The 144,179-nt window shown below is 37.4% G+C and overlaps 1 pseudogene; it reads right to left on the bottom strand.

Annotated features, from left to right (window-relative positions):
• Positions 1-3,305: 3,305 nt before the first annotated feature.
• On the bottom strand, positions 3,306-62,938 carry LOC100618540 (disks large-associated protein 4-like; annotated as a pseudogene).
• Between the last annotated feature and the right edge of the window lie 81,241 nt (positions 62,939-144,179).

The raw sequence follows: 144,179 nt of genomic DNA on the forward strand, positions 1-144,179 counted from the left end.
AAAAAAAGTAGAACTGAGACATCACATTTCAAGAAATTTTCAAGGAAAACTGCCCTGATATTTTATATCTAGAGGACAAAATATGAATGGAAAGAATTCACCAGTCACCTTCCAAAAGAGATCCTCAAATGAAAACTCCCAGGAATATAGTCAAATTCCAGAGCTCCCAGGTAAGGAGAAAATATTATTAAATCAGAAAGAAATAATTCAAATATCATGGAGCCATAGGCAAGGTAAAACAAGATTTAGCAGCTTCTACTTTAAAGGATCAGGGGGCTTAGAATATGATATTCCAGAGGGCAAAGGAACTAGGAGGATAAACAAGAATCAATCAGCAGAATATGGGAAAAACATGGATATTCAATGAAATTGAAGACTTTCAGGCATTCCTGATGAAAGCCCAGGAGACTGAATAAGAAATCTGACTTTCAAATACAGGATTCAAGAGAAGCATAAAAAGGTAAGCAGGAAAGAGAAATCATAAAGGATTCAGTAGTTAAACTGTTTACATTTTACATGGGTAGATATGTGTAACTCCTAAGAACTTTCTCATTATTAGGGCAGTTAGAAAGAGTATGCATTAACAAAGGGCATGGGTATGAGTTGAATATTGTGAGGTGATATTTTATTTATTATTTTGTTGTATTTTCATTTATTTTGTAAAATATTTCCCAATTTTCTTTTAAAAAGTTTATTATTTTTAAATTTTTCCCATGGTTAACTGATTCAGATTCATGTTTTCTTCCTCTGCTCATTTCTTCTCCCTCCCAGAGTTGACAAGCAATTCCACTGGGTTATACATACATACATACATATATATATATATATATATATATATATATATATATATATATATATATATATATTTAATGGGAAAGGAAATAGGATTGGAAAAATAAAGGATAATGGGAGGTTTGTATGGGGTAATGAGGAGTTAAAGGAAGAGAGGGTATATATTGCTTGGTGATGCAAGGGAGGGAGATGCCCCCTGCTGAGAGGAAACAGCAGGGGCCCGATAAGGTCTGTTTTGCCTTGACTGAACTGAAGTTCAGTTCCCTCCATGACCAGAAAAGATAGTCCACGTATCTGACTGCTAATTCAAATAATATGAAGTTTAATAATCCAGTTGGAATTGGAGTTTTTCCTTAGCTTCAGAGTATAGGGCCAGGCCCTAGAGGCTGGTGGAGGGTTTTCCCACTTCCGTCTCCTCTATATCAGTTCAGTTTTGTATAATTCAGAATCTTAGCAGTAGATAGAAAGCAAACAAGAATAGGTCTAACCTTCAGAAGCAACTGGGCCTGAATCTTCCAGCTGAACCAAGAAGAGCATGCCACTCCAGACTGGGCTGAACAAGCTCCTCTCTCCTCCAATACCAGGAAGCAAGTCCCACCCGGCAGGCAGGAAGTGTTAGTCCCCAGACCCAACTGCCATTCCCAGTAGGAAGGAAGTACTAGTCACAAGACCCAACTGCCACTCCCAGTTGCCCCTTCCCCCACAAACTGTCAGTCTTGTTTCCTTTCCACAAAACACACACACACAATCACTCAAACCCATTTTCAAATTATCATTTTGAAAAAGAGCAATCCTTTAAAACCAAAACTCTAATCACATACCCATGTAAACAAGTGATAAATCACATGTTTTCTTCTGGATTTCTACTCCCACAGTTCTTTCTTTAGATATGGATAGGATTCTTTCTCCTAAATACCACATAATTTTCCTAGATCATTGCATTGCTTTTAGTATCAGTCAATCACATTTGATTATCCCAAAGTATTACAGTCTTTGTGTATAATGCTCTCCTGGTTCTGCTTCCTTCCTTCCTTCCTTCCTTCCTTCCTTCCTTCCTTCCTTCCTTCCTTCCTTCCTTCCTTCCTTCCTTCCTTCCTTCCTTCCTTCCTTCCTTCCTTCCTTCCTTCCTTCCTTCCTTCCTTCCTTCCTTCCTTCCTTCCTTCCTTCCTTCCTTCCTTCCTTCCTTCCTTCCTTCCTTCCTTCCTTCCTTCCTTTTTTTCTTTCTTTCTTTCTCAAGTGACTTGCCCAGGGTCACACAGCTAGGAAGTGTCTGAGGTAAAATTTGAACCCAGGACCTCCCATCTCTGGGCCTGAAGGTCACTCCAATTCATCATTCCATATAGCACAATAGTATTCAATCACCATCATATACCAAAATTTGTTTAGCCATTCCACAATTGAAGGGCATCCCCTCTGGGATGATAGTTTAAAAAATTTAAGGAATGAGAAAGGGAAATGCACTTTGGAAAAGGAGAAAAGGAAAGGTAGAATGGAGTAAATTAACTCACATGAAAGAAGCACAAAAGAACTTTTTATAGTGGAAGGGAAGATGGGGAATGTGAGTGCTTGAACCTTACTTTCGTTTGAATTGGCTCAAGAGGGAATTTTCAGCTTGGTATAGAAATCTCTCTTACCCTATGGGAAAGTAGGAGGGGAAGGGGATAAAAGCAGGTGAGGCTGATAGAAGAAGGGTGGATTGGGGGAAGCAGTAGTCAAAACAAACACTTTTGAAAATAGGGTGAAAGGAGAGAAAGAGTAGGATAAACAGGAAAATAGGATGAAGGGAAATATATAGTAATTATTTCCATGAAAAAAATTAAAGCAAATTTCTCATTTCTCAAATATATAAAGAACCAAGGCAAATGTAAAAGAATATGAGTAAGTCTCCAATTGATAAATGGTCAAAGGATATAAAGTCAGTTTTCAGGTATAATCAAAGGTATCCATAGTCATCAAAAAATGTTCAAAATTGCTATTGATGAGAGAAATTCACCCATACTTATCAGATTGACCTACCTAACCCAAAAGGAAAATTACAAATGTTGGAGGGGATGTGGGAAACAGACATGAATAATGCACTATAGGGAGAATTAGGAACTGATTCAACCATTTTGGAGAACAATTTGGACTATATGTAAAAATATGGTTTCAGAAATTTTTTAGCTGTGTGATTCCTGAGCAAGTCACTTAACCCCCTTTGCCTAGTCCTTACTGCTCTTTTGCCTTGAAACCAATACTTGGTATTGATTCTAAGATAGAAAGTAGGCCAATATCCCAAAGAGATTTAAAAAAAAGAAAAAAAGGAAAATGACCTTTATGTAAAAAAATAGTTTATAGCTGCTCTTTTTAGTGGTAGCAAAGAATTGGAAACTGAGGAGATACCCATTGATTGGGAAATGATTGAACAGGTTGTGAAAGATGATCGCGATTTGTATTTTTTGGGGGGGGTATTTCATTTGCACGTTAATGATTTAAAAATTGCATGTGTTCCTTCCCCCTTCCGTTTCCTTGGCTCAAAGTTGGGTGTGGGCCTCCGGGACATAGATCTCAATGCTGTCTGCGCTTTCTGTTGTGGAGTTCTGCCGCACCTATGCGGCTCTCTTGGAGGCCAAGAGACGCTTTTGGGCTTCCTGGCGCTGCCTGTCCCCAGAGTCCGAGGCCTTGTTCCGGTTCAGAGCTGTTTGAGACTTGGCTGGCTTCTTTGGCACAGGAGGGGGAGGTTTCTTCTTTTCCTTCTTTTGGGGGAGGGGGGGCGTCAGCTGCCAGCTGTTTGCTTTAATGTGGTACAACTCATCAAACTTCATACTGATGTCTTCAATGGACAGCTCCAAGAGGTCCCAAAACCCAGCCAAGTCCTGGGCTGTGGGCCTAGGGTTGGAGTCAGGGTTCAAGTTTTGGTCACAAAGACCCTGGAACTGCTGGAATTTCTGAGACATCAATAGCTGGGCACTGCCAACAGAACTGAGACTTCTTCAGAGAGATTGTTCTCTTTGGCCTCCTTGTCCATTTGACAGCACCATCCTTCTAACCTTTCTGCCTCTGCCTGGAGCAGCTTCAGGAACCAGTAGCCATCCCTCCATACAATTTTTTTTTTTTGTAAAATTTTAATTTTATATCAGCTGTGATATAGTTACCTAATTCTTCTCAGAAATACAATGATCAAGACAATTCTGAAAGACTTAAAAGTTTAAAAATGCTAACCACTTCCAAAGAAAGAATTGATGGAGTTTGAATGCAAATCAAAGCATAATTCTTTTTTTTTAACCTTTATTTTTCTTGGATTTTTTCTTTTTTTCACATGATTAATATGGATATATGTTTTGTATGACTACATATGTATAACCTTTATTGAATAACTTGCCTTCTTAAGGAGGGGGAAGGAGGAAGGAGAACATTTGGAACTCAGAATTTTAAAAAGTGAATGTTAAAATATTTTCTTTATATGTAATTGGGAAAAATAAAATATTTAAGAAAAAAAATCCTCCCTCCTAATCTCTCATAATTTAAACATCTTCCTATACTATCTCATCCACTTTGGTCTCATATAAAAAAGTAGTCTCCCTGTTGAAGCCAATGCCTCTGCAAACACCCTTGATCTCAACATGTCCACGTCTCCCTTATCTTTAGAAAACTCTCACTTGACTTACCCAGTCCTAACAGTTATCTCATGTCTCTTCCCTTTGAGGACTAAATTCTTTAGAAAGCTGGTTATATCACTTGACTATACAAATAAGGCTTTGTTTTTCTTGCCTAGTCATTGGAGTAGGGGAGGAGAGATAGAAGAGATAGAATACAGACCAATGAAAATAAAATAAAATTGAATTGAAAAAGAAAGACTGACAGAAAGTAAAGGTTTTAAGAATATGAGCTAAGATGCTTGGAAAGAGAATTTTAAAAAAAGAGCAAAAAATGGAACAAAAGAGATAAACAAGACTCCAAAGCAAGAATTTCTTGATTTTCCACTTTTCAATTCTGTGAAGTATCAATTCTAAGGCAGAAGGAAAAGTCATTTTATTCCTATTCAGTTGTTTGGTACATTTCTTGCTCTTTTGACAAGCCAAAGCGAACCTGACCATAACCGAAATCTCTCACTCAGCAATTTGTCTAGAATCTCCTTTGATTTGAGTTCTCTGTATCTTCTTCCCATTCTTACTACCCTTTTCTCCACCTATTTAGATCAGAGATTCTTAACATAGAACCCATGAACTTAAAAAAATTTTTTTGAGAACTGAATTTTATTAGAATTGGTTTTTGTTATAATCTTATGTGTTTTGTTTTATGAATTAAAAAACATTATTCTGAGGAATCCATGGATTTCACCATACTACCAAAGGAGTCTAATGACACCAGAACGTTTAAGAGTCCCTGAGGTAGATGGAATGTGATTAGTGGTTTTCTTTGCTCTGGTAGCTGGAAATGGCAGTTGGTCTAATATTCCCATTTTATGTTTTATTGCCTGCTGCTTAACATATCTATGCATTAAAGTTTTATAAAATACAATATTGTGTTTTCTATAAAACTCTTTGTAACACTGAATTATATAAATGGAAACTATTGTTCCATACTTAATTCATGTAGTATGTGTGAAGTTGGTTAATGATGGTGTTTTTCTTTTTTTACAGCTGGGAAATGGAGCTGAAGAGATCTGGTGACCTCTCCAAGGTCATAGGAAGTTGACAGTTTCAATTAAAATGAAATGTTCTTGTCAACCCATTCAGTCAAGTGTTTAGGCCAGGCACTCATCCTAACCTTCCAAGGTGTTTTATTTATTTTGTGTTCTTGCTGTTTTAAGTCAGAAAAGGCTAATACTCTAGTGTTTTAGCTAGTGTAGAAATCTTGCTGTAAAATGTAGCAACTCCTGAATTGTCCTGATGATGGCAGTGCAAGGTCATGTCTAAAGCTCTGTCTTACTTTTAAAAGATGTAAGATCAGGAAGAGATGATGTTAATTGTTCCTCTTTTGATATATGGGAAAACAAAGAGGGACATTTACTTTACCCTTCTTTCTTGTCTGGTCATAAACAGGGTCTGTGGCACTCGTTTCCCTGGAAACAGAAATCTAATCTAAATTTCTCACAGCCATTTCCATTTTCATCCTTAGCCCATCTCAGTATAAATCCCCAAACCCTTTAATTCTAGTTTTCTGATTCATACTAGAATCCAAGATTATGAGAGCTGGGAAAAATCTCAAATATTGTTTAGTAAAAACTCTTAATTTTACAGATAGGGAAACAGAGGCCTGAAAATTGTGATTTGATCAAGGCCATACAGCCAGTAAATAATAGTGTGGGATTAGACCTGAGGTCTTTTGACTTTTGAACCAGGGCTCCTTCCATTAGATAGTGCTGCCTCCATAATTTCAAATAAAAACATTTTTTGAGCAGGGAAGGAGAAATAGGCTTTTTAAATGTTCTTTTAGTTACACAGCCTGGCATGAATAACTGTGGTAAGAAAACAATTTGACAGAATGTCATTTGAAAGGACCTCCTTACCTTACTACTATGAAAACCAATTTTCCCATAGTCCTAGATAATATAAAATCTGTGTACTGCTTAGTTCATGTTAAAGCATTAAAATCCTTAGTAAAATATTATCTAAGAGAGAGTAAAAGGTTAACTCATTAATATACATTAATAACTTAGCTGAATTAGTTTATTAGATTAGCTGTAGCAATGGATTTGACCCTGAAGGACACAGAACAAATGGTTAAGTTCTTACAGATATAGAGAAGAGAGAAAGATTGAGTATAAGGGCATTGATGATAAAGGCAGGCTTTAATGCATTACTGTAGAAGAGGGGTGAGGGTTAGGGAAGGAGGGATCTTGGGAAATAGGATTTTCACAACAGCCTATTTCACAACTTTGGGAATCATTTCATCTTTTTCTTCTTCACTTATTCTTCCATTATCTATCTAGCTCTCATGCTAATAAATGATGTGAGAGTTAATATTTATGGATTTCTCAAAGGTAAGGGGAACATGTATGTATCCATGAATGTAAGAAAAGTTCATTAAAAAATTTTCCATGAGTCCACATTTTATGCCCTACCCAAAAGATGGGGAGATTCTGTCTCAAGAGGAAGGGATAATTGATGGAGTCCATGTGGTACACTGGTGACTAAGCAATGTCAAGAGTGCAGAGCGAGGGCACATAGAGTGAACTACCCAAAAGATTTACAGGAGGACATGGTCAAGAGTTGTAGAGGATGGGTAGGTATGGATGAGTTGCATCATAGAGGGAGTATCCACGATGACAGGATTATAGATTATTTGAAATATTAAAAAATGACATAATATGACATTGTTGGGGGTATTAGACTTTTGCATTACTTTGGGGACTTATACGTCTTACTATTCTTGTGAATCTTATTTAAGAGCCCTCTCAAGAGAAGGGGTAGATTTTACTTTTCCCATGAAAAGCTTTGAAATATAATTTGATGCTCCCATGAAAGGATCATGAGGAATTTGGGGACTGGTTGGTAGGAGGGTTTGCAGCCCATGGAGTTTGTTGAAAGATGGGGCTCAGGCCTGGAAAAGCAATTTGATTAAGTAGTATTGGGGAGAAGAGACTGAGAGGGAGCCCCAGCAGATAAGTTGAATGAAAATGTCCAGCACATAGGAAGTCCAGAAGCTTTATACTCCCCAAAAGCAGCAAGAATAGCAGTGACCAGTACAAGAGATAATAAGCCCAAGTATTACTGAATGGTCTTGTTATGATATGGGCAATTTGTTGTGGGCTCTGCCCCGTACCCATCTTTTCTTCTACTTTTCTTCCCTCCCTTCCTGGCCCTAAAATGGGATTTTCAGACTATAGTGTCCCATTTCCCTATTAAGTTACTTTCTCAATGGGATATATGTATGTCGTATTGCTGATTCATTTAATTAAAGGGTTATTCACCTCTGTTGTGCAGATATGTCTTTGTGATCAGAGTGTGCAGATTAAGAGAGTCTAGTTGTTAAAACATTTTATGCTTCACAGAATATATAAATTAAGATCTTATATCCTTTCTTGATGGTCACTAAGATCACTTGGGGGCATCATGAATTCATTTTATCACAATTTTATAATCTTTTTAAGCCCCCAAGGGCCAGAAAAGGATTCCATGTTGATTTGGGATATTTACTTCCCCATGACTAAAAGAGCCAAAAATTTCTTCAGTGTTGTAACTATGGGCTCAGCTCACTAGGAGAACATAGCACTGGGTTCCTAAGACTTCCCCTCCCCAGTCTCTAGAGAAGGAGATTAAGGGAAAGGAGTGAGAAGGGATTAGAGGAGAAAGTCTTATTTCCAAGGGCATCCAATAAGTAGAGGTAAGACTGGTTTGTAAGACTTTTGACTTTGCTCTTCTTTCTAATTTGGGAGGGGGAAGGCAAAGAACAAATTCCTTACACTCCACAGCAAAATTTTATTTTTACTTTTTTACCATTACATTTAATAACAAATTTCCACACAAGTTTTTTTAAGTTATATGATCAAACTTATCTCCTTCCCTCCATTCCCTTCCTCCTCCTGGTGCTGGCAGATGATTTGATATTTCCATGTTCATTTTTTCAAGGGAATAATCATATAAAACCCAAACCCTAAAACAAAAACCCAAATAAACTAAAGTGAAAAGTAGTATGCTTTGATCTGCATTCCAACAACAATTCTTTCTCTGGAGGTGGAGAGCATTCTTTGTCTTATGTCCCTCAGAATTGTTCTGGATCATTGTATTGCTGATAATAGCTAAGTCTATCACTTTTGTTCATTCCACAATATTACTATTATCCATAGCAATATTTAATTTTATACTTAATTGGTGATGAAAATTGGAACCACTGTAATGTTTCCCACTGTTTCTTCTTTCCTTCTTTCTCAGCCTACTTTTTTTTGTTTGTTTAACCCTCTTTTTCCTTTTCCTCCTTTTATCATCTCCCTTTCTCTTTTTATTGAGATAATTTTGCTTAAAGCATTTTGTTCTTGAAATTTAGTAAGCAGAGAAATGTGGTCTCTATTCCAGATTAATAGAGATCTTAAACAACAACCATCACTCATCCTCCTACTTCCCTTGACTTCTCTGCCTGCCTGGCTGAAAAGCACCAATGGCAACATGTTCCTTACAAAGAGACTCTAAACTTCTTAGCGTGGCATTTCATGATATGATCTCCACCTACTTCTCTCTTACTCTTCCCTTACACATTTCCTAAGCTCCAGCTAGCTGAGTTACTTGCTGTTCATCAAATATACCCCTCATTTTCCTGCTTCTGTATTAATTATTGGAACATCATGGAGTAATCATAAATTCTGTTTGGCATTCAAAGTCTTTCATAACCTACCTCACCCTTACATTCTAGTCTTCTTACATTTTGTACTCTTTCACCTATTCTTAATTTAGTGACAGTGGTTTCCTTGCTGTTCCTCAGGTCAGAAACTCCATTTCCCAACTCTGAGCATTTCTTCTGGCTGCTCTCCCTCCTCAAATGTGGCTTCCTTCAAGTCCCATCTAAATTCCGCTTTCTATAGGAAACCTGTCCAAATATTTCTTAATTCTAGTGTCTTCCTTTCTTTTTTCCCTATTTATCCTTAAAATAGATTCTTTGTAAATATTTGTTTGCTTGTTGTCTCCCCCATTAGATTGTGAGCTCCTTGAGGTCCAAGACTCTTGTCTTTCTTCATATGCTGATTGTTTACTTTTTGGATACCTTATAAATTCTTAATAAATGCTCATTGACTAACTCCTTGAGAATGATGGAAAGCATTTAGGAAAGAATATAACTGTTGTATTAGGTGAGTAGCTCAAAAAGAATTTGCCAGAATTGAGAATATAGACAAATACACACCTGAAGGCACTGCAATTTTATTTGTAGTATCTATAAATATTTAACTGGTGTGGGAGTTCAGGGTAGAGGATCCATCTTAATGAGCTTAAAGTATGCTGAGCCTTTGGATTTTATTTTTATCTTCCTGTGGATAATATATACTTGCCATATGACAGCCTCAGTTCAAGGACTAAGAGACACCTACTGTGACAAATCATTTTATACTGCGTTGAGAAAAAGCTATCTGAAGTCTCATGGATTGGGGATCAGTTGGCTTAGACTAGAGTGGATTACAGCCACATCCTTTGTGGAGGTGGGAAAGGGGTACTGCAGTTGTAGTTGGCTCTTTCCAGAGATATCCTGAGAAAGTTGAATATAGATCAGAGCATAGTAGAGCTAGGAGAAAACATGGGTCCTGCTGACAAAAAGCTAATGCATATGGCCATCCTCCACCCTGCTAAATGATAAGGTATGTCTTTGGACAAAAGCCCATACTAGTTGAATATGCTCTGATGGACAAAGGCTGAGGGAAGAATTTTTGGACCCTGCAGTCTTGAATCCATCTATAAAGAGGTTGTTACATAATGGATCAGACCAAGAGAATGTAGGCATGGTGAGGGGAACCACACGACTTGATGATGGAAATTGATCAACTTCAGTTTACTAGAGGGGAGTTGAGAGTGTCTGAAAAGCAACCTCCTGAAGGAATATCAAGAGTGCCTAAACAGATACATGAAAACCTGTTCCAAATTGCTGAGATAAATGCAAATTAAAACTGCCCTGAGGTTTTGTATTGTACCACGTAATTTGGCAAACATTTTTTTTAGAAACTGGGAATGGTCAATGTTAGAGATATTGTAGAAAGATAGGCATATTGATATATTATTGGTGCAACTATAATATGGCCAAATAATTCTGTATTTTAATTGCGAGTTCTTCAAGACAAATGACTAAACAGTCCATGCCCTTTCAACCAATAATCCTAATCGCCATATAATCCCAGGCAAAGTCAGAAACAAAGGTTCAATGTGTACCAAAATATTAATAGCATCTCTCCTTGTAATAGCTAATAAAAAGAAACAAAATGAGTGTCTGTTGATTCGGGAATGGCTGGGAAAAAACTATCATATATGAATATGAATATTATTGTATAGTATGAAGTGATTGATATGAAGAATTCCGAGAAAAGTTTCAATATGGATATGAGCTTGTTCAGAGTAAAATAATTAGAACTAAGAGAATAATAGATATAATGAACATAGTAAAATAGCTTCCTAACAGACCTCTAAAAGGAAGTTGAACTTTGAGTAATGAAAAAAACAGTGAAGATCCTAGAAATTGCTCTTCCCTTAAAACAGGTGCTACTAATTCATACTACTATACTTGCCCCACACAAGCTATATAGTTGATATTTTTACTTGAAAAAAATTTTTTTTTGCCAAAAGGGAGGGTTCATTCTGGTTGTGAAATGTATGTGATTTATAGACAAAAAACATTATTTAGGAAGAATTTCTGGACTGAGGACCTAGCACGTGATCTTGGAGTTGAAAGGGAAGCAAGAGATTGAACCATTTATGGGGGGAACTAAAGACCTGGAATTTGTTTTTCACCTACTTCTATAGCTTTATTGGATAGTACAAATCCAGTGGAAAAAAAAGGATTACAGATTCTTTTTTTCTTTCCCTTTGTGGATGTCTAAGTTCTTTGAGTACAATTCTAAGGCTAGAGACTTTTTTGAGTCTCTAGAGTGAAAAAGAGACTCATCAGAACATTAGAGGGAAAGGTATTGCCTCTCGAGCAACTACAAGCTTGTTCTCCTTTAAGAGTTGTCCAAACCATGAGTGGGAGCCCTGGAATGAGAAAGTAGACTCCCTGGAGAGGGAATAAAACTATGTCAATTGATTATGAGCTTCTGAAAATCCTTTGTATTTGCTGCATTTTATCTGTGAGGTAAAGTAAAGGTTGTCTTATACCTAACATGCATTATTACCGTGAGTGCATATGTACAGGGGTGTCCCTTCCAGGATTCAGATTCTCTCTTAGCTCTGCTGTACTCAACTATTTTAGGATCTGCTGTAAAGAGCAATTCTCCTAAATAAGATGCTAAAATGCCCAATTTTGCAACTGAATCCCTTTTTATAGGCCAAATATAAAAGGTGACTCTGATGCACAACAGTGAGAGCCAACCAATTCATTTCCAACCCATGACACTTAAGAAGATATCTTCATCTTCAAGGAGAAATTGATAGGCATGTCCCAGTACATATTCCTTAGTTCTCTCAAAGGGGTCAAAAGTGGATATGGCTACAACCTCTATAGGGTATACAAAATTCAATTAAACCCCCCACAGAAAGCATACCATATTCTATAAGCTCAGGAACCTGATAGAAAAACTCCTTTGATCCATCCCCAAAATACAGATGAAGAAATGCAATGAATAACAGTTCCCACTCACAAATGTGGAAGAGAATAGCCTGAATCTGTCAAGAAGGGCTTCTTTTTAACCCAGGGAAATTGTGCTGACTCTTGGCATTGAAATTCATCATCATCATACTTCAAACCCACAGGGTAAATTGTCTATATAAAATTTAACAATATGCCTCATAGCCCAGGTATGGTATATTTTAATTTCTAAATCATCACTCTTCTTAGATGTATTGTCGTAGCTGCTAGTAAAAATGACTGAAAACTGTAGTGTCCCTGAGGTTTGTGGGTGCCCATCTCCAAGGCTGCACTTACATTCTATTTTTGGCTGGTATTCAGATTGGAGCACCCGGCTGGAGGCAGTCAGCCTGATTTGACATTCTGACGTGACATATGTCAACACGTCCTTTGGCTGGCACAAGCTTCTGTTGCTAGAAATGCAAGGAAACGGTACCCACGTTTGGAACAGTTTTCATGGGGAAAGGGGGAAGTGTCGCAGAGACAGAATGTTGTTAGGGAGTTAAGCACCAAGTCTGTCCGCTGTATTTCTGAGTAAAGCAGTCACTGTGTGGCAGTGGCTGTCGGCTTTGCTAGCTCAGTGTTCTCTTGGGGATTCACTGCATGCCACATTCCGTTTTCAATTGGCAGGTTGTCAAAATGATAACATGAGTGGTAAAGGAAGATGTCTTAGCTGGGCAGCTCTTTAAGCTGTGGCTGTAGGTCTCTAATGATTTTCTTGAATGTCATTCCAGCTGAGGGCAAATGGCCTAGAGATTGGATTATTTCCTTCTTACTGAAAGCTGAAAAGATGTGTTTAAGCAAATTCTTTCAGCATCTGCAAAGGTCATATGGTGTTTGGCCATTTGCAATGTGCTAGGTCTGAAGTTCTTTTTGGAGAAGTTTGCTGTGACCCTGTGTGGTATTTTATTCTCTGAGGTGGAAGCAGGTGCACCAATATCAGATGGCTTGACTTGGTAAGACTGATGACTTCAGTAGGTACATGGTGGTTATTTGATCTGTCCAAGTAGTTATTGCTATTTGTGGGTTTCCGGAACACATAAGTTTCTGTACTTCCTACAAAGTCATATTAGGTACTGAAAAGATAATTTTAGTGTTTTGACTTAAATCTAAATTTTAATGGCCACCAGGGATGATTCCCAAATAATAAAATACCCAAGTCAGCTGGGAATTATGGAGATTTTAATTAATATAGAGAGAAGGAAGTAAGGAAAGAGAGAGAGAGAGAAAGAGAGAGAGAGAGAGAGAGAGAGAGAGAGAGAGAGAGAGAGAGAGAGAGAGAGAGAGAGAGAGAGAGAATTAATTTAAACTGCTCTGGCTCAGGCTGAGCCAGGCAGTAATTAAAGGCCTTGGCCAAAGTGGCCTCCCTGAGCGTAAGGGTAAGGGAGTCAGTATTATCACTCATCATGAGACCATCTCCAAGCTGGGTTCCAGTCCTCCACTGAACTCCATCTCCTGAACTGAGTTCAGAATAATCCTGAACTGACTTTTAGCCTCCTTTTAAAGAGAATTTTCTCTTTTGCCACCTCTCCTAAATTTTTACATCTACCAATCATAGTAGATGCTTTTTTCCAGGACCTCCCATTCTTTAGTTCTCACCACTCTTTAGTTCTCACCTTCTATGGTTAGAGTATATCTTTTGAGTACTTCACACTTTTTTGTTAAGCTTGCCTTTTGTGAGTTACTTGACCTTTTTGTGATTAATTTAACCTTTATAGGTACTTAACACCTTTTTGTATTAGATCTAAAAATAGATCTAGCTTAAGGTTCTAGCTTCACTATAAGGTATGAGTTAAATACCTTCATTGTTCAATCAGGAGTTTACAACTTTATCTTCCCCTAAAGAATGTCTAAGTATGGGTGGAGTAATGTAAAGTTCCTAAGAAATTCCTGATTCTTGTTAGACCAAGTATCTCCATTGTTACAATAAGGAAATAGCTAAATCAAATCTTTCTAAAGTACAGTCTGAGTAGTTTTTAAGATTCACAGTACTTTTAGCAGTCCTTATTAAATTGCTAAGGATTATTCTTTTTTTTTTTTCCCCAGTAGAACCAGACTTAATTTAATTTAATTGTTTTTTGGTCTGCACATTTTTATTCTATTATTTTTTATTTTAATAACAAATTTCCATATAAGTTTTCTGAGGTTATATGATCCAAATTGTATTCCTTCCTTCTTTCCTCTCCTTTCCCAGAGCTGACAAGCAATTCAATCTGGGTTATTAATGCATTATCATGCAAAACACTATTTCCATAGTATTCATTTTTATAAGTGAATAATCTTATAAACCTCACACCCTAAAACATATATCCAAATAAAATAAAAAATAGTATGCTTTGATCTGCATTCCAACTTCAACAGTTCTTTCTATAGTGGTGGATAGTATTGTTCTTCATAAGTTCCTCAGAATTATTCTGGAACACAATTTGGAACTATGACCAAAGGGCACTAAAAGACTGTCTGCCCTTTGATCTAGCCATAGCACTGCTGGGTTTGTACCCCAAAGAGATAATAAGGAAAAAGACCTGTACAAGAATATTCATAGCTATGCTCTTTGTGGTGGCAAAAAATTGGAAAATGAGTGGATGCCCTTTGATTAGGGAATGGCTAAACAAATTCAGCCATTGGTGATGTTGATGATGTAATACTATTGTGCTCAAAGGAATAATAAAGTGGAGGAATTCCATGTGAACTGGAATGACCTCCAGGAATTGATGCAGAGTGAAGGGAGCAGAACAAGGAGAACATTATACACAGAGACTGATACACTGTGATACAATAGAATGTAATAAATAAATATTTATTTATTTATATAAAAATAAATAAATAAAAAAAAAATAAAGCAATGCAATGATCCAGAACTATTTGGAGGGACTTATAAGAAACAACGCTATCCACACCCAGAGGAAGAACTGTGGGAAAAGAAACACAGAAGAAAAACACCTGTTTGATCACATGGGTCGATGGGGATATGACTGGGGATATAGACTCTAAATGATCATCCCAGTGCAAATATTAATAATATTGAAATTATTCTTGATCAATGACACATGAAAAAACCGAGTGGAATTGCATGTCAGATATGGGAGGTGGGTGGGGAGAGAAGAGGGAAAGAACATGAGTCTTGTAACCTTGGAAAAATATTCTAAATTATCTAACTAAATAAAATTTAAAAAAGAATTGTTTTCGATCATTGTATTGCTGTTAGTAGCAAAATCTATCACTTTTGATCATTCCACAATATTTCTGTTACTCTATACAAGTGATGGAAAATCTATGGTGCACATGCCATAAAGGGCACACAGAATCATCTCTATGGCCATGCCCGCAGTCGCCCACCAGAGTTCATTACTAAAAGGCCAGAGGGACTTGGAGCAGAGCTGTTCCCTTCCCCTTCTCCATGTACCTGAGGATATTCCTAACTTCACCCACCCCACTTCCTAGTAGCCCAATGAGAGCACTTCCTCTCTTCTTTGTCTGGGGTAAGTGGAGGTAGGGGGCTCACATGCTGTGTGAGGGTGAGGTGCAGATGGCAGCCTGTTGAGTCTGTGGTGAAGGTGATTCCCATGGTAGGATCGGGGAGGAGCTAGGTTTGAGGGGAGCATAGCTCACAGTATGGAAGGGAGAAAAGTTGGAGGAGAGCTGGGGCTACTCCCCTCATCTTCTCCACAAGCATCTCTCATCACCCACCCCTCTGTCCAGCAGCCCAAGGGGAGCACTTCCTTCCTCCCATCTTTGGTAGGTCTTCCTAGCTTTCTAAAACCATCCTGTTTATCATTCCTTATAGCACAATAGTATTCCATCACCATCATATACTACAATTTGTTCAGCCATTCCACAATTGAGGGACATTCCATTTTAGGTGTCAGTTCTTTGCCACTGCAAAGAGAGCAGCTATAAATATTTTTGTACAAACAGATTCTTTTCCACTTTTTACAATCTCTTTGGGATACACATCTAATAGTGGTATTACTGGATCAAAGGGTAGGCACTCTTTTATAGCCCCTTTGGTATAGTTCCATATTGCCCTCCAGAATGGTTGGATCAGTTCACAATTCTACCAGCAATGCATTAGTGTCCCAATTTTGCCACATCCCCTCCAACACTTTATTATTTCCCTTTACTATCATATTGGCCAATTGGATAGGTGTGAGGTGGTACCTCAGAGTTGTTTTAATTTGCATTTCTCTAATCAAAAATGATTTAGAACATTTTTCCTTGATAATTGATAGCTTTGATTTCTTCATCTGAAAACTGCCAATTCATATATACTGAGGTTTATTCTATAAACCGTCAATGGCTTTTCTTCTTACTTAAAAAAAAAAAACAAAATAAAAAAACAAACAAACTTAATATAGGCCCATCCACATCCTTAACACTCAAAATTTGAAAACATTCCTGCATTTGTTCATTCTCATCCTATTTGTTCTATTAGGGCCATTCAATTTGGACAGCTGTACAGAAAATTTTAATCACATAAATCATGAACATTTTGGTTTTTCCTATTTGGATTGCTGGAACCAAAATAACATCCATGGCTGCTGTGGTATTCTTGTGATCTTACATATGTTTCTCTGCAGTTGTTACAGGTGTTTGAGGATTAGTTTAGACCTTCTTCATAACAGCTTTCTTTCACAGAGCAATGAAATTTGGTTCTACTCTACTTTCTTTTAGAGATTTTTTTTTCATTTGCAAATTCTAGCATTCTTTGCCATTCAACCTACATTTTTTACTGAGAACAACTAGAGTTATAATTTCTGCACAAATATGGAAAGACCATCTCATTTTTGAGTAGCACTACCTACAATGCTTTTTGTTTCTTTTAAACATGAAGTTTCTGTCAGATTTTGCTATTTCATTTCAATTGAACTGTGTTGAAAAGAGACTTCTTGTTTGAGAAGGGCATAGAAAACCAAAATCATGTTGTTAAGATACATGAATATTTTTGCTTCTTCTCTTTGGGGATTTTCATAATGCTTATTTCCCAGAATCTCAGAATCCCTTCTAGAGACCTCAGAGGTGACCTATTCAACTTTGTATCTTAAAGAGAATATTTTTATACAGTATATGCCACTAGTGGTCATCAATTTAGTGACTGATTTCAGACTAATTCCTCTCCTAAAATGTAGTTACAAGGAATGTTTTTACTTTTATTTTTTAGATTCTTATTTTTAGTCCTGCTTTAAACTCACATATGTAGCATATGATGGCATTCTGCTATAATTTGGTCAACTGACTTCATTTTATACAAAAAGCACAAAAGCTTACATTTCTAAGTATGCAGCTAATTTTTTTACAAGATTTTATAGCAATAAAAATGGTTGTCAGGTAATTTGACCTGTGGTTTGCATTTTAAGCCCCCCCTCCCCCCAGTGAAATATTCTTCCCCAACTGCTTTAATTGCCCTTACTAAGCTCATGAATATGAGAATAAAAATAAGAATTTTGAAGGTAAAAGGAATCTTAAAAATCATCTAGTTCAATATTCATTTTATAAATAAGGAACAGTGAGCCCAAAGATGTTGATATAACTTGCCAAAGAGCATGCAACTACTTTGTGGTCAAGTTGGAACTATAACCTCTGTCTTTGGACTCACTGCCCTGTCCTTCTCCTCATAATAGAGAGCCACGGTTTTTCCCCCCTTGGCAGTATTATTGTTATTGATCATTGATCTTACAGTCATCACAGGCATTAATTTTCTCATACTGAAAATATTTATAGATGAAACTCCATAAAGGTCAACAAAAAGATATGAAATAAAATGAATTTCATGGTGTTTTTTATAGTGAACTAGCTTGTCTTACATTTGATTATAGTGAAACTAGCACATTTAGAGAATTACCTCTTAGTTCACTCACAGTAGTTGATTGGTTGAAGGAAGTAGAGTTTCTTTGCCTATAGAAAAGACTTAGGGAAGATAGAATTGCTGTCTTCAAGTATTTGAAAGGCTGTCATGTGGTCAACACGCTGGTGCAATGGATACAGTAATGGCCCTGGAACCAGGAAGATCCAAGTTCAAATTTGACCTTAGACACTTATTAGCTATGTGACCCTGAGCAAATAATTTAATCTTATCTGCCTCAGTTATCTCATCTGTAACGAGAAGGGAATAGCAAACCACTTCAGTATCTTTGCCAGATAACCCCAAATGGGGTCACAAAGAGTCAGACATGACTGAACAATAACAAAATGTGGAAAAAGAATTAGATTTTCTCTCCCTGGTCAAAGAAAGTTGAATTAGGCAGAAGGGCTAATTAGTTGGAGATCTGAATGGGTGGTAGTTACAAGAAAGGAAATTTAGGATTAATGTTAGGAAAAATTTCCTAAAAATTAGCACCATCCAAAAGTGGAATGCACTATTTCAGGAGGTGGTGAGTTGCTTTTCACTTGAGGTGTTTAAATCTGTCACTTGTCAGGTATGTTGCAGAAGAGAATCCTTTCTCACATGCCAGTTAAATTTGATGACCTCTGAGTTTCCTTCCTTAAATAAAACTGGTTCTGTGAAGTGTAAGTGGCATTTAAGAAAATGAAACCAGAAAGAGTGGTTAAAAAAATACAGACACTGATGCTGGAGGCAGGGCAATTTGAAAGGCACCCAGGAATTGACTTTTAAGATAGGGAAGAGAAGAAAAGATTATAAAAAGAAAAAAGATTACTGAAGGTATTATTAACCTCCTCCCTCCCAAGATAAGTGGTGTCTTAAATAGTGTCAGCAACTAGATGCCCATTTATCTACTTTCCCATTACCTTAAAATCATTATGAGAATGTTCTATGCATATTTCAAGAGTGTTCTTGATTAAAATATGAAAAGTGAACAGATAGGCTTTCATTGTCAAATTTTTTATGGCAGATCACATCTTAACAGTCACATGATTGACTAAGAGGTATAAAGAAGAAATGAGGAGGTAACATAATACACTGGAAAGAGTATCCAGAAGAAGCTGATCCATCATGGTAGATGTTGCTGAGAATTTTAGAAGAATGATGATTGAGAAAAAAATCATTAGATTTGGCAATTAAGAGATTATTGTTAATTTTGGAAAGATCAGAATAATGATGATGATGATAATGATGATGAGATCAGAAGATAGATTTCAGGTTAAAAGAAAGTGAGAGGAGAAAAAATAGAAGGACAAATTTTGCATGGATTTCTGGAGTATTGTAGCCATGAAGTGGAAGATGGCCATAGGACAGTAACTAACAAAGATAATCTAACTGTTTTTTTTTAAATTTAAGGATGAGGGAAATGAGCATTTTTGTAGGCAACAGTCAGTAGAAAGAATATGAGATTATGGGGGCAATAGTGGGAAATTTATTGGAGAAACTGTGGGTGAGGAATGTAACATTTAAAAGAGTGGGAGACTTAAACTGTAAGAGTTAAAATGGTTGAGGTCATAAACTGTAGTGAGTCAAAATAGTGGAAGACTTAAATTGTTGTAGATATAAGAGTGGGTGAGTAAATTGTGACCGCGGAAAATATGTTTCACTACAGTGTCTTGTTTTAATCAATATATAAGGTGGTCGCCAGGGAAATATTCCCAATTATGAATATACCGAAGTCAACTGGGTTTTATAGAGACCTTAATTAATAATACAATGAGGAATTAAAGAAAGAGAGAAAGAGAGGAAAAAAGGAATAATGAGAAAAGGAATTAATGAGAAAGGGATAAGCCGGCCCTGGCCAGTCCTGGCCAACCCAGGTCTAAGCCCTAAGAGAAAAGATCAGTCAGTCCTTAATCACTCACCACAAGATCTGTCCAAGCAAGGATTCTAGTGACACCAGGCCAGCTCCATCTCAGCTGACTCCACCAGCTCAATCCTCAATCTGAATGTTCCCAAGAGAGTCTCAAGAGAGACCCTTCAAGGCAGCCTTTCCCAGCTGACTGTCCTAGAGAGAGCTTTTTGTCTCCTTTTAAAGGGCATTTTCTCCTATGTCACCTCCCCTAAGTTCTTCCATCTACCAACCACAGTAGACGTTTTCCAAAGGACAGCCCATTCTGAATTCACACCTGAGTAGACTAAACTTTTGAGTAATCCACACCTGAGTAGACTAAAATCTCTGAGTAAGTTCTCACCTTTTTGTTCCTTGTAAGTTCACAAGTTGCCTGACCTTTATAGGTACTTAGCTTAAGGGTTTTTGCCTCACGATAAGTATGAGTTAAGTACTTTTTCATTGTTCAGTAAGGAGTTTACAACTTTATCTTCCCCTAAAGTATGCTTAAGTATGTGTGGAATAAGGTCAGAGTTCTCACATTCCTGATCAAGTACCTTCATTGTTTAAAATGGGGAATGGTCTCAATAGGGAATTGTCCCAATGAAAAATTCCCAATGGGGAATTTTTTAACATTCATAAGTCTGAGAAATTTCAAGATTCACAGGAATCAGATAAAGGGCACATATAGATGGATTTGTCTTGGCAAGGAGAAAAGCCATTTCTTCATCTGAGACTTGTGTTTAATGAGGAGGTAGTGGAGGAAGATATCTGAATAAAGTGAGGAGAGGAAGAAAGGAGGAGAAGGACGATCTTGGCCAATGGTCTCAATTTTTTTTTAGTGAAGTATAAAGTGAGGTCTTCAGCAGAGAAGGTTGGGATGGGGTGGGATAGATGTGATAGTAGGATTGAATAACAAGTCAATTAGAGTGTAATAGATTATTTGCCTTGGCAATGAGGGCCCTACTGAGATTACACAATGTACATTTGTAGTGGGCTCAGTCAGCATAGTTTTGTGATCTCCTCTAACTCCATTCAACATCATATGAATAAGAGTGAAGGAGGTAGATGGTTAGAATAATCCAGGGTTGGAGTGTGGCAAAATGTGATTGATAATGGGAAAAGGGGACAAATAAATTGATGACATAAGATAGTGTAGAGATGAGTTGGTTCACCAAGGAGTCAAAATAGGTCATGTAGAAGAATATGCCTGGTGCATACATGATGGTGTGATGATCCAGGGAAGAACTGAGGGCCAGAGGAAAATGGAAATCACAGTGATGATGAAGAATAGGGTAGGGATTTCAAGACACCAAGATGGAATGATGAAGAAATTCCAGAGTTTATGAACTTGGAAGAACAACACTTGTGATTAATGGCAAGGTTAAGGATATAACAATCTCTATTGCTGAGGAGGTTTGGAAGAACAGGATATGGGAATAGATAGAGAATTGGAGAATTTGAATCAATATGAAGTCCACTAGTAAGGGAAGGAATAAAAAGAAACATTATGAGTCAGATGCTGAATGTATGTAGGAAGAAAACCCCTGTGATGCCACACAAAATATCTATCAGCATCTGTATTGAGTGATAACTTTAGATAGCATAAACCTTAAAGAAGAAATTGCTTAGAAAAGGTGGTTAGGAGAAAGTTTTGAAGTAACAATGGGGAACAAGAACTATTTTGACTCCTTTCCAATGACCAGTGAGTTAGAGAGTTCCAGAAAGACCAGTGAAGGAAGTGGTGCCATCAGGAAAGACCCATACCTCAATAAGGACTAGAAGATAGAAAGAATCATAATGAAAGAAGCTTAATGTGAAAGGAACTTTATTAATTATGGAGCAGGCATTCCAGAGTGTACTATGGAATGGGGAACAAGATCTGGAGTGGGATGATGAAAGAATAAGTTTGAGGTAGATAGATCTTAAGCAGAACTAAGATAAGTTTGTGCTTTGGAAGCTAGAAATTCAAGATAACTGGGATAGGATGAGTATAAAGGGATGAGAATATGTTAACTACTAATAACTGAGTCCAAGTAGAGCATCAGAAATTTGAAAGGACTCTGCTGATGAAGCATAGGATTAGGCAGTTCAAAATGAGTCAAGCCAGCAAGCATATAAACTGCAAAGAGCTGGAGACACAAAGAAAGGCAAAACATAGTTTCTGCTGTTAAGGAGCTCACAATGTAAGAGAGGTGTGCATGTGACAAAATGCAAGCAACTATGCACAACCGAGACATTTAGAGGTAACTGAGGTCACCTCAGAAGAAGGGCACTAATATTAAAGAAGGCTGGGAGAGGCTTATTGAAAAAGATAGAATTTTAGCTGGGAGTTCCAGAAAGTCATGAGGACACAGAAGGTAAAAAAGCAGACTTAGGGTATGAAGTACTATGTGAAGGGTAGCAAAGTCCTTCACAAAGGCAAGGGTCAGTGGATCATAGAGTATATAGAAGCAAATGAGGTGTAAGAAGACTGAAAGGCACGAGGTTATGAAAGACTTTACAAGCCAAATAGGAGATTTTATATTTGACCCCAGAAGCAATTGGAAACCACCAGTTTATTGAGTCGGGCAGTAACATGCTCAGACCTGAACCTTAGGAAGATCACTTTGATAGGTGAATGGAGGATGAACTGAAATTTCTCTATCTGTCAATCTATCAAGCTGTTTATCTCTGTCTGTCTTTGTCTGTCCATCTCTTTCTCTCCATATATATATGTATATATGTATACAGATATGATTTTGCCAAGATAGAATTGATAGGTCTTGGCAACAGATTAGATATATGGGGTAAGACAGTAAGGAGGTGAGAATTAAGCTTCCATTGGGAGCTTGGGTGATTGGGAGGATGATGGTGCCTTTAACAGCAACAGAGAAGTTAGGAAGAAGGGAGGGGGTGGGAGAAGAGATAGTCAGTTAGTTCATAATGTAGCCTATGAGACCCAAAGAGGCTCATTTCATAGCAGGCATGAGCTGATAGAGAATTAGGAGCCTGAGAGAAGGAGAGAGGCTGGGTGTCTTGCTTGTCTTGAAGAAGGCACAGGAGACCAGGAGATGGAAGAAGTCTGGTTCTCAAGGAGGCTCAGCAATGGAGCAGGTCCTGGAGCAGGACTCCATTGAAGTGTGAGATGGCTTGCTCCACTTTTGCACAAGGGAAGGCCAAGGAAGCTGCCAGGACACTTAAAAAAGTAACAGATCAAGGCTAGTGGGGAGAGGGTGGATGGAATGGGTCTTATTCAAAACCAAGCTTGACTGTTTGATTGGGCAAGGTAAAATACAAGCCAAGGTAAAATGTAAAAGGCCTAATTAATAGTATTGTAATAATAATTATAAATTATTACTGAATTCTGTTTTAATCATTGTTACTATGTGCCATGATGTTTTTTTTAATGCTTAACCTTCTTTTCTGTAAATAAGAATAAATTACTTGTCCCATACTTGATTGACAGTATACCTTGATTACCTTTTTTTTTTTTTTAAATCAGCCTTTACCTTTAGGGTCTCTATATGTGAACCATAAAATTTTCCATTAGGATCATCTCTAGCGCATTAGGATGGGGTTTGTTAATGATTATGAGTTTGAGAATAGAGAGTGTGATCCCTCTAATTAGAGATTAGGCTTCCCCAGGAATGAACCTGGTCCACAAATTTCATTGGCTGCATATAGGGCATGTAAAGTGGTGTTATAGCTCTTGAATTCAGCCAAGCCATCTCTTTAAATTTCCATGCTAGAGTTAAATTATTTTATCAGTCGTGATTAACAAAATTTTTATTTTATGGTCTTAATTTTTGCTTGCATTTTATTAAACAAGAATTAAACAATTGTGATTTCTTTATTTTGTGTCAATAGATTAAAGAGTTTTCCATTTTAGTTTTGACTCAAAGATCCGAATTCTTTATTCATTGCTCTATTACATCCTGAGACTATTTTGCTGTATCTTTAGGTAACATCTCACCTGACCCTACATTTCAACATTGTTCTGCAATCCCGTCATTTCTTCATTCATCTACTTCCTTCTGAAACTTTTTTCTTCTTATTGTCTTCCTTCAAAACTCACTACAATTCTTTATCTGTGGGTATTTTTCTTGCCTTTGTAAGAAATAAGGAAAGAGAAAGAAAGAGTAGAAAGAAGAAAGAGGTGAGGGAAGAAAGAAAAAAAAGGAAGAAAGAAAAGAAGGAAGGAAAAAGGTCTCTTCAATCACATTTTTCATGATGCCAAGTACTACTCCCCTGGATTGCAGCACCTCATTTGCTTCTAAGTACAAAATGTCTGCATGTACACATCACTTTTTATTATGCCCATTCAAGTTTATTCTTATTTATATGGACACATGAAACATCACTGTTTTTATTTTTGTTGCCCAGGATGGGAATTTCATATAGCCCAGGCACCAAAAAGAAAGCTATATTTTTTAAAGTGTGCATAATTTTTTTTGAGGGAAAACCAGGACAGAACCAAATCTGTGATTTCCTTGCAATAAGGAAACTTCTTCTAATTATGCAGACCTGTACTGTTTTGTGACTTATAGTTGTAGAGAGTTGACTGGGGGCACTGAGCAGATTAAGTGGCTTGCTTAGGGTCATACAAGATTTTAGTTTTCAAGGTTTTTGCTTTATTGGCTATGCCTTTTGTATTCTAAGTATTATTTAAATATTATTCATCTAGGTGGCATATTGGATGGAACCCTGAACTTGGAATTAAGAAGCTCTGAGTTCAAATCCTATCTCAAATGCTTACTAGCTATACTGACCGTGGGTAAGTTTCTTAACCCCTCTAGGTACCCTAGAGAGTATGTCAGTATCCTTATCTGTAAAATGGGGATAATTATAACTCCTTCTTCATAGGACTGTTGTGAAATTCAAATAAGATAAAATTTGTAAAGTGCTTCATAAGACTGAAAGCACTATATAAATGTTAGTGATTATTTCAAACAATGTTCCTTATATTCTAGAATTATGATTAATGATGAGTGGAAAATAATAAATATCAAATTTTGAGGTTACTTTAAAAATATTTGGGATACCTGTTTTAGGAAAATAGAAGTACAAGTATCTCTTCCACATTATGGTGGGGACAGGGGTTAGGTGTATGACTCTCCTGATATTCTGCATAAAATGTTTTTGGCCCACCCTTTGTACCAGAGAAGAAGTATTGACATTTTTCTTTTTTTAATGGGGTGTTTATAATATCTTATTGTAAAATTTGGGTTATTTGGTCATAGGCTATATGTGGGCCAGTGTTATGATACCTCAACATTTCTAGCCTTTGTGTGTTATCTGCTGACTTCCCATTCTTTTTTGCGAACTTTAACTTTTACTTATTTTAACTTTTAAAAAGAAAACATGTTCATGATATAAGAAGATACAATACGTTGATATTATACAATGCTACATATTTTATACATTCTTGAGTTTCTGTATTTTTTCTGTGTTGTCTGCTGCCTTTCCCTGTCATCTGTGGCTTCTGCAGAACTCTCCAAAATTCCTGTTTAATTTCTTATGCTGACCCATGATATCTTGTAACCATAATGGAAAAAGTCGTGATGGAAGGGAAACCTATATGTTTTTCTCATTGTAGCAAACAACTCATTTTCTTAAACAAATGATAAAGAATATTTGTAGTCTAGAGGTAAACATGTGAACCTGTGAGTAACAAATAATACTCATATATATGAGTTCATGTACAGGAATTTGGTATACCTTAAAGTTTCGAAATAAAATACAGTATGAGAATTGGCAGGACTAATCACCTAACTTCCTTTTGATCTGTATAAACTCTGAAACATAGTGATGTTGAATGGATTGTGTTTACATAAAGACACAAGAAAAGGTTAAAAAGAAAAGAAAGTGAGAGATTTGTTAGGGCAAACTGCTAAACCTAATAGTATCCATTATCAATCTCTTTATAAAGTTTTTAATCTCTGCTGTTATCTGACATTACATTTATATAAAATATGCATCCAGAATTTCCTGATTCTATTCCAGAAATTTAGATGCTATATTCTTGGTTGTGTTTGAGTTATAAAGATCTCCACTTTATAATGGCAGTGCCATCAGTGCTCCCCTATCTTTAGTTCCTTAGATATCTCAAACTCAACAGATCCAAAATAGAAATCAGTATCTTTAAGCTCCCAAATCACTTCTCTTCTAAACTACTATAGGATACCACCATCCTTTCCATAACCCATCTTTTACTCTTTTTTTTTTAAAGCCATCACCTTCTGTCTTAGAAGCAATGTTATGTAATGGTTCTAAGGCAGAAGAGCAGTAAGGATTAGGCAATTAAGTGACTTTCCCAGGGTCTCACAGGGCCAAGAAGTGTCTAAGGTGGATATTGAAGCCAGGACCTCTCATCTCTAGGCTTGGTTCTCTATCCTTTGTGCTATCTAGCTGCCCCCTCTATCCTTGACCCTTTACTTCTACTCATCTCTTCTATCCAATCTGTTGCCAAATTCTACCATTTTCCCTCCTACAGATTTCTCCTCTAAGGCTCCCTTGCACACATGCCACATATACACAGCCACAATGTTACTGTAGACCCTCATTATCTATTACCTGGGCTTTGACAATAGTATCCTAATTGATTTCTCTGTCTCAGGTCCAAGCTATGTTCTACAGAGCTACAAAAATGATAGAGCATAGGTGTGGCCATCTGACCATCTACTCCTCCATCTCAGTAGCCTCCAGTGGTACCCTATTATCTCTAGAATCAAATACAACTCCTCTGTTAGGGATTTAGAGCTCTTTGCAATGTGGCCCTTAATTTCTTTCCACTGTTCATCACTCACTTCCATGCTCTCTTCAGTACAGTCATATTGGCCTACTTGCTGTTTCTCAGACACAATATTTTATCTCCTGTCTCTGTGCTTCCTCACTAGCTGTCCCTCGACTGCAGAATGCATTCTGTCCTCTCCTTTATGTCGTAGAATCCATGACTGCAAGACTCAGTTCAAAATAACACTTCTGTTGTTTTTGTTCACTTGGGTGATGCATTTCTTGTTCCCTCCAAGCTACTAGTACTTTCCCTTTTAAAGTTACCTTCCATCTACACTGTATGTTTATTGCACATATCCATCTATATACCTTTGTGTCCCATTAGAGGAGGTAGCTCAGAGCACTGGGCCTCTGGAAATCAGGAAGACCTGAGTTCAAATCTGGCTTCAGACACTTATTAACTGTGTGATCCTGGGCACGTCACTTAACCCTATTTGCTTCAGTTTTCCCATCTGTAAAATGAGCTAGAAAAGGAAATGGCAAACTACTTTAATATCTTTGCCAAGAAAACCCACAAGAGATCATGAGGAATTGGATTTGGACACAACTGAAAAGTCAAAAAGACAACTCCAATAAAAATCTAAGTTCCTTGAGGGCAGGGACTATTAATGCATTTTCTTAGTATTTATACTGTTTAGCACAGTGATTGGTACATGATCGGTTGGTTGTTCTTCATGCTCAAAGAGAATCAAAATGCCATCACTGTGTTGGAGTTGGTGTCCAGTATGTCTGACCAACACATCTGACCAATAGCAAGTGGTTAACAAATGCTAATTGACTCATGGGTGAGTGAGCTGTTTATCTAGTTTATACTCTTTCCCTTGTATAAATGTCCACATTAAAAAAAATATCTATTCAGTTAACTAGTCAGGAAGCTGTCCTCTTTTTTTTTTTGTTCTTATATCTCAAAGTGCCAGTGCACCTTTCTTTAGGCAATCTGTAATCTTTCATTCTTGCCACACGATGGACCTCTCTCCTTTTTCAGTAATATATGTTCTCAATGATGTCTTTCATTACACTTCTTGCATGCAAGTCATCCTTGATAACATGCTGAAGCCTGTTTACAACCATCACACATCTTTGTCCAACAACATGCATATCTTAGACAAGTGCTGCAGATGGATAATGAGCCCAAAATTGAGAGTAGGAGGAAGAGAGTGGGCTGGATTGCATTTGTGAAATTATGCAGTGCTTTCAACAATCCCAAACTGCATACCACTGCAAAAGCCCATCTCTTTAAGCGCAATTATACTCCCAAAGATGATATCTGGTAGCAAATCATGAAATATAATGATGACAGAAGAACTACAATTACAAGCCCAAAGAAAAACAGGAATGTACATGGTATTGCCTTCGAAAAATATATCATCCCATGTTTTAAATTGGAGTCTCTTCTCTCATGATTTCTCTAAGGACATTTGGGAATAGGGTGAAAATGAAGAACTCTACTTGAAAAGGCGAGGCTAAGTTTTGGGTAGTCTTTTCCAAAGTAGACATTGAACATAATTAAGCCTACATTCTAGTTAGTATGACAGACACATTTTTCTTGCCTGTTCAAACACTGGATCCTACATTTGGGGGTAATAGATTTGACATATCTTTATTTTAGTTCATATCTTTCTGGATATTTACTACAAATTAAGCCATCTTTTTCACTAGTTAATTTGTAGGCTTACTAATGCATTGAAGTTCAGTCATTTGGAATAAAATATAAAGATTTTTGAAAAAGGCAATTTGTGAGGGCAGATAAACCACAGGGGTGAGTTATATTTTAGTTGAGACAGGGATCACTGGAGGAACAGAAGCTGGGATAACAAATGATAGGTAATTCTTTCACTTAAAGGTTAAGAGGGAATACTAGAACTGAAAGGGGCTTTAGAAATCATTGAATCTAAATCCCTCCTCAAAATTCATCTGGCTTATATTAGTTTCCATCATAAGCTGCCAATGGTTACAGAAGGGGTTGCCCTTCCAAAGCCTCCTTTCATTCTACCCTACAAATCCTAGTGCTAGCACAGAATCCCACACAGCTCAGACCAACTGAGCTGGCCAGCCCTTCATATTTCCCTGTCTGTAGAGTCCTGACAATAGTGGATCACTGAGAAGATCAGGTATAAATCAAGTATGCCCATCAGCACCATTACTAGTTGAGATGCAGCTGAAAATGCTAGCTATTGAAAGAAGTTTTTAAAAAATCAAGTGAATAAACATATGTAAAGAAACAATTTTGCAGATGATGTGATCTGTGTCTGATTTTATTAGAGAACTTAGAGACAACTACAATTTAATTGAAATAATTAGTAATTTCTGTAAGGTTGCAGGATATCAAATCTAGGCAAATCATTAGCATTTCTGTATGTTACTGACAAAATGAAGTATGAAAAGATAGAAAGACATCTTCCATTAAAAAAGAACTATAGAATATATAAAATACTCAAGAGTCTACCTACCAAGATGCCCTGGAACTATGGGAATACAGATATAAAATACCCTTTACAGAAATAAAAACAGACTTAAATAACTACAGAAATATGAATTACTCATTGGTAGGTTGTGTAAAAAAATGACTTTTTAATAATAAAATTATAAATAATAAAATATTTACATTTTATTGCACATTTAATTATATAGGATATATAATTATATATTATAAAGTTTTTAAATAATAAAAATAAATTTACTTAGTGTCATAACAAACAAAAAACTACTAAAATTATTTTATAGAACTAGAAAAATAATAATGAAATTCATATGAAGGAAAAAAGGTAAAAAATCTTAAGAAAAATAATGAAGAAAGAGGGAAGGAAGGGATTGTAGTTATAACAGACCACAAAACATAGTACAAAACAGTAACCACTAAAACAACATGTATTAGTTAAGAAATAGAGTGGTCAATCATTGGAACAGATTAGATACATAACATAAAATAGTACTTGGATAAATCCAAAGTCCCTAGCTTCTGGGGAAAGAATTTACTATTACATAAAACATAGTTGGAAAAATAATCGAGCAAAAAGTGGATGTAGATCATATACCAAGACATACCATATACCAAGACCATATACCAAATGAGTAACCACCTTAGACCAAAAAAAGGCAAGATGGTAAGCAAATTAAAGAAGCAGAAAATAAATAGCTTTTCAGATCAATGGATAGGGAAACATTGCCTGACTCAAAAAGAGACAGAAAAAACCACAGAAGGTAAAATTATTTAAAATGTAAAAGTCTTTTTTTTTTTTTTTTGCACAAGACCAAAACAGCTAAGATTATAAGGGAAATAGTTAACTGAGAGAAAATCTTTGTGGCAAATTTTTTTGGTAAAGGTTATTTTTTTCTGATATATTAACTGGTTTAAATTTATAAGAATAATAGCTTTTGAAAAATAGTCAAAAGATATGAACAGGTTCTTTTCAAAGGGGAAAGTCAAGCCACATGAAAAAAGTTCCCAATTACTAATAATTAGAGAAAATGAAAATTAAAACAAGTTTTAGGTTTCTCTTGATGTCTAGAAGACTGGCAAAATTGACAAGTATAAAAATGACAAATATTGGAAGGGCTGTGGGAAAATAGCACATAATTGTTGGTAAAGCTATGAATTCGTCTAGTTATTCTGGAAAGCAGCTTGGAATTGTGCTTAAACAGTTACTAAACTTTGTCTCAGCAATGACACTGCTAGGCTATACCCCAAAGAAATCAAAGCAAAAGAGAAATAATTTATATATACACATTTTGTGTGTGTGTGTGTGTGTGTGTGTGTGGTAGTGGCAAAGAACTGGAAACCAAGTGTGTGCTCATCAATTTAGAAACGTATGTACAACTTCTGAAGGCAGCTAGGTGGCTTAATGGATTGAGTGCTAGTCCTAGATTCAGGAGAGACTTGTTTTCCTGAGTTCAAATCTGGCCTCAGACATTTACTAGCTGGGTAGTCTTGGATAATTTACCTAACCTTGTTTGCCTTAGTTCCTCATTTGTAAAATAAGCTGGAGAAGAAGTTTTTTTTGCCACAGACTCATAACCTTATTAATTCTTTATTTTTGGGTTCAAAAGCCAACCTAGGGCAATTTAGCCCTAATACTATTTCATAAATTACCTAAAATGCAAAAACTCTCTAATTATTTATTTAGTCAATTGATTAGCTTGAATTAATATAATTTAGCATATCTCTATTTATAAAGATCCCAAATATATGTGTATATATGTGCATATATATGTATATATGAGCACCGGGGTATATGGGGTGTTCAGGGAGGGGTAGTATCTCTGGTATGGAGGGCTTGTCGTGCCCTTCTAAGGCAGCTCTCCAGCCCCTGACCCCCACCTGACACCTAGCTCTCACTTGTGGCTCCTAGTAGCTGCTAGCATGAGGCAGCGGCCACACCCTGGGCAACGGCTTCGACAGGCCAGCTAAACCTTGTGAGGGTAGCCATTGGGTCTGTAGGCACCTGGTGAACCAGGGCTTTGCTCACCCAGCATGTGAAGACTGCTTCGGCTGAACAGATGGAAGAAACCAATAAGAAGGTTTAACGGCTGAGAGGGCAACGCAGCAAAGCACTGTGGAGTGCTTTGGGCGTGTTGGAGCACAAAAGACAACACGACCATCCAATGCAGCTGAGGAAGTCTCCAGATGTAACGACTTTTCGTGCCATTGGACCCAGGCTTCCAACGTTGAGAGAGTGGGACTGTCTCTGTGCATTGACTCTTCCACTTAAATCTCCTTCACGCACAAGTGTCTTGGTGCACACTCATCTATCATAGATGAAAACACACAAAGACAATCGTCATCCTCGGTTACCGAGAGACTACTACTATATGAGCACCAGTGTTACCTTATTTTAAGGGGATAGGTGACACAGCAATCTTTAGTTGGAACTGCCTTATAAATAGATCCTTGGTACTTATTTAATCTCTTTTTATAGGGAGGGAGAGGGAATAAGCACTAATAGAGCATCTACTATATACCAGGCATTTAATGCCTTTCACATATATTACCTTTGTTTCAAGACTAGGATCCAAATTAAATAGACTCTATACTTAAAATTCTGTTTTATTGCAAAACTCTCATTTTACTTGTATTTGAGGGACAAATTGAATGGGTCATATACTTCTCAGAAATATTTCTAACCTTATTCACAGTAATAATTCTAACATTCCAGGCAATAACTTGAATACAAAGTACTTTCACTACACATGTGTGAAGATTGGATTTAGCTATCTCCTGAGTGTAACAATGAAGATACTTAGCTCTTCCTTTATTGTGAATATTAAATTGAAATCTCCTGATAACAACAATGAAGGTACATAGCTCTTTTATTGGGAAGATTGAATTGTAATCCACAATCTATTTTAGAATTTAATCTACAAAAAGGTGGTAACTCAGTATTTGAAGTATATCTACCCATTTTAACTATAAAAAGGTGTTAAGTAACTACAAAAGGTGAACTAACCAAAAAAGGTGTTAAGTAACCCAAAAAGATATAATCTAACCAAAGAAGGTATAAACTAAAAAGTGGGCAGTCCTGGAGAAATGCATCTGCTGTGATTGGTAGACATGAAATTTAGGGGAGGTGACACAAGAGGAAAAGATCTTTAAAAAGAGGACCAGAGGCCAGAAGAATATATTTGATTTGAGATTCGAGTTGGATGGAGGATTCTCTGACTTGGAGTTGGACTGGAGGAATTGGACCCCTGGAGGAACTTGTGCAAGAGAATTCAGACTGCTTTTCCATTTTTAGATGGTCACTGTTGGTGAGTGAAAGGCTGACTTAGTGACCCTGCTTTTCTCAGAGGTGTAAACCTCCAAGAAAGGCCCATTGTCTTGAGATTCTTTCCCCTGGCTGGGGCTTAGAAATTCTAACTGATATCAGAAGAAGCCAGATCTCTCTCTCTCTCTCTCTCTCTCTCTCTCTCTCTCTCTCTCTCTCTCTCTCTCTCTCTCTCTCTCTCTCTGTCTCCCTTAAAATTCCTCTATTGTAAATAAACTACCATAAATTCCATTTGCTTTAGTAATCCATTTTGGGATTTAGAAATTAAATCCCTGGTGACCACCTAATTAATATATTTCAGTCTCAACCACAATTAAATTTAACACTTGCCTTATTATTTTGAGAAGTTTAGTAGTCCCAAGCAAACAAGTTGAGATGAAGTATATGATGGCTACTCGTTTGGACATCTGAATATTCTTTTGGTGATAATACTTGGCTTGAAAAATATGCCAACATTATTATGAATATATTTATTTCCTATTATGTGGTAAGCAGGAGGGGTGGGAGAGAGAGAAAAAATTGGCAGATGTTTGGGCATATTTAATGTGAGAATTTGTTTCTCTTAGATAAGCATATTTATTATTATTTATTACATATTTGTAACAAATCATGCATTATGTTATTGCTATGCTACATATTATATTATATTATATTATATGTAAGTAAAAAATAGAATAAAATTTGATAAATTATTATTCTACAAAAAAACTACTAGATAGACAAGCCCTCTGGGAATCATTGAATTAATGACAATTATGCAAGTCTCCTGAGTGTAGGGACTTGACTATTTTTTTTTTTGAGCTCCTACAACTAGTATAGTGTATTGCACATGATAGGACTTTGTCCAATAGTTGTTGCTGCTCCTAAAAGAAAACATTGCATTAATTGAAGCACAATGAAGGTGTGTACATTGATGTGAAATACAGAGTTTGTTCAATTTATTTCAATTCAATAAATATTGTGTCAAAAGTGTACATGCATCATTATGCCTTTATATAGTCATAGAAATAGGAAATAAATGTGCCAATTAAGGCTGATAGTTCTTCAAATTGTTTTTTATTTCTAATTCATTTTATCCAAGAATGGTCTGAAGACTTGGTGGCCTAGATAGGTGTTCCAGGTAGCCCACAATTTATTTTGAAAGTACTAACATTTCTGATACAGATCCATCATTTACTTACATTAAATTTAATAAAATAGTATATTTTTATGTGTGTTTACCTGGAAAGTTGTGCCAAAATAGACAGATGACCAGCCTTGGAGTCAGGAAGATCTGAGTTCAAGTTCTACTTCTGATGCATACTAGCTATGTGACCATAGTGCCTTTCAGTAACTCTTTAAGACTATATGTTGTACAGTAGTTGTTAGTCTATATTGATGAAGAATTCCTTCACAGGGTATTGATGAAATCACAGGGTCTACACTATACAAATAAATATCAGTAATGTTAGACAAGCCACCTATGCTATCTAGGTATCAGTTTCTTCACTTTTACAATGTAGGATTTGGACTAGTTTTTCTCTAAGGTTCTGTCCAGTCCTATGTCTTGTGATCTTAATAAGAATATCCACAACTCGTGCGATAGTCTATGCCTCTTTGCTGCATTGACCTCATATCACTATATCCATAGCAACCTTGTGAGGTAAGGGTAAGTGGGTTTAGGTATGATGATCCTCATTTGACAGATGAGCAAACCAAGGCATAGAAAGGCTAAATGTCTTGTCCAAGGTCAGCCAGTATGCTAGATTTTGGAAGGTTAGAGTAATTCTCTAGTCAGGAGTCTTGATTCCAGATAAATTTCCACCAAATTATCTTCTTAGTGACTTTGAAAAATAGTACCATTATTGTAAGTCCTACTGGGAAAGTTTTACAATTGTTAGTAGGTAGAAAGATTGGTACATGGGATCTTTTGATCTATTCAAACAGTTCATTGGACTGAAAAGGTATGACAGCTGCTTTGGAAAACTTAATGAAAAGGTAGTATTAGAGATCTTTAGAATTATATTCTTTCATTGTATATTTTTGCCATTTTCTTCTAGTTAGCTGTCTCCCAACAGTGTAATGACCCAATCCATCTTGGCAAAGCACAATTTCATTGGCTTTATTAAGTAAAGTCTTTCCTTTCCTTCTATAGCTGTTTTCCTTAGTTTTAAACTTAGTTTACTTTATTTTCCAGAATCTCTACTGCTTCCACTCTCCATTTAACTCCTCTCTAAGAATAGAGAATCTAGTAATTTTAGAGCTTTTAACATCTCCTGAACCTCAGTATCATCATCTGTAAATTGGGGGTAATTATATCTGCCTTGTCTAGCTCATAGAGTTGTTGGGAGGATCAAATGAGATAATGTCTGTGAAAATACTTTGAAAAGCCCAAAGCACTTGATAAATAAAAAGTACTAAGGTGTAAGGTTGGGGATTGATGAGTGATCAATCAAATTAACCTTTGGAAAATGAAAACAATCAATCCGTCAGAGGTGTGAACTAGGTGTAAACAAACCCTATATAGCAATCAATCATAGGCTTCAGACTACAGGAAAAAGTCTTTGATCAGTTTATAAATCCTTGAAAGCAATTGAGTGAAATAAAATGATGCTATGTGGGAAATGTGTTGAGACTCACTGAGAAGCTTGGCCATGCCTTGTGGGGTTTATACAAAACCATGTATTAGTTTGGAATTAAGCAATCTGTCTTCTGGTAGCTAAAGTGGTGGAGAACTTCTGAAGTCTCTGAGAAGAAATCATTTAGTAGGTGGGGAGAGAAGAGCCCTAGCCTCCTTTTTCCCATCCCTACACTCCAAATGGAGAAGGACCTTGTGAGTTACTTGTGAGCTCTGAAGGATCCAAAGAATTGAGAACTTTTCATTAACATCCTAGCAGCATCATTAAAACAATTTACACTATGTGTGTACATATATGTATATATATTATGTATAAATATGTTTGCATAAACACATAAATACTATATATTCATATGTATAAATGTTTATATCTAAGAATGAGAGAGAGAAGGCAAGAAGAGGGGAAGTTGGGAGAGGGAAGGAGGAAAAGAAGGAATTGTGCATAGAATAGTGAATATTCTTATAGGAAGAAAGATATGAAATGAAATCTTGTCTTAGACATTCATTAGTTAGGTGACCTTCACACTCAGTTTTCTCATATGTAAAATGAGGATTACCAATAACAATTACCTTGCAGAATTAATTGTGAGGATTGAATGATGTTAGGTATGTAAAAGAATGGGGGTAAAGAAGTATAAAAGAATGAAAGTGAAACAACGATCAAGAGTACAGTTTTTGGAAAAGCTTCACATAGGTAGTGGCATCTGAGTTATATGTTGAAAAAAGCTGGAGATTCTTTTAGGTAGAGGTGAGAAGGGAGTACAGTCTTGTCATGAGATTGTACAAAAGCATGGAGGTTGTAAATAGACCACCAAATATGGGAAATCATTGTTAAGTCAGCTAAATTCTAACTGAATGTACACAAAGGGGATAACTATTAAATAAGACTGAAAAATCAGGTTGAAACCATATAATGGAAAGCTCTAAATGAAGATTTTGTATTTTTCCCTAAAAATAATGGAGAACACTGAAGATTTTTGAGCAGCAGAATAACATGGCCAGATCTATGTTTTAGGAAGATTATTTTGACAGCTATATAGCTCTGCTAGGTGAGTTTTCATCTGGAATGAGGCTTCCATGCCATTTCCCAGACATCTTCCAAACCATGTTGCCTGTACTATAAATGTTATCCACACATTCCTTTTCTATATCTTCATTAGGACTCAGCCCCTGGGACTTAGGGCTACCATAAGTGAACTTTTGCCTTATCTTTCCCCAAAGGAAGCCTCTTTATAACTTCCTAACCATCTCCACACTATGATGTGTTTACTTTGGCCATCCTATCTATCTCTATCAGTTAAAAACTGAGACTACTTCCATGGGATTCTAGGCTCTGATAGGTGAGTTGTTGCCTTATTTTCCCCAGGACTGGGCCACCACAAAAATGACTGTCTCTATACCCTAATACCTTCCTACCCCCCATTTGTTAGCTCCCATTTATGTATTATTTTCCCCATTAGAACGTAACCTTCCTGAGGGCAGGGACCATCAATTTCACTTGCTTGTTTTTGAATCTCCAGTGCTTGACCAGTATGTATGCACACATACATATAAATGCAAAAATTATATACATGTTAGATATATTATATACCTGCTAAACATATACATAGATGTATATTGTGAATATGCAGACACACACATCCATCTGTCCATCCATGGAGGATCGATTGGCACGGGAAGAATCTGAAAGCAGGGAGAGTATTAGTGAAGCTTTAAATTAGTCCATATGAAGATCAGTATTAGGTCAGAGGCTGTGTGAATAGAAAAGATGGGTGCAGACTTGAAAGATTTGTATAGGGGGAATTGGCAAAACTTAACTAATTGGATATAGGGAATGAGAAAGAAAGATTTATGGGTGATTCCAAACTGCCCTCTTAAAAAAAAAAGACACAACTCCAGGCTATCATTGTTACCTAGAACTTAATAATGAAGTTCTGTTTTCTGAACAAAAAGAATTGTCTTGTAATAACATGACTTCTGCTTGCTTCAAAGTCTGATATGCCCAAGAGGAAGTCAACAGAGCCAACACAGGAGGTCAGAACCAGCAAGGTATTAGGACAAGAAAGAATGTGTAGACACATGTTAATGCTGCCCTTTGTCAGTCAGGTCATTGTTAATGGGAACCAGGAGGAGGCAGACACTCTCATTATAGTGCTAAGGGACTGCAGCTGCTGTTGTGGTGGAACGTGGCAGCAGCCAGGTGGTGAATTAGACCACTGATGATGCCTGTAGGTTAATGGAAAGTTGGGATAGTGGAAGTTACTTTCTTTTGTTCCCTTTGTATCATGATCTAAGCAGCTGCCATTCTCAGTGTGTAGAACATATAAAGTTACTTTTAGCTTCTGACTTCCCTCTTAAGACAAATGAGTCTGGGGATGGAGGGAAGTAATATGGTTAAAAGATAGAGAATGAGAATGGGTTGACAGAAAAGGAAGGAAGAGGAAGGTGTTGAACACTGCTGAAGGGCAGGCTCCAAATTTCACATTTCTGCAAGGAGTGAGTGATGAAAGAATGCTGTCTTTCTTCAGAGAAGGCTTAATGGAGGGGAGGACCTATGGATGGGGCCTTGAAGGAAAGGCAAAATTACAATAGATGGATATATGGATCCAACTTGATCATATACATGAAGTGTTTTGAAGACCTTAAAGAGCTTTATAAATGTTATCCATTTTGTTATTCTTATTTGGAGAGAGCCTGTTCTAGACAGAGCTAGCCTTAAGTACAGTATAATTTCTGGAATAGCAGAAAGTTCCAAAGCCCTTCCCATGCCCAAATCCCCCATCTGCTTGCTAATGATGTTAGAGAACTAATTGGAGGCAAAACTTTTCACCTGCAATTTCAAAGATCAGTCAGAGGAGTTTATGGTTTGTTTTGGAAGCAATAAAAGGCCACTAGAGTTTCGTTAATGGAGCAAGGTATTCAGATCAAAGCTTTAGGAAAATCAATTTGATAACTATAAAGAGGATGGATTGGAGTAGGGAGAGACTTGAGGCAGGGAGACTTGAGGAAGACTATTGCAATGGTCCAGGTGAGAGATGATGAGGACCTGACCTAAAGTGATGGCTGTGTAAGGAATAAGAAGACATTGGATACTAGAGAGGCTGTGGAGCAAGAATCAAAATTAGGTAGCTAATTGGATAGTGAAGGTTAGGGATAGTGATGAGATATGCTAATTTGAGAGACTCAGAGAATGGTGGTGAAATTGGCTGAAATAGGAAAGTTTTGAAGAGGTTTGGCTATGTTCAGGGCTTGTGGTGAAGAGTATCTTGAGTTCTATCATGGACGTGTTGAGTTTGAGATGTCTGTAGGACATCCAGTTTAAAATGCCTAAAAAACAGTTGGTAATGCAGGCCACATATGCTAGCCTTCTTTTCCTTAAACAATGCTTTTATCATTGTACAACTTTGTTCATAAACTTATGACTTTTACTATTTCCCTGACTCCCCAGTTTTGATTTCTCAAGTCTTGGTTTACTATGATTCTAACCCATCCAGTCAAGTTTATCCCCCGCTCCTTAGCAACAGACTATTTTTTTTCCTACTCAGACTACTTAATTTACTCGTGTCTCCCCACCCTTCATTACCACTTTTGTGTCTTTTTTATGCTAATGTTTAATCTTTCCATCAATTTAATGCCAATCCAATTCTTTAAGGCCTCTTCAATTTCTATCTTCTTCATGAAAACTTTCCTGAAGGATTTCAGTTCACAATAGAAGCAATAGTAGACTATACTTCAAATTAATGTAGTTGTAGGAGAGTGCAAATAGGGTTATGGGGAAATCAAAAGTTTAATTTGAATTGTCCAGTGAATGAGGTAATGACAGAGCCAGGATTATCACCAAGGTCTCTGTTTTCTTCCCATTAGGATGCTGCTTCCTTTAGTAATGTTGGAAGTGTTTTCATTTTTATATAGCTGATGAGAAAGTTCCAGTTGCTTTTTTTCTTCATAAGGAACTAGATGGGAAGCTCCTTTTAAGGGGACAGGAGTACACTATACTTTTTATCATTGATTCCTACCTATCTCTTTCTCCCTTGGAATGACTATGGAAACATCATCCTTTGGGTCTACCAATGGAAACCACAACAGATCCTACAAAATAAATGAGCTTAATATGCTTCAGAAATTGCATGGCTTTGAATGGTCTCATCTCATAGCCTCACACTACTGAAGGTCAGCTCTGCTATGGGAAGCTTGGATGAAAAACTTGCCTTATTGTAAGGTATTTTCCTTAGTTACAGAGGGGTCTAAGAAAACAGAATTTTTACATTGTTCATTGGAAAACTGTTTCTTGGGTTCAAGTGAGTTTGGCCAATTCAAACTGCAAGAGGGAGAGGAGCTTACCTGAGACTAAATCTCTATATTGCTTATTTCTGATGTAGCTTTTCCTAGATTTATATTGAAGCAAAATTGTCTTACGAGTTCTCAGAAAAGAAAAGAAAGCAAGCAGTGTCACGTAGAAATAACCCTAGAGAAAAACTTAGTTGAGTTAGTTAATTTTTTTGACTGATTCTTATTAACAATTTTTAAAATATCCCTATTATTTAATAAGGTGAAAAAAAGTTTTATGGATTTTTCCGTTTTGGTGCCTCTGAACTGGATCCTTCCTTGTGCTTAGAATGCCCTCTCCTTATGTCCTCTTGATAGTGCTCTTTTCTTCCTTTAAAACTGGAGCCCAGGCATGGTCTTCTCCATGAAGTCTTTCCTAATCCATGCCTCAAACCCCAACTACTATTGCCTTCCCTTCAAAATTATTTTGTATTTAACTACTTTGTATGTATGTATGCATGCATGCATTTACTTTACATCTATGTTATTAATTCTTATATGTACTTCTAGCCTCCCACATGAGGTTGTAAGATCATTGTGAGAAGAGATTGTTCTTTTCTTTGTACTTGTTTCCAACACCTGGTTCAATGCCTAGCCTATACTGGATACACTTGTTGATTGATTGCTCACATATAAATTCATCCTATCTTGAAAGTGTTTCAAGTAGGACTTGAACTGGATCTTGGAGGTTGGAATAGGCAGTAAGAATTTAGCTGATAGGGAAGTGAGGGTATTCTAGGAAAGAGAGTAGCATAAATAAAGTTCAGGGATGGTGCGAGTAGGAGTTATTAGCATAAACTGAAAAGAGGCAGATTTCTGATTGATTTGAGGAAAAACTAATTGGAGCTGTCCAGAAGCTGAATGGTCTGCTCTCAGAGATAGTGGATTCCTTCTTACTAAACTTCCAGATGAGGAGAACACTTGCCAGGAGTAAGGTAAAGGAGATTCTTGAGGAGCTAGGTTTAGATTGGATGACCTCTAGGTTCTCTTCCAAACTCCTTAAGTTTTCATGTTTCCATGAATATAGGAGATAAGATAGTATTCTACATGTGATTTCATTGGGTAAGGATTTTTTAGTAAAGTAACTCCCTCTGTGAATGCAGATTACCACCTGTTCTGCAATTTACAATTTTAGAAAGCTCCTTGGATAACTCAGCTGTTAAGTGTCTTGCCCCAAATCACATGGCCAATATGTGTCAGATGGTGGCACTTGAATCCAAGGCTTCCTGGCACAGCCCTATACTACACTGTGAAGACTCTTTCTATGGATATATGTAGTAGAATAAAAAGAGAGGCATAATGTTGCTACCAGATGGTTGGAAGTCTGGAGTGAATGGATTAGGTACTGTTCTGCCTAGAGGGGCTACACTTGACCTTCCTTCTAACTCTCAGGTTGCATGAAATAGAGGATGAATTCCTGCCCTGTGTTATCAGTCAGTGCCAGTTTGTTCTGCAGAACAGGTAGGATTGTACATGGACCAGATAAGAAATGAGAAATGACATTATTAAAGGTTTCTCTCTAATTAGCTTTCAACTAAATTTCCAACCCATCAAAATTCAGGTCTATAAGGTTGGGAGTTTGCAAGCTATTTAATTAGAATAGCCAGGCTCTGGGCAACAGGGGTATCTCTCTTTTGGCCACTAGGATGTTTTTTCTTCTTTTCTGGTGTAGCAGTAAACAGACAATTTATTTTAGTTCCTTGGATTGTGATCACGGAATCTCAGAGATTATCCAATTTATCTCTAAATTAGAATCCTTTTTGCATTATATTTGTCATCTAGTTTCACCTCCAGTAGGGGAAAGGCTACTACCTGTTAAGACAACCTATTTCACCTTTGGATGGCTCTAATTGTTAGGAAGATTTTTCTTGCATCATGGCAATTTTTTTTTGGCAACTTTGTCCATTATTTTGAACTTTCAATTATTTGTTGTTATGATTTGGAGTGTATTTTCTTCTTCAAGTTTTGAGGTAAAGAATGGATTTGAGCTTTTGTTTACTGAGCATTGCAAGACATGAAATTACCCATGGAAATAAGAAATTTGCCAAAGATAATGTGCATACAGTTCCAAGCTGTTTAAGTATGCTTTACATGACAAGTAATGCTATATTATGAGTGACATTAAAATAAAAGATGCTAGTAAGAGAGGTATAGTAAAGTGAAATTATACCATATAAGATACATATCAAGTGAGTTCATGGTTTATACAGTCTAAAAATTAAATGATCTAGAACAGTCTTAAATAATTGAGATACCAACGTGGTTCAGTGACAAGAATCTTAGAGTCAGAAAGACCTTATTTTGGATTCTTATCTCAGATACTTACTAGCTGGGTAACCTGAGGCAAGTCACTAAATCTCTTTCTGCCTCATTTTGTTAATCTGTCAAATGGAGATAGTAATAGTACCAACTTCACAGGGTTGTTGTAAAAAATGTGATTATATGTAAAGTGTTTTACAAACCAAACAAAGCTATATTTTGTTATTGTTGTTATTAGGAACAATGACAAGAAAAATAATCATAATAATCTGCAACTATTAGATATTGAACTTGGACAAACATTAACAGAGAAATATTCAGTGGGGCTTGAGGAAGTCTGTGTACCAGTCTGATTTTAAGAGATTACTCAGTTAATGAACATTTATTAAGCATTTACTTTGTGCCGAGGGTTATACTAAGCACTGGAAATTCCATTCTCTTTCATTCTCCACTGGCTATAATCATAACCTAGATACTTTTGGTTTCATCAAGCTAATTTTTAGCAGCTAGAAAAATATGGACACAATGCATCCAGAATCACCAAGATGATTTTGCTCCTTTTTAATTCTTTTGGTAGGCAAAAGGTTGGTCTGGGGTTTTACAATGGCATTTTGGACAAGAAATACAATCCACTTAATTATTATCCCATCAAGTTAGTTGGTGGTAGGATTTACAACTTTATTTTGTGTCTTAAAAATTCTCTTTGGGAGAATGCCAACAAGTAAGGTATTAGTCAATGACTCACGATTCTCTAGACAGCCTGCAAGCTAGCAGTAATGTTTGACAGCATCCTTACAGCCTATTTCTGGATGTTGGTTTTAGGATGAGTAAGCAGACTGGGAAAATCAACAATCATTCTGGAATCTGAGTTTATTCATCTGTCCCAGTGATGAGATTTTCCTATGGTCCCTTAGGAGTCAAGCAGTAAGCATTTATTAACTATCTATTATGTGACAGGTACTATACTGAGCACAAAGGATACAAAGGAAAAAAAAAAGTGAAATGTTTCTATCCTCAAGGTTCTTATATTTTAATGGAGGAGACAATGAATTCATTATCTGTTCCATAAGTTTTGTCTTCATAATCACTTCGAGTAGTCATGACAGCCCTTGGTTATGTAAAAAATGGATCAGTAAATCTCTAACAGAAGTTTCTAACTTCATGCTACATGAGGGAAACTCAGGAGCAGAAAGGATTAACTCAGTTGTTTCTATTGGGAAGGAGGATTCTGATTATGACAGACATTTGAATGGGTTCAAATAAAATAAGAACAATACTGTATAGTGAAAAGAACACTGGATTTTGAGTCAGAGAACCTGGATTCAACTCTTTGCTCTATCGACTAGTTATTTTATTACTACTTATTATTAATATAATACTATACTTATTACTATTTACTAGTTGTGTGATTATCACTTTACTTCTTAGAGCCTCAGTTTTCTCATCTGCAAAATTCAGAGGAGATAAGAGGAGATGATCTTTAAAGTCCCTTCCAGCTTTAATTTCCATGATCTTAAGGTTAGGTAAATTTCAATTTACTGACAATTATATAATGGGAACTTAGAAGTTGGAAAGGTTTATTATATGATATATGAATAGCCAAATTACTGTGGAATGAATCATTATCTGTGATGCTTCTTAAAATCCAGACAATTTGCTCATTGATGTGAACCTGGCTAGATGCCAATGGAACAATCAACACATTTATTAAACACCTATTGTATGGCAGCTTAATTGTGCTAAGTAAAAGGTATGGTTACAATTTTTGCTATCTTTTTTTGGTTCATACTTGTAATTTCCTTGGAGTGGGGGCTCCCTAGGAAGGAAACTCCCTCTTTGGAATCAGAACAATATAACTATTTTGCAATTTATGCTTTTAGAGATGCCTGTATAGCATTAAGAAGTTAAGTGATTTATCCAGTCATATAGCAAGTATCTATGAGAGGCAGGAATTGAATCCATGTATTTTTGACTCTATCAATTATTCCATGTTCCTCAATGAGCTCATATTCTATGTATACATACACATGTAAATAAAAGGCAATCTGCAGAGGGATAGGGTATAGATCAGAGAAAGCTTTATTGAGAAGGTAACAACTGTTCTTTTTTTTTAAACAATATTTTATTTGATCATTTCCAAGCATTATTCATTAGAGACAAAGATCATTTTCTTTTCCTCCCCCCCATCTCTCCCATAGCTGACACATGATTCCACTGGGTATCACATGTGTTCTTGATTCAAACCCATTTCCATGTTGTTAGTATTTGGATTAGTGTTCATTTAGAGTCTTTCCTCAGTCATATCGCCTCCACCCCTGTAGTCAAGCAGTTGCTTTTCCTCAGTGTTTTTACTCCCACAGTTTGTCCTCTGCTTGTGGACAGTGTTTTTCTCCTAGATCCCTGCAGATTGTTTAGGGACATTGCATTGCCACTAATGGAGAAGTCCATTACCTTCGATTGTACCACAGTGCATCAGTCTCTGTGTATAATGTTTTCCTGGTTCTGCTCCTCTCGCTCTGCATCACTTCCTGGAGGTTGTTCCAGTCTCCATGGAATTCTTCCACTTTATTATTCCTTTTAGCACAATAGTATTCCATCACCAACATATACCACAATTTGTTCAGCCATTCCCCAATTGATGGGCATCCCCTCATTTTCCAATTTTTGGCCACCACAAAGAGTGCAGCTATGAATATTCTTGTACAAGTCTTTTTCCTTATTATCTTTTTGGGGTACAAACCCAGCAGTGCTATGGCTGGATCAAAGGGCAGACAGTCAACAACTATTCTCTTAAAAAGACCCTTATCACTTTACGCCTTGCTGTTTTTTCTTTGTTTCAGTATCACTGGACTCATGGTTGTTCCACAAACAACACACTCTATATCTTGGTTCCAAACATTTCTCTGGCTTTCTCTTATGTTTGTCATACCACTACAAGATCTATATCCTGGAGAGATTTTAAAAAAGAGGAAAGGACCTAGTCAAACAAAAATATTTATAGCAGCTTTTTTGTGGTGGCAAAAAAAAAGTGAAATTAAGGGGATGTCCATCAATTGGGGAATGGCTGAACAAATCGTAGTATATGATGGCAATCGAATACTATTTTGCTATAAGGAATGATAAACAGGATGATTTAAAAAAGAACTGGAAAGACCTACATGAATTGATACAGAGTGAAATAAACAGAACCAGGATAACATGTTCAGTCATTCCCCAACTGATATAGTTATGTTATTACTGGATTCAAAGGGTATGCATTATTTTATAGCTCTTTGGGAATAATTCCAAATTGCCCTCCAGAATGGTTGGATCAGTTCACAGCTCCACCAGCAATGCATTAATGTCTCAGTTTTGCCACATCCCCTCCAACATTTATCATTTTCATTTATTGTCATATTAGCCAATCTGATTAAATATGAGGGGGGTACCTCACAGTTATTTTAATTTGCATTTCTCTAATCAAGAGTGATTTAGAACATTTTCCCAAATGATTATTGAAAGCTTTGATTTCTTCATCTGAAAACTGCCTATTAATATCCTGTGATAATATGTCAACTGGAGAATGACATATTCTTAAAAAATGTGATTGAATTCTTTGAGAATTATATATTTGAGAAATGATATTTTTATCAGAGTTCTCTCAGTCCCTCCCCACAGTTTGTTGTTTCCATTCTAATCTTAGTTTCATTGACTTTGTAGAAAACCTTTTTAATTTAATGTAAACAAAAATTTTCATTTTATGTCTTATAATGTTCTCTTTTTCTTGTTTGCCAAAAATTCTCCCCTCCTCCATAGATCTGACAGGCAAACTATTCTATGTTCCCCTAATTTATTTATAATATCAGCTTTTATGTTTAAATTATATATACATTTTGACCTTATCTTGGTGTAGGGCAAAAGATGTTGATCTAAACCTAATTTTTGCCACTACTGTTCTCCATTTTTTCCCAGAAGTTTTTTTGTCAAATATTTAGGTCTTATCCTCAAAGCTAGGATCTTTGGGTTTATCAAATACTAGATTTCTGAGGTCATTTACCCCATCTCTATTCCACTGATCCACCCTTATATTTCTTAGCCAGTATCAGATTGTTTTGATGATTACTGATTTAGAGTACAGTTTAAGGTCTGGTATCATCCTTCTTTTTTTTTATTTGTTCCCTTGATATTCTTGATCTTTTGTTCTTCCAGATGAATTTTGTTGTTATTTTTTCTAGTTATATAAAATAGTTTTTTGATATTTTGGTTGGTATGTCACTACATAAGTAAATTAATTTAGTTAGGACTATCATTTTTATTATATTAGTTTGGCCTAATCATGAGCAATTAATGTTTTCCCAATTGCTTATATCTAATTTTATTTGTGTGAAAAGTGTTTTGTAATTATTCATATAATTCCTGTATTCATCTTGTCAAATAGATTTCCAAATATTTTATATTGTCTAGAGAGATTTTTTTTTTTTATAAAAAACCCTTACCTTCCGTCTTGGAGTCAATACTGCGTATTGGCTCCAAGGCAGAAGAGCGGCAAGGGCTAGGCAATGGGGGTCAAGTGACTTGCCCAGGGTCACACAACTGGGAAGTGTCCGAGGCCAGATTTGAACCTAGGACCTCCCATCTCCAGGGCTGGCTCTCAATCCACTGAGCTACCCAGCTGCCCCCTGTCTAGAGAGGTTTTAAGTGGAATTTCTTTTTCTAACTCTTGCTGCTGGATTTAGTTGGAAATATATAGAAATGCTAATGATTTATGTGGGTATATTTTGAATCCTATAACTTTGCTAAAATTAATTATTTTGACTAGTTTTTAAGTTGATTCTCTCAGATTCTCTAAGTATACAACCATATCATCTGCAAAGAGTAATAGTTTATTTTCCTCTTTGCCTACTTTAACTTCTTCATTTTCTTTTTCTTCTCTCATTGCTAAAGCTAACATTTCTAGTACAATGTTAAATATAGTAGTAGTCTCTCGGTAACTGAGGATGACGATTGTCTTTGTGCGCTTTCATCTGTGATGTAGATGAGTGTGCACAAAAACACTTGTGCATGAAGGAGATTTAAGTGGAAAAGTTGAAGCACAGAGACAGTCCCACTCTCTCGGCGTTAGAAGCCTGGTTCCATTGGCACAAAAAATCGTTATACCTGGAGACTTCCTCAGCTGCACTGGACGGCCATGTTGTCTTTTGTGCTCCAAAATGCCCTAAGCACTCCACAGTGCTTTGCTGCGTCACCCTCTCAGCCGTTGAACCTTCTTATTGGTTTCTTATGTTAAATAATAGTGGTGATAAAGGGCATCCTTGTTTCACTCCTCATCTTTTTGGAAGGCATATAACTTATCTTCATTGCAGATGATACTTGCTCATGATTTTAGATAGATAATACTTATTTTAAGGAAAGGTCATTTTATTACTATGTTTTCTAGTGTTTTTAATAGGAATAGGTGTTGTATTTTTGTTCAAGGCTTTTTCTGTGTCTGTTCTTTAAATGCTGAATAGAATTCCCTTGTGAATCCATCTGGCTCTGGGAAATTTTTCTTAGGGAGTTCATTTATGGTTTGTTCAATTTTTTTTTTCTGAGATGGAATTATTTACCTATTCCACTTTTTCTATTTTTTTTTCTAATTTTTTTTCTAATTTACCTATTCCAGTTCCACTTTTTAAATCTAGACAATTTATTTTTTGTAAATATTTATCCATTTCACCTAGATTATAAAATTTGTTGCCATATAGTTGGACAAAATAGCTCCTAAAGATGGCCTTAATTTCCTCTTTGTTGGAGGTGAAATCACCCTTTTCATTTTTGATACTGACAATTTGATTCTTTTCTTTCCTTTCTTGAATCAAATTAATTAGTGCTCTATTTAATTTTTTAATAGAACAAACTTCTAATCTTATTTATTAGTTCAATAGTTCTTTTACTTTCAATTTTTAAAATTTCTTCTTTGATTTTTAGGATTTTGAATTGTCTTTAATTGGGAATTTTAAATTTGTTCTTTTTCTAGTCTTAGTAGTTTCATGATTAATTTATTGATCTTCTTTTTCTCTACTTTATTGATAAAGGCATTCAGGGATATAAATTTCCCCCTAAACACTACTTAGTCTGTATCCCATAAATTTTGATATGTTGCCTCCTCATTTTCATTCTCTTTAATGATGCCAGTGATTATTTCTATGATTTGTTCTTTTACCCACCCATTCTGAAGAATCAGATTATTTTGTTTCCAATTAATTTTTAATTTTCCTCTCCATGAACTTTTATTGATTAGAGTTTTATTGCATTATGATCTGAAAAAGTTGTATTTATTATTTCTGCTTTTCGCATTTGGTTGTGAAGTTTTTATGCCCCAGTACATGGTCATTCTTGTGTATTTACCATATGCTGTTGAAAGTAGTCATAATCCTTTATATCCCAATTCAATTCTCTCCAGATATTTATTAAATCTAACTTTTCTAAAATTTCATTCATTTTATTTACTTCTTTCCTGTTTATTCTTTGGTTGGATTCATCTAATTCTGATAGGGGAAGGTTGAGGTTCCCCATTAGTATATTTTTGCTACTTATTCCCTCATTAAGTTCCTTTAGTTTCTCCTTTAAAAATCTGGAGGTTATTTCATTTGATGCAGATATGTTAAGTACTGATAGTATTTCATTGTCTATACTGCCTTTTATCAAGATATAAATATCTTTTCAATCTTTTTAAATTTTTAATCGGATCTATTTTTGCTTTAATTTTGTCTGAGATTATGATTGCTACTCCTGCTTTTAAAAAATCTCAGTTGAAGTCCAATAGATTTTGCTCCATCTTCTTACCTTTACTTTGTGTGTATCCACCTGCCTTATATGTATTTCTTGTAAACAACACATTGTAGGATTCTATTTTTTAAGCCACTTTGCTATCTGCTTCCATTTTATGAGTGAATTCATCTCACTTACATTTATAGTTATGATTACATCTATGTATTCCTCTCCATCTTGTTTTCCCTTTAATCCTGCACATTTTCCTTTCATTCTATCCTAGAACACAAGTGTTTTGCTTTTAATCACTCTCTCCATTCCCCATCCCTTATATTACTCCTCTTCCTACCACCATTCTTATTATTCCCCTTCTACTTCTCTATAGAGAAGTCTTTTTTTAAACACTTACCTTTTGTCTTAAAATCAATACTCTGTATTGTTTCCAAGGCAGAAGAGTGGTAAGGGCCAGGCAATGGAAGTCAAGTGACTTGCCTAGGGTCACAGATAGGAAGTGTCTGAGGCCGGATTTGAACCCAGGACCTCCTGTCTCTGGGCCTGGCTCTCAATCCACTGAGCTACCCAATTGCCCCTTCTATCGAATCTTTTAATCACCCCAACTCCTCTTCTCTCTTATATTATTCTCCTCCCTATCACCCCATTTCTTATTCATTTTCTACTTCTTTATAGGGTAATATAGGATTTAATACCCCAAAGATCCATAATTTATGCAATTCTGAAAGGGGCTCCATGATGTTTGAATTGTTTCTTTCTGGTTGTTTTCAGTATTTTCTCCTTGGCTTGGGAGCTATTGAGCTTGGCTATAAGATTCCTGGGAGTTGTCATGTGGGGATTTATTGCAGGAAGTGACCTATGGATTTTTAAAATTTCTTTTTTTACCCTCTTGTTCAAGAATATCAGGACAGTTTTCTTTGATAATTTCTTGTAATATGATGTCTAGACTTTTTTTTAATCATGACTTTTAGGTAGTCCAATAATTCTTAGATTATCTTTCTAGGATCTATTTTTAAGTTCAATTTTTTTCAATGAGATATTTCATATTTTCTTCCATTTTTCTTTCTTTTGATTTTGTTTTATTGTTTTTTGATGTCTCCTGAACTCATTAGCTTCTATTTGCCCAAATCTAATTTTTAAAGACCAATTTTCTTTTATGACAATTTGATCTTCCTTTTCTACTTGCTCTATTCTACTTTTCATGGAACTCTTTTCTTTATTGGATTTTTAAACCTCTTTTTCCAGTAACTCAATTCTGTTTTTTAAGAAATTCTTTATTGGATTTTTGTGCCTTGTTTTCCACCTTACCCAATTTTGCTTTTTAAGCTGTTATTTTCTTTTTCCCATTTTTCTTCCACCTCTCTTATTTAATTTTTAATTTCCATTTTGAGCTCTTCCAGAGCTTAAGACCATTTCTGTTTTCTTTGAAGTTTTGCATGTGGCTGCTTTGCTCTCACTGTTCCCTACTGAATCAGTGCCTTGCTCTTCTTTGCCTCCATAAAAATTTCCTAAGGTTGCCAACACCCTCAAATCAAGAAAGTCGATTCTTTTGGAGAAGGTTCTGTAAAGATTCCTGAAGAAGTCACACACTGCATCAAAAGATCCAGATTGAACTTTGGAATATAATGAACTGAATTGAAGGGGTTGAACATACTTATTCTGAATCTAAACTCTTATGCCATAAGGGACTGCCCCCTAATTGGCATTTTGTCAATGCGTCTCTCAATCAGGTTTTTTTTTTATTTTATTCTCATCTATAACTATTGTAACTCCCTCTTAGAAAAATGCAATATTGTATGTACTTTTAGCTAGAAGGTATTTAGAGTTATAAGATAGTTATATTTAAATGATCAATTGGGGAGATAGGTCTCCCAAAGGATCACAGGGGTTATTGTGTCAAGGAAGTTTATCCCCTCCCCCTCCTGAGGAGCTTTACCTGTCTATAAAACATTCTTGGCATACCACAGTTGCATCAGGTTTTGCGTTGGTCAATGTTTTGTACATCAATAAAGGTCAAAGTTTGGGGCTTCTGAGGGGGAGAATCGAGAAAGAATTGAGGGAGAACTGAGAAAAGAACAGAGCAGGCAGGTGAGAGGGGAAGGAGAGAAGAGACATGCAGGCTAGGCACCATGTGGTCAGGTTACTTAGAAGAATAGTTTTCTACCCTTTCCAATAAACTTTATAAAATATATGTTTGTGTAGAAATATTATTTCAGTTCTTACAAAAACTTTTTACCCTCTCAATAATGCCCTTAGGGATTAATCTTAGTAATGGGATTCCTAGGTCAATAAATAACTTCATAGCTCGTAATGTATATATCCATCTTATTTTCTAATAAATAATTTACAGATGCTCTAGCAATGTGATATTATGCCCGTTTCTCTATGTTCCTATCATCACTTAATTGATCAACTTAACCCATATGTTTCTCAGTTAATATACATGTCTCATGTCGTATTTAGCTATATTAGTCCCTAAACAGTAGATACAATTTGTTGCCAGAACCATACTCTTTCCAAACCAAGTCTTTCTATCATGGTCATACCTAGAGGAACATTTGTTTCAATGCCACAACCCCTCAGGAATGTAGAATTAACTCTATAGTATGAAGATTGTTATAGTAAGATTTTTGTAGAATATTTATATCAAGCCCCTAACTATTGTGATCCTTCAATTTTAGAGGTTCAAGTTCTATTTAACCATTTGACTTTAATATTAGTTTTTACAAAGGATTATTTATTTCAAAAGGCAGCTAGGTAGCATACTGAATAGAGCCCTGGGTTTGGAATCAGGAAGATTTGTTCAAATATAGCCTCAGACACTTCCTAGCTGCATGACCCTGGGTAAGTTGCTTAAGCCTATTTGCCTCAGTTTCTTCATCTGTAAAATGAACTAGAAAAGGAAAGGATAAACCACCACAGTGTTTTTGCTGAGAAAACCCCAAATAAAGTCATGAAGAGTCAGATATCACGGAAATGACTGAATAGCAGTATTTACTTCAAAGGTATGACTAGAGAAAAAATACAAACATTTCTCCAATGACTAAGGGTATAATCACCTCTATACCTCCTTAGCCTTTGGGGAGGAGATTAAGTTCACAATATATTTCAGTTACTATGGCATTAGTCCCACCAAGTTGCAAGTTCAATGCTCTTCTGGGTTAGAGATCAGATGCCCAAATTTTTCACAATTTCTCTGTTGGCTTAGCAGCAATATTCTTGCTGGGAATCTGGCACCAAGATCACTAACCATAGCTGTAGCTTCTGTGTTCAGCAACTCCATTCCTTATGCCCAGAATTGACAAAGACAAATAGGACAAGATCAAAAATCCCCTACCCATTTCTCAAGATTATAGGGCCTAAGATGGTGGCCATTCGTTCTATCCAGTTTAGTACATGGGGTCCATGCTACAAATGAATAAGACCTTCACTCTGGCATCTCTCATGTGGCTGCCTCCATGATAGGTGATCTGGGCATGTATCAAAGTCTCATTACACAATGATGTTTGGAGGAGGCACATTTTAAGAGACAGAGAGATTAGTGGATTGAATTGGATTGAATTGAAATGCCTCTTGAATAATGGAGTAGAGATTTCCAGTAAACTCTCCATAGTGCAGAACTGGAGTTTTTTTGGGAAACTTCAGGCTACATAGATATGGAATGATTGTCTAGGTCGGTATTGTTAAACTCAAATAGAAGTTGTTGTTGGCCATTTATTTTAGTTTTGTCTGACTCTTTGTGAACCAATGTTTTCCTGGAAGTGATACTAAAGTGGTTTGTCATTTTCTCATTTTATGGAGGAGGAACCGAGAAAAATAGAATTAAGTGACTTGCCCAGTGTTATGTAGCTAATAAGTTTCTGAGGCCAGATTTGAACTCAGGAAGATGAGTCTTTCTGATGCCATGTTTGGCACCTGGCTACTAATCCATACATTAGGATCCCTGTGGTCTGCCTATTGACTTGGTTTTAAAATTCATGCTATCTCTGTTCTATTGCATTTTAATTTATTTTATTAAATATTTTCCAATTACATTTTAATCTTGTATGGATGCCATTCTGGAGTCTTGTGGTAGTGGCAGTGTGTTTGACACCTCTGAAGTAAGAAAATAATTGAACTCATGTGAATAGAAAGTGAGACCATGGGAACAGAACATTTGGGTGTGAGCTACTTGAGGGCAGGAACTGTCATTTGCCTCTTTTTGTATCTCCAGTGGTTATCATAGTACCTGGAACACAAAAAGTCTATTGACTGGCTGGGTATAAAGAAAGAAAAGAAGCAGGTCCACAATGCCTTGGAGAACACATACTTAGGGCATGGGAGATGATGATGATGATGATGATAAAGCAAAAGTATCAAGTATGCTGATTTTGTACCCCCATCTACAACATTCTTGACTTTGTTCACTATCCCGGAAGCCATGTTGGCAAGTGCCCAGACAGATTCAGTCTGAATGACATTATGGACTATATTGCCCCAAATGGCTTGAAGCTTTGGAATCATTATTTATTCTCTGGGGGAACCTATTTCCTTACAGGAAGAATCCCTAAAAGCCCAGGCAACCTGCAGCCTAAACTACAGATTATTAGTATTTGTGTCTTTGACAAATCTCAATCGTTTTTTTTCCCCTTAACAAAAGAGAAGTAACACTATCAAGAAAGCTACAGGAAGGGGCAACTAGATGGCTCAATGTATAGAGAGCCAGGCCAGGTTTGGAGATGGGAAGTCTTGGATTCAAACCTAACCTCAAGTACTTCCTAGTTGTCTGACCTTGGGCAAGTCACTTCACCCCAACTGCATACTCCTTACCTCTCTTATACCTGAAAATCAATTCTTAGTATCAATTCTAAGACAGAAGGTAAGAGTTAAAAAAAAAGTTACAGAAATTTCTCCTTTATCATCTGGTCATCTTTCTTAGCATTTCTTAGCTCTACCTTCAGTACAACATACCGTTGTCTAATTTCCCTTTATCTTAAACCTTTTATGTTAGGCAACTGTGGGATTAATATTCTTATTGATTGACTTCAGAACTATAGAGTAGGACTCAAGTTTCAAAAGGCTGTGGGTTGGGAGAGCAGAGTTGAGAGACTTTCTGGCTCAGCCCCCAGAGATTTTGTGATTCCCCTAGTTATTTTGTCCTTTGTAGACCAGTAACTTAAACTTGGGATGGGTAGGGTGTGGAGTGAAGAAATTCCGGGAAAAGGGAGCTCATTCAGGTCTACAATGTATTTAAGTATTTGTGTTTTATGGCATATGACTTTGCATGGAGAGCTTTTCCTCCCCAGGGTGTGTTAGTGCCAGGGGTTGTGCAAGCCTTCTTCTTCCCCTAGATATTTTTGGAAGTGGCCCTGGGTAATTTTAATGTAATGGTTCACTGGAGACAGTGTCTGCTAGCAGGAAGATATTTCTGGTGTGCTCCTCACTTGACCTCTTGGAAGCTATGCAGATATTGCTAAAAAGATAGTTTCTTTCTTCTTTCATTCTAATGGATGGGGGAGTTGAAATATCACAAGAGAGGAGGATTGTGCAAGTGTACAGAGGATTAATGATTAGATGACTACTGCAAAACGGGGAAAAGAATGAGAGGGAATGAGAGAGCAGCCTCTGCACTGGAGGGGATCACTGCTTCTGTGGCTTTACTGCTACTGTTGCTACGCTGCCCAGGAGAGAAATGTTTGGAAGAAACGATAGCTGCCCCTTTTAGCAAGAACTATAAATGGTTAAACGCCTATTCCTTTCTTTCTCTTACTATACTCTGGTTTTCATGCTTTGTCTTTCTGCACTTTAAAACAATATCCATTCACTTTCTGAATTTTTTTCTATGACTTTCTTATAAACAAACTATTTTCTCTAAAATAGCATTTGTGTTGTGTATGTGTATCCTTGAAGAATGTAAAAGTGACCTGTTAGGATCTAAATATGGCCTATTAGACTACAATGGTCACTTCAGGACACAGAGAAGGAAGGCAATTTTCTTTTTTTAATTTACTGGAATAATTAGTGGAAAGTCTAGAGCTGAACTAAAGATATTTTATTAATAAGTATTATTATAACTTCCCAAAAGCAGCAAAATGATTAAATCAGTTCAGACTGTCTTGAACTCCTATGGGAAAAGGAAGGTGAGTTAGTAGTCTTTTAGGACAAAGAAGGTTTCCTAAGGAGAATATTTTTGGGATAGTTACTTAGCTACAGCTAACTGGGACTACTTTTCCTTCTATAATTCCATTGCCATAGCAGGTTCAAGGAAGTCCTTACCTCTGTGGAGGTGGGGCTGAGGGCATTCACTAGAGAAAGAGAATCCTCCCTGAAAGAACGGTTTGGAAAAGAGTGACTCTGTCCATATGAGAATGAGGGCTAGTCAGAGGGATTAATTAATTCTTCTCTTTAAAGACTACCTCTGGTCACTGTTAGATGAATAATCTTATTCCATTGCCCAAGGGGAATTAAAATGTACCAGATCAGGGGCTATGGAGACACAATGTAAGAGAAGATTTAGAAACAGAGCTACATTTTATATCTGTTACACAGACTGGAAGAGATGCTAGAGAAAGAGTTTTTCTCCCTTGGGAATAACCATCATTTGCTGGAGGCTGAAAATAAATTGAAGGAGAGAAGCTTTAGTGTGTATAAGCAAAGGGGGGCCCATGGCAAGGATCTATACTAAGAGTAGCTAGAAATGAGAGCTACAGGAAAAGCCATGCTGCATAAGCAACCAGAGGGGCCATGAAAGGAAGCACTGATAGGAATGAGCAACTACTAGGGCTCTTTTGATAGAGCACTACAGTCTTGTGGGGATGGTTGCTCTCTAATACTTCTTGTTTTTGTCTATGGTCTCTGATGGGTCCTATTTCTTTTAAGTGCTAAATAAATCATTTAATCTTTTTGAGCCTTGTGAATCTGTGCACTTGTAAGGGTAGTGGATGACTATACCCTTTGCATGCAATCCCTGGCTTTCTTATTGAAATTCCACAATTCTGGTTTGGGGCAGCAAAGCAGAGAAATGAAAAATTTCCCAAAATATTGCCAGGTACTTCATGTCATTGGGGAGGTACTACACAAGGATTATGTTAATTTCTATAAATACTTTGATTAATATTGGTCACAAATATTAGTGTACTAAGAGCACTGGGGAGGACATTTAATTTTGGAAATTTCCTTATTCTCTAGTGAATTTCTACTATGCCAACTGGCATTGAATGAGTCTGTCTTTGGAACTGACTGCATTGCCCTGGGGAGGAGCCTCCTATGAGTAATATCTGTAGGTAATTTTCACCAAAAGTAAAAAAACAACAACCTATATACTAAAACTAAAACATTATAGCTATGGCTATAAGTGATTCTGCCCTGAGTCTTAAAAAATATCTGTGGAACAACATTTTTTTTTGTTCATTAATTTTTCAGTTTTGTCCAACTCTTCATGACCCCATTTGGGGTTTTCTTGGCAAAGATACCATTTCCTTCTCCAGCTTATTTGACAAATGAAGAAAATGAAGCAAGCAGACTGAAATGACTTGCCCAGGGTCACATAACTAGAAAGTGTCTAAGGTCAGATTTGAACTTAGGAAGATCAGTCTCTCTGCCAGTCCAGGCCTGCACTATATCCACTGTGCTGCCTAACTTCCCTCTGAATCTAATAGCTAGATCAGCTGTTTGGAGTTTCCAGTATTTTCTTGAGTCTGGTCCAGAGTACCTAGCTCTTTTTTTCTACTGTTTTTTTTCCCCTTTTTAATCTTCTAGACTAGATAATTTAACCTTTTTTTGTGTGTGTGTGTTTCATGACAGGCATGTGGACTCCCTTTCAGGATAATGTTTTAAAATGAAAAAATAGTATTTCAAAGAAAACCAATGATATCGAAGTAGAATAATCTATCCATCTATCTATGTTTTAAAAAAACCCACTCTTATCTTCTGTCTTAGAATCAATACTAAGTATTGATACCAAGGCAGAAGAGTGGTAAGGGCTAGGCAATTGGGGTTAAGTGACCTGCCCAGAGTCACACAGTTAGGAAGTGTCTAAGGTCACATTTGAACCCAGAACCTCAAATTTCTGGGCCATATCTATTTTATTGTATTTTCACTCAACCAATATTTATTGTATTAAATTTTATTTTATTCCCCCGTCACATGTAAAATCATTTAAAAATATTTTTCAAAGACTCTTGAATTCTCTTCCTCCTTTCTTTCCCTTGACCCCCACATCCCATTGAGATGTTAAACAATCTCATATTGATTTTATGTGTGCAAACATATAAAACATTTCCCCATATTAATCCTTTTGTGGAAAGTCAAATAGAAAAAAATAAAGAAAGTGAAAAAAGTTTGTTTTGGTCTGTATATAGATTTTAAGTTCTTTTTCTCTGAAAGCAGATGACTTTTTTTTTTTTTAATCAGGAGTCTTTTGGGACAGTTTTGGATAATTGTATTGCTGATAATAACTGTTATTCACAATTGTTCATTGTATAGTATTCCTGTCACTGTACAATGTTTTTCTGGTTCTGCTTATTTTATTCTGCTTCAGTTCATATAAGTCTTTCCAGTTTTTTCTGAGCTCCTCCTACTTGTCATTTCTTATAGCACAATAGTATTCCATTACAATCATATAGTATAACTTACTCAGACATTCCACAATTGATGGTTATCTTCTCACATCTTTGCCCCCCTAAAAAGGGCCACTTTAAATATTTTTGTACATATAAGTACTTTTCCTTTTTGTTTTTACATTTTTTGGGATACAAAACTAGAAATGATATTGCTGGGTCAAAGGGTATGTACTGTTTTATTTTCCTTTTATAACTCTTTGGATATAGCTTCACATTGCTCTCTGAATGATTGCATCAGTTCACAACCCCTCCAACAATGCATTTATATCCTAGCTTTTCCATATTCCCTCTGGATTTTTGTGCTTCTTTTACTAATTAGCCTATTCCATTTTTTAAGATATTAATTTCTTTAGCATTTTTTGTGCCTCCTTTACCAAGCTGTTGGATCTTTTCCATGATTTTCCTATATCATTCTCATTTCTTTCCTCAGTTTTTCTGTTACCTCTTATTTCATTTTAAAAATACTTTTTGAGCTCTTCCATTAATTCTTTTTGGACCTGAGAGCAATTAATTTTTTTTTGGAAGCATTGGATGTAGCAGTATTGACTTCTATTGAGTTTGAGTCTACCCTGGCACCAAAATAACTTTCTATGTAGAGTTTCTTATTTTTAATTGTTTCCTCATTTTCCTGCCTTTTACTTTTCTTTTAGTTTAAAAAACCCATTAAAGTTGGGCTCTAACTGTGATGAAGGGAACACTGTTCCAAACCTCAGGTTCTTTGTGCAACTGCTTTCAGAGCTACTTCTGGGGATCTAACTGCTTTCTGTTCTTCCAAGGTGGTATGATATAAGGAGAGGTGTATTTAATACCCTCCAGGCCTGTTCTCTGGGCTGTGAGTAACCCCAAACACTCTTTTACCCCTCAAAACTGTGACCAAGTTCCCCTGCTCCCTGGTGGCTGCAAGTGCTGGTATTTGCTGGTGCTCTTCCTCACTGTGTGACTGTGCCCCAGTACTATGACCTGGATCTACATATTGGCAATAGGACAAGAATCTTGAGCACAAAGCCAGTAAAGGGACCCCTGTAATCTCCTCAGGGAAGTTGTCCAATCCCCTCTTTAGCATCTGTGCTATTGCTTCAAGAGCCTGTGGCATTTGTAGGGTCTTCTCTGAGGCCCTCCTTTGCACCCTCTTTTCACCCTGGTGTTGTAGATCCCTTGTGCTGACCTTCTAAGTTGTTTTGGGCTTAAAATGACTTCATCTTCTCTTTTCTGGGGTTATGCTGCTCCAGAATTCATTTTGAGGTGTCATCTAGTGACTTTTTTGGAGGGTAATTTAGTAGAATTCAGATGAATCCGTAAATCTTCTCCACCATCTTGACTCTGCCCCTGTATCTATTTTAAAAATAAATTCATGACCTCCAGCCTAAGAACTTCTATTCAACTTTTATTCATCTTCTGTCTAGGATCTGTATCCCCAAACCACCTTGACCTTCCCGATCTGTGAGCCTTCTTGGTTTCATGGGTTTAGAGGTTGCTGGCCCTAATCCTTAACTAACTTCTGTCCTTCCTTCTATCATTCCTTGAATATGAGTGCTTGGCTCTGGGACATATTTCTCTTCCCTGTGTCACATATGTCACCTTGTTTAAACAAAGACACTTATTTACAAGGGAAAGGAGAATACGAAATCATAAATAATAAACTAGGCTAAACTAATTAGATATATGTATGAAAGAAATCTACCAACTCTACCAAAAATACCAATGATATTTTTGCTTTCTAAACTAATGTTTAGAATATTCCAACTCTAGTTTGGCCCCCATAATCTTTTCTAGGCTTAGAGCTCTGTATGATGGCATATGATTTTTTTTTTTAGATAATAAAAAAGAATGGCTTTTTTTTTTTGCCACAGTGTACTCCCATTGTGTTTTAGAATCTGTCTATTTGGGTGCTATGTATGGAGCCATTTACCTCACTCTATAATCCTGGGTCCAGAACTAATTAGGATGCCTCCTGATTACTTGTAGGCTTTTGGGTCCCCTCATTCCTGCAAAATCATTTAATTACATACAATATACTAGGTAATGCCTCCTGCTGCAAAAAGATGCTAATGTGAGGCAGGGAGGATTTTAAAGAACTTAAAAGATAGAATTGATTTAATCCATTACTGAGTCCATTGTTCTCATTTTCAAATGAGAATTTATTTTATTATATAGATCAGATTTTTTTTCACACTAGGTATATTTCAGAATATATTTAGGGAAAGGAACAGGTAGGAATAAGCAATGGGAAGAAAGGACAAAGCTTGGGACCAAGTATAGCCCCATATCTACAGTGGGGCTGAGAAGAAATTTATTTTTTCTCAGGTGGAAGGAGAGATAATAGGAATAAGCTGGACCAGACCACTGGGGGCATGCCAGGGACTTTAGTACCCCATGGAGAAGAAGGATAGCGGGTGTGGGGATATGTAGAAACTTGCCGACTGCAGCAGCCAGGCAAATACAAGGCTAGGGTGCTGCTACTGCAAATTGAAAATAAACTCCAATAGTTGGAGACTTTGTCTAGCTGGCCTTCTTAAGGAGTTACTTTATTATTCATAATTTGCTGCTGCATTGGGATTGGGTGAATTTATCCCTTTTCCACTTTCCTTCCCTCCTCTGCCTCAATGGTATCTGGTGAACCAGCTTCATTGCCTCTAAAAACTTATTTGCTTTTGGTTCCTTTATAATGGGTTTTGTATTTTAATAAAGTTAAGCTGATTTTTACTTCATTCTGAGAGAGTGTTTGCTATAAAGAAATGGACTACCCTATGAGGAAGGACAAAGGTAGACTTCTGGAAAAATAGCCCCATACTTAACAACAAACCTATATTGAAGCTCTCTCTCTCTCTCTCTCTCTCTCTCTCTCTCTCTCTCTCTCTCTCTCTCTCTCTCTCTCTCTCTCTCTCTCTCTCTCTTCTCTCTCTCTCTAACTCTCTCTCTCTCTAACTCTCTCTCTCTCTAACTCTCTCTCTCTCTCTCTCTCTCTCTCTCTCTCTCTCTCTCTCTCTCTCTCTCAACCTTGGTCTCAATCTCTCTGTCTCTCTGCCTCTGTCTCTGTCTGTCTGTCTGTCTGTCTCTCACACACACACATACACACAAAGAAGGGCTTCACAAGACTCCTAGGTTCCATTTCCAAACTCTTCCTGCAATTAGTTGATTTGAGAAATGACCATATTTCTTTGGTCATATAATTTGTTCTATGACCAATGTCTAGGCCAGCTGTGGGTTGGATTAGATGATATCTGACATCTCCTTCAACTTGGAGATTTGGCAAAATTGCAAATTTTTCTCTATGCTTTGGCCTTCTGATAGATCTATCTATTGATTAAACCCTTTGTAAAATGGGAATAATTCTAACCTACCTCATAGGAATACTGTGAAGATTAGCTAATTAATGATTATGAAGTGGTATAAAGAATTACAACTAGTAATAATCAATGGGGCAATGGTAAAAGTCATTTAGCTACATGAGAAACCTATTAAACCACTTGAATGGACTTGATCGAAGGAATCAGTCAATAAATTACAAGGTTTCTGAAACCAAGTCTTAATATATTCAGCAAAGCCTTCCCTGTGGGGCACTGAACTTAAAGTAATGCATCATGGTTTGCCCAATAATAGATGACGTGCCCATAATCTTGAGAATCAGTGGAGAGAGAGAGAAGATAGAAGCACTGAGCTTCTTCTTAGGTAAGGGTACACATGCCCAAAGATGTCTTCTTCCATTGGGCAACAATTCTTCATGGCTATTTCTCAAGGATCCTTTTGGAATCTAATTGGCTTTATGGTTTTATATATATAAAAACCTCTCTCTCTCTCTCTCTCTCTCTCTCTCTCTCTCTCTCTCTCTCTCTCTCTCTCTCTCTCTCTCTCTCTCTCTCTCTCTCTCTCTCTCTCTCTCTCCCTCCCTCCCCTGAGACAAGGCATTGGTTGATCATTGCAGAGATTCTTTGTGTCATAGGAAAAGCCTCCTTGACATAAGAGCTATCTAAAGGTGAAATGGGTTACTTTGGGAGATAGAATGTTCTTCCTTATTGCAAATCTTCTGGATAACCACCCATCAGGTAAGTTGTAGAACTCTGGACTGTGAATGGCTTGTAAAGCTCCCCAGTACATCCAGAAACAGATTAAAGCATAATAGGAATATGTTTAACAAAATGAACAAAAATACAATATGAGATAGAAAACGCAAATCTGTAGTTTTCTCAGTCAATTTACAGCCAGCAGGGATCTCTTTGTATGTGATAACCCTGTAGAAGAGATTATTTTTAGAGAATGAATTATTTTTGGAGTATGGACTTGATCTGAGGTCCTTTCTATTTCTAAAACTCTGTGACTCTTTGTTTCATCTCAGAAGCTCCACCAGGGAATGATCTCTGATGTTTTTACTAAAGATGGTTCATGTCCTGATTTCTGCTTCCAGTCTCTACCCTGCCTTTTGGCAACAACAACAATGAAAACTGATATTATATAGAACTGTACATATATTTTCTCCTTTGAGTCCCACAACAATACCTGTGAAGTATATAGTACCTGTACTGTGGTATTATTATACCCATTTTACAGGTGAGGAAGGTAAGACTGAGAGAGGTTCTGGTTACACAGCTTTTAAGTGTCAAAGGTAAAATGTGATGTCAGGATTTCCTGGCTCCAAGTCTAGCACTATACCCACTACCCACAGTATCTTTCTTGTCAGGCACTATTGTAATGCTGTTACATTGGATTTACCCCTGTCCTTCACACATCAAAAGTATGTCATACAGGCACCTGCAGTGAAAAGTTCCTAGCCCCTGCCATAAACTTAGTTTTTTTTCTGCCTTTTCATTGAAAAACATTGTGCTATGGTGGGAAGAGTCCTGTGTTAGGGAAAAAAAAAGTCCTAAATTAACAACTAATTAGTTTGCCCTTGGGAAAATGACTAATAAGTTAGCTAGGTGGGCACAGTGGATAGAGTGCCAGGTCAAGAGACAGGGGGGCTGAGGTTCAAATCTGACTTAACCACTATCTAGCTGTGTGACCTTAGGCAAGTCACTTAACTCCCATTTGCCTAGTCCCTTCCCTTTCATCTTAAGAGTTGTTACTCTAAGAAAGTAAGGGTTAAAAAAACAAACAAACAAAAAGAAAGCAACTTAACCAATTTTAACCTCAGTTTTCTTATCTATAAAATAGGTACAACAATAACACTTGTCCTGCCTGCTACAGTTGTTGGATCGTTTAAATGAGAGAGAGATTGAAAGGGCATGATGTAGCCTCAAAGTGTCCAGAAACTGGGGACGCTCTCAATATTGCAACACTATCTTCCTATGGCAAATAACTGTAAACCTTTGCTTATTTACTCCAGAAAACTTCTACCCAAGAGGTGGCAGTGTTCAATGAATAGAGGATTAGCTTCTAAGCCATGAAACTTGCCTTCAACTCCTGGTGCTAATACATCTGAATTTGCATGACCATGGGAAAGCAAGTGTCCCAGTCTCCTCCCTAAGATTACAATTAAAAGGAGCTGAAAATCTGCTTGTTGCAAGTGGGCTCCATGCTGGTGAAATCAAAGGTCTCCACAGAAACATACAGATATCCCCAATCCAAAGGTTCTTTGCCCTTCTCTCTCCCTCCAATTCCCCCCCCCCCCCCAATCAATCACAGCCCTTGAATCTGGGAGTCTAGGTAGTACCTTCTTACCTCCAAGAACCTTCATAGGAGTCTTGGTGAATTTCAGCTAGGGAACACTCTGATCATATTTTATAGACATAATCTCCCCATGAAAAAATGTTTCATCTTCTCTGAATGCTATGTAAATATAAAAAACAGCCAGCACCCCTGTCTGCAAGGAAGCAGTGAGTGAAATCTACAAGCTCTACTGATGTGGATAATTATAAGCCTCCAGCATCTAGGATGAGAAAGTAAACCATAAACACATGCATATCCAGGAACTCCTTGGAGATTTCTTATTTTTACCTACAACATTTACGCATTTTCTCATTCAGAAATGCATCATTTCCCTCACCTTGACAAATGTAAACTCAGCTCATCTATTTTCATTGGGATTTTAGAAGACTTAAGCCTCCAGGTTTCCTGCCAGTTTCTCTCAAGAATGCTCTTTGCATTCGGTGGTGGGCTGTGATGTTGGAGCAAAAGGTGCATCTCTACGGAAACAGATGTTAGTATCCCCTGTGGCCCAGTGTACCCTCTCCCGGTAATATTCTTTGAGAATTTGCATTTATGTAACTCCTTAGGGAAGTGTAGAGAGTGATGACTGGCTCCAAGAGTGAAGGGAAATCATGACAATGGTAAGGAATTGGAGGGGGAGGGATAGAATCTTTAATTAATGGCTCCGGAGAGGGAAAAAAGGGATCTTACAGCTCAGACAAGCTGTTTGAACTTGAACAGGGTTAATTGTTTTCCATACCACCTCCACAATAGCTTTCGTCCAGGGAGATGGTGGTGAGTGAGTCTTAATTAGCCAGGCTTACCTAATCTCTTAGACAGGTTACATGTGGAATATTATAGAGATATTCTGAGCACCTTTGGAATATCTAAGAAATAATGACCTGGCCAGTTACCTTCCCACTGAAGTGTGTGTGTGTGTGTGTGTGTGTGTGTGTGTGTGTGTGTGAGAGAGAGAGAGAGAGACAGAAAGACAGACAGAGACAGAGACAGAAAGACAGACAGAGACAGAGACAGAAAGATAGATAAAGGCAGTCTTCGATTGAACTTCTAAAATGTGTCCTGAGCTTCTTCATATTTTTAAATGGGGAATGTCTTTGCGCCACACATTGTAAGTAAATCAGACAAATTTGGATGAGGACAATCCATCTTCTCCTGGCTTCTCTTTGGGAGTGGGCATAAGAAGAGATTCTAGTAGCATGAATAAATCTAATGTGAAAGAATTCCAATGGTTTCTCTTTTTCTCAGGCTCAATGGATGGGGCAGAAAGAAAGGAATTTGTATACTAAAGGATAACAGTCCTCCTTTAGTGATTAGAAGCCCCATAGAATTCAATTTGTAAAATAATACCTGTGGAACCTGTCCTGCAGATTCAATTAGTAAATGAGCAGATTCATTAACTGCCAGGCTCCATGCTCAAGGCTGGGAATGAAAAAGATCTAGAAGCTTACATTCTAATGGGGAAGACATAAATAACTAGGCACATATATACTTTATACAGTATAAACAGGTAAGTAGGAGCGAACGTTAGAGAGAAGCTATGGGGGAGAAGGGAGGCCAGCAAAAGTCTTCTGCAGAAGGCAGGATTTTATCTTGAGCCTTGAAGGAAGTCAGGAGATGAGGAGGGAAAGCATTCCAGGCATGTGAAATAGTCAGTACAAAGGCTGGGAGATAAGGGGTGTAGTGTGGAGTATGAGGAGCAGCAAACAGGACATCGTCACTGGATCCTAGAGTATAAGACTGGAGAGTTAATAATCTCCTCACCATGCAGACTGGCTTAGGTTTTAATACCTTCTCAGCAACTTCAATTGCCTCTCTCTCCTCTGAAAGGAGGGCAAAGGAACAAATTCTTCCTCCAAAGCCTCCATTTTTTAGAGGGCTTAGAACTTTCTAGATAACTTCATTTTCCATCAGTGACTCTGCTTGGTTTGGACTCTAAGAATATCATATCCCCTGGGTTGGTATTCCCTGGACACACCACAATACCCAATGCCTTCAGTTTGTAAGTGCCTTGAATGCAGAGACTGTCTTTCTTTTTTATTTGTACCTCCAGCCTTTGGTACAGTGCCTAGCACATCAGTCCAGTTTTTTCAGTTGTGTCTGACCCTCTTGAAGGTTTTCTTGACAATGACTGTGGAATAGTTTACCATTTCCTTCTCTAGCTCATTTTACAGATGAGGAAATTGAGGCCAACAGGGTTAAGTGACTTGCCCAGGTTCACACAGCAAATAGTGTCTGGGAATAGATTTGAACTCAGGAAGGTGACTCTTCCTGAATCCAGATGTGGCACTCTATCCACTGGGCCACCCAGCTATGCCTCTAGCACATATTGAGAACTTAATAAAAGTTTATTGAATTGAAGAAAGGGTCAAGTTGTGAGGGGCTTTAAATTTTTTTTGAGGGGGTTGCTAGGTTGCTCAGTGGATAGAGAGCCAGGCCTAGAGATGAGAGATTTTAGGTTCAAATCTTTGTTGCATGATCCTGGGCTAATTCCTTAATCCCCATTGCCTAGTCCTTATCACACTTCTACCTTAGAACCAATACTTAGAATCAATTCTAAGACAGAAGGCAAGGGTTAAAAAATTATTTTGAGGTTTAAATGATGAATGTACTTTTAAAAATCTTAGATAATGTTAGTAGTCATATTTATTATTACCATCTCTCTTAATAAAGAGCAAAATGGTGCTCCAAATGAGCAAACATTAAATTGTGGACGTAAGGCAGGCAAGAGAAAGAGAGAAAGTATTAATAATTTATACATGAGATGACTGAGAGGATCTATGATTTGCTCAAGGTCACAGTGATGGTCCTAGTGAATGGCGGAGCTTCTTTGCAGAGACGGGCCCCTTCGGGGATGGAATCCTGCAAACATCATACTTGGTTGATGTGTTGCTGCATTGTGGCACCGACTGAAATGTCTAAACATGTGTCAAGCATAGTCCTGAGTCCAGGGAATACCAATACAGAAAAGAAAGGAGAACTCTCTAGACCGGAGTAACTTATATTCTAATTGGGAAGACAACATAAAATTAGAGGAAAAGAGAGGAAGGAACCAAACAACCAACACTGATGAAGTGACTATCACGGGCCAGGCACTATGCTAAGCACATTACAAGTATCTCATTTGATCCAACAACAATCCTTGGAGGTAGATGCTGTTATTGTCCCCATTTTTTTCCAGATGAGGAGAAAGAGACAGACCAAGGTTAAGTGACTTCTCTAACGTCCCATACATAATAAGTGTCTGAGGTCAAATTTGAGGCTTCCATCCAGGGGATGGGGTGGGAGGGCACCTAGATGCTTTAGGGGTGGCTAGGGGAGTGAAGGCTCTACATGCAGGGACAAAGAATAGGTAGAGAAAATCTGGAGAGCAAGAAGTGAAGTCCTGTGAGGAATGAAGTCAGGGTCATCTTGGGTCTGTTCAAAATGGCAGTTCTGGGAAGAACCAGAGGCCTCAGAAGCACAGAGAAAATGGAGTTTGGTTCCTTTAATAGAGAACATGGCAATAAAGCAAGTCACATCAATTATTTAGGTTTCCTGCTACATATACAAGTTATCTTTACACTATACTACTGTCTATTAAGTGTACAATAGTTTAAAAAAACCAATGAACATACCTTCATTAAAAAGACTTTATTGTTAAAAATGCTAACCATCATCAGAGCCTTCATCGAATCTTAATCTTTTTGCTAGTGGAGAGTCTTGCCTCTATATTGATGGCTGCTAACTTCTCAGGGTGGTAGTTTCTAAAGCTTGGGGGACTTGAAGCAATATTCTTTTTTTTTTAAACCTTTACCTTCCATCTTAGAATCAATACTGTGTATTGGTTCCAAGGCAGAAGAGCAGTAAAGGCTATGGTAATGGGGGTTAACTGATTTACTCAGGGTCCCACGGCTAAGAAGTGTCTGAGTCCAGATCTGAACTCTGGACCTCCTGTCTCTAAGCCTGGCTCTCAATCCACTAAGCCATCTAGCTGCCCACAGCAATATTCTTAAAATAAGACAACAATGAAGTTTGCCATGGGAATTGACTTGAACACTTGAAGGCTACTGGAGAGTTATTTACTGGTCCAATCTCAATATTGTTGTGTTTCAAGGTATAAGGAGACCCAAAGAAAAATTCTTCACCTCCTACCACTTGAACATGGCTAGGTTGTTCCTGAGGCAACCCTTGCAGTCATGAATCCTTTTATTTGGTAGAATATGTCAAGCTCTAGGAATCCCAGGTCACATCTCCATTCTGGGATAAGACATCAGAAGAAGATGGCAGTGAAGGGCATCTCCAGGTATCCTAGGAAGGTGTGTTTACATTCCTGGACAGTCAAATCACAATGTAGTTGAGAGAGAACCAAAGCACTTGAAATTATTCCAGTTCCTCCTGACCTATGGAGACTAGCATTAAGGTGATGGGTTTTTCCTATAGTATGAGATGAATGTGCCAAACACCTGAAGCTATTTTGCTGGGAGGAATTTGAGCAGCATTTATCTCCTGCCATCCACTGGATCTTAGAATTTTACTCATGACAGCGTGGGGTTAACTTAAGCTTAGAATAAGGGTTATTTTCTTTAGGTCTTGTGCTTTGGTGAAAGAGGACTTATGGTCAAGAAGACTTAGGCCAAGCATGCAAATTAGCACCCAACCTTCCTTCTGTAGTGTCCATCTTTGAGAAGGGGGGTGATGGGATATAGGGCTAGAAGGGATTGTAGAGATGATCTAGCCCAACCTTTTCCTTTTAAAGATGATAATTATAACTGACATTTAGGCAGTTCTTTACATTTTTTTTCAAAACCTTTTACATATATTATCTCCTTTGAGCCTCAGAACAGCCTTGTGAGGTCATTACTCCATGCAACATATGGTAGACTGGCCAATGGTGGGTGGAGGGAGCAAGTAGCCCTTAAAACATGGGTAGTTATTCTCTGCCTGCTTTCAATCCCACCCTAGGGAAAGTTTGGAGAACTGATTTCCAGCCACAAATCACAGAGGATTTTTTTACTGTATGAGAACAAAAATTGTTCAAATTGGCCCTTTAGTCAAAAGAACCAATGGCTCAAAGGAGCTGCTAAGCCAGAACTGAATGATGGGGGCTCAGGGGTGCAGAACTAGAAACCCCAGCTTTTCAGGGTTTCCCACGTAACCTGGAGGTGTATAGTAACCAGAAGTCCTCTGTGTACCCCATCTGCCAACCCAAATGCCATTTGAGGGAGCAGCCATGCAACCTATAGTTATTATCCCCATTTAGTTGAGGAAACACAGCCTCAGATGAGTTAAATGATTTAATGGAAGGTCTCATAGCTAGGGAATAGGAGAGAGATGGTATTTTAAGTCCAACACTTTCTGACTCAGTCCAACATTTTGTCCATTCACTTCTTCTTTCCCAAGGAGCACAGTATACAAAGACTATGTTCTACCATCATTTTCCCACCATCCAACTTATCTCTACACACTTATATTTCCCTAACTTCTTCCCTCCCCCTAACCTCAGGTTCTTTACCAATTGTGAGGAGTCTTATAATGACTCTCTTCTAAGGTGCAATGGTAGCCACATAAGAGCTGCCAGGAACTTGTAACATTTTTATTGTGTATGGGAGGTTTCTACTTAATGTGTGGGGTCTTTTAATACACTTGTATTTATCCCTTAGATTTTATTTCATTTCTGCAGCATGCTCCCTTTGAAAGAGCTCATTGCACTATACAAATCACTTCTATATCACCTACAGAATGTTTCTAAATGTTTCTATGCTTGTCAATTGGGAGGATGGGGAGTAAGAAGTGGAAGTTATTCAGGGCCACCAAACAATTATGATTTCAAGTGCTGGGAGTAAGGAGAGGGAGTGATGCTGTCACAGAGACCTAGTTCCCATTCCCTAGGGACAAGCTTTCTCATTGGTCTAATCTTTCACCCCAGGCAGCCTGTTTCTCTGACTGACTTGGTTTCTCCCTTCATTTCCCAATGTTTCTTTTGTCATGTATCTTGAGCTATCAGGTAGATGAGGTTGTAGTGATTCCTGCCCCTTCCTGTGAGCCTATAGGTTAGTGTAAGAGAACCAGACACATTACATTTTTATATCAAAGGATGTAGAGTTGGAAGGAATAATAATAGCTAGCATTTATATGGCACTTTAAAGTTTGAAATATGTTATCTTGGTTGCTCACTACAATTGAGTGAGGTAGGTGTTGTCATAACCCTCATTTTATAGATGGGGAAACTGAGGTTAAAAAAGGATAAGTAACTTGTCCAGGGTCACACAGCTAGTATCAGAGGTTGGACTTGAACTCAGGTTTTCCTGATTCTAAATACATACAAAACTTTATTCACTGTACCACCTAAAATCTAGAGATTGTCTTTGCTGTTTAGTCATTTTTCAGTCATTTCCAACTCTTTTGTGAACCCATTTGGGCTTTTCTTGGGAAAGATATTGGAGTGTTTCATCATTTCCTTCTCTAGCTCATTTTACAGATGAAGAAACTGAGGTAAACAGGGTTAAGTGACTTGTCCAGGAACCCACCGGTAGTAAGTGTCTGAGGCTGGATTTGAACTCTGGTTTTTCCTGACTCCAGGCTCAGTATTCTATCTACTACACCAACTAACTTTTCCCATGGCTATCTACCAATCTCCTTATGAAGAAGCAGAAGCCCACTGTAAACAGCAAGCCGGTATGTGAATAGCAGGTTCTTTGTCTTTAAGCCCTGGACACTTTCCCCATACTGGACTGCCTTTAGAGGAGGAGGGAATGGAGGCATTGCTTTCATCTCTATGCACTCTGTTTCTTGGGCATTCTTGTGGGCACAGCAAGAGAAGGGACTGATGCTATAAAAGGAGGGACTGGGGCAGGGAATCAGCAGTCCTTGAGTGCCTACCCCAGGTCTCCCACAGCCTGGCAATGCTGACTTAAGCAAGTCAATTAACCTTTTGCAGCTCCACACTCTCACCTGCTAAGTGGAGGGAATGATACTGACCCAGCTCACCAGGGGGCCAGGAGATTAACCTATATCTTCAAAGGGCCTCATCATCATTAGAGTGCTGTGTAAATGCTAAGTGTTGTTATTTTTATTCCACGCCAATGACTATGCATGAGCTTTTCCCTCCCCTTCCCCACTCCTCTTACCCCCACTTCTTCCCTCTCTTCCTTTATTGATTCTCCTGAAATGTGTGTGTGTGTGTGTGTGTGTGTGTGTACGGGGGGGTGGGCCGGGAATGATGCTTCTGGAATCTGTAGAAATGAAACATCCTGGGACTCATCACTATAAGGTTAAGTAAATGTTCTCTGCAAATAGCACGGGTTTGGTGCAATGCGAAGACATATCAGTATCGTGGGTTGTGTGTGTGAACGTGTGAATGTGTTTCTTTTATTAAACGTTTAAAGAGCAGAAAATGGCATTTGGGATGTAATCAGACTAGGTCTTTATGTACATTTCTTCAGGAAGCTTCATCCCAGGGAGGTTTTTTTTTGGGGGGGGGTGGCAAGGGGTAGGTAACCCAACAATAATAAAGGAGACAGTGTTGTGTGGCGGGAAATATACTGGATATGGGGCCAGGGAGCCTGGATTTGAAATCCCACTTCACTGCTTACTAGCTGTGTGAACTTGGCAAGTAAGCTCTCTGGGCTCCCAAGTTCCTATTGTGGCTGGGGCGGGGAGTAAACGGCTTTCAGGTGCCTTCCAACTTTTAGCCTATGATCCTGTAAACTTAATGAATTCAATATGGATTAAAAGGTTTGAATCTGGAGGAAGTCCATTTCTTAGAACAGGAGCCAGAACCATCCTTCCCTTCTTCCATCTTGGGGTCCTCAAATGATCTAGGAGTGCAGCCAGTTCTTCAAGAGCTGCTCTTTCTGTGAAGCCTAATCTGCAGGGTTCTCCTCAGGACAAGTGCCTCTTTTTGCATTCTGAGAAAGGAAAGCTTCAATTGAAAGGTAGGTACAGTAGAAAGAGTTGGATTTGGTTTCAGAAGACTTGGTTCCACAATAATAATTACAGTTAACAGTTATATAGTCTTTTAAGGTTTGAAAAGTACTCTGTATACAATGTATTATCTCATTGAGTTCTCACAACTACTCCATGAAGGAGGTGCCATCATCTCCATTTGACAAGTGAGGAAACAGAGACTGATGGATAGGAAGTGACTTGGCCATAGAAATAAGTTCCTGGGGCAGGACCTGAACTCAGATCTTCTTGCTAGTTAGGGGAGCTCTCATTTCACTTAACTTTTCAAATTTCAATTTTTTCCTCTGTAGAAAGGGGAAAGAATACTTGGTTGCTTGTCTTGAAGAACTGTGAGGAACAAATGAGATAAGGGTGGTAAAAATACCTCTGTAATCTATTAAGTGATATGAATGTAAGATATTATTATTATTACTAGTCACTCTGGGAATTGGCTGAAGTAGCTGGGAGTGAAGGTTTTTTTAAATTCTCTGGGCTTTAAAAAATTACTGATGTTACTGTATGGTAGCAATACATAGAATATAATAGCTTCTGATGAATTATTAATGAATATCACACAAAGGGTAATGGAGAAATACATGGTGGGGTTTCAGCTGGCTGCTACATATAATAATCAAGGGAGAGCTACAAAGAAGGAAGAAAAGATGGAAGAAAGATGTGGGAAAAGTATTTATTAAGCACCTACTATATGCCAGACACTATTCTATGTGCTATATAAATATTATCCTATTTTATCCTCACAACAACCTTGAGCTGTTATTATTAACCCAATTTTACAGATTAGGAAACTGAGGAAAACAAAGGTTGTGACTTGTTGTGGGTCACACAGCTACTCAGTTCTTCTTGACCTTCTTTAGGTTAGTGATCTATCCATTGTGCCAGTAACGGAGTAATGTACAGATGACTCTATATGTGGTTTAGTAGATATATTGGACTTGGAGTCAGAAAGACTTGGGTTCAAATCTTTCTTCAAGTACTTCCTTCCTCACCACGTGACTCTAGATAAATGTTTTAGTTCCCTTATCTGTAAAATGAGTAGGCAGGAAAGGTTATGCTTGAGGACCTCTAGGTTTCCTTTCAGCTTTAAATCTGAAAGAAAAAGATATCAAGTAAATGAATAATGGGAAGAGATGTCATTTGGTAAGGGCAGGGATGAGAGATGGATGGCAGGAGGGTTCCATTTGTATCCTTGCAATGTCAGGAGAAAGTTAGAAAGGCCCCCAGCATATGGAGCATATGTGTGTGATGTTGGGGGAGGACAGGGACCAGAATCTCTCAGATGGATAGCCATGGATGGGCTGTCAGATGCATTATGGGAGAGAACTCCCAAATCAATAAGATCACAGACCTATTTGAGTAGAGTTGGATGATCTGGGGGAAAGTAATTACCCCAAACTCCTTGCAGTAAAAAGAAATAAAAGGGCTTTGAGTAATTAGAAGTAATGGTAGGATTGATTGATATTTACTCCATCAAGTCACCCTACCCCCATTTAAAGAAAGGGATAAGATAATCAATCCATAGGCTCTAGACTGTGAAAAGTCCTTCAAACTATAATTCTGCACAAGAGTCATGCTTACACAGGCTGAGATAATTTGGCCAGACCTCAAGGGACATCTATAAATTATCAAGCTAGATAACTGAAATCTTTTTCAGAAAATGGAGCAAGCATGACTTTTCCAATTAAATTATTGGGAGGAAATTTTTTGGTGGGGAAAGGACTCAGTTTTGACCTTGGATTGATCACCTTTTCCCTTGTCTCCTTTTGACTGGAGAAGGACTTGTGAATTTCAAAGCATCTTAAAGATTTTGAACTTCACATTTCTTCATCAGCATCTTAGCATTGTCTCTCCAGTAGTAGTTTGACAACAAAGTCTGTATCAGGAGCAAAGAACAAACTATCCAGATTCACTATGCTTAAAGGGAATTTCTTTAGCACCCACAAACTGGAGAAAAGGACTTATAACAACCAGAAAATGTGAGTCACCCCTTTGCCACACTTTAAGCTTAATCCTACTTTCCCCAGGATTCTGTATGTTCTTGTGGGAGAAGGTAGAGATGTTTGGGGGGGATGTTTTCTACTAATTATTCTTATTGTACCACTTTAGAAAAAGCTACAGAAGTCTGGCTAATTAAGTGATGATCCTGAGATGGAAATGCATAATGACATGATGCAATCATTCTTGACTCCTCAGTGGTACCCCTTAAAGCCCTGAGTGGGGAATATAGGCAAGCTTTGGGAATCTGCTTCATTAGGAAGAACTGGAATAAATATCTTCCCAATTTACATGGGCAGCGGACCCTCTCTCTCTTACTGTCTTATTTGTCTTCAAGGAAAAGTGGTTAACCTCCTCTTGCAATCCTTCAGTATGGTCTAAAGCAAACACTGAAATAATGAGTTAGAGCAGCCTATAAGTCCAAAGCATTAGAGAAATGAAGGTGGTATGAATAAGACATTGGGCAATAAAGAAGTATAAATAGTCTATATTTATACTTGGCATCTTGACTTCAATGGGTATGTGATCTCATCAGTGTTGGTGCTCCTTCCTGCAGTGTAGATTGCAAACCATTCATTTCTTTTCATCATGTATGATTCTTGTTCATATCCTCTCATAAATCTTCCATAAAAGCTCTACTCAGTATGCTAGAGACCTTCTATATTGAAATACAACCAGGAATTTTTGTGCCTAGAACAGGCAAACCCCCCAAATCCCACAGATGCTATTATTCCTAGGGAAGCTACCATAGTAAGAGGAGGAGAAAATATGATTTGGTAGCTTAGTATTTTAACTAATTATTCTTGATAATGATGTGCTAACACTGAAGGAAGATAAAGCCTTTTAAATATGGAACCTCAGAGAAAAGCTCTTGTTGCCCCAACTTACTCACAACACTGTCTTTAGTTCTTTTTTTTTCCTCTTATTTTTAATTGATACTTGTTTTGGAAACAGCAGATACTCCCTAATCAATATGCAATTAACCCACCCTCCTCCTTCTTCAAAGCCCATTGATTGTGCCTTCTGCTTAGTACATGTCAAACTTTCCACTTTCATGATTTACTAATTGTTGATAAAAACAAAGGAAGTGTGTTTTACCTTTTATGCCTTTTCTTTTATTTGTCCTGAATCTTGTCTCCCAGTGAAATTTCTATTTACATTGCAATAGTTATTGTGTATATTGTTCTTCTGATTATCCTTTCCTAACTGTACTACTTCATATGTCCTTCTATGCTTCTTTGAATACTTTGTATTCATTATACCTTAGGGAAAATTATTATTCTATACTATTAATATAATATAATTTTGTAGGATATTCTCTTTGAGTATAAGGAGGTTACCTTTGCTTTTCTGTATATTATATTCCAGATTATTCTTTTACCTTTTGTTATTCATGAATTGCCCAAGTCATTTGAAAAGGATTTCCTTGGCAGATGAATTGCCTTTTTAAAACAACTTGCAAAATTCTATTTGATCTAGAGTTTGGCGACCACCTTTCTGGATAGTTTATATTTGGGGTCCATTTCTGTTAATATACTATGGGATTCTATAATACTAAACAGAGGGATCTTAACCGGGGGTCCTAAGAGTTCTTTGGATAGATTTCAGGGCAGTCTATGAACTTGAATGGGAAAAATTACATTTTTATTTCAATATAACTGGTTTCATTTGTAATCCCGTATAGTTTATTTTATTAATTTAAAAGCATTTCTGAGAAGAGGTCCATACATAGACTTTGCCAGACTGCCAAAGGGATCTATGAAACAAAAAAGTTAACAGCTTCTGGTCTAGAGTTTGCACGTTAGTTTTTTTTCTTAACTTAAAAAATTTATTTAATTGAATAATTAAAGATATTTTTCCATGGTTACATGATTCATATTCTTTCCCTCCCCTCCTCTCATCCCCCTTCTGTGGTGGAAACACAATTCCACTGGGTTTAAGTAGTGTCATTGATCAAGACCTATTTCCATGTTATTGATATTTGCACTAGGGTGATTATTTAAAGTCTATATCCCCAATCATATCCCCATCAACTCATGAGATCAAGCAGTTGTTTGTCATCTGTTTCTGCTCCCATAGTTCTTCCTCTGAATGTGGATAGTGTTCTTTCTTATAATTCCTCCAGAATTGACCTGGAACATTGCATTGCAGCTAGTAGAGAAGTACATTACATCCGATTGTGCAACAATGTATCAGACTCTGTGTATAAGGTTCTCCTGGTTCTGTTTCTTTCACTCTGCATCAATTCCTGGAGGTCTTTCAAGTTCACATGAAATTCCTCCAGTTCATTATTCCTTTTAGCACAATAGTATTCCATCACCAACATATACCACAATTTGTTTAGCCATTCCCCAATCAAAGGGCTTCCCCTCATTTTCCAATATTTTCCCACCACAAAGAGCCCTTAATACTTCCAAGCAAATATCTAATGTGATTTACAAAAAAATATGATCTTCAGCTTCTTGGCTTCATTCTTCTTGATTTTTTTTTCAGTGAGATTAATGACTTTCAAATCATCTTGCCAGTCTGCCTATAAGGTCAGTTGCTTTGGTTTATTAAAATCTTAAGTGTTTTCTTTTTACCTTTCTCTAATATTTCTTTTTTGTATCTCTACGTTTTTGTACTTTAATTATGCATTCTTTTTTGTGTCCATCAACTGCTTTATTGAATTTCTCCCTTTTTTCTATATTATTAATTTTCCTATTTGTCTTTTCAAGGTTTTTAGTTCTCTTAGTGAACTCAGTTTTTCTGGAGATTCTTTTAGTATTTATATTCTCATTTGGTGGGGAGGGGAAAGGTTCCTTTTTTTTACATTCTTTTTTTTTTCATTTTTTTTATTATTTCATTTTTTTATTTCTTTTTGCAGTTTATATGTTTTTTTTAAAATATATTTTATTTGATCATTTCCAAGCATTATTCATTAAAGACATAGATCATTTTCTTTTCCTCCCCCCCCACCCCCCATAGCCGACGCGTAAGTCCACTGGGCATTAGATGTTTTCTTGATTTGAACCCATTGCTTTGTTGATAGTATTTGCACTAGAGTGTTCATTTAGAGTCTGTCCTCTGTCATGTCCCCTCAACCTCTGTATTCAGGCAGTTGCTTTTCCTCGGTGTTTCCACTCCCATAGTTTATCCTTTGCTTATGAATGGTGTTTTTTTCTCCTGGATCCCTGCAAGTTGTTCAGGGACATTACACCGCCACTAATGGAGAAGTCCATTACGTTCGATTATACCACAGTGTATTAATCTCTGTGTACAATGTTCTCCTGGTTCTGCTCCTCTCGCTCTGCATCACTTCCTGGAGGTTGTTCCAGTCTCCATGGAACTTCTCCACTTTATTATTCCTTTTAGCACAATAGTACTCCATCACCAACATATACCACAGTTTGTTCAGCCATTCCCCAATTGATGGGCATCCCCTCGTTTTCCAGTTTTGGGCCACCACAAAGAGCGCAGCTATGAATATTTTTGTACAAGTCTTTTTGTCCATTATCTCTTTGGGGTACAGACCCAGCAGTGCTATGGCTGGGTCAAAGGGTAGATATTCTTTTGTCACCCTTTGGGCATAGTTCCAAATTGCCCTCCAGAATGGTTGGATCAATTCACAACTCCACCAGCAATGAATTAATGTCCCTACTTTGCCACATCCCCTCCAGCATTCATTACTTTCCTTTGCTGTTATGTTAGCCAATCTGCTAGGTGTGAGGTGATACCTCAGAGTTGTTTTGATTTGCATCTCTCTGATTATAAGAGATGTAGAGCACTTCTTCATGTGCTTGTTAATAGTTTTGATTTCTTTATCTGAGAACTGCCTATCCATGTCCCTTGCCCATTTATCAATTGGAGAATGGCTTGATTTTTTGTACAATTGATTTAGCTCATTATAAATATGAGTAATTAAACCTTTGTCAGAGGTTTCTATGAAGATTTTTTCCCAATTTGTTGTTTCCCTTCTGATTTTAGTTATATTGGTTTTGTTTGTACAAAAGCTTTTTAGTTTGATGTAGTCAAAATTATTTATTTTACATTTTGTGATTCTTTCTATATCTTGCTTGGTTTTAAAGCCTTTCCCCTCCCAAAGGTCTGACATGTATACTATTCTGTGTTTACCCAATTTACTTATGGTTTCCTTCTTTATGTTTAAGTCACTCACCCATTTTGAATTTATCTTGGTGTAGGGTGTGAGGTGTTGATCTATTCCTAGTCTCTCCCACACTGTCTTCCAATTTTCCCAGCAGTTTTTATCGAATAGTGGATTTTTGTCCCAAAAGCTGGGATCTTTGGGTTTATCGTATACTGTCTTGCTGAGGTCGCTTTCCCCCAGTCTATTCCACTGATCTTCCTTTCTGTTTCTTAGCCAGTACCAAATTGTTTTGATGACTGCTGCTTTGTAATATAGTTTTAGGTCAGGGACTGCAAGGCCCCCATCGTATGTGTTTTTTTTCATTATTTCCCTGGATATCCTTGATCTTTTGTTCTTCCAAATGAACTTTGTTATGGTTTTTTCTAAATCAGTGAAGAAGTATTTTGGTAGTTCAATGGGTATGGCACTAAATAGATAAATAAGTTTGGGTAGGATGGTCATTTTTATTATATTGGCTCGTCCTATCCATGAGCAGTTAATGTTTTTCCATTTGTTCAGGTCTAGTTTTAGTTGTGTGGCGAGTGTTTTGTAGTTGTGTTCATATAGTTCCTGTGTTTGTCTTGGGAGATAGATTCCTAGGTATTTTATTTTGTCTAAGGTGATTTTTAATGGGATTTCTCTTTCTAGTTCTTGCTGCTGAGCTGTGTTGGAGATATATAGAAAAGCTGATGATTTATGTGGGTTTATTTTGTATCCTGCAACTTTGCTAAAGTTGTTGATTATTTCAATTAGCTTTTTGGTTGAATCTCTAGGATTCTTTAAGTAGACCATCATGTCATCCGCAAAGAGTGATAACTTGGTCTCCTCCTTGCCTATTTTGATGCCTTCAATTTCTTTATCTTCTCTAATTGCTACTGCTAGTGTTTCTAGTACAATGTCAAATAGTAGGGGTGATAATGGGCATCCTTGTTTCACTCCTGATCTTATTGGGAATGCATCTAGTTTATCCCCATTGCAGATGATATTAGCTGTTGGTTTTAGATATATACTGTTTATTATTTTTAGGAATGACCCTTCTATTCCTATGCTTTCTAGTGTTTTTAATAGGAATGGGTGTTGTATTTTATCAAAGGCTTTTTCTGCATCTATTGAGATAATCATGTGGTTCTTGCTAGTTTGCTTGTTGATGTGGTCAATTATGTGGATGGTTTTCCTAATGTTGAACCAGCCCTGCATCCCTGGTATGAATCCTACTTGATCATGGTGAATGATCCTTCTGATCACTTGCTGGAGTCTTTTTGCTAGTATCCTATTTAAGATTTTTGCATGTATATTCATTAGGGAGATTGGCCTATAGTTTTCTTTCTCTGTTTTTGACCTGCCTGGTTTTGGAATCAGTAACCATGTTTGTGTCGTAAAAGGAGTTTGGTAGAACTCCCTCTTTGCTTATTATGTCAAATAGTTTGTATAGTATTGGGGTTAACTGTTCTCTGAATGTTTGATAGAATTCACAGGTGAATCCATCAGGCCCTGGGGATTTTTTCTTAGGAAGTTCTTTGATGGCTTGATGGATTTCAATTTCTGATATGGGATTATTTAAGAATTCTATTTCCTCTTCTGTTAGTCTAGGCAGTTTGTATTTTTGTATATATTCATCCATTTCTCCTAAATTGGTGTATTTGTTGCCATATAATTGGGCAAAGTAATTTCTAATGATTGCCTTAATTTCATCTTCATCGGAGGTGCTGTCCCCCTTTTCATCTTTAATGCTGTGAATTTGCTTTTCTTCCTTCCTTTTTTTAATTAGATTGACCAGTACTTTGTCTATTTTGTTTGTTTTTTCAAAGTACCAGCTTCTTGTCTTATTTATTAAATCAATAGTTCTATCACTTTCGATTTTATTAATTTCTCCCTTAATTTTTAGGATTTCTAATTTGGTTTTCTGCTGCGGGTTTTTAATTTGATCGCTTTCGAGTTTTTTCAATTGCATTTCCAATTGATTGATCTCTGCTCTCCCTTGTTTGTTAATATAAGCTTTCAGGGATATGAATTTGCCTCTGATTACCGCTTTGGCTGCATCCCAAAAGGTTTGAAAGGATGTTTCGCCATTGTCATTTTCATTGATGAAATTATTAATTGTTTCTATGATTTCTTCTTTAACTAAACGGTTTTGGAGTATCATATTGTTTAATTTCCAATTGGTTTTAGATTTGGTTTTCCATGTACCATTACTAATCATTATTTTTATTGCCTTGTGATCTGAGAAGGCTGCATTCATTATTTCTGCTTTTTTGCATTTGTGTGCTATGTTTCTGTGACCTAATGTATGGTCAATTTTTGTGAATGTGCCATGTGGTGCTGAGAAGAAGGTGTATTCCTTTTTATCCCTATTTATTTTTCTCCATATATCTATTAATTCTAATTTTTCTAAGATTTCATTCACTTCTTTTACCTCTTTCTTATTTATTTTTTGATTTGATTTATCTAAATTTGATAATGGTTGGTTTAAGTCTCCCACTAGTATGGTTTTATTGTCTATTTCTTCCTTCAATTCGCCTAGTTTCTCCATTAGAAAAAAGGTTCCTTTTTTCAGAATGATTTTCTTTTTTAGATTTCGTTTTGTTTTCCTTTATCCAATAATATTTTTCCATTACATTAGGAACACTTTTTGGCTATTAATTTCCTTAGTCTCTCTGCTAGATTTCCAGAAAAGTCTTCTTGGATTTTTCTTTCCTTCTTTTATATCTTCTTAAAACAACATATTTGGCATATTTCATGCTAAACTAGGAGGAGCTAGATTTACTTATAACTATTCAAGTCTCTCTTATGGAGTTTCTTCTAGTTGTTTCACTATTTTGAGGGGAAGTAGAATTTGGACTTTCCATTAATTATCTCTTCCTCTTGCTATATGACTGGCATTTTGTTGGTCATACATTTCCTGGGGGGGTATCTTTTATCTCATTTCTCATATGCAAGTCATTGATAATATGATATGATCTACCTCTATTCCATTCAGCTTCTCAATTTCCCTTTTAATTCCCTACAATTGTGATTCTTTTATGAAGAAAATAAAGGTAAAAATATTTAGTAAAACTAAAAAATGCATTCATAACTCTCTCCAAGTTCAGTTGAAGCACTTCAATAGTGTCTAAGAAGGTGCAGTTGTAAATGAGTAGAGTTGGTGAAGATTTTTCTGTGTGGCAGAATTTTGGAAACAACCAATAAAAATGAATGGAGAGATTTATAATTGTCTTTGGTTAAGCACACATCTAACAATCATAATGTCAGCTTCATTACCTCTACTTTTTCTTTAATAAAATATAAAATCAAGAGGCAGAGTCAAGATGGCAGCTTAGAGACAGCAACAATTCAGAACTCTGTAAACCCTTCCACTGATCAAAAACACGATGCTTCCTGGGGACTAAGAACCAAATCTAACAACAGGATAGAACTAGGGAACCCTCCTCCTGGACCCAACTTAAAAAGTAAGCTTCCAAAAAAGCCAGAATTCGAGGACACTTGGGTTTAAGGGGAAGGAAGAAGGAAGGTTCCAGGATCCCTCCCCCACCTACAGTGCCTTGAGCCTCCAGCAGTGACTGGAATCTCTGGGCAGGCAAAGGGGCTAGTCTAGAGGGAGTACCTTGTGAGTAAAGCTGTGCCAGGCTCTGGGTGTAGAACACAGGTGGCATAGAGACAGCTGGAGAAGAAATGCAGAGCAGGAAGTCTAGTCACAGCCAAGATGCTCCATCTTGCCACCCCCCCCTCCCCTGTTTATGGAGGTTTTGGCCTTAGTGCACATCGAGCTCTGCAAGTTCAACTCTCCTAGGATTAATCTTATCAAGCCTTCAGAAGGCAGGGAAGCTCAAGCTCCAACACCTCTCCCCCACTGAGAGACTTGCTAAGCTCCAAGAGTGAAGGCTGACAGAAAAGCACAAACCCATAGATCCAGTGAAGAATGAGAGGAGTAAGGCTACAGGCAACTACAGGGGAAAAAGAAGGGGGCAAATATGAGCACACAAAAGAAAAAGAAAAAAGAAATTACAATTGATGGCTTTTATCTTGGCAATGAACAAAGAACAAATGGAACAGAGGAGGATCAAGAAACACCAAGCAAAAACACAGAAACTCCAGTGAATTGGACACAGGCTTTGGAAGAAGTCAAAATACAATTCAAAGCACAATTAAGAACAGCAGAAGACAACTGGGAAAAGAACTTAAAAAGCAAGATAAGTCATCTGGAAACAGAAAATAGCGACTTGAAAGCCAAAATTAATCAGCTTGAAAATGAGGCAAAGGAGATGAAAGATGACCTCCAAAGAAAATCCAACCAGAAGGAGAAGGAAGACCAAGAAGTCAGGAATGAAATTCAGTCTTTAAAAACCAGAATACAATAATTAGAAGCAAGATACTTCACAAGGCAGCAGGAAACTATAAAGCAAAATCAAAAGAATGAAAAAATTGAAGAAAACATGAAACACCTCATTCACAAAACAGAAGATTTAGAAAATTGTTCCAGGAGAGACAACTTAAAAATCATTGTTCTACTGGAAGACCATGACAAAAGAAAAAGCCTGGGCATCATCCTACAGTAAATTATCCAAGAAAACTGCCCCAACATTCTAGAACAAAAGGGAAAAGTGGATATTGAAAGAATCCACAAATCACCTCCTGTATTTAATCCTCAACTGACAACACCCAGGAATGTTATAGCCAAATTCAAGAACTACCAGACCAAGGAAAAAATATTATAAGCTGCTAAGAAGAAATCATTCAGATACCATGGAACTACAGTGATGATAACACAGGATCTGTCTGCATCTACACTGAAGGACTGAAAGGCATGGAATATGACATTCTGGAAAGCAAGGGACCTAGGTCTACAACCAAGAATCAACTACCCAGCAAAACTGACTATATTCTTACAGGGTAAAGTATGGTCATTTAATAAAATAGAAGAATTCCAAACATTTGTAAAGAAAAGATCAGACCTGAACAGAAAATTTGATAAAAGAAAGGGGGGGGGGGGGGGAGAAACAAAACAAAAAATAAAACAAAACTTTTTTTAAGGCACCCAATAAATTAAAGTGATATGTATCCCTACAAGATAAGAGGATGTTGGGGGCAACTGGGTAGCTCAGTGGATTGAGAGCCAGGCCTAGAGATGAGAGGTCATAGGTTCAAATCTGACCTCAGACACTTCCCAGCTTTGTGACCCTGGGCAAGTCACTTAACCCCTACTGCCTAGCCCTTACCACTCTTCTCCCTTAGAACCAATACACAGTATTGATTCCAAGATTGAAGGTAAGGTTTTTTTTTAAATAAAAAGAAAAGAGGATATTGGTAACTCTTAAAATGTTATTATCACCTGGGTAGCTAGAAGAATTATACTTAGAGGAAACAGTGACAAAATGTATAGAATGAAGTGCCAAGATATAAATAAATATATAGATATATGTGCATATATCTCTATATATATTTACAACTAGAGTTAAAAAAGAGGTTAATACTAAGAGAAATGAGAAAAGAAACAAAATGGGGTAAATTTATATGTCACAAAGAAGCACATGGCGGGAGGGGAGGGGAGAATATCAATACACTGGGAAGGTAAAGAGGTTGGAGATAGGAAATACTCAATTCTATGTGCATTGAAATTGACTCAAAGAGGAAAGAACAATCAAATACATTGGGGGAGAGAATTGATTTGCGCCCTATAGGGAAGTAGAAGGGTAACAAATGATAATGATAAGACATCCTTTCAAAATCTATGGGATGCAGCCAAAGCAGTACTCAGGGGGAAATTTATATCCTTGTATATATTAACAAATTAGGGAGGGCAGAGGTCAATGAATTGGGCTTGCAAATTAAAAAAAAAACTAGAAAGTGAACAAATTAAAAATCCTCAGATGAAAACTAAATTAGAGATCCTAAAGATCAAAGGAGAAATGAATAAAATTGAAGCCAAAGAACTATTGATTTAATGAATAAGACTAGAAGCTGGTACTTAAAAAAAAAACAAATAAAATAGACAAAGTACTGGTCAATCTAATTAAAAAAAGGAAAGAAGAAAACCAAATTGACTGTATCCAAGATGAAAAGGGAGATCTCACCTCTAATGAAGAAGAAATTAAGGCAATCATTAAAAACTATTAAGTCCAATTATATGGCAATCTAGGTGATATGGATGACTATTTACAAAAATATAAATTGCCTAGATCAACAGAGGAAGAAATAGACTATAGCAACTCCATATCAAAAAAAGAAAAAAGAAAAAAGAAATTGAACAAGCCATCAAAGAACTCCCTAAGAAAAAATCCCTAGGATCAGATGGATTCACAAATGAATTCTATCAAACATTCAAAGAACAACTCATCCCAATATTATACAAACTATTTGACAGAATAAGCAAAGAAGGAGTTCTAGCAAATTCCTTTTGCGACACAAATATGGTACTGATTCCAAAGCCAGGCAGGTTAAAAACAGAGAAAGAAAACTACAGACCAATCTCCCTAATGAACATAGATGCAAAAATCTTAAATAGGATACTAGCAAAAAGATTCCAGCAAGTGATCATGAGGGTTATTCATTATGACCAGGTAGGATTTACACAAGGAAATGCAAGGATGGTTCAATATTAGGAAAACCATCCACACAATTAACAGTATTAACAAGCCAACAAATAAAAATCACATGATTATTTCAATAGATGCAGAAAAAGCATTTGACAAAATACAACACTCATTCCTATTGAAAACACTAGAAAGCATAGGAATAGAAGGCCCTTTCCTAAAAATAATAAACAGTATTTATCTAAAACCATCAGCTAATATCATCTGCAATGGGGATAAACTAGATGCATTCCCAATAAGATCAGGAGTGAAACAAGGATGCCCATTATCACCTCTATTATTTAACAGTGTACTAGAAACACTAGCTATAGCAATTAGAGAAGAAAAAGAAATTGAAGGTATTAAAATAGGCAATGAGGAGACTAAGCTATCACTCTTTGTGGATGATATGATGGTCTACTTAAATAATCCTAGAGAATCCACTAAAAATCTAGTCTAAATAATCAACAACTTTAGCAAAGTTGCAGGATACAAAATAAACCCGCATAAGTCATCAGCATTACTATATATTTCCCATACATTTTAGCAGCAAGAATTAGAAAGGGAAATTCCATTTAAAATCACCCTAGACAATGTAAAATACTTAGGGATCTACCTGCAGAGACAAAAACAGGAACTTTATGAAAACAACTACAAAGCACTCTCCACACAATTAAAACTAGATCCAAACAATTGGAAAAACATTGATTGCTCATGGGTGGGATGAGCTAACATAAAAATGACAATCCTACCCAAATTAATTTACTTATTTAGTGCCATACCCATTGAACTACCAAAAAACTTTTTTACTGAATTAGAAAAAAACCATAACGAATTTCATTTGAAAGAACAAAAGATCATGGATATCCAGGGAAATAAGGAAAAAAATGTGAAGGAAGGTATCCTTGCAGTCCCAGTTCGCAAATTATACTATAAAGCAGTGGTCATCACAATAGTATGGTAGGGGGCAGCTGGGTAGCTCAGTGGATTGAGAGCCAGGCCTAGAGATGGGAGGTCCTAGGTTCAAATCTGGCTTCAGACACTCCTTAGCTGTATGACCCTGGGCAAGTCACTTGACCCCCCCATTGCCTAGCCCTTACCATTCTTCTGCCTTGGAGCCAATACACATTATTGACTCCAAGATGGAAGGTAAGAGTTTAAAAAAAAAAACCCAACAAACAATAGTATGGTACTGGTTAAGAGACAGAAAGGTGGATCAGTGGAATAGATATGGGGTAAGTGACCTCAGCAAGACAGTCTATGATAAACCCAAAGATCCCAGCTTTTGGGACCAAAATCCACTATTTGATAAAAACTGTTGGGAAAATTGGAAGATAGTATGGGAGAGATTAGGTTTGGATCAATATCTCACACCCTACACCAAGATAAACTCAGAATGGGTGAATGACCTGAATATAAAGAAGGAAACTATAAGCACAGCAAACAATAACAACATATCAGACCTTTGGGAAAGGTAAGATTTTAAAACCAAGCAAGAGTTAGAAAAAAATCACAAAATGCAAAATAAATAATTTTGACTACATCAAATTAAAAAGGTTTTGTACAAACAAAAACCAATGCAACCAAAATTAGAAGGGAAGCAACAAATTGGGGAAAAATTCTTCATAACAAAAACTTTTGACAAAGGTCTAATTACTTAAATTCATGAGGAGCTAAATCAATTGTACAAAAAATCAAACCATTCCCTAATTGATAAATGGGCAAGGGACATGAATAGACAATTTTCAGATAAAGAAATCAAAATTATTAATAGGCACATGAAAAAGTGTTCTAAATCTCTTATAATCAGAGAGATGCAAATCAAAACAACTCTGAGGTATCACTTTACACTTGGCAGATTGGCTAACATGACAGCAAAGGAAAGTAATGAATGCTGGAGGGGATATGGCAAAGTTGGGATGTTAATTAATACATTGCTGGTGGAGTTGTGAATTGATCCAACTATTCTGGAGGGCAATTTGGAACTATGCTCAAAGGGTGCTAAAAAACTGTCTGCCCTTTGATCCAGCCATAGCACTGCTGGGTTTGTACCCCAAAGACATAATATGGAAAAAAACTTGTACAAAAATATTCATAGCTGTGCTCTTTGTGGTGGCAAAATTTTGGAAAATGAGGGGATGCCCTCCAATTGGGGAATGGCTGAACAAATCGTGGTATATGTTGGTGATGGAATACTATTGTGCTAAAAGGAATAATAAAGTGGAGGAATTTCATGTGAACTGGCACGACCTCCAGGAATTGACATAGAGTGAAAGAAGCAGAACCAGGAGAACATTACACACAGAGACTGATACACTGTGGTACAATTGAATGTAATTGACTTCTCAATTAATAGCAATGCAGTGATCCTCAACCAACAGGAACACTATCCACATTTAAAGGAAAAACTGTGGGCATAGAAACACCAAAGAAAAATAACTGGGTGATTACATGGGTTGATGGGGATATGATTAGGGATGTAGACTCTAAATGAACATCCTAATGCAAACATCAACAACATGGAAATTGGTTTTGATCAAGGACATATATAAAACCCAGTGGAATTGCAGTTGGCTCTGGGAAGGCATGGGGGAGGGGAGGAAAAGAATATGATTTTTGTAACCAAGGAAAAATGTTCTATATTAGCTAATTAAATAAAAATTAAAAAAAAATCCTAAGTTTGGTACTTCATGATCTGTCCCTAACCTGACTTTCAAGATTGGTTTCATATTACTCCCTTTTCTTCTCTCTTCATGCCAGTCAAATTGGCCTACTTACTTTTTTATTTATTTATGCCATCTTTTTTATTTTGTTTTTTCGTTGGCTGGAATGCTCTCCCTCCTTACTTATCCCTCTTGGGATCCCAGCTCCCTTCAAGGTTCAACTGAAGTGCTAGCTTCTACATGAGGTCTTAACTGTTAGTATTGTTCCTCTTCCGTATTAAAGATAGTTTGTTTATATTTTATTTTTAATGATCTGTGTATATATGTTGTATGACCCCCCCCCATTTCAGAATGTAAGCTCTTTAAAGGTAAAGATTATTTCATTTTTACCTTTGTATCTCTACCATTTGGCACAGTCTCTGGCATAGTAGAAAAGTCTGAGTAGTAGAAAGGACAATAATCTGGAAGTCAAAGATTTAAGTGTAGGTTAAAATTTTGCCAAAGATTATCCATATCCATATCTGTGGACAAGATTTGTTCACAACTGCATCAATTCCTTCCATTTTTAACAGAGAGAGTAAAGCACAGTAGTAGCATTGCCCTTCCTGAGGGGAAGAAGAAGGAGGAAGAAGAGGAGAAGAAGGATAAACATGCATTATGGCTCATGCATTTTCCTCAAAGGAAAGTCCTTCAGGACTTGATTCAGTCTGATTTTCTTTATTTTGAAAGGCAATAATAAGAAGCCTGGTTATCTAGTTTCCAAGCCCATACTTGATTATCAGGAACTTATGAGAAATGAGAAAAAGAGACTGTTGGAAGAAGAGATTATTTAGTCCAGAGGTGTCAAATACAGGGTCCCTGAGAGTATTACCCTGTAATACTCCCAAGTAGAGTCAGAACCAAATTAAAAGATAATTTGAAAATATTTAATAAAAAATATAAAAATACAATAGAACATAGGTAATGTTAATATGTGGTTTTCTAAGTCAACATGACCACAGGTATGCTTGTGTATGGTTCTCATCCTACTTGAATTTGACACCATTGATGAATCCAGCTCTATATTCTTTTTTTTTTTTAATATATTTTATTTGATCATTTCCAAGCATTATTCATTAAAGACATAGATCATTTTCTTTTCCTCCCCCCCACCCCCCATAGCCGACGCGTAAGTCCACTGGGCATTAGATGTTTTCTTGATTTGAACCCATTGCTTTGTTGATAGTATTTGCATTAGAGTGTTCATTTAAAGTCTATCCTCTGTCATGTCCCCTCAACCTCTGTATTCAGGCAGTTGCTTTTTCTCGGTGTTTCCACTCCCATAGTTTATCCTTTGCTTATGAATGGTGTTTTTTTTCTCCTGGATCCCTGAAAGTTGTTCAGGGACATTACACCGCCCCTAATGGAGAAGTCCATTACGTTCGATTATACCACAGTGTATTAGTCTCTGTGTACAATGTTCTCCTGGTTCTGCTCCTCTCGCTCTGCATCACTTCCTGGAGGTTGTTCCAGTCTCCATGGAACTTCTCCACTTTATTATTCCTTTGAGCACAATAGTATTCCATCACCAACATATACCACAGTTTGTTCAGCCATTCCCCAATTGATGGGCATCCCCTCGTTTTCCAGTTTTGGGCCACCACAAAGAGCGCAGCTATGAATATTTTTGTACAAGTCTTTGTGTCCATTATCTCTTTGGGATACAGACCCAGCAGTGCTATGGCTGGGTCAAAGGGTAGATATTCTTTTGTCACCCTTTGGGCATAGTTCCAAATTGCCCTCCAGAATGGTTGGATCAGTTCACAACTCCACCAGCAATGAATTAATGTCCCTACTTTGCCACATCCCCTCCAGCATTCATTACTTTCCTTTGCTGTTATGTTAGCCAATCTGCTAGGTGTGAGGTGATACCTCAGAGTTGTTTTGATTTGCATCTCTCTGATTATAAGAGATGTAGAACACTTCTTCATGTGCTTGTTAATAGTTTTGATTTCTTTATCTGAGAACTGCCTATCCATGTCCCTTGCCCATTTATCAATTGGAGAATGGCTTGATTTTTTGTACAATTGATTTAGCTCATTATAAATATGAGTAATTAAACCTTTGTCAGAGGTTTCTATGAAGATTTTTTCCCAATTTGTTGTTTCCCTTCTGATTTTAGTTATATTGGTTTTGTTTGTACAAAAGCTTTTTAGTTTGATGTAGTCAAAATTATTTATTTTACATTTTGTGATTCTTTCTATATCTTGCTTGGTTTTAAAGCCTTTCCCCTCCCAAAGGTCTGACATGTATACTATTCTGTGTTTACCCAATTTACTTATGGTTTCCTTCTTTATGTTTAAGTCACTCACCCATTTTGAATTTATCTTGGTGTAGGGTGTGAGGTGTTGATCTATTCCTAGTCTCTCCCACACTGTCTTCCAATTTTCCCAGCAGTTTTTATCGAATAGTGGATTTTTGTCCCAAAAGCTGGGATCTTTGGGTTTATCGTATACTGTCTTGCTGAGGTCCCAGCTCTATATTCTTATAGATGAGAGAACTGAGGGTTAGAAAGAAGTGATTTGCCTAAGGTCACACAGGAATTAAGTTCCATAGTTGGGACTTGAACCTGGGGATTTTCAGGTTCTTCATAACCTGGATCCTTCTTATATTTCTAGTCTTTTTATAACTACTCCCTCCCATAAACTCTACAATCTGGTGACATTGGTCTACTTGATATTCTTCAAACAAAACTCTCCCTCTCCCAATTCTCAGAGAGGTTTTACTGGCTAGTCTCATTGATAGAATGCTCTCCTTCCTCACCTTTTCCTCCTGGCTTCCCTACCTTCCTTCAAGTCTCAGCTAAAGTGCTACCTTCTAAAGGATTCTCCTGATCCCTCAATTCAAATGCTTTCCCTCTGAAACTACTCCCATCTTATCCTGCATATATCTTATTTTACATAGTGTTTTGTCTGTTATGTCCTTCATTAGATGAGTGAGTTCTTTGAGAGTAGGCATTGTCCTCTGCTTTTCCTTGTATCTTTAATAACTGGTTCAGTGCCTGGCACAAATCATATTAAAACAAAACAAACGCCAAACCCTTACTGTCTGTCTTAGAACTAATTCTAAGTATCAGTTTGGAAGCCAGAGGTAAGGGCTAAATAATTAGGGTTAAAGTCTAAGGCCATGTAACTAGGAAGTATCTGAGGCCAGATTTGAACCCAGTCCTCCTCACTCTAGGCCTGGCATGCTATCAACTGTGCTACCTAGCTGCCCCACACTTCTGATTTTTAATAAAAGTTTATTGACCTGACTTGAATTCAGATGTCTTAGTTCAAATCCCATGTTCTTTCCACTACTTAATGTTGCTTCTCTAGACACTGATAATGATGACTCTGAGTCACCAAGAAGAGATTAATTTATATTCATGCAACCTGCCTAGATAACTTCTAAGACCCCTTCCAACTATAAATCCTACAAATCTAATCCTGTGATTATGCTACTTTTTAAATTCACTCAATTAATGATTGCTTTTAAATTTGCCAAGATTCACATCTTTAGAAAGCATAAGCTGTCTGAGTGGGTTGGAGATGACTTAGAGGAAGGTGAAGGCTGGACCATATCCTACAGCCATTGATGAGCATTTCAGAAATGGTGATGGAGGGGAGAGAGACAGAGAATAGAATACATGTCTTTGTCAATGAAGGGAGAGAATAGTATAGAGTAAAGAGAGGGGGATATTTATTCTCCATGTAGAAGTCCAACAGTGATAATTTAGCTACCATGAGGATGGTGCTAGATGAGAGGTAAAGAAGGGCACTTAAATCTCAAATCAATTGCAACAAGCTAATAAAGGATAAAGATCATCTAACCTTGGTCAGATTTAACAGGATGGAGGGAGAGACATGAACTAATAGAGGATTTGGGAGTAGAAGAGCTTAGAACGTGTAAGTAGGAATCCAAGGTTTATCTAGGAAATTTTCCACTGGCAGCAAGTCCCTCAAACTTATAGGAAATATGTCCTTAGTTTCAAGGGGTGGCAGTGATATCAAGTCACATAGAGGAAGGAAAGAGACTCTGGGATGCAGCTGGGGAATTCTCCTTATGGGGTAACTGTGGAGGAGAAGGGAAGACTAAGGTAATGAAGGAAGAGAAAAAGGATTTATATAGTCCCTACTATGTGCCAGACTCTGTGCTAAATACCTTTGTACATATGATCTCATTTGATCCTCACAATAAGCATATGGAGTAGGTACTATTATTGTTTTCATTTTGTAGATGAGGAAACTGTGGCATACAGAGGTTAAGTGACTTGTCCAGGGTTGCACTTCTAATTTAAACTTCAGTCCTGACTCTAGGTCTAATACTTTCTCTACTAAGCTACCACCTTCTTCAGATACAGGGGAAGAGCTCACACAAGTGTGCAACCCAATTGCTTCCTATTTTAACTAGTTATTTTTGTGAACTAGGGGCTAAGACTTAGAGTTTCTATCCTGCTGAAAGCCTGCTAGAGCAGTTAGTGCTCTGGGACAAAGTCCTGTTTTCTTTGCCCTAGTTAGATCCTATCAAGAGCAAGCACTTCAGGAGAGGAGTTGTAGCCAAAATGGGGATCAAAGTCCTGCTTGCTTGTTACAACACACTAGGGAAGTTTTCATGATGTAGCTGGTAGAAAATACTGATCTAAACCATGCCTCTCTCTCCAGGTAGATTTGAACCTGGCATTTATTGTTTAAGGACATCTCTGGAGTGTGGGAGATACTTGTTCAGTTTATGCTGGAATGGGGAATTGGCCAAATCACTTCCATGCTCTAAGAAGAGCTCAGTAATAACGGAGAGGGGGTAGATTGATCTCTTCATTTAGATTCTGACAAGTTTAATCTCAGTATGGTCAAGAATTTAGGACAATGTAAATCAGGTATCAAGGCTTCTCTTTTTCTCTTTATGAGTCACTAATGAGGAATCTAGCAACCAGCCTCCACTGTGGTTCAGAAGTCCCTATTTAACAATAGATAAGGGAATTATGGGAAATTCTTAGGAAGAAAAGATTCTGTTGTTAAATTGTCCAATTGAATGATTTTTCCTAGAAGCTGACAATTTGAACCTTGGCAAAAAGGACTTTCATGTTAATTAGTGGCACCTGGGAAGGAATGAACAGAGGGAAAACAATGAAATAATATTTCATATTTTAATTTGTGATCCCTGGGATCTGATGAATGATGAATAGCCTATTCAATTCTCTAATTATGACAAGGACTCTGATCAGAGAGGCAGCTAGGTGGTGCAATTGGTAAGTGCTAGAGCTGGAGTTCAGAAAAACTGAGTTTAAATACTATCTGGGTCACTTAGCTAGTTAATTCCCCTTCTGTAGAATGGGGATAATAATATCATCTATCTTGCCAGCTTATTGTGAGGACTAAATGAAAAAAATACATGCAAAGCCTTTTGCAGATTTCAAAGTGCTACATAAATGCTAGCTCTCATCTAAGACAGATAATCAATAAACATTAATTAAGACCCTATATGCCCAGACACTGTACTAATTGATGAATCTCATTATTTAGAGAACATGCCTAAAGTTCAGGAAATTATGGAATTCCAGTTGTTCAGGGGTCTAGAAAGTTGTCATAATTAGAAGAGGACTCGTCTCAAAGTAGATTCATGTATCTTATGTAGGAGCTGCTACATTAGCAATTAGGGAGATGTTTGGACCTGGAATTGGGAAGATATGAATTCAAATTCTGATCTAGACACTGTGTACTTAAAAAGCTGTGAGACCCTGAGTAAGTCACTAAACTTCTCTCAGCCTCAGTTTTTTTGTCAGGTGAATAAAATGAGCAGTGATTTGAGTAAGGATAAAATGATATAATAATGAAAAATACTTTGTAAACTTTCAAGTTCTATATGTAATAAAGGCTATTATTATTAGCTAGAAAGTTAAAAAGGTTTTAGTGACAATAGAAAAAGGAGACTCATTTTTCTTCCTTGACTTGCTAAAGGAGTGGGAAAACTATTTTTATTGTCAACATGTAAATTACAGACTGTCACTTATTCAAGGTAAAAGTTAAGCAAAATGAACATTTGAGAAATACTCACTTTCATTTGGTGATAAGCACCCCAAGAAGATCCTTATGCTGTCCAGAAAAATATCAGGCTGAGGCTCTTTTTTCATATATATTTGACCTCAAAATATTTTTGATAATTGACTCTGAGCTCATGTTCTACTAGAACTATGTTCTTTTATCTTTGCAATCTAGCTCCACTGGAGGAATCCTTTTCCTCAATAAGGAAGCCCATCCTTTCTCCAAACATCTTGATTTCTTTTGAAGAACCTCATTCCCATTCTTTTACTCAGATTTGTGACCTTATAGTCCTCTTCAACTTTTGCTTCTCCTTCAAAAGCTGTCAGATCTTGTCAATCCTACCTCCAGACACTTCTCTGAATCTACCCTTTCTCTCAAGTTCAGCCCTATGTTACTTTTAGCTGGGACTATTGAAACAGCTCCATATTTAGAGCCACTGCCTCTAGCTTCTCTCCTTTCTAGTACATTTTCTACAGCTGCCAGAACAATGTTACTAAAGTATGTTGGATCATTTATAGTCTGATCCACTCCATGCTTACCCCAGTCCCAAGTACCTCTATGGCTCCCTAATATAAGTTTCTTTGCTTGGCATTTAAATTCCTTCACATGCTTAGCTTTCCTTCCTTCCTTGCTTCCTCGTTTCCTTGCTTCCTCCCTCCCTTCCTTCCTTCCTTCCTTCCTTCCTTCCTTCCTTCCTTCCTTCCTTCCTTCCTTCCTTCCTTCCTTCCTTCCTTTCTCCCTCCCTCCCTCCCTCCTCTCTCTCTTTCTTTCTTTCTTTCTTTCTTTCTTTCTTTCTTTCTTTCTTTCTTTCTTTCTTTCTTTCTTTCTTTCTTTCTTTCTTTCTTTCTTTCTTTCTTTCTTTCTTTCTTTCTTTCTTTCTTTCTTTCCTCCTTCATTCCTTCTTTTTCTTCTTTACTTCATTTCTTCCTTCCTTTCTCATTATGAACTCCACAAACATCTACAAATATAAATATCTCAATATGCAAATAAGAACAAAAGAAAGAATAGTTTTATCTTTCCAGGCTTATTTGACATTATCCCATTTCACACATAGGATGTTCCAGCAAAACTGTCTGACTTATTGAACTGGAACTCTGTACATTCAATCTCCTGCAGACTGCCACCCCTATGCCTGAAGCCCACTTCCTCCTCACTTTCACCTTTTGCAATTTCTGTCTTCCTTTAAAACTCAGGTCTTGATACCTTCTACAGGAATCACTTCTTGATCTCCTGAGTTGCATTCTTGCTCATCAAATTATCATGTTTATACCAAAGCTCTTTTCCTTTGTTCCCCCCATAGTAGAATTCCTTTTGATAGATTCTTTGACGACAGGATTGTTTTATATTTTGTCTTTGATTTCCTAGTACCTAACACATTCCCTTCCTTGCAAGTAGTAGGTACTAAATAAATACTTATGAGACTGGATTAGAATAACAATAATATTAGGCAACTAAAAACCACAGATCCTGATAACTGGGGCAGAGTACTGTATTAAAGATTTATTATATATATATTAATACATGATATGTATTTAACTGGGGATCATGATATAAAGTTTTACTTTTTTCCTAGCTCTGTTCTGAGTCCCATGGCTATGGAAATGGAGAGAAGGAGGAAGAGGAGATGGTTCTCTTAAGGATATTGCTTTTTTATCATGATTTTTTTTTCAGACTAACTGAGAAAATCCACATGGGGAAATAGATTGAACTATAGGATCACAGAGCTGGAAAGGCTGTCAATGGTCATTTAGTCTAAACTCCTTATTTTACAGAAGAAAAACAGGCTCAAAGAGGGTATTAAGTGATTTTCTACAGTCAAACAGCATCATGTGTAGCTTTTGAACCCAGGTACCCTAACTTAAAAGACAACACTCTTTCTGTTGTATACTACTGCCTTCTAATAATTTTTGATTAAGTCTTTTTGTCAGGTCCTTCATATGGAAGTTCCATTTCTATGAGTCCTGTATTGTCTTTCATATTTTCTTGGCCTACAGAATTCATTAAAATGCCTTTTGCCAAATCTCTTGAGGCAGTTCTCCAAACTATCCTGAAATTAGAACCAAGGCAAATTCCCTTCACAGACCCAGTCAGAGGCTCAGAGTAGCTGTTTCCCCTCAGCTCCCTTGCTTGCCTTGAAAAAAAAAAGATTCTGGCCATCCATGACAGATGGAAGTAGCTTGATTGAATCTAAAACTATTGAATAATACAAACTCATGAAAAATAAATATGTTCAGAGGAGTAAGCTTTTCCACAGTAGCCTGTCCCTTCATATTTTCCTGATGGGCTGTCTGATTTATGATGGCAATTCCTCTTAATTTCCTATTATGGGTAATTTTTTTTCCTTCTTCATATAGTATGAAAGTTTTTATTGTTCACAGAAGGGAAAAGGAGACATCCACAGAAAAGTGAATTGATGCCAGCCCAGTATCTTGAATTGCCCCTTGAACATAAGCTCATGTAAAAGTTAATCAGTGAGAAGACTGATTGGACTATGTGCATTTATGATCAGGGTCCATATTCAAGCCCTGGCTGAAAAAGAGAGTGGTTCTAATAGCAATAGAATGGGAAATCTCTCTCTCTCTCTCTCTCTCTCTCTCTCTCTCTCTCTCTCTCTGTCACATATACACACACATCTACACACACACACACACACACACACACACACACACACACACACACACAAAGGGATGCTTCAAACACAGGGGAAAACAAATCAGCACCATTTTCAGACAGACCTAACTTAAAAAGCTGAATCCTTTCCATGTTCTCATTCTGGGCAGAGGCAGTACAATATTTGCTGTTTGCAATCCAAATATTGTCCTGTGGCCTGGGGGAAAGAATAGCAGCCAAAGCTGAGGGAGGGGGTAGGAGGGCTACTGCCAGCTCTATGAGCTACATACAAAGCTACCAGAACTATAATGCAACAGCGTGGGTTTGGAGGGCACTGCCAGCAGTATTCAATCTTCCTTTGTGGAAAAGAAAGGTGGTATCTTACACAGTCCTCTTTCCTGTTCTTGATTGTTTCCTGAAATGTTTGTATTTATTGACAATTGTAAAGTTCATAATAAAAAAAATTTTTTTTTAAAGATCCAAAGAAAGATCCAAACTAGGCTTAGTCCTCCTTGAAAAGATAGTGTGTTTCAAAGGAATGAACATAGGATTTCAAATTAGAAGCCCTATGTTTGAATTTTTGCTCTTTTCCTGATACCAGTATCACCTTTATGCAAGTTACTTGATGACCTCTAGAACCTGTTCCAGCTTTTATAATCCATACAGTGGAAAAGAACACTGAGTTTGTAATCAGAGGATGTGGGTTCAAGTTCTGTCTCTGTCATTTACTACCTGTGGGGCCTTGGGTAAGGTTCTTAAATTCTCTGCCATCACTCTGTGCTAATATTACTGCAATGAGAAGGCTGAACTAAACAGCTGCTGAGGTCTCTTCCCTTTCTGATCACTGCAACTATAAACCCACCATGAATGTGTCATGGAAACTGAGGCTAGGTAGACTCAGATAAGAAGCACACTTATATTTTTATTAAAATCTTGTTGCCTTTAAAAAAAGTCAGCCCCTTTCTCAACGACTTCCTCACAAGAAAATACTTGTTGCAGAAATATGTAATTAAGCAAAATGACCCAATATATCAGTAATATCTGACAAAGTATGGCTTATTGGACACCTATGAGAGGAGAGTTCATTTCATCATCAGGCCCCTGAAGTCATGATTGGTGACTGTATTGATCGAAGTTTTAATATCTTTCAATGATTTTTTAATGTTATTTTGGTTATTGTGTAAACTGCTCATCTGGTTCATCTTTACCATGTATCACATCTTCCCAAGTTATTAATTTTTCATATTAATAACTTCTTACAAAAATATTGTTCAATTAGATTATCTTACTACCCTTTATTCAGCTATCCCCTATTTGATGGCCACTTTATTTATTTCCAGTTCTTTGCAACCACAAAAAGTAATACTACCAATCTGGGTGTGTACGTATAAGTCCTTTCCCCATTGTTCTTGCCTTCCTTGGATTATATAGCTGTTATATTTAGTGGCTTGTTTAGGGATAGTTCCAAATTGTTTTCTAGAATGGTTGAAATAATTCAAAGTTCCACTAATAGTGCATTAGTATTTCTGTCTTCCCACCTTTTTGTCAATAATTACTATTTTCATTTAATGCTGTTTTTGTCAATCTGAAAACACACCTCATTTCTCCCAATATTTCTAGTTAATAGTTTTACACAAAGTTAGGTGTCTCTAGTCATTAAAGATGGGCTATGCCCTTGCCAGTGATGACTGTGGGGCTCAGTTATCTGGGTCCATTTGGCTCTTAGATAAGGCTGTCACTGGGGTCACTCCTTTAAAAAATCAAGTCAGTTTTGAAACAAGAATGGCCAATCTTGTTAATGATAGAAGGCCAGGTCTCTTAGCACAGGCATATGCCTGTTGTTATGCCTTTTTCTGAGATCAACTACACTAGATTGGAATATGACCCATGATGCTTACTACTTAAGACCATGAAGAAGTCATTTAACACCCACTGGCCTCAGCTTCCTCACTTGTAAAATGAGGAGGTTGGATTGGAAGTTCTTTTTAGCTCAAGGTCTACTATTCTATGACTTTTAGTTAAAAAACCAGAACTTGGGAATAGAGATTTATTATTTAATGTCTAAATCAGGGCTTTTAGCTAACAGGTCTGGGCAAGACACTACTGATGAGAAATTGCTTTAGGAGCAAATTGCATTCCTGCTGAAGATGTGACCTGCAATCCCTATACAAATGTTGGTGCTTATGCCAGCACATTCGAGACTTGTGAGGGACCTGAAAGTGTGAAGTTATAAACCCCTCAAGCTAATTTAACTATTATTATTGTGGTGCTATCTTTCAAGACAAAATGATCAGTTGACTATTCTGAAATACAAAGGAAAGGGCCCTGCCACATGATTTCTCCCAGGCATGACTGCTTTCAAGGCTTTTATTGATATCTCTTGGGAATATCCTGATTCTTCTATACTTCACAAACTCTCCTGGTATTTCCACTTCACAGAAGAAGTTGGAGGGCAGGGAAGAGAAGCTGCACCTGCTCTGATTCATCCATTCACTACAAATGAATCTATTTCCTAGAGATAGATCAGGAATAGAGGCTAACTTTTAGAGCCCATCTGGTTACATGGTCTGGTGAGGACTGTTATGGGATGTCAAGGATCTTTGTGCAGATAGGGCCCATGGACATTGTGTGGATTGCCTTGGGCATTTTGAAAGGAAGTCCAATGGTTCCACCATTAAGGAGTTCAACAAGAAACTTGCTTTGGTCTCTGCATTTGCCTGAATGACATCGCCAACATAGAAGAAAACAGTGCATTCCTGGTGGCCCTTCCTATGCCAAAGTTATAGCTCAGCTAATGTGATTGTGAGGCTCCTCTTCATTTCCTTGACTTTACTACCTTTCCTCATCTGCTTCCTTCTTCTTCTGCCTTGGCAATGCTCTTTTCCCATTGGTGAGTTTTTCCTGGAGATTCCGTTTTAAGGAAAGTACAGACTTACCATCTTTTATTCTCTAGGCGTCACCGCCACCCATTCCAGTCTTCTATTATATTTTTCAGCATGATCCAAACTAATTTCTACCTCTTCTATGAAGGACAGTAGTGAGATTTCCCCTTTCTGAACTCCTATGAAGTTATTCTCACCACCATATATTTTTAATGATCAATTTATGGCTCTTTGTGGACAGTTGCACTGGACAAGGATCATGGTCTTATATTTCTTTTGTATCTTGCAATGCACTGTATAGCAGAGAACAAATTCTTAAAAATGTTTTGATTTATGCTGTTTCTCTATTAGTATGTAAACTCTCAGAGAATAAGAATTATTTCATTCTTTATTTTTATCTCTTGTTCTTAGTATAGTTTCTAGAATATAGTAGGGTTTTAATAAATGCTACCTAATTGATTAGAGGTCAGGGTAATATATTAGTTCTGGATGCTAGACAAAAGTGAATAGCATTCTAAAATTACTGAAAATTATTTAGAAAATTTCTTTGGTTGTATGTCTGTCTGTCTGTCTGCCTGTCTATCTATCTATCTATCTATCTATCTATCTATCTATCTATCTATCTATCTATCTATCATATATGTCTTTGTCTTAAAAGATCAGGAGGAGACACCTCTCTGAATACAAACAGTGAAGTGGAGACTAAAATAGGTACTTAATGGCTGTACAGTGGACATATGGTGACTGGTTAGTTACTTCACTGAAAATTAAATTGAGAAGTCAAAAAGATTCTGGGACTCAATGACAAAGGAAGCTTAGTGATCCCAGTGACCTAAGCAAAGCTAGCCTTTTGGACTATGTGCTTCCAAAAAGACAGGCAAACTAGGGTCAGACAGAGAGGGCCCATCATTTGGGCTGATTTGGCTGCTTGTGTCAGACTCCTACTGAAGTTAATGGGAATAGGGCAAATATATCTGAGAGGCAGAATGTGCCCTTAAATGATCAGCTATGACAGAAGGCACCAGGCAGGGCATGGCCACAAATGGAAGAGGCTTTTCAGTAGAGCAGAGAGAACTATTATTCTTTATCTGTCTGGGACTGTGGGAGTTAGAGGTGACCTAGAACTGATCCTAACTGATGTCTTGGCAGTTTTGGGAGAGGGAGAGAAAGGATTTAAAGATTTTTTAGGAATGTAGATAAACTATTTAATATGTTGGTATTTAGTGAGGCATTTGCTGATGTTTCATGAGGTATCCTTTGCTTATTGAAACTAGAATTTGGAATTCCAATTATAGAAGAAATTGCCATTATTTGTTTAAATATATCCCTATGGTTGGGATGGGTTTTATGCCATCACCCTGTTAGTTCAGGTTCATTTTGGGAATGAAATGAGGCTCCAATAAGTTATTCAATATTTAACAAAAGGAAGTTTACTTTATGCTACCACAAGGACATGCAACAAGGATACAGTGACATTTAGTGTCTATAGACTTATCTTCCCCTCGTCTTCACTGGAGATGTGTCTGGTCAACAGGACAGATGATGCTAACTCTTGTGATCCTCAGATATCTACCAAGTCAGAGGGGCCTCAACTCCATGTGGATGGGACCTTTTTTGTCTTTAATCAGGCAGCTGTGTCAAAGGAGGCATGGGCTTATTAGGTACTTTGGACAGTTTTATTATCTTTTAGAAAAACAAAACAAAACAAAACTAATCCCTCTTGTGGGGAAACAGGGGAACTCTATCACACCCTACATAATTGAGATTGGCTAGGGATTCTTATTATTCATCAAAAATAGCCCAACTAACAACTAAAAGGAAGCAGAATCTTTTGGTTATAAAATAGATTTTATATCCTGGGTCCTAATTCTTCTGACACTGTCTAGATGTGTGACTCTTGGAAAGTCACATAAACTTTCAAGCAACTTTCTAAGATTTTAAGTTGTAGACCTGATGTAGATTTTCATCAGTAAAAAGAGTTTTCTTATTAGGAGTTCTCTAGGTCAATAAAATGATAGATATAGCCTAAAAAACACATAATGGAAATAGAAGGCAGTATTAGGCATTATTCAGAGAGAATGACAAAATTAATGTTTATGTTTAGAAAGTTTGCCTTTTAAGATGAATTTATATATAAATGAAGATGGCTTAAGATGCTTCTAGGCACACATATTCTTTGAGCCATCTCTAGTCCTGGCCTTTAAAAGCCTCTGATAGAGAGGCATTTGCTTTTCTAAGGAACTAAATTATTTGTAGGAGGTGACAGATTAACACAGAAAAAAAGCTTAAATGGGTTCAAGGAACAGGTGGAGGAAAGGTAGAGGGAAGACTTTTTTATGGAGAATCACTTAAATGCATTGGGAGTAGATGTCTCCTAGTCATATTTCAGGTCTAAAAACTAGTTTCTTACCCTCTTTTCCTTACCCATGTTTTGACATATGAAGATTTCAAGATCAAGGGAATAGGTCAATGGCACCAATAAGAGCATTGCTCTTTCCTATCAAGCCCCATTTTCTTTCTTTTCTTTTCTCTTTATTAATCCTAATTATCAGATACAAAGCAGAAGAGTTGTAAGGGCTATGGCACTGGGTTTAAGTGCCTTGCCCAGGGTCACACAGCTAGGAAGTGTCTAAGGTAAGATTTGAATGTAGGACCTCCTATCTCTAACAGAGAATCTCTAATAGAGATTCATGAATCTCTATCCAATGAGCCATCCAGTTGCCCCTTGAGCCCCATTTTCTTATGGGAGATGCCCTTGAGCTTCTCAAAGCCAGGAAGTAAAGTTGAATCTTCCCATTATTAGTCTCTGTGAGGTTGGGAGAGAACCTAGCCAACTGTGTAAAATAAAGAAATAAATGGTTTATCTTTGGTGCTCTCCCATCTCCTTTTCTTCATCATGCCTTTCTTCTATCTCTTGACCTCCCTCTACTTAACACTTAAGTAACCAATACCCTCAAGTTGCCAGTAGTCTCCCACTTAGGCCTGCCCTCCCCTCAAAGAATCCTATTTCCAAAATTCCCTCTTTTCCTCCTCTGTGACTCCATCAAAACTATTGTTCCCTTAATGCTGCTAATCTTAACTGAGTGTTCAGAGGCAACTAATTTTATTAAACTAATTCAGATGGTATCCCCATTGGCTAGTAGATACTCTCATATTCCTTCTAATTGTATTTGCATTTTAAAGAGAACATTATTAACTCAACTACATTAGGGAAGTTGTGCCTTTTAGAGACAATAAAGAAATAAAATTCTAACCCTTTGTTTATGGTTTCTAGATGTTAATAGCCTAAGATGACTGAGTGTTAATTTTCAAAAATTTCCTCTAGTCTTAATTAGGTGAGAGACTAACTCCAGAAATATGTAGAAGAGAGATAAAAATGTATTACTCAATTATTTGACAAAAAAGAGAAGAGTGTATAAAAAAAAGCTGTCAATCTGGAGAGAACAGAGTGGATGTTGGGAGCTAGCTGTAAGAGGAGAGAGGAAGCAAGAAACAGGGAAACACATGGAAGGATAGGTTTAGGGTGCTGAGATCATTACTAAAGTATGGCAGTCCTGCAGACATGGAAAGGCTGTGAGTACAGACTTGATGATAGCAATAACAATAATAATGATTATGATAATAGATACTTGTATAGGTTGATAAAGATTTACAACTTTTACTAAGTTTTTATCTTATTTGATTCGTTACAACATTCCAGTGAGATAGGTGCTATAATTATTCCTTTTTTGCAGATAAGGAAACTGAGGCTGAGAAGGATTAAGTGGCTCACCCAGGATCATAGTTAGTAAGTGTATGAGGCAAGGTTCAAATTCAGATCTTCTTGACTCCAGACCCACTGCTCTTTCCTGCTACAACCACTTTAAATTAGGAGAGACTCATCACCAAAAGGTTTTCAACCAAGTGATGAGTTTTTCTAAGCTTAGCTACTCTTGAAGACGATATATTAAATCAGAGGAGACCTCTTACTATGACCTTAACCCTTTTAGTACTGGAACTTGTACCCTTCTCTCCCCCTCCACTCTTTTCTTTACTTCTGGCTATCTTTTGACAGTCATGTTTGCTGCCATACCTGTCCCCTCTGCTCCCTTGATCCCTTTCTAGTTTAGTAATCATAATCAAATCAATGCTATCAAAATACCCTTACATGTGTGATCCTTATAAGATTGCAAGTTCCTTGAGGTCAGGAACTGCCTCCACTTTTATATTTGTATCTCCAATGCTTAGTATAGTTCTTAGCACATAAGCAAGTGCTTACATGATTTTTCATTCATTGAAACAAGAGTAGCAATCTGTATAGCTGGAGGAAGAACCCACACCAATGAAGTCAGGTATCTTTTAATTATTTCATTTTTTTCTGTTTCTAAGTTCTTGATATTGGGTTTGAAAGACTCAGAGCAGCTAGATGACACAGTGGATAGATCACTAAGTCTGCAGTCTGGAAGAACTAGTTTTAAATCTGGCCTCAGATACTTCCTAGCCATGTGACCCTGAGCAGGTCACTTAACCCCAAAAGCATAGTCCTTGCCACTCTTCTGTCTTAGATTAGAACTAAGACAGAAGGTAAAGGGAAAGAAAGAAAGAAAAAAGAAAGGAAGGAAGGAAGGAAGAGAAAGAAAGGAAGAAAGAGGAAGAAGAAAAAGAAAACAAGAGAAAGAGTGAGAGAGAGAAAGAAAGAAAAAAGAAAAAGAGAGAGAAAAGAAAGAAAGAAAAGAATAAAGAAAGAGGTTTCTCTGATCCTACTATGTATAGAGTGGTGATCTGAGATGGGTAGACTGAACCAATTTTGTACAAAGGAGATTAAGCAGGCTCCAGTGCAAAACCTTGCTAATGAATGACCTAAATTCGTACAGTAAATGGAAGAAATGAGACTAGAACTTTATTTAGTCTTCTGACTGCCAATATAGGGTGTTTTCTTTTTTTCCTAACACTTCTGTTGTTTCAGTCACATATATGATGTTTTATGAGCCTATTTGGGCTTTTCTGCTAAAGATAGTGGAGTGGTCTGCCATTTTCTTTTCCAGTTCATTTTACAGATGAGCAAACTGAGGTAAACAGGATTGTGACTTGCTCAGTCACATAGCTAAGCTAGCAAGTGTCGGAGGCTAGATTTGAACTTAGGAAAATGAGTCTTCCTGACTCAAATGTTAGTCCTCTACTCACTGTACCACCTAGCTGCTCTGTTTTCTAACATCACATGCCTCTTAATTGACTACCTCCTCTGTGCCCAGGACTTTAGGTCATGCATCAGAGAACTGGAATATCAAGAAGACCTAAGTTAGAATCCCATTTCTGCCCTTTACTAGTGTATGATCTTGGGCAAGTCATTTCCTTTCCCTGGGTTGTTTCCTTATCTGTAAAATGAAGGGGTTATGCTAGAAAACAATTATTAAAGATTGTATCAACGTATAATCTGGAAAAAATAAAGTTAAGGGGTTGGATTAGATCTCTAAGGTTCCTTCAGGCTTTACATTCTTATGATACTTCAGAACCCAGGTATTGAAGGACCTTTTGCTAGATATTTTACTACTTTTTCCAAGTCTTTCTGAGTTTCAGTTGTCAAATCTTTGGATGCACAAGATCTATTTTTTTTATTTAGCCTAGTTACATAGTTTTGAAATTATATAGTCATTTGCATTTTTTTCTCGTCTCCTCTGTATAGGAATTAATACTTACCTCATAGGGATGTTGTAATGTTGAATTAAATAGTGCATTGCCAACTGCTCTGGGCTTTTAGGAAGAAAAGAACTTTGTAAATGCAAATTATTATGATTTTTATTCTCAGCTCTGCTACTGACTCCGTATGACCCTGGGCAAGTCACTTCATATCTGTGTACTTCCAGTTCTACATCTGCAAAGAGGTGATAATAGCATTTGCTAATCTACCTTGTGACTAGGCTAGGTGAGGCAATGAATGGTTACACATGCTTCTTGTAGTCTAAATATTATCCTATTTCATGTTTAATATCAGTTGATATAAAATATAAGTCTTTTGGAAAAAAAAGATCACATTTACTGTACTTGTTATTATGTTTCCTGGTGTTCTGCTGGTCCTTAATAATACTTGAGAATAAAAATTATACAGCCAAATCATGAAACACAAAAATCAAGAAACATGAGAGGGAGAAGCTGTATAGTTTAGGAGAGGCAAATTGGTATAACAGAAAAAAGATATGTAGTCAGAAGACTTGAATATGAGTCTTGGCTTGACCACCTAATTCCTATGTGACTTTTTTTGGGAAACCCTTACCTTCCGCCTTAGAATAGATACTAAATATCAGTTCCCAGGCAAAAGAATGATAAGGGCTAGGCAAATAGGGTTAAATGACTTATCCAGGATCACATGGCTAGGAAGTATCTGAGGCTAGATTAGAATCCAGACCCTCTCCAGGTCTGGACTCTCTATCTGATGTGGGCTAAAATGCCCCACGAATCCTGCCAATTAGCTGTAAAAAGTCAAAAGAGCATGGAAACAATAACTAGTTACTTAGTATGGGGCCACCTTTCAGAGAAGACAAATGGATTTCTTTGCTTTATAATTATGAGAAAACTCCTCACATACATACATAACCTAAATCCTTGGTTGGGGGTCCCTGCAGTTTCCCACAGAACTAGGTTCAAACAATGTTCAATTTACACAATTACTACCTTTCTTTGTGCAGACAAAATCTGGCCAAAAGTTGCCCCCTCCCCATGAAGATAGGATTAACTCTCCCCTTGCCTAATTTTAGTTAATCAAATCAAGAACTTAAAGTACCTCTACTTAACACTAAGTAAGAGAGATCATGAGTCACTTACTAGAGTAAATTCACACCTCCAAAGGTCACAGACCCCACCCTTGGACAGTGCTAGGCAAATTGAAAGACAAGGATTGGTTTCCGTTAAGTAGGGGAGCAACAGGAAGTCACCTCAAGAAAATGACTTTAAAAAGGCCAGCTTGAGGATTCAGTTATTCACTCTGCTTCAGTGAGCCATATTTTTGGCTGGCATTCCTTTCCTGGCTTTTGGAGAGATTGATTCTGGAGATTCCTGGCGTTTGGAGTGAGTGGCTGAAATTCCTGCCTTGGCTTTGGAGGAGACTGTGTTGGCGGAAGTCTGGCTGAGGATTACTGGGAAATCCATGTGGAGACAAAGGATTTAGGGAAGCCTCTTACTGGTCTGAGCCTGGCTTCTCAGGAGAAGGGCTCATAGGCTTATTAGAATCTGTCTCTTTATCTACATTTTTTCACTTTCACTTTTTCTACCTCTTTGTAAATAAATCTGCTAAAAGTCATTTTGACTTAAGCTATAATATTTTTAAATTGACGACTACAATATTACTTTAGAATTCTCATATTTAGCATAAAACCTAAATTTAAACTCTTGCATCTTGGGTTATTTAACATGTCATTAGCATCCTATTTATATTGTCATATGTTCTCCCACCCCAAACCCTAGTGCGCAAATAGAGGGAATCATGGGTGAAGCCATGCAGACCAAAGTGGACCATCAGTAAAGTGACATCAGTTCCTTGGAAACAATAGGGCAACAACTACCCAAACAAATGAACCCCTTTTTTAGGAACTAATCAAGATGAAAAGCATTCCTGAAAACCCCAACCCACTTTACCTCCCTCCCTCCCTTACTTACTTGCCACTTCTTTTACTAGCTCCTCCATTACTATATTCTCTTATAATAAGGCTTGTTCCCTCAGCATGGAGTCGTTCTGATCTGTCAGTTCTTTGGATGAGACCCTTGCCCACCTCATATCCACTGAGCCACCTACTTGCCCCAATTTCTATGTGACTTTGAGCAAGTAAAAATATCTTCCTGAGTCTCAGTTTCCATACTGTCCCTTTCTTGTTTCATTGGAGAAAGAAATGCCTTAATCCACTGGAGAAAGAAATGGTAAACCCCTCCAGTATCTTTGCCAACAAAACAAAAAAAAACTGGGTTGTTTTGGGATCAAGTAGGATAAGTATTAGTTTGACCTAGACGTGAGGGAACACAGTAGTGCTAGACCTAGAGTCAGGAAGACTCATCTTCCTGAGTTCAAATCTGGCCTCAGACACTTACTAACTGGGTGATCCTGGACAAGTCACTTAGCCCCTTTCACTTCATTTTTCTCGTAGATAAAATGAGGATGGGGCTCGATGGGTACAGTGGATAAAGCACTATACCTGGTGCAGCTAGGTAGCATAGTGAATAGAGTGTGCTGGACCTGGAGTCAAGAAGACTCATCTTCCTAAATTCAAATCTGGCCTCAGACACTTACTAGTTGTGATCCTGGGCAAGTCACTTGACACCTGTTTCCACTGGAAAAAGAAATGATAAACTCTCTTCCAGTATCTTTTCCAAGAAAACCTCCAAATGGGCTCACGAAGAGTTGAATAAACAACAATAAAATAAACCCCAGTGGTTCCCTATTCCTACCAATATCAAGTAAAAAGTCTTGTGTTTGTCATCTACAGCCCTTCACAACATGGACTCTCCCTGGCTTTCCAGTCTCCTTATATTTGCTTTTCTCTACTTTGCAACACAGAGGTATTCGTCTACTTGCAGTTCTTTGAAAATGAAATTCCAGCTCTGATCTTTGAGCCTTTGCCTCTCCTCTTTATACCCTCTTCCTCTTTAAAAAGTAAACAAGTAAGCAGAAAAAACAAACAACCAACCAAAACCCAAACACCCTCAACTTCTGTCTTAGAATTGATTCTAAGCATTGGTTACAAGACAAAGAAGTATAAGGGTTAGGCAATTGGGGTTAAGTGACTTGCCCAGGCTCACACAGCTGGGAGACCATATTTGAACTCAGATCCTCCTGACTCCAGGTCTCATACTTTATCCACTGAGATACCACTTGCCCCAAGAACTCTTTCTCTCGACCTTTACCTCTTAGAAACCCTTGCTTCTTTCATGGTACATCTCAAATGTCACCTTCTAGAGGAAAATTTTCCCAGTTCTCTAGTCTTCCCCTCTAAGGGTCCCTTCCATCTATTCTGTAAGAACCCATTTCTTTGCATATTGTCTTCACAATTGGAATGTAAGACTTTAAGGAAGGAGACTTTTTACCTTTCTTTTTATACCCAGTGATTAGTATTTTGTGGCACATAGTAATCACACAACAAATGTTTATTTATTAATAAATGGATTAATTAATGTGCTCAGTGTTTTGTAATAATAAAATGCCATATCTATGACATAAAGTAAAAGCAATTACTGAGATAACTAGGTCACTCATTGGGTAAGAATACAGGACCTTGAGTCAGAAAGACCTGAGTTCAAATCCAACCTCAGACAGTATAGCTGTGTTCGGCAAACTCTCATGCCAGAAGTACTAGTTAGATTACCTGAATACCTCATACATCAGTCTTCTTAAATGCAATTAATTCATAAGTCAAGACATCACCCTAGGATGTCATCAATCCTCTTTGAAAGCAAAGACAAAAGCTATTGCCTTGTGACCTTGGACAAGTAATTTAACCTTTTACTTATTTTCCTCATGAGTAAAATAGGGATGGGGTGGTTAGATGGCTCAGTGAATGGAGCCCTAGGTCTGGATTCATGAAGAACCTAGTTTAAATCTGGCCTCAAACACTAGCTGTGTGATGCTGGGCAAATTACTTAATCTCTACCTTAATCCACTGGAAAAGGAAATGGCAAATCACTCCAGTATCTTTGCCGAGAAAATCCAATATTTTGGATTTAGGTCACGGACCCATTGTCCATGGAGTCACAAAGAGTTGGACAGGATTTAACAATAACAAAATGGGAATAATAATGGCCCCAACTCCCTGAGTTGTGAGGATTAAAGAGTATCATATTTGTAAGACAACTTGGTAAACCTAAAAGTGCTATACAGGTAGGTCTCAATTAATGTGAGTAATGCATCCTCTCTAACTTATCACATTCCAATTTTCACTATTCAAAGTTATAATGATCAAATATGGTAATTGGTTCCAGCCCAATGGAAACATGCAGTGCACATTAGCATAATGCAACCACTTCAAGGGGTTCATTATTCTCACTAATTGGGACCTCCTGAATGTATAAATGCTAGCAATCATTATCATTATCATCACCACCACCACCACCATCATCGTCATTATTATAAATGTTTGTTTACTGACTATTATTTTGAAAAGCATTAGGGACTCAGATGAGGTGTTGAAATTTTTGAGCAAGTATGTAGGGCAGCCTCTTGGCATTGTGAAAAGAGAGCTCAGTCAAGTAGTTTAGGTTCAAGTTCTAGCTTTATAATTATCATTAATTAGTTGGGTGACCTTGAGTGGTTTATTTGATCTTTCTGCCTCTTAATCTTTGAAATGAAGAGATTGGATTATATAGTTTCCCAAAGTTACTTTAATGCAATCCTTTATAATAGAGCAAGTATTATCATGGTGTTCATTTTACAAATGGAGAAACTGAGACCCAATCCTCATACTCATTAAAAAAAATGCCTTTACCCTCTGTTTTAGAATTGATACTAGGTATTGATTCTAAGGCTGTTAGTTGAGTGCTGAAGGCTAGGCAAATGGGGTTAAGTGACTTCCCAGGGTCACACAGCTAGGAAGTGTTTGAGGTCATATTTGAACCCTGGTCCTATCATATCCATCTTTACAGAGATAAAGCAAAGAAATTTAATTAATGTACACAACCAAGCTGGTAGATTCAGTTAACTGTTCAGTCCCTTACCTTCTTCTTATCTCATTCCCCCTTTCTCCATTTGTCCTTCTTTTCCCTAAAATATACACCAAGCACACATTTTTCTTTTTGTTTTCTTGTTGTTGTTGTTTTACCTCAAAGTGGTAAGAAATTAATCTGAATGGACTAGATAGTTGTTTTCAGAAACCTGGAATATTCCCTATCTGAACTATATGAGTGGTAGGAATGCTTCTTCACCCTTTCATCAACTTGGCTTCATCTGTCAGTGGTGGAGTAGATTTGTTGTTGTACTCTGGACTCATTGCATTTTCAGGGTGCTATTTAGACTGTTGCAGGTGCTGTCTTGCCACAGGTTTGTATTTGCAGTACTACCATTCCAGAGGTAATTTACTTTAAGACTCTTGGCTTGCAATTCAGGTAACCTCACACCATAAGAATACATAATTTTGAAGTTAGAAAGGACCTAAAGGGTCCCTATGAGAACATTCCTAATTAAGTGCTTGTTGTTCATTTTTCATTTTTGAAGAGGACCAGTGACATCAGGGGATGATGTCTTGGCTTGTGTGAGCTGGTTCCAATCATCCAAGTTCAGTGACGAGACAAAAATCAGGATGACTGGTGATGGCCTAGGATGTAGTGGATGACCTTGGTGTCTTTGATGTCCAGCCAAAGGCTTGACACTCCACAGTGCCTGCTTTACTCACCTTCAAAGCTGTTGGAACATATTGTTCTCATCTACCCATGCCCCTAGGGGAAGTCTTCATATGCTTGGAATAGACATCCTCCTAAGTTACTAATGGGTTTGAGGCCTATTGGTAACTCTTGACTTATTTTAACTGAAGTGTAGCCTTTGTGCATTCTATAACTTCTTGGAGCCACATGTGAGAGTTGGGTGAAAGGTAGACATGAGCACAGTGGATAGAACCCCAAGACTAGAGTTGGGAGGACCTGGGTTCAAATTTGACTGCAGATAATTTCTGGATATGTGACCCTGGGCAAGTCACTTAACTCTGATTGTCTAGCCATTTAACTCTTCTGTCTAAGAATTGATGCTAAGAGAAATAAGGGAGAAGAAAAAGAAAGAAAGAAAGAAAGAAAGAAAGAGAAAGAAAGGAAGGAAGGAAGGAAGGAAGGAAGGAAGGAAGAAAGGAGGGAAGGAAGGAAGGTTGGGAAGAGGGATGAACAGTCATGAAAAGGCCTCAGCAAGCCCTTTTACCAGGAGTACTGGTCCTCCCTGAACACCCCATGCACCCATGATAAGTGCTAATCCAGTCTTTGACAGAAGAACTCAAATCATGAGGAACTCAATAGTTTCCAAAACATTCCATTACACTCTTGGACAGTTTAGTTAGAATGGTACAGTAAAGTCTCTGGGCTCATCCCTACCCCCCACTTGCATGTGCATTGCCAGGTTCCATCACTAGAAAATGGCTAGCTATATCTTTCCCCAGGATTCCAGAGATAACCCCAAAATGGTGGAGGAATTTCTCCAGTAGTATTGCTTATGATTTCCTGCCTTTTATGTTCATTCCCAATATAAATCATTAGTTAATATCTCCTCAACATAATGTACAGCCAGTTAACATCAATTAGTTTCTAAGAAGAGATATTTAATTTGTAGAGATAGCAAAAAGATGTGAGATGATTGAGGATGAGGTACTAAGAAGGAGCTAAACACCCATAGGATCTCAAGTCAGGAAGTTTATTACTTATAGATGTGCCAGCATGCAGATGCCTCAGTCCTTCAGGCCCATGGGCAAATATGAGTCAGTGGCAGAGGATATGGTGAGATTGCATGCCCAGAGCTCTGGGTCTTTAGTGGTGCTTTTGTTGTTTCTTCATAGATACCTAGAAAATAGATGAAAGGAAATCAATCAGAGGGTAGTATTGACTTTGACCCCTTTTTATCAATCAAAAGGACAAGGTGATGGATTAGATGAAGTTTACCAAACTGATTATGATCAAGAGAGCCTTTCCTAAATGAAACTGATTAAATCAGGATTGGACACTTGGGAATTTCCTGGAACATAATTGGATCAATCATTGGCCAAACAGGGAATCGTTTCTGTCGGTGAGGGTCTAGAAATATGCCAGTCCTCACAGGGTCAAAGTACATCAACTTCACAAACTAGGAGCATCCTCTTTCCTCTACAGACTTTGGTCTCTAAGGAAAATAGATTCAGGAAATTAGTTACTATAAAACGTTTCTCCCACAAAGTTTGTTTCTGGGCACAACATAGCTAATGGATGAGTTCTTTCCTAGCACATGGTGTTGGCAATTGGGTTAATTCACTGCTAGATTGGGTCAAACAGGTTATTTGGCTCTTTCACAGTCTCCTCAACAGAGTCCTCAGTGGCCGTGACTATGGTAGCTCCATTACCACTCCAGTTGCTGGATCTCAAATTATTCTTATTTTTCAAAGCTCACAAGCCTGTATTCTGGTCCAATTCATCTCTGATATTTATTCATGTAAGATCAGGAAAGAATAAACACAATGGAGATAGAGGAAACAGAGGCACCATGTGTTCACAGACACATGTTACTTGGATAGGGAAAGAGGGACCTTAGGCACTCTCTCCCCATCTGGAGGCCCAGAGTTGTTTCATCTTCCTTGCCAAGAAGAGAGAAAGATTTCTTTTCTGTTCAAGTTATTTGTATGCACATTCATTCCCTGCTTAGCAGCCAATTAAAAGACTTTTCATCCCCATGCAATGAAGAAAAACCAAGATAGCACCTCACCAGCTCTTAAGAAGGGAGAGAAAGAGCCCCTCCATCACATTTCCAAAAGCGGTCTTGTCAATCCTCCATGTGGCTCGGTGCCTTGGTCAGTCTACCCTTCATGACAAAGTTATTTATTTTCTTAAGCCAAAAATACCTTCTGAACTTCTTTACTTTGCCTCAAGTTTTATCACGTAGGGTTGAGAAAAACAAATCTAATCCTTCTGGCACACATGAAGTCTAATATTAAAAGAGAATTCTTCTTTAGGCTTAAACAACCCTAGTTCTGTCAGTCAGTTCTTGTATGTCATGGTTTCTCACTATCTTGATCACCTTCCTTTTCCATAAGATCTCGCTTGTGCATATCATTCTTTTATTTTTTTAAACTCTACCCTCCATGTTATTCTTAAATTTTACAGACCATATGCAATACTTTTAGGCCGCTAGGTGGTTCAATGAATAGCACATCAGGCCTGTAGGGGGCCTGAGTTCAAATCCAGACATAGATACTTAAAAGCGATAGGAACCTGAGCAAGCACTTAATCCTTTTAACCTCAGTTTCCTCATCTGTAAAATAATTTGGAGATGTGTGAATCTTGAAATTTCTCAGACTTGTGAATGTTAAAAATTTCCACATTGGGGAATTCTCAATTGGAACAATTCCCTACTGGGAACATTCCCCATTTTGACAGTGAGAACTCTACTTGGATCAGAAATGGGAGGACCTCTGCTCCACCTGTACTTGGGACTGCTTTGGGGGAGAGAACTCCTTGCTAAACAATGAAAGTACTTTAATCCATACTTATAATGAGGCAAAAAGTTCTTTAAGCCATGCCTATTTTTAGAATTAATACAATGGGGTGCTAAGTACCTATTAAAGGTCAGGCAACTTGTAAACTTGCCAGGAGCAAAGAGGTGAAAACTTATTCAGAAGTGTTTTTTCTGGTTCAAACTTACTAAAGGGATTAGTTGACCCAGCAGTGTTTTTTTCTGATTCAAACTTACTAAAGGGATTAGTTGACCCAGCAGTGTTTTTAGAATGGGTTGTCCTTTGGAAAACATCTACTATGATTGGTAGATGGAAGAACTTAGGGGAGGTGCATAGGAGAAAACCCCCTATATAAGAAAAAGCAGAATCTCTTGAAAGAAATCCTTTTGCAGAATCTCTTATGAAAAATCCTTTTGGAAGAATCCTTTTGGAGAATCACTTGAGGAGAGGCTCTGGAGAAGGGAAGCTCTTGGAGGACAATCTCTAAGGAGGTCTCACTGGAGCTCCTCTGAGGGGACTCTGTCCCTCTGGAGGCTCTTGAGAGAGGCCCTTTGAAACAGTCTCTGGCTGGAACTCTCTCTGAGGAGACTCTGTCACTAGAATCCTTGCTTAGACAGACCTTGTGGTGAGTGATAAAAGACTGACTGATCTCTCTCTCTCTCTTAAGACTCAGGTCTAGGCCATATTGGCTTAAGGCCATTCATAGTTATTTCCTTTTTCTCTCTTTCTCTCTTTTCTTTAATTCCTCATGTATTATTAATTAAAATCTCTATAAAACCCAGTTGACTTGGGTATATTCATAATTGGGAATATTTCCCTGGCGACCACCTTATATTTGATTTAAAACCAAGACACTGTAATAAAATATATTTTCTGCGGTCAAATTTACTCACCCACTCTTATATCTACTCACTACAGTTTATGACCCCAACTCTTTTAACTGCCACAATTTAAGGCCTTCAACCATTTTAAATGTTACAGACGGAAATGGCAAACCACTCCAGTATCTTTGCCAAGAAAACCCCCAAGTGGGGTCCAAGAGTCAAACTTGAAGAAATGAGTTAAAAACAACATATAATTCTTTTGCTATGGTCCAATCAGGAAAGCTTATTTGTCTGACTTCAGAGCTTTAGTGGTATGTGTGAGTTGCTGGTGAGTGGGGACAACAGACTTGGCCTGAGACTAAGCTGACCTAGTAAGGGGAGGAAGAAAAGTCATGGTCATAAATGGACAAAGTAGATTTTATCACTGAAACCATTTTGCTAAAAGTTAAAAGGACTTGGAATCAGGGAGACCTAGATTCAAATCTTATCTCTGCTACTCATGATCCTGGATGAGTTAATTAACCTCTCTGAGTCTCAGTTTCCTTGTATATAAAATACCTAGGGGTATGAACTATCCCATAGAGTTGTCATGACGGTCAAATGAAAGAATAAATGCAAAGTGTTACAACTCTTAAATAGTTATACACATCAGCTATTTTTTATTGACTGATCCAGACTTGTGATTTTTATTGGTGTGGGCAATTCCCAGTGTAGAAACTCTCAACTGTGCTGAATAAAAATTGTTTGAAATTTATCATCTTAGAGAGTTGCCTGAGGCATTTAGAGGTTGAGTGACTTGGTTGTGGTCACATAGCAGGTAAGCCTCAGAGACAGTGCTTTAAAAAATTAATTAACTAATCAATTCATTTACATGTAGAAACAATTGTGGATTTTCTCCCTTCTTCCCTTCCTCCTCTTCCCTAAAGTGATAAATAGTTTGATATAGGTTATATCAGAGCTTTCATGCAATACATATTTCCACATTGCTCATGCTGTGACAGAAAACAAATATCACATATACAATAAAACACTCAGGAAGGAAATAAAGTAGATGGTATACTTTGATTTACAATTAGACTTCAACAGATCTTTCTTTGTCTATGGATAGCATTTTTCATCCTAGATCCCTTGTGGATATCTTAGGAGCTTACTTTGCTGATAATAGTTTAGTCCTTTATGGTTGATCATCATAATATTTCTGTTACAATATACATTATTCTCCTAGTTTTACTGATTTCCTTTTGTATCAGTTCATATACATCTTTCCAGGTTTTTCTGAACTCATCCTGTCTGTCAAAGGAAGCTCTTGAGTCTAGGTCTTCCTGATTCCAAGACTGGCTTTAGCCACTGTACCATGCTGCCTTTCATTAGTATTACTGTGATTCACTGACATTTTGGGCAGGATGCCTCCTGATCCTTGTACTGACTTGTCTGACTTAAAATCTCTGCTCCAGTCCTGGCTGTCTTGCTTCTGTCTTGGCTTCCCGAATTTTATCATTCTAATAAACCTTGGTTCCTAATCTGGTCTGAACTCTCATTTTTATATTTCCTTGGATCTAGCTTTGGACCTGAACCCTCTCTGCCAGGAATGAAACTTGTCTTCAGACCTAATGATTCCCCAAATCACTATCATGTTTCTCTTCTATACCCTGATCCTTTTCCTACCCCTTTACTCTCCCCAACAAAAGATATATTTTTTCTTCTTCTGGGTACTTCATCTGGACACTATTATTCTATTAATGTAGTCTAAGATTTTATTAGTTTTTGGCTGCACTCTGACAAAATGTTGAATGGAATTGTCTTAATGATCTAAACCAGAGAGCCTAGCCTGACACTGTCAGTTTTTTTTTCTAAAGGAACCATTCCTCTTGTCCTTTTCCAAGAAAACATCCTTTTAAAATTAGATTTTAGATTAGGAGATTTTTATTTAGATTAGAAGAATTTTAAATTTCAGTTAAAAATTAAAATTTTAAATTAGAAGAATTTTGAATTTTATTTAAATTAGAAAATTCAAATTATTAAATTAAAACACTCAAATTAGAAGAAAACTTTAACTTAGAAGATAAAGCTTTTTAAGTAGGACTCTAAGGTGTTTTCTTGACAAACTCCCTTAACATTTAGTAGTAAGCTGAGATCAGAAGATTAAAGTTTTTAGAATTAAATGGGACTTTAGAGATTTAGTCTTGAAAAGTTGTCACCATTATAATTGATGGCTATGACAAAGGTCAGAATACATTTCTAAATTGAATATGTAAGATTGGAGAGATATCAAGACATAGCATATAGTGTGCTAGCTTTAGAATTATAAAGAATTGGGTTCCAATCTTGCTTCAAATACTTATTAGCTATATGGCCTTATGTGGAAGAGACATGAAGAAAGAGAGGATTTACAAGCCAAGCCAAGCATGCAAGAAACAAAGCTGGTCGACCTGATCTGCAAATCAAGGTGAACATTCCAAAATAGAATGTTCCCTGGGAGGCAGTTGGAGCTGGCCAGGGGGGAGGAACTGATTCTCTCTCTCTCTGGGGTTACTGACCAAGGGAGAAACCTCTTCTCTGGGGTTCCTGACCAAAAGAGAGACTGGCTTTTCCTGACCTAGGCAGAGAGAGAGAGAGGCCTTTGTGGCTTTTTGACAGAGTCTGGACTTGAGTTACTCAAGCAGAGATTATCTGACTAAAGAAAGAAGAAAAGAAGAAAGATACTTGTCCTCCAAACTCTCTGATTGTCTCTGAGTCACTGTTGTGACTAGACTGACATTTTCCAAAACCCTCCCAATCCTCCTTATAGATTAGGATCACCCCTATCCCTCTTACCTCAATCCTCATCCTGTTTCCCAATAAACCTCCTTACTTGAGAAAGAGAACAAGAGTATCTTCTCTAAATCTTGTGAGAACTGTGGTTCACCTTTGAGTTACATAGACAGGTGACTGACCAACATGGGGGAGGGGAAAAGGGGCAGGAAGGTGTGGGTGGAAACTGGGAGGTGAAGGGTGGCATTGAGGGAGGAAGAGGGTAGGAAATATCTTGATTTATTAGCCATTAGTGATCAATAGGCAGCTCCAGAGTAATCCCCATATAGCAGGATCTCTCATTATTACTCATCTATCTCCATTATTACAAGGCAGTCTCAGGTGTCCCCTAGTAGCTCTCTTTAGTCACAAGCCAGAGTATCCAGTTACCACAACCAGAAATAGTTCCCCAAAGATTACCATATTTTAATCCATTTAGACAGGTCATTTGACATCTTTGGGCACCAGTTTTTTCATCTGTAAAATGGGGAAATAATAATACCTAAATTATAAGGTTGTTGTCAAGTGAGATTATTATTACTATCTAAAAATTTATAATTTAGAGTTAGGGGTTTGCAGCTTCAGTGTTTTAGCCATTTAAATATTTATAAAAGGTTCTTGGATCACAATGTTTTGGTTAAATAGCAAAGAAAAGAAATGATAACTATTCAATGAAATGATATGATTTTTTTAAAACTCATCACCCAAATCAGAAACATGTTACCCAAATGTGAAAGCAAGTAATTTGTAATTTAACTACATTATAGAGCAGTGATAGGCAACCTTTTGAGCTTGGTGTGTCAAAATTTGCCAAAAAACTGAGCATAACTTGGGTGGTGTGTTATAGTTTAAATAACAAAAATGTATAATTGTAATATATAATAGTATTTAATAAACCAAAAACTAATTATTTAACTTACCTACTTAGTGACTTCTTTGTTCATCTGTTAGTCGGTTTCTTTTGTTGGTCTTGATATTATTTAACTTGTGCTGAGCGCCATGAACTAAGATAAGTGAGGGGGAGGGAGGATTCTTTAAGCTGCCTATTAGTGGCATTTTTTGTTGTTGCTGAATTTCATTGGCTAAAGGTTAGTATTTTGCACACTTCAAGCCCAAGCAAGCGCTACTAATTTCATCAGTCAATCTGTTTCTTTTGTTGGTTTTGAGAATAAGATCTGAGAATAAGGTCTCATAAAAGTATGTAGAAGAAAAAATTATGATTAAAGCCATTACTATATTTTTCAGGGTGCTAAAAGTGTCTGGTAATCAGTTCCAGGCATTCCTCTGTTACATGTGGGCTGGAGCCCCACCCATTCTTCCTCTGACCTGGGCCTGCCTACACTGTCCTGCCCCTCCCCTCCCCAGACAGCTGGCCTGGGGGTGTGCTCCTTCCATGTGCATGCTCCTCCTCCCTGCCCCATGCACCCCAGCCATCTGCTGCTCACCCCACCCCCTTGCCCCCTCAAGGCCAGCTTGTGCAGCAGCTCCGGCCCCCCCTCCCCCCCCATCCTGCCAAGCTGGGGCATGGCCACAGCTGTGGGTGAGCGACTTCCCAGGCAGTTCCTGGGCCTCAAGACCTGCTGAGCCTGCATGTGGCCATATGTCATAAAAATGGGTTTGCCATCATGGTTATAGAGCAATCTGCCCATATGAAGTTGGACCATTTTCTTTCCTCATTTCCAATCTTGTTCTTCAGACATTTCAGTTTATAATTTCGTTTGGGATTTTCTTGGCAAAGATAGTAGAGTAATTTGCTATTTACTTTTCCAACTCATTTGACAGATGAGAAAACTGAGGCAAGCAGCATTAAGTGACTTGACCCACACAGCTAGATTTGAACTCAGAAAGATTAATCTTCCTGACTTTGGACCTCATACTCTATCCATTGTGCCACCTAGGGTAAATCCAGAAAAAGATTTAAGTTGCTGAAATTAAAATATCCCAGAAACTGGATATTAATTTGTAATTATTTGTTAAAATCCTGAAAGATTTATGATAGGGAATGCTATCCATCTCCAGAAAAAGAACTGTGGGAATTGTCTTTCCTATCAGTGTATGATGGTTTTATTTTGGGGTTTTGGTTATGTATGATTTTGTTCCTACAACAGTGACCAATATGGAAATGTGTTTTGCATGACAGTAAAAACTAAAACTAAAAAAATTAAAATATAATTATTTATTAAATAATGAAAAACAGGTCAGAGAAAAAAAGGCACACAGTGACATGGCCCATCACCTAGCTAACCTGATCTGGCTACTTACCTTGCACCTCCATACATTTCCTCTGCTCAGCCAGAATAGTCCCATGAGTTTCCTTGGTCAATAATTTATAACTCCTGTGGAATTCCTTTTTCTAGGTCTCCCTGATTGGACAGATGGCCTCTGTCTGGGTCAGAGGCTAGTCTTCCAGAAGTCAGAAGTCATGTGGGACAAGAGACAAGCATCTTCTAGGATGCCAGGGAGCCATGAGGCTTCTGGTATAGTCCCAGAAAAGCCTAAGCCTTTGTTTTTAATCCAATCAAAGGGTGAGGGTGAGACTAAAATGGATTTTCAAATTCAAAATGAAACTTTGTACAGAATTTATATTAAATTCTCAGAAAGTCATAATAGATCCTGAGATTATGACCAGTCTGTTGGAAGAACTTCTTACCTTTTCTTCCTTCAATTTCTCTGAATAGCTAAATGAAGGGTTGGAGGCTCTAAAAATGTAGGCAGAAAGAACTGTGGTACATAGTTTGCATAGTTGTAATCACTATACCTAGTTCAAGTTTAATCTGCATTATTTTCTCCATCACTATCTTAAGTCTATACAATAATCAAAACAATAAATCAAGTCCAGATTTGTAAGCCATTGCTGTTTTCTAAGGCATAAATGCTCATACTGGAATTCAACCATGAGCTCTTGTGAGCTGGTTTGAGCTGGTTCTAGACTATACCCTTGAAAAGAATCTAACATACTAAATAGTAGGTCCAGAGATAGGATAGGGTTAAAGTGATCAGAAATTAACAGTAAGCTATTCCTTCAAGTAGGCTACCATTTAAAAATGCTATTAAATTTCTTCTTTTAATTGGGAATGATTAAGTTTAAAAAAAAAAAGAATTCTCCTTGCAATATTCCTCTTCACTCTCCCCCTTTTGGTGTTTTATTCATTCATTCATTTATTCATTCATTTATTTGTTTGGTTATTTATTAATAAATTAATTAATTTAGAATATTTTTCCATGGCTCCGTGATTCATGTTCTTTCCCTCCCCTCCTCCCTTTCCCCTCTCAGAGCCTATCTTTTTTGTGTTTTAGATCAAGAGGGAGCCAGAACTCTGGAATCTGAGTCAGTTTGTACACACTGACTCTGACCCCCCAGTCAATCATTACCATTCTCTTGTTCCCCATCTTATTCCACTTAACACTATCTTCTCTCTCTTCCTATCTATCACTTCTCCCCCTCTCTATAGAGAATATCATTACCTCTTGAGATGAAAAAAAGATGATGCCATCACTGATTTCATTTTTTTTTAATTGTGTTTAGAGTCTTTCACAATAAAAACAAATACCAACAGCAAGCTTTATAATTCCTTTTGATCTTTGGGTTTACTCAGGAGAATATTTTTACATGGTTGTAGTCACTGTATACATAGTCTTTGCATTTCCTATTCCCATTTTGCAGTATTTCTCATTTTATTATAATATTTTATTTTTTTCAATTACATATAAAAACAATTTTCAACATTCTTTTATGGAAATTTTGAGTTCTAAATATTCTCCTTCTCTCTCTCCTTCCCCCTCTCTGGTACAGTAAGCAATTTTATGTAGCTTATACATGTGTGATCATGCTAAACATATTTTCATGTCATGTTGTGGAAGAAAACACATATCAACAGCAACAATAACTACCACAAAGAAAATGAAGTGAAAAATAGTATGTTACAATCAATTTTGCAGTATTTCTCATGACTTTTCCTTATTTCTGTGTATTTTTTTGTACCATGTCTTTGTGGTAGTATCAACCTCTACTACATTAGTTGAGTGTAGCATATTGAGTTAGTCTCCATTTTTACAAATATACATTTACACAACTTTTTTGTTATCTTAAATAAGCAAATTATGAAGCATTAATCATATTATATTCTTGAGTTCAAATCTGGTCTCAGACATTTTTGAGCTGTGTGATCCTGGGCAAGTCACTTAACTCTGTTTGCTTCAGTTTCCTCATCTGTAAAATGAGCTGGAGAAGGAAATGGCACACCACTCCAGTATCTTTGCCAAGAAAACCCCAAATGGGGTCATTAAGAGTTTTGAACATGACTGAAACAACTGAACAATAACTACCATGTAATGAGTACTGTATTATCCACTGGGAATATAAATACAAAATTGAAACTATCACTACTCTCAAAGAGAGTATTTTAATTACATTTTAATAGGGGAACATTATACATATAGGGGAATGGCAGCTAGGAAAGAGTATTTTAATCTGAGAAGACTCTCAGTGGGTGTCTATTTCCCATTTCTCCCCATTCCAATCCATCCTCCATTTGCATGATCTAGTAATTTTCCTGAAAGCGAGGTCTGATCATATCCCTCAATAAACTATGAACTCCAGTGACTTCCTATTTCCTGTACAAAATGTTCTGCTGGACATTCAGTCCTTCATAACCTAGCCCTCTCCTATCTTTCCAGACTTTAGTGACTACTAAAATTTTACCTCTAGAGAAAACCTTCTTCAATCCTTTTAATTCCAGTGTCTTCCCTCCTTTACTTATTTCCCATTTGTCCAGTATACCATTTGCTTTGTTATCTATTTGTTTGCATATTGACTCCCCCATTAGCTTGTAAACTCCTTGAGGATAGGATTATCTTTTGCCTCTTTGTATCTCAAGCACTAAGCCTAGTGCCTGTCACATAATAGGCTCTTGATAAATGTTTATTAATAGATGATTGAGTAAAATAACAGTTAATTGACAAGCCCTTTTCAGATTCATTGACACTGTTTTGATTTCAGTTCTTGGAGCAAGAGGTAGAAAGGGGAGAAGGAGTGATGATTATAGGGAAAATGGTGGAAAATGACTGATATGAAGATGGCAACATATAAAGTCAGGGAATTTTGAGCTGAATATTCTAGATTTCTCCGGGCATCCTCTTTTCTCTGAAGCTGAGGTTTGGAACTGTTTGCATTTGTAACTAGGCATTTACACTTTCCCTGTGGGCAGAGAAAGGTCTTGGCACCTAGTAGCAGCCTTTTTGTTCTTAAAGACAGTATGAGTTTCTCTACCTGTTTCTTATCATCTTGAGAGGGAGTGTGAGGAACACTGAGCTCAGATGGGGAGAGAAGGGGAGAGAAGAGACAGAGAAAAAGAGAAAGAGAAAAAGTCAGTCAGAACAGGCAAAAACAGAAATGCAGAAACATAGAGACAGATACAGCCTGGGAGAGAGTCAGAGACAGAAACAAAGCAGGGAGGTGGGGGTGGGAGGACCCTGCAGGTATTTTGTTATGTGAATTCAGAAATAAGAGTCCACTGGCTCAGATCAATTGGCCATGGCTTCTGCTTATTAGAAGAAAAAATTCTCTGATGAGTGTGTTTGGAATGGACTGAAGCTGCTGGCTGTTGTACCTTCCTGAGATCAGAAAGAACAGTGAAGGTTTAATTTCTCTTTTCTATCCCTTAGGAGAGGCAGTGTGGTATAATGGATAGAAATTTGGTTTTAAAGTCAGCAAGACCCAGTTCAAGTTCTACCTTTGACCTATATTGGCTGTGTGATCCTGGGCAAGTCCTTTAACCACTCAATACTTAAAGAAATTCTCTAAGACTACAAATTGAAGAGAAGGTAACAGACCTGTATAAGCAGAGAGGTTTCTAACTTGGGAGTTCTCTATACCAGGACAGTCACAAGATCAGTCTCCAAAGACCTTCCCCTATGTCCTCACCTGCCAGGCATTTTGACATAATGTCTGTAATACTTTGTTATGACAATTAGCATGTTTTGAGCGAATATAATTGCCACAGGGCAATATAATTGTCCTTCAGGTTCTATTGGTTCCTTGGTAAATGGTAGAGTGAATATAGCACTGGGACCTGGGGTCAGGAAGATCTGAGTTTGAATTTGGCTTTAGACACTTGCTAGTTGTGTGACCCTGGGCAAGTCACTTAACCTCTGACTCAGTTTCCTCATCTGTAAAATGGGGATACTAATAGCCTCTATCTCCCAGGATTGTTCTGAGGATAGAATGAGATAATATTTCTAAAGCACATATTATAGTGCCTGACTCCTAGTAGATATTGTTATAAGTATTTTTTATCTTTCCCTCTTCTTTGAATTTAGTCAGTTTAGTTTCAGTGAAAAGTTCTGAGTTCAATCATAATTTCTCTGAGTCATTATTTATTTGAATTAGGAAAATTTCTATCACCTAAGCAGAGATTGTCTAATCTTACATTTATATCTATCTCTAGTTAACCCCTGACCTCTTTGTAGTGGAAGCAAAATTCAGTTTAATGGAAATATTTGAATAATGAAAGAGTAGATTATATTATGTAATTGGATAGACAAGTATTGGGAGGATAATTTAGGTAAAGAGTTGATCTTTTCTTAGGACTTCCTTCATTGTGTCTCTGAGATGCCTATACAGGCAGGCATTTTTCTTACATCTTCCTTTCCTGCCACAGTTCAGTCTTTCCTTTGTTCCTCAAAAGTGTGTCAGAAATCCCATGTTTACTCCAGTCTCTAGAATCCAGACCCTTAGAAACTTTCCTTTCTATTCTGAGATAGCTTCCTCCTTTTATAAAAATTGCTTACAGTGGTTCATTCTCTCACAAAATAGTTTTGATTTATTGAGAAGGTATGCAGACTTTGTACTTAATTCTCATTGATTCGTTTAAAAAGTGTTTTTATCTAGTTAAGCTAAAGTTATTTCAACCACATAATTATATCTCTATTCCTTTAAGCTATCTAATTATTTATATTATCTCACATAAACTATGATATCATAAATGCTCTGTGACTCATGCCTATAAATTTTTTTGAAAATTTTAGTTAATTAATTTAGAATTTACATCCCCAATCCTATCCCCATCAACCCATGTGATCAAGCAGTTGTGTTTTTGCTCCCACAGATCTTTCTCTGGAAGCAAATAGCATTCTTTCTCATCAGTCCCTCAGAATAGTCCTGGAGCATTGCATTGCTGCTAGTAGAGAAGTCCATTATGTTTGATGTGACACAGTGTATCCTTCTCTGTGTACAATGTTCTCCTGGTTCTGCTCCTTTGCTCTGCATCAATTCCTGGAGGTTGTTCCAGTTCACATGGAATTCCTCCAGTTTATTATTCCTTTGAGCACAATAGTATTCTATCACCAACATATACCACAATTTGTTCAGCCATTCCCTGATTGCAGGGCATCCCCTCATTTTCCAATTTTTTGCCACCACAAAGAGCACACATGCCTATTAATTTATTGCACAAAGGGATATTATGATGGAAGAAACCAATGAATAGCTTAGAATACACAACACCAAATTGGACACAGGTCTGAACTTTGGTCCAAAATGTCTTCTTCCCACTAGCTGAGAGCAGAACTAACTGACAGCATTAAGAGTTTGATTTTTATTAATAATTTATAAACAAGAACTAAACAAACTATTTGATGTTGTATAGCTGACTAACTAGCTAAAACATCTATTAAACATTTATTATGTGCCAAGAACTGTGCTAAATATTGGGATACCAGTACAAGCAAGCAATAAGATGGTTTCTGCCCTCAGGTAGCTTATATCCATCCAAATGGGGAAGACAACACATAGTATAAAGGGGAACTAGATATTTGGCGATGGGGTAGAGAAAATGATGATGATGATGATGACTAGAGTTCAGGAAAAAAGTTGTGAAGACATGCCTTTGTCAGGTAAAGACGAGCCTGGGCCATACAACCCAGAACAACAAAGCTATACTGCACACCAACACACCACATATCAACATGATTGTGCCATGTATGGAAACAAACACAACATACAATGCATCACACAACAACATAGAACATGATCCGATGTCATGAAACAACACAATGATATGCCTGTACCATCATATAATGTGACACACAATAGCATATAATGACTCATGCATCATACAGTAGCACACAGTAATATACCATGCCACCACAACATCCCTGCATAATGTAATGACATACTTGTGTCACACAAAGATATACAATGCCATGGCGGCATCGCATGACACTTCTGCATCATACAATAACCCACAATGCCATGCCTACATCACACAACACCCTTGAATTCTACAAAGACAACTATTGTCATGCCTGCATCATGAAACAGCACATCACAGCTTTCCTAGGTCATACAACAACATGCAATGGCACCTTAAATTGAAGATGGCTGGTTCTGCTTACCCCTAGATTTTGGTGTCATGAATGAGCAAAATGGCATAGCATCCAGCTTCATGAAGTTTCTGGCCTCTGCAATGAGTGGGGCTACTTGCCAGGAGGAGAAAGGTATGGTCTGAGAAAAGTGTCCATGTCCCCAAATTCATACTTTTATTTATTAATTTTTTTACATTCTATCTAAACTTCCAAATCCTGGTTACACATTCTATTAGTGAGATACAATAAGAACCACCATGAATAGCTATCAATATTTTTGTATAAATAGCATGTGGAGGAAGCATGGTGGGCTTGCTAGTGGATTGAGCTTAGTGTTAGGAAGATCTAGATTCAAATCTTACTTGCAATATTTACTAAAGATGTTACAGTAAGTCCCTTAACCTTTGAACTTTAGTTTCCTTAAATGTAAAATGAACAAGATAATAATTATTGTACATCACCAGGTTGTTATGAACCTTAACGGAGAAAATATAATATATAAAACACATGTACAGATCTATGGATAAGGGAAGATTTTATGACCAAACAAGAGATACAGAGGCCCATGCAAAGTAAAATAGATAAATATGAATATATGAAATTAAAAAGGGTTTGCACAAACAAAACCAGTGCAGCCAAAATTGGAAGGAAAGTAGAAAACTGGGGAAAATTTATTGCAAACTTTCCTGATAAAGATCTTATTTCTCAAAATATAAGGAACTGAACCAAATTTATAAAAATAAAAATTCCTGATTGATAAATGGTCAAAGGATAAGAATAGGCAGTTTTCAGAAGAAGAAATCAAAGCCATCAATAGTCATATAAAACTCTTCTAAATCAATAACAATCAAAGAATTGCAAATTCAAACAACACTGGGGTACTACCTTATACCCATCATATGAATTAACATGACAAAAAGGGAAAATGACAAGTGCTGGATAGAATATGGAAAAGTTATCATGCAGATACATCTGGGTCACAATGTATGCACTAATGTGTGCACAAATGCACTGTTGGTAGAATTGTGAACTAGTTCAACTATTATGGAGGATATAATATACATACAACTGTACATACTTTGTGACCAAGTATCACATCTACTAGGTTTATATGCTAAAGAGATCAAAGAAAAGAGAAAAGGACATATTTATACAAAAATACTTTTAGCCATTCTTTTTTGTGATGACGAAGAATTGGAAATCAACAGGATACCCATCAATTGCGGAATGACTGAATAAGTTGAGACATGTGGTTGTGTTGAAATGCTCATGTGCCATAAGAAATGACAAAGGGGATGATTTCAGAAAAATCTGGGGATATTTGTGTTAGATAGGACATAGTGAAGTGAGCAGAATTAGGAGAACAATGTATACATTAACAAAAATACTGTATTCACTTTGAAAAATTTGGCTACCTTATCAAAACAGTGATCCACAACAATTCCAAAGTCCTCAAGATGAAAACTTTTGTCCACTTCCAGAGAGAATTAATGAATTCTAAGTGTAGAGTGAAAAATTTTTTTTCTACTTTATTTTTCTTGCTTTTTTTTTGGCAACATGGCTAATATGAAAATATGTTTTGCATGACTTCACATATATAATGGGTATCATATTGCTTTCCTCAGTTTGTGGGGGAAGGACTAGAGAGAATTTGAAACTTAAAATTGAAGAGGATGTTGAAAAAGAGAAATGAATGAGATGGAAAAATGCATGATAAAACAAAAAATAAGATGATATTTGTAAATAATAGTTATTTAAAATAATTTAAAAGTAAGACAAAACATTCTTTAAAAATAAAGTATTTTTAAAAGGAATAAGTAAAAAATATGCAAATGTTAAAGCACTTTATAAATGTCAACTTTTATTCATAGTTTTTCTTTTTAATTGCATCCTTTGGAATTTTTCCCAGTAGTGGGAATATTAGGTCAACAACCACCCCTGCGTAACAACATGGAAATGCTTCTACAATTTTACCAGAATTTAAGAGGTGTTACATTGGCTATGTACTTTTATAGGAACTCTTAGGTGCATTGTGGGTTGAAAATATTTGAGAACCACTTCTCTAGCACTTTTGGCTTATCTTTTCTTTTTAAAATTCTCTCCCCTCTGTTGTTTCTTCTCTCATTTTCCTTTTTATGCTTCCAAACCAGAAGTCTAATTTTCCCATTTGTATAGCTTTCAAAGAAATACATTTTTACTATTTTTCAATATTTTCTCCTTCCAATGACCCACAGTTCAGAATATATGCTATAATTAAATGTTATCTTCCCATGCAGTTGCTACCCTCCCTTTCTGGCAATATTCTGTACTTTTCCCTTCCAAGCACTTTCCAAGTAGTAACCAGTAATTTTCACAACGCCCTTGTGAGGTAAGTATTGCAAGTCTCACTTTGCAGATGGCAAAAACAAGAGCAGACTTATCCAAGGCAACAGTGGAGAAGAGTGTCAGAACTAGTCCTGGAACACAGAAACTCCTGGCTTCTGATTCAATACCTTAAACATTAGCTAATCTCTTGTTGAAATATATATGATGTATATGTCAGTGAACTCATGGCCAGTAAGATTCAATAAACTGGTAATTGTGCCTCTTTTTATCGACACTTCCTAACCTAAGAAAGATAGTTCTCAAACTGTATAATTTATTTACCTGGCAGCAGCTGTCCTCACCAGGAAAGTGAGGGCAGAAAAGATGTGAGGTGTATCAACCTCAGAAAGCATGACTTCAACAACCGTAACAACTTAGCCTTGAGGATAAAAGAGTAAATGTAAATGTAATTTATTAGTTTTTCCCTGCTTAATATGCACATTTTAATTGTTAATTAGCCTCTAATATTAAGAGAAATAGTTTATGATGGGCATGAAAATCAGCATGGCACACAATAGTGATTCTCAAACTTTTTGGTCTCGGGAACTCTTTTCGTTCTCCACATTTTCCATCTAGCAGCCATCTTCTGTACTTCTTTGACTTCGGCACTATGCCCCCAGTAAACTCATCACTGGGACATAACATGTTGCAAGATCCAATCAGCCTTGTTATTTGTACCTCATCAGTACTCTGCTCTTCTGATTGAAGGGCAGAGTCATAAACTCCTTCATTTAAGGAGAGATTAGAAAGGCATTTCTTCCCATCCAGCTGCTCTCATTCTGGACTTCTTTGTGCCAGATATTCCTCACTCTCCCCAACTTTCCCCCCCCTTCTGTATGTTGTCTTCTCCCATTAAATTTTAAGCTCCTTGGATAAGGCAATATTTTCCTTCTATTCTCAGTGCTTACCACAATGCCTGGCACATGTTAGGTACTTAATAAAGGTTTATCGATGGACTCTATAAAAGTTATTGAGCTTTTATTTATGTGGCTTATATCTATCAATATTTATTCTATTAGAGATGGAAACATCTTAGTATTCTATCTCAAAGAGTCACAGGGACCTTTGGGAGTACTATAATTTGAGAATCACCACCTACTTATTTAGCTATCATTGGAGTAAAATGAATGTTCAGGGAAGACTAGCACCTCCAGTGTTCGAACTTGCTGAGCTCTTTTTGGGGCTATTCAGCCACTTTTGGTGTCTACCTTTTATCCAATTTTCACCTATGGCTCCTAGAAATTATAGCATATGTGGCAGCCACACCTGGGTAAATCCATTTTAGCAAAAGGACAAAAACAGGCTGAGGGTAATCAACAGACTTCAAACTCATTTGAGTTAGGAGGGATGTTTACCTAAGCATTCCTCTGGCAAAATGGGTGGATAACAATTTTCTCCAACAACCTTGAAGGCTGCTGAAGCAGGCTCTGTGGAGAGCTTAGTAGTTCTAAGCTTGAGAAGATATTGAAGATTGCAAGTTCATCCACTGCATTCTGAAACATTGCTGGTCATCCTGACTTTTATGACTGGAAGAGAATGTGAGGATGGGTGACTTTGCCTCACTTAAATCCACTTCACTCCCAAGTCAAGATATTACCTTGTAATGTCATTGGTCCTCTTCAAAAATGAAGGACACACATCTACCACATTTGGAGAACCACTGACATAAAGCATTAAGAACTGACCTAGGCATCAGGAAGACCTAGATTCAAGACCTTCCTCTGATGAAAAAACTGGGTGTACCCTTCAGAGTTGGTTAATCTCTTAGTGTCCCAGGCAACTCTCTGAGACAGTGATGGCAAACCTATGGCAGATGTGCCCTATGGGCACATGCACTGTTACCCATCACAGTTCCTTACTAGAAAGGCAGAGGGACTTGACTAAACTGCTCCCTTTCCCCTCTCCACTGTGTCTGAAGACATTTTTTCACTTCACCCTCCCCTCTGCCCAGCAGCCCAAGAAAGCACTTCCTCCCTAGAGATGGGGGTGGTGGTGGTAAGGTGGGCAACTCACATGTGGCAAAGCTGAAGGGAAGCAGAGTGCTGGGGCCACTCCCTTTCCCCTCTCTACATGCACCTGAGGACATTCCTCATTTCACCTGCCCTTCTGCCCAGCAGCCCAATGGGAGTGCTTCCTCCCTCGCCTGTCTGGGGTAAGGTGTGGTGGCTCTTGATCTCTGGGGGCCCAAGGAATGGTACATGGTTTCTAAAATTTTCCCTATCACTGCTCTAAGACTATAGGTTTTAGAGAAGATGCTAACTTTTGTAGAGGAAATTTTGTCATTGGGGCATTACACTAGGGAAATCTCAGGACTAATCTCTAACCTATCAATTTATTTACCATCCCCTGCTCTGGCATTTCCTTTTCTAATCAACAAGGTATTTGGTAAGAATACTCACCTTGCAAGTGGTTGAGGCCTGTCTCTAACATTTATTATATCTATGGCTTATATGTAGCCACTTAATCACTCTGAATCTTATTTTTTTATTGATAATATGGGAATAATGATATTTGCACTATCCATATGACAAGGGTGTGAGGAAAGTGCTTTGTAAATCTTCACAGGCTATAAAAATATGAGTTTGTTTTTTTAAAAAAAATCCTTACCTTCTGTCTTAGAGTCAATACTCTCTGCACATACACATATTGGCTCTAAGGCAGAAGAATGGTAAGGGTCAGGCAATGGGGGTTAAGTGACTTGCTCAGGGTCACACAGCTGGGAAGTGTCTGAGGCCAGATTTGAACCTAGGAACTCCTGTCTTTATGCCTGACTCTCAATCCACTGAACCACCTAGCTGCCCCTATGAGTTTTTAAAGGATTATTTAGTTAGTTGGTGGATAGAGAGATGGTCTTAGAATCAGGAACACCTTTGACAAATCCAACTTCTGATTTTTAATAGCTGTGTGGGCCTGCCTGAGCAAGTCTCTTATCTTCTGCCTATCTCAGTTCCTTTATTTGTAAAATGGGGAATATAATAGTACTTATTTCCCAGAGTTGTTTTAAGGACAAAATGAGATAATTTTAAGAAATGACTTGCAAAGAACTATATAAATCCTGGCTATACCTCCACACGCATATGCTAGTTTTTATTATAGAGATTAGGTAAAGGAATTTGAACAACTTAATGAATCTATAGGGAAGTGAGCCTTGGTTTGATACTTTGGTTGACTCTTATTATGGAGTTTTTGTTTTTGAAATCCTTATCTTCTATATCAATACAAACTATCAGAACCAAGGTAGAAGAACAGTAAAGGCTAGACAATTAGAGTTAAGTGACTTGCCCAGGATCACATAGCTAGGGACCATATTTGAACCCAGGACCTGTCCAAATTTGAACCCAGGACCTCCCATTTCCAGATCTGACTCTTTATCTACTGAGCTACTTAGTTTCCCCCTTATGGCAGAGTTGAGAGGACTGAGGACTCTCTTGGGTATGGATAATTGTTACTGCTATTCACATTGCATTGAAAATTGAGTTCACCAGTTCAGGATAAGCATTGACTTAGAGTTTTGTGTTTTGGAGTCACCCCTTTGTGCCAGATCTATAAAAGGGGGTCAGTTGAAGTTATGCTTTTGGAGAAATCCTAAGAAATCTGAGCACTGGCCAGAAAATTGTTGGAGTTAAGAGCACCCTGAGGAGCAGAGAGTGGGGAAGAACCTGAGTGCCTCGATAACCTAATAGGCTTAATAATGCCTGTAATACTTTCCTTGGAGGCTTGTTGTGAGGCTCAAATGAGATAAAATATATAAACTACTTAGCAAACCTTAAGTTAGCAATGAAAGGAATGTCAGGTTTGTAGTCACAGTATTTGTGTGCAGATTCCCTCTATGTCACTTACTACCTTTGCTGTTTTAGACAAATCAATTAAGCTCTTTGAATCTTTGTTTCCCTAATTTTAAAATGTGGATGTTGGCTAAATGACTTGTAAGGGCCCTTCAAGATCTAAATCTATGAAACTATGATCCTATTACAAAGGTTTTTTGAAGCATCCCTAAGCCTATGTAAAATGGTATCACCTACATGAAAGACACTTGGGAATTACATCAGGGAGGTAGGAGAACTGGAGCATGTATGGCCATTCTACATTGTCCTACCATGTGCTTGGGAGCAGCCTTTTCCCACTCACTGTGTAGCTAGAATTGTCTGCATCTTAAAATTGACTTAACTAAGGGGATAGCTAAGTGAATTGAGAGCCAGGCCTAGAGATGGGAGTTCCTAGGTTCAAATCTGACCTCACACACTTCCTAGCTGTGTGACCCTGGGCAAGTCACTTAACCCCCATTGCTTAGCCCTTACCACTCTTCTGCCTTAGAATCAATACATTGATTCTAAGGTGGAAGGTAAGAGTTTAAAAAAGTAAAATAAAAATAAATTGACCCAAGACAGAATTTCTCTCTTTGCTGAGATATTCATGAATGAAGGACCTTTCTACTCACGGAAGGTAATACCATGCAATTAGTGGGGAAAAATCTATGGACTCTTCCCCATCCTTAGGTAATGTGGTCCTGTGAATTGAGATGGGTTTTTGTCTTTTTCCTTTGTCTTTTTCAGTTTTAGGAACAGGGAATTCCCTAGCCAGGAACTCGGGACAATGGGGATTGTGGAACCCAGGATTCAAAGTTGGGTGTTACAGCTAGTTTAGCAGGAAATCTTTGAAAAGCCAGGGTTTTCAGAAACTGGTGATGGGAGTAGCTTTAGACTTGAACTAATGCTATTTAGGAACTAAGTTAAACTATGAATCTAATTGTTGTTGGGAATGTGTGTGTGTGTGTGTATGCATTTGCTCTTTCTATATCTTTGAAGTTAATATTCCTTTGCAAAAGCTAATCTGACTGTTAAGTGTGGGATGCTTGAACTCTTAAAATTAGGGGAATACAATTGGTAGAGGCTGTAGCCAATGACAGAGGAAACTCTCCAAACCCCTTAGTATATTAGAGAACCATTAGGGAGGTAACACACCTGGGCTGATAGTGATAACATACTATTATTATTATTATTACTATAGTAATATAATAGTGAAAATATGCTATTACTATAGAAACAGTCATAGTAGTGCAGCATTGTTTACTCTGGACCCCACTGTCTTAAGTAATTATTACTATTGCTATTGCTTATTGTATAATATACAAACTCCTCAATCTAGCATTCAAGGCATTCCAAATCCAATCTATTATTCTAACTTTATTTCATATTCTTCTTCATATGCTCTATTTTTTAGTCAAACTAGACTACTAGCTGTTCCAAACCTGATTTCTATCTCTCACCTCTGTGCATTTTCCCAAACTGTTCCCCATGTGCTGAACGCATTGACTCCTCATTTCTTCCTTCCAGAAGTCTCATCTTCATTCAGGATCCTGCTCAAGCCTTCCCTGATCCTTTCAGTAGTTGGTGCTTTCTGTCTGTCTGTCTCTCTCTGTCTGCCTTTCTCTGTCTCTGTCTCTCTGTCTCTCTGTCTGTCTCTCTCTCTCCCCCCCCCTTAAATTATCTTGGATTTACTTATCTGCTGATCTGCTGTACATGTTATATCCCTCTAGTAAGATGTAAGGTCCTTGAGGATAGGGTCTATCTCATGTTTGTCTTTGTATCACCAATGTCTAATAGGTAAATATTATTGCAACTTTCTAGGGGTTGCAGTGTAGGATAGTGTTCTGATGGCTCATGGTCTAATGGGGGTAAACAATAATTCTCTCTTTGGAAATGCAACTATGAAAGGAAGGAGTAATGAGTATGCCCCAAATGAGAATGAAAACTTTAAAAATAAGCTGGGAGCTGGTATCCCAGCCAAGTCCTGAAAAAAGTTCATTGCTTCCTGTATGGCTCTTAAGCTGTACACTCCTCTCCTGTGGGAAACAAGAGGACACAAAGAAATGCAAAGGACAGAATAGGTGTTTATCAGAATGGAGATTAGGTTAATTAGATGAAATTTAAAAGAATAAAAAGGCATACTTAGAAATAAATAGCAGAGAGGAAGTTAGGTGGCTCTGTGGATAGAGAGCCAGACCTGGAGATGGAAGGTCCTGGATTCAAGTTTAGCCTTGGATGCTTCCTAGCTGGGTGATCCTGGACAAGTCACTTGATCCCAATTGCCTAGCCCTTACCACTCTTCTGCCTTGGAACCTATATTGATTCTAAGACAAGGTAATGGTTTGGAAAAAAAGAAGTACTATTTGCACCAAGTAGAAATTAGACAGTAGAAGAGGATGAGATGATCCATATCTGTTTGTTTTGTTTTTGAACCTCAGTGTTCCAGTCACCAGAGTTAAGTGCTGGTAATAAAAGTATGATGTTATCTTGCTGCTTTAGCTTTCATAAAGCCCTGGATTGGAGAAGGGCAACTGCCAATGCTGATACCATTAGTGCTGCTGTGACCAGCTCCTCCTCCAGTGTTTTTTTTTCCTTCCTTTTCACAGTCTTCTTTTTTTTTTTAATTGTCCCACTTTAGTTGAAAAATGACCTCTAGTTATATTTTCTCATTAACTTCCTCTCTTCCAAAGCTAGGGAGAACTACAACTCCTGGGTTTTTTTTAAAGCAATTTAGACCCCTCAGTAGGCAGTCAGATTAAGCCTTGGCAGAAAATCTGTTATGGGATTATAGATATAAAGTCAGAAGCGAACTCAGGGATTATCTAACAACATCTCCTCATTTTATAGATGAGGAAAATGGAGCCCAGAAAAGTTAGCTGTCAAAGAAAGTTGCACTGGTAGGAAGTGGTAAAAACTAGGTTATGAATTCAGGTCCTATAACTCTACATTGAACTTTCCACTGTACTTAAAATAAATTGAAATTAATTTAATTGATGATGCTGACCCATGAAAACAGTAAAAACGAACAAACAAACAAATAACCTAAATGGGGTAGAACAAAGAATAGAAGTCTGCTTTTTCATGGGTCTGCTTGGTCAGGTAATGATAGACTAAAGGGATGTAAATTTGTCTAGTACTCAATTAATGCTTTGATTTACAGAATTTCTATTTTAATATTAATTGGATTTTTTGATGTTTTTATTATTTTTGTTTTTTAGTTACATGACTATCATTGATCTCTTTTTTTCTACCTTTTGTTGTTGAAAGTGTTTAGTGACATATTCCCCCCACCCCCATCCCCCTTTAAGAATTATTTGGCTGGATCGTAAAAGTTTTGGTTTGTTGGTGTTCAGAGGGTGGTTGATATATTCTTTCTGTTTTTTACTTTGTCCTCAGATTTTAGTAGATCTAAGAAATGTTCAGCAACTATGTGGCACAGTGGATAGAGTGTAGGGTCTGAACTCAGGAACACTCATCTTCCTGAGTTTAAATCTGGCTTCAGATACTTACTAGTTTTGTAACCTTGGGCAAGTCACATAACCCTGTTTGCCTCAGTTTCCTCATCTGTCAAATGAACTGAAGGAGTATCTTTGCCAAGAAAACCTCAAATTCGGTCACAAAGAATAACACACACCTGAAAAGTGACTGAACAACAACAAAGAAGTTTTAATTTATGACTTCTCAAAATATGATATCTAAGTTTTTATTTAATCATGATTTTCAGGTAGTCCTTTAATGTTTAGATTATCTCTCCTTGACCTATTCCACAGATCCTGTTTTTGATAGTTGATACCTTATATCTGCTATTTTGCAATTTTAAAATTTTGTTCTAGCATTTCTTGATTTCTCATGAAAATATTGATTTCTGCTTAATCTATTAAATTTTTCATGGAGTCCATTTCATGGGTACTGCTTTCCACCTTTTATCCTAAGATATTAATCATTTTTCTAAATCGTTCATTCATTTAATGTATAATTGCATTTTATATCTCTTGCTTCATTTCTTCTAGGTTCTATAATAGACCTTGTGACTAAACTTCTTTCTTTTCAGAGGCTCTGCTCACAGTTCTGGAATTATTCTCTTCTTCTGGGTTTCCCCATGATTCTTGATTCATAATAGCTTTTCACAGTATTTGGTATCTTGTTTATTCATATTTCACTCCTTTATTAGAGATTTGGCATCATAATCTGTCCCCTTCCACATTTAGATAGGTTGATCAGACCCTCTTTGGTTCCTACTGCTGGTTTCTGTCTTCTGTAGTATGTTTGTGCTAAGAACACTTTAAGGCTTTAGTATTCCTAGTCAGAGCTTTGTGGTTGACTTACATTATTAGTGGACTTGGTGGCTTTCTTTTTCCTGGAGGCTACCATTAATGGGGTTATTTCTGTTTCCCCAAGCTTCCTTGCCCATGGTACTAGGTGGTATTCTTGATGTTTTCCTCTCTTATGGCATTGGGTAGCCTTTTGTATTACCTGGGCCTTCTTTGATTAGAGTACTAATCTCTCCCTCTTCACTTTTGTATTTCTAAAATCAGGGTGCTAAATGGTCTTCTGTACCTCCTCATGTTTTTTATGGTTCTGGGTGATTCTCTGTTTCTTGATGAAACTTCCCTGGTTGGAGTGTTGTTCCTTCTGTCTTCTTTATGGTTTCCCCTATGAGGTCTTAGTTGGTATTCTGAGTGTGACTTAAAGTGATGCTGTTTCCTTCCCTGACCCCTAGAGTTTCCCCTAACCGGATATTGGGTAGTAATTTTTTTTCCAGCTCTTCTAGCACTTCCATGATCAGGATGATGAGCAGTCTTCCATTCTTCCTTGGAATTTCTTTGCTCAGGGCACTGCTGTTCCCATCTTTCTCCCTTTAGTTTTTCCTTGTAGATGGTCTTCCATATAGCACCTGAGACTTCCTTAATGAGGGGACATAGCTGGATCTTTTCTCTCCAGGGATTCCCTGGTCAGGGTAGTGCTACTGTGGATTTCTATTTTATTTGCCAGCACTGGAACTGGCTTTTCTGCCAGGGATCTTCTTTCAAAATACACAGCTTCCAGCTGTGTTTCACAACACAATTCTGGGCTGGATGGAAAAGCTTACAGATGTGTCTCTTTGGACTTCTTGTCATTATTCAATTTACTGATTTTTATGGATCTTTGCTGGAGTAAATGTAGGGGAGATGGGCTGCTGCATGACCATTTTAACAAGAACCTTGGCATCTTCTTAATAAGTGTCTTAAATGACAAGAAAGTCTATGCATTCATTCTCCATTCCCTACCCTTGCTTCTATATTTTAGATATACATTCTTTTTTAAAACCTTTCCTTCCCTAAATGGAATTGTTCCTATTGGTGCCTTAAGAATTACATTGTTGAGAGTTTTCCTTATGAGGCACTTGCACTGATTAGGATAGCAAGTGGTTAATTGTGGGAATCAAGGGAATCATACTGACTCCATTTTGTGACTCAATTCTGGAACTAGCTTAGTTTTTATTCAATTATGTGTATAACCAATTTCTGTCTTGTGAAAAGGCTTTATTCAATTATAGGAAATGGGAGAAAACCTTATTCCTTTTTTTGAACCCAGCCCTATGTGGCTGGGAAGTTGAACCACCTCCCTCTCCTGCTTAGAGATCCTTAACTAAGGACCTAAGTTATGTTCACTAGAAATTATCAGACTAAAAGATTGAAGCAAGAAGTTTCCTCATAATTGTACATATCAAGCAACCCATGTCTTATTTGAAAACTGGCTCCATAATGATCAATCAGTTATTGTTTCCATGTTTCTTTGATTGTTTATAGACACTTGGGAATGGGACAACTCCTTTCTAATTTCAGGGAATTGCAACTCTTCACTCTCCTACTTCCAACTTGGAAACCCCCTAATCTTTCATCCAATTAGAAATTAGATTATCAACTGTTGTATTGTTTCTTTTTAATTAGTTGGCCTTATTTGATTGTTCTTAATATATAAAAGTCTGTCCTTCCCTGTATTTGGAGTCCAGCCCTAAGCTAAGAAAGGGACCTTGTACTGATTTGTTAATCAATTAGCACACGTAGCTTAATAAACTAAATACCTGGAAGCTTTAACCTTTATTTCCTCAGTCATTTCATCTTTTACTGCCATAGTTTTGTGGGCTGAATTGTCCTTTAGGCTTTTTGACTATGTGTAGTAAAAACATGCATTTTCCAGTGGAAGGGAGTTGCATACCTCTTTCGATCAAGGTTAGACTTGAGTATCAATACATTGTTATTTCCTACCCATTCATTCTCTGAACTCTTTCAGATCTCATCTCCTTACAACTGGGATGCTTATCCATCCACAGTCTGGCTTTCTTCTCCTTCTCTAACATAAATTCTAAAATGGAGTGGTTAGTTCCTTCAAGATTCCCATTGTTCTTCATCAGTGGCTATTTTTTCTTTATCATTCAGAATCAAGTCCAGAATAACAAGCAGTCTGTCCAGTGGCTTCCTCTATCCACCCTTTGAAGGATGAAATTATCATTAAAGAAAGCCAAGAATTTATTAACATTCTGCCTTTGGCAGAGAATCAGTATGTATTGAGAGGATCCAGCAAGATAATGTATGTAAAGTATTTTTGGAAACCTTAAAGTACTTTACAAATACAAGCTATTGTTACAATTGTACTTCCCTATTTCAAGTGATCTATTATTTTTATTGATGTGGATTCTCCATCCCTAAGCATCTATAATTTAATAGATACTTGGTTATGAGTTGCTGTGTCCAAGAAAAAGCCATCACATATGGTGGCCAACATTCTGATGGAGGAAAAAAGAAGGAATGAACAAAAGAAGAAAGTAAATGAGCATTTATTAAGTACTAACACTGTGCCAGACACTTTCTATGAGCTGATACAAATACAAGCAAAAATAAAGATACACCTTGTCCTTAAGAGAATGGATACTAAGCATCTGTTCCAGGGCGGAAGAGCAGTAAGAGCTAGGCTATTGAGTTAAGTGACTTGCCCACAGGCTCATACAGCTAAGAAGTATCCGAGGCCAAGTTTGAGCCCAGGACCTACCATCTCCAGGTATGGTGCTCTAGCCACTGAATCACCTAGCTGCTTCCAGGAGTTATCTTTTAAATGGGGAACATAAACATGAAAGGGAATGAGAAGTTGAGGAGGAGGGGACAGTTGGGAAGGTGGAAAGAAGGTATCCAACACAAGGGTAGATGGAGCATGCTTTTGAAATCCAGAGGGTCAAAAAGGGAAAAGAAGGGAAATGAAGGCTGCCAAGCTTAGATTCCTTCACAAAATAGAGGACTCGGTAGGAATTCATATTAGACTTGGAGGGAGAGTTGGATATTCTGGGATGAGAAGGCCCCAGAGGTTGGGGAAAGTTTTAGGCTAAGGTAGCAGCAGAGGCATGATTTTGAAGTTTCTACTATGTGCTAATCACCAGGGATAAGAGAAAGACAGAGAACAATTCCTGTTCTTAAGAAACTGATGGACTAAGCGGGAGACAACATGCAGACAACTATGCACAAACAAGAAATATACAGGAAAAATTGGGGACAATTAACAGAGGGGGCATTTGAATTTAGGGGGAATCAGGAAAGGCTTCTTAATTGTTAGGTCTCTCTAACTGAGGTGGGACTTTAGCCCAGACTTAAAGGAAGTAAGGAGTCAGAGATAAGGAAGGAGAAAGTTCCAGGCATGGGGTAAATGTCCGGAGCTGAGAGATAGAGTGCTATTTGAGAACTGGCAAGGAGGCCACTCTAGATTGTAGTGTAAGGGGTTCCAAAAGTTTTAAGACGACTGAAAAGATAGGAAAGGGACAGGTTATAAAAAGTTTTATAAGCCAGAGAGAGGATTTTATATTTGATCTTGGAAGCAACAATGTAAAAACAATCTATATCTATATTCTATTTGTATAAATATATAACTTGTTCACATATATTGTTGCTGCTCAGTCATGTTCACTTCTTTGTGACCCTTTTTGGGATTTTATTGGCACAGATCCTGGAGTGGTTTGCCATTTCTTTCTTCAGCTTATTTTGCAGATGAGGTAACTGAGGAAAATTTGAACTTAGTAAGGTGTGTCTTCCCGATTCTAAGTCTGATGTTCTATCCACTGTGCTACCTAGTTGTCTCAATTATGTATATTGTGAATAAATAAATACACATGTATTTATTTGTGTGTGTATCTATATCTTATTTGTATATAGTTGCCTGGAAGTAACTATGTACAAATATGTATATATGTAACATATATACACATATATTACAAGATACAATAGAGGTAATATCAGAGGAAGAAATCAAAATTAAGGACTAGGAAAGATTTATTTCAGAAGGTGGCACTTTTTCTGAGATATGAAGGAAACTAGAGAGAAGAGGAGATGAGGAAGGAGAGAGTTCCAAGCATTAACTTTATAAACTTTAGATAACAGGTCTTCGATTAACAGGTAATAGTTTAAAGTATCATTCCTACAGCTGTAGGAATTACATACTTGAAATCTTTCTATATTACTAAGACTGTATTTGGGATCAAAACTCCAATTTTTAGTCTTAGCTCTGTTTCATACTATTTATGTGGCCTCAGGCAAATCATTTCCCTTCTCTGGTCTATTTTTCACTACTGTAAAATGAAAGTGCTGGATTAGATGATTTCTAAGATTCATTCTAGTTCTCTATCTATAGTTGTCACTTTGAGCTCCAAAGCTGAGTTCTCCTCTGCTGGCATACTTTTCAAGAAAGCAGCTGTTTGACCATTTGACCCAGAAATATCACTATTAGATCTATATCTCAAAGAGATCAAAGGTAGGGAGAATGGACCTATTTGTATGAAATTATTTATAACAGCTCTTTTTATGATGGCAAAGAGCTGGAAACAACATCAATTGGGGGAATGGCTGAACAAGTTGTGGTATATGATTGTGATGGAATACTATTATGCCATAAAAAATGACAAATAGGACTATCACAAAAAACCTGGAAAGACTTATATAAAGTGATGCAAAGTGAAGTGAGCAGAACCAGGAGAACACTGTATGAAGTAACAGCAATAATGCACAATGATCAGCTAGGAATGACTATTACCAGCAATGTAAGCAGCCAAGACAATGCCAACTGACTTATGAAAAAGGCTTTTCACCACCAAACAAGGAACTGATGGAGCCTGAATGCAGATTGAAGCATACCATTCTTAACTGTGTTTCTTAATGATTTTTTCCTTACATAAGCAATATTTGTCTTCTTTCACATAGTAGTGGTAGTCTCTTGGTTACCGAGAATGACTATTGTCTTTGTGCGTTTTCATCTATTGATGTACCCTCATGTGGCTTTGAAGTCCAAAGGCTGAGGAGCAGAGTTTGTGGCACATGGGGCATGGGACGCCAGTTGTTACGGGAGGTGCGGTTGTGGCCTGGTGTCGGCGTTCATGTACAGCGGCAAGACGTTGACGTCGTTCAGGAAATATGCATTGCAAGGTAGCACATGTATAATCTATATCATATTACCTGCTGTCTTAAGGAGGGAAGAGTGAAGGCAAAGAAGAAGAAAACATGGATTGCAAAGTGTTAAAAATGATTATTAAAAACTGTATCTACATGTAATTGGAGGAAAATTTCGTGAAAAAAATTGACATAAAAACCCATTGATTTAGTACTTATTAAGCACTTGCTATGTACCAGGCACTATGCTAAGCTTGGGGGAATGTAAATAAAAGAAACCCTTCTCCCAAACCATAATTTCAGCCCTCAATTAACTCAATACTTATGGGGAGGACAATATGCAAATAAAAAGGTATTTGGAAGATAAATTCAGTGTAAATATAGAAGGTATTTTAAGAGAGATTATGCCTTTTGGATTTTGGGAAAATATTTGTACATTTGTTCTTGATATATATTATTCATTTTTCTATCTTATCTCACCCTCTGTCTGTTTCTCTGTTTCTCCATCTCTCTCTCTCTCTGTATATCTGTGCATCCTCATTATCCATCCATCTATCCAACCATCCTTTTATCTATCTAATCTTTCTATCATCTATCCATCTATATTTATGTATGTATGTACCTACTTGTATGTATATATATACCTATCTATATATCTAAGTGTGTATGTATCTAACTATGTATATACATATGTATGTACCTATCAACCTATCTACCTTTCTCTCTTTCTCTCTCTCTGACTCTGTCTCTGTCTATCTCTATCTGTTTATTTGTCTGTCTGTCTGCCTGTCTGTCTATCTATCTATCTATCTATCATCTATCAATCTATCTATCATCTATCTATCTATCTATCTATCTATCTATCTATCTATCTATCTATCTATCTATCTATCCATTTACATAATACCTGCCTATCTATCTATGAAATAAGTATTCCTTTGTAAAAGCTAAAGTTAAGTGGTTTTAACTGGAGTGCTAGTAATAGACCGGTACCAGTAGGAGAATACTGCTGGTGGGGACTCAAGTGAAGACATGCCCACAGATCCCTCAGGATTCCCTGAAACTCTGAGGGGAGGTAGATGTGGTCTGCTTGGCTCTGGGAAAGAGCCAAACCAAACCATACTCCTTTTATTTTCCTTGGTCCTGGAGGACAGAACTTGGAGTTATGAGTAAAATTTAAAAAGGAAACTCATGCTTGTTATCCAGAAAAACTTCCAAATAATTGTAACTGAAAAATGTGGTGACTTGCTTTGGGAGGCAATGACTTCCCCCTCACAAGAAGTCTTCAAGAAAAGGCTGGATGATTGCTTGTTAGGTTTGTTGTTGGAAGGAATTCTTGGTGAGATACTTCTGAGGTTCCTTCCTATTCAGAAACACTGTGATTCTGTGAAAAGCAGTGAACTTGACAGTGCCTTCCATCACTCAGGGACATTCAGGTATATACTGCTTTTGAGCCATATATGCCATGTGCAAGTTTATCTAATTTTTAAATGCTTTGCTACTGCCAAAAGCTGCAAGACAGTCTTTCTCAGGCAATCATAGCTGGAGTAAGCAGACCCAGATGAAGTGAGAATGACTACATCCCAGAAAGCCAAGACTCAGAGATTCAGAGTCCAGGTAATAGCAGAAGTCAACATGAACAAGCAGCGGATGAGGGAGCAAAGGGAGGCAAATCACTTAAGAGATCACTTTGCTGCAAGATCCATGTGGCACAGAAGGGGGCAGCAGGTAGGGAAATGGTTCTGAACACTGGATTCAGGAGTAGAACTCCCCAGAGCAGGATAGGGAGAAAACCTTAATGTTATGCTGGGCTAAACTTCTTCCCTAACAAACTAAAAGCAATCCTGTACAAGCTAAAAAGACCTAGAATAGGAAGGGCAAAGCTATATCGTACACTACCTTTTTTTTTTAAAACTCTTAACGTTCCATCTTAAAATCAATATTATCTATTTGTTCCAAGAAAGAAGACAGGTAAGGGCTGGGCAATGGGGGTTAAGTGATTTGCTTGGGTCACACAGCTAGGAAGTATTTGAGGTTAAATTTGAACCCAGGACCTCCTATCTATGGGCCTGGCTCTCATGCTACTGAGCCACTTAGCTGCTCCCCATATTCTCTCTTTTTAAAAGACTTATTCCTCATTTGGAAATCAGAGACAGAAGAGTCTGGGGGCAATGCCAGTCATAAAATTAAAGTCACAAAATAAGAGGATGAGGGATGGATGTTCCCACTGACTCTTTTTTATTGGCAGAGATCTCCATTTTGCTACTTCAGCTACCTCAAATTTCATTTAAAATACATTTGTTACAGCCAGTGGCTCTGCAGTGTTTAGCCCTAAGACTTGTATCTCCATAGAAACAATCTTTCACCTTTCTGTGTTTTTTCTTTTTATGTAGTTTGCTTTCTTTAAAGGATCTTTGTTTTTTATCCAGTCCAGCTTTTATTTGCTGCCCCTCACTCTTCTTATTATTTTGATTCAGTCCCTGAGCTTTCTGCCTCCTGGCTGTAGTACAAATTCTTCTCTAGTCAGTAGGAATATAGATTTTGAGCTCCAAAGGATGTTCGAGACCACCAAATTCAACCCCCTCGTTTTACAGGTGAGGAACGTGAGAACCAGAGGTCATATAGGTGATATGTCAGAGGTGGGATATGGTCCCTGGTTTTTTGACTCCAAATTCAGAGTACTTTTCATAAAGCCCACACTAAGAATCCTTCATGCTACATGACAGGAATGTTAGCATGTTCCTGGGTGAGGAAAACTCTTAGGATCATATAGGACTGTAAGCAACTGGAAGGAACTTCAGATGTCATTTTGTTCAACTTCATTATTTTTACATATGTAGAAACTGAGACCCAAAAGAATAATGATTGAGTTAGAAGATGGCAACAGAGTCTTTCAGGGAGAGATTTCCTTGACTCTCTTAGACCATCAGTCATCAATCAATCAAGCAACAAAAACTATGTGCTGGGTGTTGGGCTAAATACTGTGGATACAGAAAGAGGCAAAAGACAGTTCCTTGCCCTCAAGGAGCTCACAATCTAATGGCGGAAACAACAGATACATATATACAAGTAGGTTATATACAGGATAAATAGGAAATTATTAACAGTGGGAGGGCAATAGATTTAAGAAAGCTTGCAAAAGGCTTCCCACAGAAGACAGGATTTAGTTGGGACATAAAGGAAGCCAACAATCTAATGTCAAACACCTGGCTGACCCTTACTCCTATTTTCATTCTTGATAGAAAAAAAAACAGATTGACAGGTATCTATGAAGCTAATTACTTAAGGGACTTCCTCTGTAAGTAAATCCCCTAAGCCTGCCTGCCATCAGGCCTGAATTCTGAGGTTTATCCATCTATTCCAAGGCTTCCAGAGAAGTACAATCCAATTATCCCATCTGGAAACTTGGAAGCAATGAAATCTTTAAGTGCCTGACTGAGCATAGGACACATAATGTTACTTTACCATAAAGGAGAGAGCCCCTGCTGTAAATGATTTTAATGCCTTTACAACTGAACCTGTTAACCAGAGTCCTTGAGGCAAGAAGTTGCCCCGGCCACACCACAGGTAGCTCAATAAAGGAACAGTGACCCAAAAGAAAAACAAACTGAATCCACCCACCAAAGAGACATTCAGAGGGTTTCCAGAACAATAAAGGTAAGAAGGCCCTCTATTTCTTTGCCTGTACTAGATTTGGGTGGTGACAAATCTCCCTTCTTCGGTTCAGTCTCACTAGTTGCAAGGAATAAAACAATAGGAAAACAAACAGAGGTCTTGGCTAGAGAAGTTGGAAAATGAACAGAGGATTAGTAAGTGAGACAGAAAGGGGAAGAGGACAGAAACTCTCTGAAGACATTAAAGCCTGCTGAAATCCTCCCTTTTGGTTAAGAGGGATGTGCATGATATCATAGCATGTTAGAGCTGAATAGGACCTTGGGGATGATCTAATCCGAGTTCCTATATTACTGAAAAGGAAATTTGAGTCTATGGAGAATAACTGATTTGCCCAACATCATAGAGGAAATTATATATTTACAGACCTAGACTGGAGGTTGGATCTCAACTTCTAGGAAATCTAGTGCTTAATAGGTTGCCTCTTTTACATGGCCTACTAAGATGATCCCATTGGTTTTTTGGGTGGAAGGGTGGCTGGACACCTTAACAGTGACCAGGAGTTCTGATCTCCCTTTCTCCACCTCTTTTCCCTTATGGTCCTTCCGCAGGTGGTGGCACAACTGGATATTATAATTAAGGGGAGACAAAGAGAATAGTTCTTGTTATGGGGGATGACCCTTTACTTACTTTCAATTTCCTAATGTATAAAATGGAAATAATGATTACCACTTCAAAGTATTGTTATGAGACTGTGAAGATCAAGTGAAGTAACATATAAATTGTTTTGCAAAACTTAAAGCACTGTATAAATGTCGATTATTGTTATCTGTCATCATCATTATTAATTAGTATTCCTTTCTCTTCCATTCAATTGAATTTACCTAGGTTAAATTAGAATTAGTTTTAGCTCTGCCTTAGGGATGATCTATTTAGAGTTCTTGACTGGTTTTTGGGTCCTGATCCTCCTTGGCAATCTGGTAAAGCTGATAGACCCCCTTTTCAGAATTATATTTTAAGAAGCATAAAAGAAAATACTTAAGATTGCAAAGGAAACTGATTAGATTTCAAATACAGCTATCAAAATTAAAACAAAACAAAACAAAATACATTCATAACCCTGAGGTTAAGAAACTTTGACTAGTCCAACTCCCTCATTTTACAGATTTAGAATTAAGGTCCAGTGAGGTTAAATGAGGCTTGTCTCAAGGTCACACAGCTAGTAATTAGCAGAGCTGGATTCACAACCAGTTCCCCTGATTCCAAATTTTGTGCTCTTTCCATTACATCTACCACCTCTTTCCCTGACCTTGTCATTTCTCTGGGCATTTTTCAGACCTACAAAAAAGGAAGAATCCTTCTCAGAGCCCTATGATTGAGATACTGAAAGGAAAAGCAAATCCATGTAATAACAATTTGTCCAATTTAGCAGAGCTATCTAAATCTTAAGTATACATTATTAATTGTGCATGCTCAGAAGCAAGCCAGCAGGAGGTGCCCAGATTCATTGCTTCAAAGGGAGTTTAGAAGAGCTGAGCTGCACAGCTGTGCAAAATCTATGGGACCCCATCTGCCATCCC

Source organism: Monodelphis domestica, chromosome 2 (genome assembly GCF_027887165.1).
Source record: "Monodelphis domestica isolate mMonDom1 chromosome 2, mMonDom1.pri, whole genome shotgun sequence".
Taxonomy (NCBI): Eukaryota; Metazoa; Chordata; class Mammalia; order Didelphimorphia; family Didelphidae; genus Monodelphis; species Monodelphis domestica.